Source organism: Aspergillus fijiensis (assembly GCF_003184825.1).
Source record: "Aspergillus fijiensis CBS 313.89 unplaced genomic scaffold BO72scaffold_9, whole genome shotgun sequence".
In the NCBI taxonomy this organism is placed as follows: Eukaryota; Fungi; Ascomycota; class Eurotiomycetes; order Eurotiales; family Aspergillaceae; genus Aspergillus; species Aspergillus fijiensis.
This window is the reverse complement of record NW_024468985.1, coordinates 354-127,920: the sequence shown is the minus strand read 5'-3', so window position 1 is coordinate 127,920 and position 127,567 is coordinate 354. Positions and strand designations below refer to the sequence as shown.

General features: G+C 53.1%; 40 protein-coding genes and 1 non-coding gene across 41 annotated transcripts in view; 17 read left to right on the top strand and 24 right to left on the bottom strand.

Moving 5' to 3' along the window:
- Positions 1–967: 967 nt before the first annotated feature.
- BO72DRAFT_302544 (eukaryotic translation initiation factor 4E) lies at positions 968–2,450 on the bottom strand. Its single transcript, XM_040940447.1, has 3 exons — positions 2,321–2,450; positions 1,479–2,228; positions 968–1,425 (listed from the first exon to the last, which is right to left on the bottom strand). Exons 1-3 carry the CDS (start codon positions 2,353–2,355, stop codon positions 1,146–1,148), a joined length of 1,065 nt encoding a protein of 354 aa, XP_040804355.1. The 5' UTR covers positions 2,356–2,450; the 3' UTR covers positions 968–1,145.
- Positions 2,451–4,211: 1,761 nt separating this feature from the next.
- Positions 4,212–5,947, bottom strand: BO72DRAFT_493289 (putative protein kinase; the record flags this gene model as incomplete). The annotated part of the gene is made up of 2 exons (XM_040948368.1): positions 4,212–4,413; positions 4,470–5,947. The coding sequence occupies 2 exons, from the start codon at positions 5,945–5,947 to the stop codon at positions 4,212–4,214; spliced, it is 1,680 nt and encodes a 559-aa protein (XP_040804354.1).
- An 834-nt stretch (positions 5,948–6,781) lies between these two features.
- On the bottom strand, positions 6,782–7,654 carry BO72DRAFT_493288 (uncharacterized protein; the record flags this gene model as incomplete). The annotated part of the gene is made up of 4 exons (XM_040948367.1): positions 6,782–7,132; positions 7,190–7,248; positions 7,324–7,563; positions 7,627–7,654. The coding sequence occupies 4 exons, from the start codon at positions 7,652–7,654 to the stop codon at positions 6,782–6,784; spliced, it is 678 nt and encodes a 225-aa protein (XP_040804353.1).
- Positions 7,655–11,043: 3,389 nt separating this feature from the next.
- On the top strand, positions 11,044–12,765 carry BO72DRAFT_302464 (tannase and feruloyl esterase). Its single transcript, XM_040940446.1, has one exon. It carries the CDS (start codon positions 11,143–11,145, stop codon positions 12,754–12,756), a length of 1,614 nt encoding a protein of 537 aa, XP_040804352.1. The 5' UTR covers positions 11,044–11,142; the 3' UTR covers positions 12,757–12,765.
- Positions 12,766–13,149: 384 nt separating this feature from the next.
- On the bottom strand, positions 13,150–13,634 carry BO72DRAFT_445355 (uncharacterized protein). Its single transcript, XM_040944022.1, has one exon. It carries the CDS (start codon positions 13,623–13,625, stop codon positions 13,185–13,187), a length of 441 nt encoding a protein of 146 aa, XP_040804351.1. The 5' UTR covers positions 13,626–13,634; the 3' UTR covers positions 13,150–13,184.
- Positions 13,635–17,202: 3,568 nt separating this feature from the next.
- Positions 17,203–18,371, bottom strand: BO72DRAFT_371276 (GTP cyclohydrolase I; the record flags this gene model as incomplete). The annotated part of the gene is made up of 4 exons (XM_040940993.1): positions 17,203–17,505; positions 17,566–17,870; positions 17,926–18,059; positions 18,112–18,371. The coding sequence occupies 4 exons, from the start codon at positions 18,369–18,371 to the stop codon at positions 17,203–17,205; spliced, it is 1,002 nt and encodes a 333-aa protein (XP_040804350.1).
- Positions 18,372–19,228: 857 nt separating this feature from the next.
- On the bottom strand, positions 19,229–21,251 carry BO72DRAFT_398055 (WD repeat RBAP46/RBAP48/MSI1 family protein). The gene is made up of 6 exons (XM_040942075.1): positions 21,060–21,251; positions 20,936–20,998; positions 20,767–20,872; positions 20,255–20,716; positions 19,710–20,195; positions 19,229–19,648 (listed from the first exon to the last, which is right to left on the bottom strand). Exons 1-6 carry the CDS (start codon positions 21,076–21,078, stop codon positions 19,474–19,476), a joined length of 1,311 nt encoding a protein of 436 aa, XP_040804349.1. The 5' UTR covers positions 21,079–21,251; the 3' UTR covers positions 19,229–19,473.
- Positions 21,252–26,622: 5,371 nt separating this feature from the next.
- BO72DRAFT_337392 (cytochrome P450) lies at positions 26,623–28,644 on the bottom strand (the record flags this gene model as incomplete). The annotated part of the gene is made up of 6 exons (XM_040940565.1): positions 26,623–27,067; positions 27,224–27,877; positions 27,964–28,030; positions 28,100–28,184; positions 28,249–28,374; positions 28,438–28,644. Coding segments are annotated over 6 exons (1,584 nt in total), but the record flags the coding sequence as incomplete, so codon positions are not given.
- A 191-nt stretch (positions 28,645–28,835) lies between these two features.
- BO72DRAFT_398049 (snoRNA-binding rRNA-processing protein PWP2) lies at positions 28,836–32,012 on the bottom strand. Its single transcript, XM_040942074.1, has 5 exons — positions 31,950–32,012; positions 31,751–31,863; positions 31,193–31,688; positions 30,896–31,143; positions 28,836–30,846 (listed from the first exon to the last, which is right to left on the bottom strand). The coding sequence occupies exons 1-5, from the start codon at positions 31,965–31,967 to the stop codon at positions 29,013–29,015; spliced, it is 2,709 nt and encodes a 902-aa protein (XP_040804347.1). The 5' UTR covers positions 31,968–32,012; the 3' UTR covers positions 28,836–29,012.
- Positions 32,013–32,336: 324 nt separating this feature from the next.
- aspC (septin CDC12) lies at positions 32,337–34,383 on the top strand. Its single transcript, XM_040944021.1, has 7 exons — positions 32,337–32,612; positions 32,686–32,699; positions 32,753–32,795; positions 32,855–33,017; positions 33,079–33,389; positions 33,448–33,956; positions 34,012–34,383. Exons 1-7 carry the CDS (start codon positions 32,571–32,573, stop codon positions 34,079–34,081), a joined length of 1,152 nt encoding a protein of 383 aa, XP_040804346.1. The 5' UTR covers positions 32,337–32,570; the 3' UTR covers positions 34,082–34,383.
- BO72DRAFT_302344 (WD40 repeat domain-containing protein) lies at positions 34,341–36,032 on the top strand. Its single transcript, XM_040940444.1, has 4 exons — positions 34,341–34,653; positions 34,706–35,044; positions 35,112–35,747; positions 35,879–36,032. Exons 1-4 carry the CDS (start codon positions 34,599–34,601, stop codon positions 35,899–35,901), a joined length of 1,053 nt encoding a protein of 350 aa, XP_040804345.1. The 5' UTR covers positions 34,341–34,598; the 3' UTR covers positions 35,902–36,032.
- A 113-nt stretch (positions 36,033–36,145) lies between these two features.
- On the top strand, positions 36,146–36,695 carry BO72DRAFT_302349 (uncharacterized protein). Its single transcript, XM_040940445.1, has one exon. The coding sequence runs from the start codon at positions 36,216–36,218 to the stop codon at positions 36,495–36,497; it is 282 nt and encodes a 93-aa protein (XP_040804344.1). The 5' UTR covers positions 36,146–36,215; the 3' UTR covers positions 36,498–36,695.
- A 1,931-nt stretch (positions 36,696–38,626) lies between these two features.
- BO72DRAFT_456234 (ACT domain-containing protein) lies at positions 38,627–40,105 on the bottom strand (the record flags this gene model as incomplete). Its single annotated transcript, XM_040946263.1, has 2 exons — positions 38,627–39,605; positions 39,660–40,105. The coding sequence occupies 2 exons, from the start codon at positions 40,103–40,105 to the stop codon at positions 38,627–38,629; spliced, it is 1,425 nt and encodes a 474-aa protein (XP_040804343.1).
- A 1,699-nt stretch (positions 40,106–41,804) lies between these two features.
- Positions 41,805–42,458, top strand: BO72DRAFT_302208 (uncharacterized protein). Its single transcript, XM_040940443.1, has one exon. It carries the CDS (start codon positions 41,911–41,913, stop codon positions 42,250–42,252), a length of 342 nt encoding a protein of 113 aa, XP_040804342.1. The 5' UTR covers positions 41,805–41,910; the 3' UTR covers positions 42,253–42,458.
- Positions 42,459–44,126: 1,668 nt separating this feature from the next.
- Positions 44,127–44,707, top strand: BO72DRAFT_302085 (uncharacterized protein). Its single transcript, XM_040940441.1, has one exon. The coding sequence runs from the start codon at positions 44,269–44,271 to the stop codon at positions 44,611–44,613; it is 345 nt and encodes a 114-aa protein (XP_040804341.1). The 5' UTR covers positions 44,127–44,268; the 3' UTR covers positions 44,614–44,707.
- A 748-nt stretch (positions 44,708–45,455) lies between these two features.
- On the bottom strand, positions 45,456–47,472 carry BO72DRAFT_475332 (SKIP/SNW domain-containing protein; the record flags this gene model as incomplete). The annotated part of the gene is made up of 3 exons (XM_040947322.1): positions 47,250–47,472; positions 45,691–47,157; positions 45,456–45,629 (listed from the first exon to the last, which is right to left on the bottom strand). Exons 1-3 carry the CDS (start codon positions 47,394–47,396, stop codon positions 45,456–45,458), a joined length of 1,788 nt encoding a protein of 595 aa, XP_040804340.1. The 5' UTR covers positions 47,397–47,472.
- Positions 47,473–47,737: 265 nt separating this feature from the next.
- Positions 47,738–50,933, bottom strand: BO72DRAFT_445343 (J domain-containing protein). The gene is made up of 4 exons (XM_040944020.1): positions 50,747–50,933; positions 49,967–50,687; positions 49,518–49,865; positions 47,738–49,449 (listed from the first exon to the last, which is right to left on the bottom strand). Exons 2-4 carry the CDS (start codon positions 50,525–50,527, stop codon positions 47,977–47,979), a joined length of 2,382 nt encoding a protein of 793 aa, XP_040804339.1. The 5' UTR covers positions 50,528–50,687; positions 50,747–50,933; the 3' UTR covers positions 47,738–47,976.
- A 378-nt stretch (positions 50,934–51,311) lies between these two features.
- Positions 51,312–54,945, bottom strand: BO72DRAFT_302120 (uncharacterized protein). The gene is made up of 4 exons (XM_040940442.1): positions 54,851–54,945; positions 53,653–54,789; positions 52,664–53,582; positions 51,312–52,598 (listed from the first exon to the last, which is right to left on the bottom strand). The coding sequence occupies exons 2-4, from the start codon at positions 54,582–54,584 to the stop codon at positions 51,561–51,563; spliced, it is 2,889 nt and encodes a 962-aa protein (XP_040804338.1). The 5' UTR covers positions 54,585–54,789; positions 54,851–54,945; the 3' UTR covers positions 51,312–51,560.
- Positions 54,946–65,311: 10,366 nt separating this feature from the next.
- Positions 65,312–66,040, bottom strand: BO72DRAFT_302018 (uncharacterized protein). Its single transcript, XM_040940440.1, has one exon. It carries the CDS (start codon positions 65,942–65,944, stop codon positions 65,534–65,536), a length of 411 nt encoding a protein of 136 aa, XP_040804337.1. The 5' UTR covers positions 65,945–66,040; the 3' UTR covers positions 65,312–65,533.
- Positions 66,041–66,077: 37 nt separating this feature from the next.
- BO72DRAFT_445341 (60S ribosomal protein uL4) lies at positions 66,078–67,545 on the bottom strand. The gene is made up of 4 exons (XM_040944019.1): positions 67,406–67,545; positions 67,221–67,315; positions 67,002–67,152; positions 66,078–66,942 (listed from the first exon to the last, which is right to left on the bottom strand). The coding sequence occupies exons 1-4, from the start codon at positions 67,513–67,515 to the stop codon at positions 66,180–66,182; spliced, it is 1,119 nt and encodes a 372-aa protein (XP_040804336.1). The 5' UTR covers positions 67,516–67,545; the 3' UTR covers positions 66,078–66,179.
- Positions 67,546–68,342: 797 nt separating this feature from the next.
- On the bottom strand, positions 68,343–69,626 carry BO72DRAFT_359139 (lytic polysaccharide monooxygenase AA11 family protein; the record flags this gene model as incomplete). Its single annotated transcript, XM_040940741.1, has 1 exon — positions 68,343–69,626. A coding segment is annotated over one exon (1,284 nt), but the record flags the coding sequence as incomplete, so codon positions are not given.
- Positions 69,627–72,371: 2,745 nt separating this feature from the next.
- BO72DRAFT_445339 (IMPACT family protein) lies at positions 72,372–74,011 on the bottom strand. Its single transcript, XM_040944018.1, has one exon. The coding sequence runs from the start codon at positions 73,909–73,911 to the stop codon at positions 72,853–72,855; it is 1,059 nt and encodes a 352-aa protein (XP_040804334.1). The 5' UTR covers positions 73,912–74,011; the 3' UTR covers positions 72,372–72,852.
- A 96-nt stretch (positions 74,012–74,107) lies between these two features.
- On the top strand, positions 74,108–74,179 carry BO72DRAFT_t61. Its single transcript has one exon. It is a non-coding gene; the product is annotated as a tRNA-Arg (tRNA).
- A 187-nt stretch (positions 74,180–74,366) lies between these two features.
- On the bottom strand, positions 74,367–76,321 carry BO72DRAFT_371286 (putative aromatic amino acid aminotransferase; the record flags this gene model as incomplete). Its single annotated transcript, XM_040940994.1, has 3 exons — positions 74,367–75,432; positions 75,527–76,097; positions 76,180–76,321. 3 exons carry the CDS (start codon positions 76,319–76,321, stop codon positions 74,367–74,369), a joined length of 1,779 nt encoding a protein of 592 aa, XP_040804333.1.
- Positions 76,322–78,276: 1,955 nt separating this feature from the next.
- On the top strand, positions 78,277–79,484 carry BO72DRAFT_493268 (uncharacterized protein; the record flags this gene model as incomplete). The annotated part of the gene is made up of 3 exons (XM_040948366.1): positions 78,277–78,393; positions 78,529–78,594; positions 79,293–79,484. The coding sequence occupies 3 exons, from the start codon at positions 78,277–78,279 to the stop codon at positions 79,482–79,484; spliced, it is 375 nt and encodes a 124-aa protein (XP_040804332.1).
- Positions 79,485–80,099: 615 nt separating this feature from the next.
- BO72DRAFT_493267 (uncharacterized protein) lies at positions 80,100–80,915 on the bottom strand (the record flags this gene model as incomplete). The annotated part of the gene is made up of 1 exon (XM_040948365.1): positions 80,100–80,915. One exon carries the CDS (start codon positions 80,913–80,915, stop codon positions 80,100–80,102), a length of 816 nt encoding a protein of 271 aa, XP_040804331.1.
- A 187-nt stretch (positions 80,916–81,102) lies between these two features.
- Positions 81,103–83,159, bottom strand: BO72DRAFT_525222 (DUF1996 domain-containing protein; the record flags this gene model as incomplete). Its single annotated transcript, XM_040949942.1, has 4 exons — positions 82,793–83,159; positions 82,577–82,733; positions 81,501–82,521; positions 81,103–81,441 (listed from the first exon to the last, which is right to left on the bottom strand). The coding sequence occupies exons 1-4, from the start codon at positions 82,971–82,973 to the stop codon at positions 81,103–81,105; spliced, it is 1,698 nt and encodes a 565-aa protein (XP_040804330.1). The 5' UTR covers positions 82,974–83,159.
- A 5,942-nt stretch (positions 83,160–89,101) lies between these two features.
- On the top strand, positions 89,102–90,811 carry BO72DRAFT_493265 (putative choline transport protein Ctr; the record flags this gene model as incomplete). The annotated part of the gene is made up of 3 exons (XM_040948364.1): positions 89,102–89,598; positions 89,653–90,590; positions 90,660–90,811. 3 exons carry the CDS (start codon positions 89,102–89,104, stop codon positions 90,809–90,811), a joined length of 1,587 nt encoding a protein of 528 aa, XP_040804329.1.
- A 2,152-nt stretch (positions 90,812–92,963) lies between these two features.
- BO72DRAFT_525220 (BTB/POZ domain-containing protein) lies at positions 92,964–93,863 on the bottom strand (the record flags this gene model as incomplete). The annotated part of the gene is made up of 2 exons (XM_040949941.1): positions 92,964–93,760; positions 93,797–93,863. The coding sequence occupies 2 exons, from the start codon at positions 93,861–93,863 to the stop codon at positions 93,072–93,074; spliced, it is 756 nt and encodes a 251-aa protein (XP_040804328.1). The 3' UTR covers positions 92,964–93,071.
- Positions 93,864–95,225: 1,362 nt separating this feature from the next.
- Positions 95,226–96,147, top strand: BO72DRAFT_371331 (pirin family protein; the record flags this gene model as incomplete). Its single annotated transcript, XM_040941000.1, has 2 exons — positions 95,226–95,574; positions 95,633–96,147. 2 exons carry the CDS (start codon positions 95,226–95,228, stop codon positions 96,145–96,147), a joined length of 864 nt encoding a protein of 287 aa, XP_040804327.1.
- A 4,839-nt stretch (positions 96,148–100,986) lies between these two features.
- BO72DRAFT_301677 (NmrA family NAD(P)-binding protein) lies at positions 100,987–102,739 on the top strand. Its single transcript, XM_040940437.1, has 2 exons — positions 100,987–101,867; positions 101,922–102,739. Exons 1-2 carry the CDS (start codon positions 101,224–101,226, stop codon positions 102,334–102,336), a joined length of 1,059 nt encoding a protein of 352 aa, XP_040804326.1. The 5' UTR covers positions 100,987–101,223; the 3' UTR covers positions 102,337–102,739.
- Positions 102,740–104,413: 1,674 nt separating this feature from the next.
- On the top strand, positions 104,414–106,109 carry BO72DRAFT_445329 (histone chaperone napB). Its single transcript, XM_040944017.1, has 3 exons — positions 104,414–104,748; positions 104,925–105,767; positions 105,831–106,109. Exons 1-3 carry the CDS (start codon positions 104,625–104,627, stop codon positions 105,935–105,937), a joined length of 1,074 nt encoding a protein of 357 aa, XP_040804325.1. The 5' UTR covers positions 104,414–104,624; the 3' UTR covers positions 105,938–106,109.
- On the bottom strand, positions 105,645–107,000 carry BO72DRAFT_445328 (SNARE domain protein). Its single transcript, XM_040944016.1, has 3 exons — positions 106,839–107,000; positions 106,113–106,774; positions 105,645–106,045 (listed from the first exon to the last, which is right to left on the bottom strand). The coding sequence occupies exons 1-3, from the start codon at positions 106,871–106,873 to the stop codon at positions 105,969–105,971; spliced, it is 774 nt and encodes a 257-aa protein (XP_040804324.1). The 5' UTR covers positions 106,874–107,000; the 3' UTR covers positions 105,645–105,968.
- Positions 107,001–107,917: 917 nt separating this feature from the next.
- BO72DRAFT_493259 (uncharacterized protein) lies at positions 107,918–109,195 on the top strand (the record flags this gene model as incomplete). The annotated part of the gene is made up of 2 exons (XM_040948363.1): positions 107,918–108,003; positions 108,052–109,195. 2 exons carry the CDS (start codon positions 107,918–107,920, stop codon positions 109,193–109,195), a joined length of 1,230 nt encoding a protein of 409 aa, XP_040804323.1.
- Positions 109,196–109,361: 166 nt separating this feature from the next.
- On the top strand, positions 109,362–111,471 carry BO72DRAFT_301637 (uncharacterized protein). Its single transcript, XM_040940436.1, has one exon. The coding sequence runs from the start codon at positions 109,780–109,782 to the stop codon at positions 111,169–111,171; it is 1,392 nt and encodes a 463-aa protein (XP_040804322.1). The 5' UTR covers positions 109,362–109,779; the 3' UTR covers positions 111,172–111,471.
- Positions 111,472–111,634: 163 nt separating this feature from the next.
- On the top strand, positions 111,635–114,165 carry BO72DRAFT_525213 (potassium channel family protein). The gene is made up of 2 exons (XM_040949940.1): positions 111,635–112,143; positions 112,196–114,165. The coding sequence occupies exons 1-2, from the start codon at positions 111,872–111,874 to the stop codon at positions 113,952–113,954; spliced, it is 2,031 nt and encodes a 676-aa protein (XP_040804321.1). The 5' UTR covers positions 111,635–111,871; the 3' UTR covers positions 113,955–114,165.
- A 430-nt stretch (positions 114,166–114,595) lies between these two features.
- On the top strand, positions 114,596–115,917 carry BO72DRAFT_483843 (NAD(P)-binding protein; the record flags this gene model as incomplete). Its single annotated transcript, XM_040947829.1, has 5 exons — positions 114,596–114,719; positions 114,779–114,946; positions 115,028–115,275; positions 115,347–115,550; positions 115,651–115,917. Exons 2-5 carry the CDS (start codon positions 114,910–114,912, stop codon positions 115,915–115,917), a joined length of 756 nt encoding a protein of 251 aa, XP_040804320.1. The 5' UTR covers positions 114,596–114,719; positions 114,779–114,909.
- Positions 115,918–116,047: 130 nt separating this feature from the next.
- BO72DRAFT_466158 (putative C6 transcription factor) lies at positions 116,048–118,691 on the bottom strand (the record flags this gene model as incomplete). Its single annotated transcript, XM_040946756.1, has 7 exons — positions 116,048–116,555; positions 116,612–116,850; positions 116,904–117,329; positions 117,397–117,698; positions 117,751–118,229; positions 118,293–118,414; positions 118,629–118,691. The coding sequence occupies 7 exons, from the start codon at positions 118,689–118,691 to the stop codon at positions 116,048–116,050; spliced, it is 2,139 nt and encodes a 712-aa protein (XP_040804319.1).
- A 399-nt stretch (positions 118,692–119,090) lies between these two features.
- BO72DRAFT_445324 (uncharacterized protein) lies at positions 119,091–121,696 on the bottom strand. The gene has a single exon (XM_040944015.1). The coding sequence runs from the start codon at positions 121,494–121,496 to the stop codon at positions 119,535–119,537; it is 1,962 nt and encodes a 653-aa protein (XP_040804318.1). The 5' UTR covers positions 121,497–121,696; the 3' UTR covers positions 119,091–119,534.
- Positions 121,697–122,375: 679 nt separating this feature from the next.
- On the top strand, positions 122,376–123,895 carry BO72DRAFT_301470 (uncharacterized protein). The gene has a single exon (XM_040940435.1). It carries the CDS (start codon positions 122,632–122,634, stop codon positions 123,871–123,873), a length of 1,242 nt encoding a protein of 413 aa, XP_040804317.1. The 5' UTR covers positions 122,376–122,631; the 3' UTR covers positions 123,874–123,895.
- Positions 123,896–126,276: 2,381 nt separating this feature from the next.
- Positions 126,277–127,567, bottom strand: part of BO72DRAFT_525208 (glycoside hydrolase) — a gene marked incomplete at its 5' end in the record, with an annotated part of 1,524 nt that continues 233 nt past the window's right edge. Inside the window, 2 exons of the mRNA XM_040949939.1 lie at positions 126,277–127,189; positions 127,266–127,567. The exon at positions 127,266–127,567 is cut by the window's right edge and continues 129 nt beyond it. Of these exons, the coding sequence (XP_040804316.1) occupies positions 126,312–127,189; positions 127,266–127,567 (1,180 nt within the window). The 3' untranslated portion in view covers positions 126,277–126,311. The remainder of the gene's footprint in view (positions 127,190–127,265) is intronic.

The window sequence follows — 127,567 nt, the reverse complement described above, 5'->3', positions numbered from 1 at the left end:
TAGCCTGCTTCCCTCCCTTTATCTCCCCTAATCAACTCCCGCCGGAAGGATGCATTACTGCACCACGGGGCACGGAGCCACTGGCAGCATGGCACTATTATTCCGGTCATCCTGTGTGCACTAGACCAGACTAACCAGTAACCAACCTTAACTTAGTTGAACGCATAAGTCATTCTCTACGCTAAACCGAGCTCCAAGGTACTATTTTCTGTAACTATACAAAGAATGCATCTCAGCCCTAAGTTTCATGTTTTGGCCTTGAAGGCTAGAATAACAACCCATTCAAACATTCCCCAAGAATAGTATACTGAACCAACAAACCCACCAGACCCTCAATCTATGACAGCTCACATCTACGTACTTGTACTTACTCGGTAAGTCGGTCCCCCGTCTGCCACTAACCCTAAACCGCTTGGATGCATGCATCCGAAGTGTTTGGGGGGGAAGGGGAGATCTATCTTATCGCAGATCTTGACCGGGCTTGAAACCAACCCAGTTGTTGCGGATGCACTACCGAGAAATACGGTAGTTGTAGCATAGAATACATGATAAAGTGCGTATTGAATAGACCGGTCTGTATCTTCTTGATTCGCTATGGCTTCGGCTCAAGAGGAGCACTAAGGGAATTCTCTTGACAAAGACTTTAACCTTCGCTGCAGAGGAGCAAGCAGGATATAGCACAGTGATCCTGGAAATAGTCTGCGTCATAGCATGCAGGGCGCAAGTGTGTAAATACTCGAATCTATTCGTACGGAAGACTCAAATCATCAGTAATTCCAGTAGTTACTAACGCATGTCTTCATCCCATCACATTTGACAACCATATCCCACAGTCCACAAACCCCATCCCAGATCATAACATCAGATGGCATAGCGTAGCATAGCATCTCGCGTGACATTCGAAACTAGTGAGAATAGAAGAGAAACAATGCGACACGAACACCCTCCGGACAATAAAAACGTAAGATAGAAAATCAGATCAGACGCAATGTTCGCCCCAAATGCCCCCGATCCCAATTCGTCCCAATGAGTTTTGCGTGGAAAGAAAAAAAAGATTTCCTTTTTTTACTATACAGGACCCATATGACCCAGGCTGGCTGAAAAGAGAGAAAAGAGAAAAGAGAGAGAAGAATAAAGCATGGCGATCAAGGCAAAGCGGCCTTGCCCTTGTGGTCGGACTCCTCGCTAGCCGTCGTCGGGGCTCGTCGTCGATCTCCCCCCAGTTGCTGCTGCTGCTGCTGCTGATGGTGGTGTTGTTGTTGGTTGTTATTGTGGTGATGGTGGTGATGGTGGTGCCCGGTGCTACCAGCGGCCTTATCCTGGCGAGCCTGATCGATCGCCGAGCGTTGAGCGATGCTGTCGTCGTGGCTCTTCCAGACGATGTTGGTGTCGGTGGGGAAGTTGAGTAGACGCTTGATGGTTTCGCTGCAGTCGATCGGGTTAGTCCAAGAACCTTGGGAATTTCGAAACGAACATACCGAATCTTAATGTTCCGTCCCCCATCGATCCGAGTCCAGACATTCAGCACATCCTCCCCACTGCGCACACTCAAGACAGCTCCGCAAACCTCGTCGCCCGCTTCCGCAAACTGATCCCCAACCATAGCCAGGAGCAGGTCCTCCCAGTACCGGTCCGCCACGCCTTTCTTCAACCGCACCACCCACTTGCCACCCTTCTTGTTGGCATCGTCCTCCCAGACAGGACGGATGCCCTTCTTAAAGATGTGGTAATCGGAGACGGTAGGAAGGAGAGATGGTCTCTTGAGGTGCGAGTAGACCGACCAGAAACTCTCCACCGAGGATATCGCGGCGAGGGGGACGGTGGACTTTTCGTAATCGGAATACTTAGGGGTCGGCGGGCGGTACCAAATCACCCATGTGGACTTGAGCGGATGTTCTTTGATCGCGAACGCGGCCTTGGCTTTGGCGCTTTCCGCCGTAAGTTCCTGGTCGACAGGGTTCTCCCGTTTCTCGAACCCAGGAGTCTTGACGTCGGAAGCTCCGGGAGTCTTGGGGGCTCCGAAAGACGCGAAGGCACCGGAGCCCAGGCCGAATGCGGAGGAGGCGTTTGTCGAAGGAGAAGAGACGCCGCCCGATAGAGGCGACAGGGCGTTGAAAGGGTTGGATCGACCACCGTGGGAGCTATCTGGGCCAAACCGTTTCGAGGCGCGGGGAAGTTCAACTCTAGCGCCGTCCGACCCTGTCATCGACAGAGACAACTTGGAAGCGCTGTATGAGAACATATTGTTAGTTCTATTCAATTTTATCTCGACCTCGCCAAGCGGCCAAGGTAAATCACCAAGCGCGAACTCGTAACATACTTAGATCTGCGGGTCCAGAGGTTTGCGTTATCCATGGATGTACTAGCTACTGAGACAGCTCAGAAAAAAACGAGCGGTCACCGGCGGAGGCAGACAGGATCGGGCGGGGCGACGAAATAGTACAGAAGAATAGGAACCCGAGAACACGAAGAGGAGGATCGAACAATGAGGCCAGTATAGACGGAGAAAGGTGTAGGCAGGGTTTAGAAATTAGGTTCAATTAGGTTCAAACTGGGGCGAACGGAGCGGGCAAGAGGGGAAGAACTTTCGGTCCAAAAGAGAGAGGAGAAGAGAAGTCAAGGAAGAATAATCGTGATCGTGATCGTGAACGTGACGAATGGGAAAATTGGGGGGGGGGGGGGTGTGTGTGTGAGGGATGTGATCTGTAGGATTTAGTTTGTTGTTTGGGGAGTAGGAAGATGGGAGGCGAGGGAGGGGTGGGAGGAATAGTGTGGGAAGATCGGAGAAGTGGAAGTGGAAGTGGAAGTAGTGGTGGTGGTGGTGGTAGTGGTGGTGGAAGTTGCAAGTGGAAGTGGAGTGGAAGAAATGCGGAATTGGGAATTAAACCTGCTGGAGAGGAAGAGAAAGAGAGTGGAAGGGAAGAGAGAGAGAGAGCAAAGGCAGAGATCGGAGTGAGCAGTGAAGAACCAGAACGGCAGAGAACAACGACTGGAACCCAAGTCAGTTTTCTGCCGTCAAGCTTCTTCCTGCCTCTCCTAACCAATCAACTCTCTGCCCCGCTGCTTTTCCGCCTCCGTGGTTTTTCCAGCTCCGTCCCGTTCTCTCCGTCCATATAAAATCCTCGACTTCTTCCCGTTCCTTTCCTCTCCCTTTCTTTTTTTTTCTTTTCCATAACAAACCCAAGACCACCAACTCAAATCATCGCTGGTTGCACTATTGTTTGATTCTGTCGAATTATCTACTGCACTGGCGACTCCGATGAGTGTGTCGAGAACGAGCATCAAGACCCCGCATCTAAAACCATCATCACGAGGGCTCTTCTCAGGGCTCCATGATGCGGTGATGACCTGATTGACGGGACATTCCCTTTTTTTTGCATCCAGACTGGAATTGTGGTGGATTCGGCAGGCAGTACTCGTAGTGAACTCTGCTCTATAATGCAAGGGCATCGTAATCGTCTTTTCACGGATTTGGTGCGTCCGTCACTTTTCCTTCTGCTCTCGGACCTTAGGGGTCTCTACCATGATGAAGCTCTTATATCACATACTCTGGTAATCCGAGGTGCTCAACCGCGTGGATTGGCCTGACTTGGCTATGCGCTGGTAGAGTGTGAGGTGAAAAGGCATTTCTGATTGTCGTAATAATCTTACGTCCTGAGCATTGGTTGATGCTTGCAACGTCATGCGGTCGCTTGGTCACTGACAAGGCCCGATCATAGGGCGGTAGCCGACTGTTTGATGCTTAGCAGTTGTTTGATGCTTAGCACCCTACAACACTCTACATAATTCTACACCTCTTGATCTATGTCTCAGATCGACAAATACTCTGCCTTCGAATCTAAGATTTTTGTTTGAATGTCTTCTTTAAATCAGGTAAACAATGCCATTCGCAAGGAGAATCGAGCACCAACCGGTGATGACTGGACGAAACACAAAACTATAACACCCCCTCGAGTCATCTGAAACATGGATAACAAATGCATGCATGGTGTTCCAATTGTGTCGCACAAAATATGATAAAAGGGATTATAATGCTACCTTGGAATTACTGGACGAGTCAACTGGCCCAACCTCTGAATCGTCAGTAGGCCTGGAAGCTTGAAGGACATTCATAAGTACAAGAATATCGAAATCATGTCATCAGCAAAGGGTCAAAGTACTTCGTAGCTACCCCAACCCAGCAAATCGTTAAAAATAGATGCAGCAACCTATTACTCGGCAGGCTGTGCGGAGTCTGACTGATGTTCGGAGCCAGCCTTGATGCGCTTGGCGTCCCTGTCACTTTGGGGTGCCAGAGGAGCCACCTTGCGCTTCTCTTTATCCCTCTGGTACTCTGCCCGGCGTTCTTTGTCCTTCTCTCTGCGGAGGGCCTTCGACTCAAACTCGTGCCAATCACCCTCAATGTTCTCGAGCCTAAAAACCATCAGTTAGGTTTCAATATTAAATCAAGCCAAGGCACGAAGACTTACTCGATAGCTTGCTGAGGCCGTGGCTCCTCCGTGGTGAAGTATGGGTGCGCCAATATCTGCCCAGTGGTGGGTCGTTTCGCAGGGTCATACTGGAAGACATGAGATATAAGATCGAGAGCTGCTGGCGAGAGGATTTCGCCGTAGACCTCCTCAAAGATCCTCTTCTTCCGCTCCGTCGGGCGCATTAGCTCGAACCAAGGCATCTCAATCAAATCTGGCCATTCGGCGCGGTTCGGGGTGCCAAGGCAATTGTAGAGCTTGTCGAGTTGACTTATCTCCCCTCCCTCACCCGGGAAAACAGCCTTCTTCGTGAACATTTCAACATATACGCAAGCCGCACTCCAGACATCAACAGCGGGGCCGTACCGAGTCTCACCAAGTAGTAGCTCCGGTGGTCGGTACCAGATGGTGATGACACGGTTCGTATAATCTAGCTGGCGACTTTTGGAGAAGAATCGTGCTAAGCCAAAATCGGCATACTTCAGCTGCCCTCGGTTGCTGATCAGGATGTTAGCAGCCTTGATATCACGGTGCATGACGCCTCGGTGGTGGAGATAATCTAAGCCTTCAAACATCTGCTTGGCGAGGTCCTTCTTGTGCGCTTCTGTTAGAGTGAAGGTCGGGTGGTTGATCAAACCAGTCAGGTCGTGCGAGAGGTATTCAAACACCATGAAACACTCATTCCTCTCCACCATGACTTCTAATAAGCTGACAACGTTGTTATTGCGAAGATGTTGAAGCAGCTTGATTTCTCGAACGGCGGTCACAGGGAAGCCATCCTTCTCACCCTCCATTCTGATCTTTTTGAGCGCAACTTTACGCTGGGTGTACACATGAATCGCCTTGAAAACCTTGCCGTAAGTGCCTGCACCAATGACCGATTCATTACCTGGTTTTCGGTAGTATACAGAATCCGAATTTGCGAATTCCTCAGAAAGAACGGGGCGTGGTTTTATGCGGGTCATAATCTTGATTTGCTTTCTCGGCTCCGGAGAGCGCTCGGGACGGCGATCAGGGCGGAAATCCTGTTTCCGATCTCCTCGAGGTCTTTCGGTGCGAGGAGAATCGAATCGGCGGTCGTCCCGTCTACCCTCACGCATACTTCGGGGCTCTCGGGGCCCACGAGGTTCTCGCGTGTCGCGATAATTGCGGGAGTCTCGGAAGTCTCTTCTGTCATTTCGTGCACGGTCACGCTCTCGCTCACGCCGGTCACGTTCGCGTTCGCGGTCACGCTCACGGTCGCGGTCGCGGTCGCGGCGATCAAAGCGAGGCTCGGATTTGAACTTTGGCGGTGGGCCGACCGGCATCCTGTTGCGTGAAGGTGGCTCGGCGGCACGCTGAGGTGGCTCTCGAGCTAGCATCCTCTGAGCTAGGTCGGGAACCGGCTTGGGAGCTGGGGCAGGAGCAGTCTTGGCCTTGAAGGCGAAACTTATTTTGCCTCCCTTGTTTGGAGTAGCAGAAGCAGCAGATGGTTGCATACCCGGGGGCGGATTTCTTTGAGAATCACCATTGTCGGGATCGGCTCTAGACCTGTCGATATTTGCTCGTGAATCCTGTCGTGAACGTCCATATTGATCACTATCGTCTTTGGCACCTGATCTTGCCCGATCACCCGCTGGTGGAGGTGAGGGACTGTGTGACGGCCCATACAGTTCATTAGGGTTTGACGGGTCCGCTTGACCTCGCGAACTCGGTGTATTCCAGTGAGATTTGTTGAAATTACCTCTTTGCCGAGGAGAAGGCCCACCTATGTTGCCATGATGGTTCCCCCGATATCCCGAGTTCTCATCGCGGTAAGTTGGACCTGGGGATGGTGATGAACCACGATTATGTGAAGAATGGTGTGGTTGCTGATACTGATTCGGCGAGTCCCCCGTGGCGTATTTATCTTGCCGTTGTGGTGAAGAGCGGCTGGTTAAACACCGTGGTTAGATTTGCCTTGTAGAGAAGAAAATCTCAAAAGCCGACTTACACGTGGGAATTCTGGTACGATGATTCTTGTCCGGGCCAGTCACTCCGGTCCTTCGAGTAAGGGGATGTGGACTCGGCGTGGGATTTGGGAGATGCCGTATGATGTGATGATCTTGAGACATGGGAACTATCTCCTGATGGCCGAAAATTTCTCGAATGCTGGTCATTAGAAGCATCAGACACACGTCTTCCTCGAGTTATATTACGCGTGGCTTCTCCCTTGGATATTTCCCCGGCGGGATTAATAGCAAAAACTGACGGCTCTCGGCGAGGAGAGGAAGACTTGTGTGAATCGCCTCCCGAAGGTCGAGTCAATCTCGTCGAATCCATCATGGGCTCACCTATTGAGTTCCGATGTGAGTCTCCGGAGTATCTCGAAGCCACAGATTGAGCAGAATGACGGGATAGTGAGCGGTAGCGGCGTTCGCCCTGGGGCTCGTCTTCGAAGGACGGGCTGTGTGGGCGTCGAGAAGGATGAGAGTATGGCTTTCCTCCGCGGACTGGCGACCTCGAGCGTCTCGAGTGTGGGGACACAGGGCGGCCTCCTCCGGCCTTGCGGCGTTCCCTTCCTCGTCGTGACCCGGGAGAAGGCCTCCGGCCACCTCTACTGCGTCCTGAAAAACGGCCTCGCCTGTTCGGTGGATATCCACGGTCCAGCTCGTCGTTGGGGTTGAAAGAAGGTCGACGATGTCCTGGCCGGTTGGAGTGTGAATGAAACCCACCGGGGGACGGGCTCCGTGTTCTCTTACGTTTCGAAGGTGGTGGTGCAGATGGAGAGTCGTTTCGTCGAAGGCCTTTGCCGGCAGGTCTATCCGTGTCTACCGACCGGTGCGCTTGCGAATCAGGACGAGTCGCGGGATTGGGTGATCGGTGACGAGCTGACTTCTGGCCAGGGTAGGTGTCAGGGGGCGGAAGACCGGATGAGCCACGACGAGAGATAGGAGGTGAAAACTCGCGGTGCGGACGTGAATCGTCGTAAGAAAGATGGGAACGCGGAGGCGGCGACCGTAGCGAATAATCAGGTCTGCCCTCCTTAGGGCGGCGGCGAGGCTCCCGATCGCGAAATTTATCCCTGCCCCGATCACGATAGGAACCTCGAGGTCGATGATTCCGTTCCCGATCTCTGTGATCTCCAGTGTCGTTGGAGGCTTTCCACTCGTCTCTCAACACCGGACTCCTGCAGGACCCAGCCATGTAAGCTGCTTCAGCTGCATCTAGTTCCAAGCAGAAGAGAAGGGAGAGAGGCGGCAGGGATCAAGACGACCGACCCGCTAGAGAAAGAGACGGTTCGCATGTAGATGTCAGCGCGAGAGAAAGTCCGGTGGAGCCTAGTTAGTGTACTGTATCTTGTCTAGGCGATTCAGGTTTGGGATTGGGTTGGGGGGGGGGGGGGTGGGTGTGGGTGTGGGTGGGCGTGTGCCGGCCGCGTTTCTCAGAGAGGATTCCTTCAGTGCTGGGGATTGGGTGGTGCGGAAGACTGGTTTTTCCGGGTGAGATCGATAGACTCGATGGCGGTGGTAGATTGTTGAGGATCAGACGAAAAGCAAAGGCGGACTGTCAAGAAAAAGAGAAGAAAAGTTAATAGCCGTGGAGACAATACTTTCCATAGTGAAGAAGGCAATAGAAAGGGTCTCGTTAACTCAAGGACAGGAAAGGGAAGGGAATGGAAGGGATAGACGTACCTTTCCGTTCCTGTTTTGTATGCTATCCGCTTGAATAGAGTGAATTCACAGCGAAAGGATAAGAGGGGGATGTGGTGTGGAATTCCTCTTTAAGGCGGGCTACCAGTACGAAGAACACCACCCGTTGATGGAAGTGTGGTGCTGGATGGAGTTCTACTTATCGGCGGGAAGTGACTGGCAAATGACTGGACTTCTCTTCTTTAATAGTGAAGAGTCAGTCAGTCGACCGAGTCAAAGCGGGCGACTTTCTTGGGCGAGCCAGAATCCCATGTCCCGCCAGTCCCAGTATTGCTGCGTGGCTCTTACTACGATAGTGAGTTGCTCTCACGAGATGATGGGCACTTCACCCACCACATGATGAGCGGGCAAGCAGAGGGTTGCCCCCGAGCAATCGAAACTTGATCTCCAGTTCCTCGCACCGGGGCTGGGACCGACTTGCGATGTCGAAATGCCCCTAAGTCGGATTGCCGCCGAATGGGAAGCGCTTCAAGTCAGCCTGGCAGAGCCCCCGACTTCTTCCATGGCTATTTTGCCTGGGTGCTGTGCTTGATGCGATTATGCAACCAAGACTTTTTTTTTCTTTTGCACTTGTCGTGATGCAGACAGAGCTGGTCTTGGGTCGCTGATTCAGAGCTGCGGCTCATTGTCGGTCGTTCTGCTGCCAATCCTTTATGTCCTTCCCCGCCTCTTCACCAAATAGCTTGTCCACGCGCCACCTGTTGTGCGAAGCACATTCCCTCGGTGTCAAAAAAGAGGAACCTATCTACAAGAACCATATATACCCAAGCGCAAATGATGTGGATCAACAGAGGAATCAATCCGACCGAAGTGAGCCATTGCAGCATTGCACAAGGTCGATTTTCTGCAATACTCAGTCGCTAGATCAACCAGGTCGACTTAGCAAGGCAGCATTCGATAAATATTGAGGGGAGCGAGCCGGTAAAAGCACCACACGGTTCGGGATAACGAAGATTGTTGGCCGTCTCAATCATCCGCTGTTATACTTGCTCGGTTGACTGTCCCGAGGAAGCTGCCGGTGTATACAACCGTTCAGCGGCGAATAGACATAGCGCGATCCCAGCTTGGAAGGGCCCGAGCCATCTTCGAGCAAAAAAGCACGGTTATGATAGATCAAAGGACAAACTCCCCGATATTTACTCGAAGATTCACCAATGTGCCATATGTGAGACTGAGCTTCGCATGAAGCGAGCATCAGCTCGAGGCGGGAAACAAACGACTGAGATCTACCGAAATCACACGTAGAATCCAGGAATCGGACGATAGGCAAATACTCGTCCAGCCTTGGGATGGCTGGGCCTATCTGAAATCAAGGCAATACGTACCCAGACACCCATGCTAGGATGGGGTGACATCGGAACAACCCAGTCCCTCAGCTTGAGGGATCAACACTTGCCAGTCTGTCACACTGTTGGCTGGCAACGCGCAGGAAGTCTATAGCGCACACAAGTTTAAGTGAATGTTCGCTATACTAAGCTGGTCGTAGAGATCATCAGGGAATTTTGAGTCGGCAGGGGGTCGAAATGCTGTCGGCCTTGATGAGCAAGTGGGCGGTCGGGATGCGGAAGAACATTGGGTTTCCAGCTCAGGCAGGGTTCACTGTCAAGGAGCGAATGAACATGGCGGAGATCGACTCGAGAGATCCCAGAGAGCACTAGGAGAACCTCAAAAGACAGAATCAACATCTAAGAACACTATCTCGGCACCTTCGTCGCTGAATAGATGACAAGAGGCTGGTCTGTTGGGGGGGGCAGACTGCGGGCAGACTGCGGGCAGACTGGTGTGTCTTGTTGACTTGATAACAGGTCAAGGGTTGTCGTAAGCCGGAAACCACGGGGGGAGAAGTTCAACCCGCTCACCGATCACGTGCACGGGGCTCGGCAGCCGGATTTAGTGAAGTCCGTGTTTGACGGGTTTGTCTGGATGCCCACTAACTAGTTCACTACCTACTACCTACAGTGCTTCTACGAGATATCATGGATCGACTTCGCTACAATTCTATGTGGTTGTTGAAAGTGCAGACATAGTGTGCTTATTTGCTCAGGTACAAGGTCACTTGATTGGCAATGATGCACCAAATCGATCATAGCCAGATGCTACTCCTAGTTTACCAATGATCTCCTTCGCAGTCGCTCAACCCACACACTGACACTAAAACCTCCTGCAACAAATATAGATTGGCGAGTGCCATCAATAATCTCGCAAGACGAATTCCCTGTATCATGTCAAACCCGTTCTTTGACTGCCTTTCTGTGCTGGTTACGTGGCTCTTTCATTCAAGGCTTTGACGGCACACTATGCAGAAGACAATTCCGGCCGTGATCAAACGGAGATAGCCCGTCTCTCTATTATTGAGACCTCGGAGAGATATAACATCCATCGGACATCGGACCAGAGTTAAGCTATTCCGAAGCTGCTTGGTGACTAAGAAAATATGCTTGACAAGGAAGGCCGTGTTTCATGTTGAAGAAGTAGCAGCGCCCTACGATGGAAAGTCGTCGTCATCTTATCCACTCTCCGTTTCTAGTCGTGCAGGAGCGGAGGTGGAGCATCAGAAACACAAGAAGAAATGGTAAATTAAGCTTACCTCCAGCTCCAATGATATTCCTTGGCGTACGATAAGATCGAACGGTTCCTGGCTCCCGTTTTGCTGCTGCGGAGACTTTCCTCTTCCCAGCGATTTTTCGCAGATCAGCTTCGAGAAGGCCGGCTAGGCCGTCAGACAATGTGGTGGATAAAGCACTAGCATAAGGTTGTTGAAAGTTGATACACCAGGATGGGTCTTCTTCGAGTCCGTGCAACATCGACACAGACTCATGCGTCGTCGTGATGTGGATCTATTCTAGAATCACACTTTATTTGGTTTATTCTTTCTTAGGAAGTCAGGAGGCTTCATCTGAGGTATAAAATGTGCCATCCTCCCGTTGCTACCAGCATGAACACATACACATTCCATTCTTTTATTCCATACATTCCTTCGTCCTTCATTCGACTCCATTGCAATGAAGTCTGCTGCGCCTCTCCTTACCGTGGCCACGCTGGCAGCGGCCAAAAGGAACTGCAGTGTCGAGAGCATTGCCCCGTTCCTGCCCGAAAACTCTACTGTTTTCTATGCGGATCATTATGTCAAAGGAGCCAACTTCACTCCTCCCATCAAGTACAACTATGGGTTGACTTCTCTTCCCACGGGGAACAACCCCTATGAGGTCTCTGTCGATAGCTGTGTTGCCCAGGCCAACATCACCCTGCCCAACAACACTCAGCACAGCGTCGGTATCGTGCTTCCTGATGAGTGGAACGGTCGGTTCATGGCCGTTGGTAACGGCGAATTCTCGGGATCGGTGGGATGGTCTTCCATTATGAACACCGCCTGGTATGGCTTCGCCAGTATCTCCACAGATACCGGCCACGAAGGCAACAACGGCAGCTTCGGGTACCACAATGAAGCTGCTCTGACCAATTGGGGCTACCGTGCCCTCCACGACGCTGTTGTCAACGGAAAGCAAGTGACGGAGGGATACTACGGTCACAACATCTCCTACAGCTACTACCGTGGATGCTCCGCTGGTGGCAAGCAGGGCATGAAGGAGGTCCAGATGTTCCCCGATGACTTCGATGGTGTCATTGCGGGAGCACCAGCCTGGTGGACCGACCACCAACAGCTGTGGAACGTGCTCACTGCCATCTGGAATCTTCCAGAGACGGCCGACTACCACGTCACCGATGCACAGATGACGGCGGTGCAGGCTGAGATGCTGAAGCAGTGTGACCCCCAGGATGGGCTGAAGGACAGCATCCTCCAGAACCCCTTCGGCTGTGTCTTCGATCCTGTCCCAGTGATGTGCAATGCCACTTCCTCCAACGACACCTGTGTGACGCCCGCCCAGCTCACCACCGTCAACAAGCTGTTCAACCCCTGGGTCGAAGCCAATGACACCTTCATCTTCCCTGGATACACGCTGGGTACCGAGGTTGGCGCCCCTACTCTGGACGACGACTTCGTCACCTACATCCAGTACATGCTCCAGATCGGTGGAGACTGGACCTGGGAAGACTGGAACCCCGATCTCGTCGCTCTCTCTGAGAAGCTGAACCCGGGCAATGCCACCGCCGACGACTTCGACATTTCCCCTTTCTACAAGAAGGGCGGCAAGCTCCTTCACTACCACGGCTACTCCGACCCGTCGATCGCGTCCAAGTCCTCCCTGTACCTCTACAACCATTACCAGGAGGCTCTCCGGCCCCAGGGCATCCCCGTCGATGACTTCTACCGTTTCTTCTTCGTCCCCGGCATGGAGCACTGCACCAGCACCCCCAGCGACCAAGACGCCCCATACTACATGAACGGAGACAGCCAGGCTGGCTCCCTGTCCGGCACCATCTTCGGCGTGCCCGGCTTCAACGACAGCAAGCACGATCTCATCCTCGCCATGGTGGACTGGGTGGAGAACGACAACGCCCCCGACTACCTGATCCCCACCAAGTACAAGAACGACGTTGTTGCCGATGGTGTCGACAAGCAGCGCCCGATCTGCCCGTGGCCCAGCCTGGCCAAGTACAAGGGCCAGGGCGATGTCGACAAGGCCGAGAACTGGGAGTGCGGTACTCTGTATTAAGCCTGGAGGTCTGCCTCGTCATGTACAATAACTCTTCCGTTCATGTATACTAGTTTTTCCTGTGGTGTGATGTGTCGAATAGCATACTGCAGGCCTACCTTTTAGGATGTTCCTCAGTGAGCGAAGGATATTAAAGTATCAGATCTTCCATCTCAGATCCTGTTGAAATCTCGTATGAACAGATGTACAGTCCCAGTTTCTTGAAGTATCACCGCATCAGTAGATGTGCCATGCGTTTCATCATGCATTTCCTCATCCAACATCCATTCATAAACCCTTTTCACCATGCATTTCCCCATCCAACTCCACCACCCATCCACACCAGAAACCCCCTATCGAAAAAGAAAAACAAAGAACCCCATTATGGAAAAAAAACCACCATCATCGAAAAAACCTCCCAATCTTCGAAAAATAAAATCCCCGGCTTATCAACGATCCAACCTCACAACCTCCATCCAATCGACCTGGCTCCTGAGCGTCGCCAACCGCATCTGCTCATCCCAAGTGACCCTCTGGCCCGCGACACCGGGGGTCTCGAACTGCTCGCGCCTGCCCTCGGCAAACACCAGCTTGTACATCTTCTGCAGGTCCAAGCCGCGGTGCAGGATCTCGCGCATGATCCACTCGTCGGGGCGCAGCAGCTTGATTTTGGTGGGGGCGTTCTTCCTTCCGTAGTATTCGTACTGCAGGGCGCCGGGTTCTTCTTCGGTTGGGTTTGGGGTGGTGGTGGTGGTGGGTGTAGCGGGTCCAGGGATTCCATCGCCGATAGCTTCATCTTTCTCTTCTTTATCAGCAGCAGCAGCAGCAGCATCAGACGAAGAGCTAATCCCCATCCATCTCCGCAACTCCCGCTCAACCTCCGCCCCCATGTCATCCCCCCATACCTTTCCCACAAGATAATCCGCCAACCCTGCCAACGAGCGCTGCGCAAGACACAATTGCCGCATGACTGTACACCGCTTCACCCCCTTCACCTCAGCCAGAAACGCATCGACCTGAACCATGAGAAACACGCCCAGGAACAGATCTAGATCCGACCACAGATTGCGGTTGCGGACCGTCCACTCCCGCCGGTGGTTGTCGGGGACGTCCATCAGGAACCAGATCTTGCGGAGGACGAGGGCCGTGCCGGCGGGGAGGAAGATGTGGGCTGTCTGGAGGGTGGTGAGGATGCGGTTGATGGTGGTGGTGCGCGAGGTGAGCATTAGGAGGTAGGTTATTTTGGGGTCCGGGGGTTGGGGTTGGGGTTGGGTGTAGAGGCGTGGGTAGCAGATGAGGGGGAAGGTGTCTGATATGTTTGGTGGGTGGGTGGTGGCGTTGAGGTGGTGGAGGTGGTGGGTTGTGATTGTGGGGAGGTTGTGGTGCAGGGTTTGGTGGAGGGGGGGCGAGGTGGTGAGGAGGGTTAGGATGTCCTCTGGGTGCAGGAGGTCGGTGATCATTACGGTGAGTTCGGGGTGGGTAGAGAGGGCGGCTAGGAGGTCGAAGTTGTTGTGCGGGATGGTGAGGGCGATGGTGGAGGGGCGGCGGAACGCTTCCTCTGTGGTTTGTTCTTGGGCCCAGAGTATGTTGGTGTTGGTGTTGTTGTTGTTGCTATCTGGGGCTGAGATGTTGGGCTGGAGACGGGGTGGATGAGCGGCTGGGTTGGTGTCATTCTCGGATTTGACCACCGCTGATGCTGGTGCTTGAGACTCAGGCGTAGAGGTGTCCAGGCTGTTCTGGTCCCGGGTACGCCGTGTGACAGAGCGTGTGAGATAGCGAGAATTTGCTGGACGCTGCGGGGTCTGAGGTTGAGGTTGAGGTTCATTGTTGGCAGCCGCAGACTTGTCGTCTTCAGACTTAGGCTCGGGGTCCTGGTTCACAGGATGACTGTGTAGTGCAGTGTCCCTGGTCGCCGGTCCATTAACAGATCCAGAACCCCCGCGTGGCACGATCCGGAGAGGCTGCAGTGGTCCGCTGAACTGCGCAGCTGGGATCCTAGGCACGGCGACAGCGTCGTTTCTGATCTGCATTACAACAGGAGCTGAAGGGTTGTTCACCATCGCCTGAGGACGGATGGGTGCGATCTCCTCTGGCTGTACGCCCGCGATCATCTGCTGCCGGATCAGATACTTCTGCAGCGACATACCAGGCTGGGAGTCTGCGGTGCTTTGCTCTTGATGAGAAGAGACTGCAGCTGAGCCATTAACATCGGTGGTTGAATTGGCGGTTCGACCCGAGGCATCATGAGGGGCGGTGTTGGTCTGCACGTCATGTTGAATTGATCCATTGTGTCCCGGATTGCGGCTGCCCGACGATACATGGCGCGAGTCAGCGGGTCTGGGGTTTCTCGCAGGCAAGAAGCGTGGAGGCAAGCGATTCGCGCGGTCTCGAGCAGCACCTGGGACTCTACCGAGCCGGGATGTCTGCTCGCGATCCAGGCGGCTGCCACGCGGTGGGAAGCGCTGCATGATGTTCTGCCGCGCAATTTCGGCTCTGCCAGGGGGTCTGTTGTTCATAACATGGCGCAGAATCATCAAGCGTGTGATTTGACGCTGTTCCTGGTCGTGAGCATACTGCGGGGAGCCCTCTTCGTGGAACGGGGGGATGTTTGCTCGCAGCCCAGGAATGCTGTCCTGCGTGGCAGTACGAGATGTGCTTAGATGAGGCTGTTGATGAAACAAGACCACTGGAATAGGAGGGTTGATCACTCGATTATTAGAGGTACCGATTGGCTCGAGTCTATGAGCAGCGCTCACAGGAGGACGAGGTCGACTCTGGGGGGGAGAGGGTGGCGGCATATCCACATCGTGGCTGCGCAAAGTCTGCATATCGTCATGCTGCTGACTGTGCTCGGTATCTTCATGGCTGTTCACCCCGTGATTATTGCTCGCAGCTCCCTGGACGTCGCGTGGGGTGGCTGTGACGCTTCGGCTCGCCCACAGAAGAAGCAAGCCTTCGGCGGCTGCCAGTTCGTCGGGGGTATACGTCCTTGCCATGATGACAGCGAGGTTGCTTTTCTGATGCTGTCAGCAGGAAGGCCGTAGAACGTCTTATGTCTACTTGTAAACAAAGTCAGTGCTGTGTCAACATATGTTGGAGAAAGAATATAATTCTCACTCAACAAGACACTTACCTCGCTCCAAATCGAGTCAGGACAGATGGAGGATTCTTATCAAGCAGCCGCAGGATTAAGACAGATGTGCGTTGAGGCTTTTCACACTTGCTTGGATGATAATCGCAGAAATGATGGATAGAAAGTGGGAGAGGAAGATGAGTTGTTCATGGATGGTGAGAGTTGAAGGAGAAACGAACAACATAGCAACTGATATACCCCACCCAGGCCAGCCTGCTGATGCAAAATTCACTACAGTCAATCATTCACTGCGAGACTCAGAGTGAGACCGAATGTAGGCAAAGCCACACCAATTAGGCATGTTCATTCACTGGTGAGGTTGCTCCTTATAATGCGAAGCATTCATGATAGTTTCCTTCAGTTTCAGTCTTCTCAATTATTCAGTATCCCTATAGTTCGGATCTCGGATCTTGATTAGATACAGGAATTGTGTGTTACTTCTACAGGCTGTCCTAAACAGGGATACACAGATACGGCGGAGGTGTGTGTTGTAACTGTCGAAATGTATACGGACTTGCGCCGATGTCCGAGCACTTAAGAACAAGCTGACCAGGGAACTTGATCATCGGACTTTCACAGAGTCGGACAGCATTTGGTGTTTACAAGGAAAAAGAACGATAGAAGTAACTAGCTAGCCTGCAAAACTATGTCTACAGACAGACCCGAGCATGTCCACAAAAAAGAGACATAGCCTTGAAGTCAAGCTAACGGTATTTTTGAGGCCAATGAGATGTCACCTAAAGCTTGGAAGAAGCTCATGAGATGTCCTTTTCATGAAGTAACCAGAAGGCACTATCCAAATCGACCATTTCAAAATAAATACATTTGATCAGATGCATTCGACTTCCAATGTACATGAAAATTTTCGATCGTTTGTTCGCCGTTCTCCGAATTTGACCACCCCAGCCGTACCATAATGTCCTGATATCAGGTTGAGAAGATATTAGTAAAATATGTTGAATCATCCAAATCACAGCCCCACGAGGTTCTCCGCGCTGCAGAATGTTGAGGGAGCAGCGTGTAATCTTGTTGTTTGTTGATCGAATGTTTTGCACAAAATCCCCAAAAGCGATGGCAAGAGCGTTGGGAGAAATGTGGCTTCTTCCTGGTCAGTCGTCGTGACGATGCCAAGAATCTATGCAAAAGTGAAAGGCAACATGCGACTCTTCCGTGCCACAATCACCAAAAGAAAGAATGCCAGCACGGAAACCCAATGAATGACCTGTTGAAAGGTATAAACCGCCGTAACTCCTTAAATCATGAAACCATCCAGTGTTAAAACGAGAGGGGTAACAAGTGCGTCATAAAGGAAAGCTGAGAGGGCATAAGAGACATTATCTTCGGTTCAAGAGGTTGAGGAACTCCTCGCGAGTCTTGGCGCTGGAACGCATGCAGCCTAGCATGCAGCTAGTGGTCGTGGTGCTGCTAGTCTTCTGCACGCCACGCATGACCATGCATAGATGGGCGGATTCCATGACGACTCCGACACCGCGGGGCTTGAGGACCTCAGAGATGGCCAGAGCAACCTGTTTGGTCAGACGTTCTTGCACTTGTAGACGACGGGAGAACATCTCTGCCAGACGAGCCAGCTTAGAGAGACCAAGCACGCGACGGTCGGGGATGTAGCCAATGTGCATCTGTTCGGGATCCTAGTCAGCATTGCGACCTTTGTGCACTTTAATGGTCGATCATCATACCTTGCCCATGAAGGGAACCATGTGGTGCTCGCACAGCGAGAACACCTCGATATCCTTGACGATAACCAGCTCATCGTGATCTTCATGGAAAACAGCACCGTTGACGAGATCCCGAACATTCTCCTCGTATCCCTTTGTGAAGTAAAGCATAGCCTTGGCGTATCTCTCGGGCGTCTCCCGCAGTCCTTCTCTCTCCGGGTCTTCTCCGACGCATTCCAGAATAGTTCTCACAGCACCGGCCAGCTTCTTGATGCGCTCTTCGTTCTCCTCGGGGGTTGACTCCAGGCGCGCCCGGGTACCGGGGCCTACAGCAGAAGTGGATTAGAAAGACTCCTCCCTGATGGATACATCAATACTCACAAGGCCAGCTCAATCCATCAAAGTCAATGGGAGGGAAAAGGGTGTAAGGGCTGGCTGGTCGGCTTTCATTGGCAGGCGGGGTCAAGGCACCGGCCTCATCCCTGGCATCACGAGCAGGATCCCTCAGGGTAGGCCTGCGAGCTATCAGCAAGAGAATGACCGCAAACAAATGGATAGATGGCCTACCTGGCGACGACAGAGCCGGAAGGAGTATCGTCCTGGTACTGACTGGAATCTCCGACAGGGCGGATGTTTTCAGGCAAGTCGGCGAATTCCACAGGAACGCGGGGAGTGAAGGACGAACGAATGGAGGAATTGAGACTTTCGCGCTCACGAGCATCGCGGGAGCCCAGAGACAGATGAAGGGGAGAACCGCCGTTCAGCATGTGGGAGGGAATGGCGGACTTGGGCTTGGGGCCGTGGGGAGGGGAGGTTCCGGAGGCCATGACTCAAACCAGAGGGAGGGGAGAAGTGGTGGGAGTGGGATGTATGAGGGGGTAATGGAGGTATATGTGTGGAGGAGCTTAGCTATGGGCAACACGTCCCTGATCGATGGTGATGAAGAGCGCAAGCGAAGTTCACCAATTTCGACACACAGCAAGACAGACTTACAATTAATGAACTTCTTGTATTTTTTTTACTCCGATGAAGGATGAGAAAAGGAAAAAATTAAGGCTCGCCGCGCTGAAGGGCGTTACCTTTTCGGAGCGAAATGGCCCCTCTCCGATCTCAGGTGTCCGCCCTCACCGCCCGCACTACTGACCAATCACTCAGCTCAATGCGCGGGCTGACACGAGGGGAACTCGCCGCTAGTGTGGATTAGCTCATTCCAGACTGATTTCACCATTCACCATTCTCCGATGCCCCGAACTCCGGACTGCGACAAGACTAATTTCCTGATATCAAACAGGTGAGATCCGCAGCTTAGAGGAATATCTACCGGAGAAGCCAAGATAATCAATATCGATAGTACTCGAAGCATATCTACTCATCAAAAGTCTCAAGAGGGTGGCCCGCCGACAATTGCTTGGCAGCTGCACGCCCCCTACCCCGCATGATCTGCACCAGCATCTTCGGCGCATTGTTAGCACTCATAACTCTGCTGCGCACGAGCTGCCCTGGCTTATCGGTGCTAACGGTCGGACTGCCGTCGAGATGCTTATCGTGAGGACAACACGGCGAGATTACATGCATTGCCATTAATGGCATAGGTTTTAAAAGATTGTTCATAGAAGCCAGCACTGTCTCCCCTGGTGGACTGTTAGTGCAAATTGGGATGCTTGCTCTCTACACCCTGTTATCGATTTTGATTCTGAACATGCCCAAGATGTTCTTTTCATGCAGTTTTGTCATTGTTACATAAGGCATCAGAATAAAATGGTAAGGCACACCAGCGACAGGGTCATCTACTACAAGGGCGCTCCCTGATTTGAAACTCCGCTTGACTGTATCCGTGAGACGCGTGTAGCAATACAAGAAGCAAGACAACCGCTCAAGGTAGGTATCAATAATGTAGGCTTCCGGTTTTTGTTCTAAGCGAAGTCAAATTCATGGCTCCAGTTCTTCAGTCGGCACGTCCTCCAGATCCTTGCCCACAATCGCATCGGCCACCTTCCACACTTGCAGAAGATTGTCCTCAGCAGCAGAGCAGAGAACCCAAGGATCGTTGAGGTTCCAGCTGAAATCGGAAATGCGGTTGGTGTGGCCACCGTGCATAAAGAGACTGAAGCGTATCTGGTTAGCAGGCGTATTTCATCCCATGGTCTGGGCAACATTAAACTTACAGCTCTGGTGGTCCATCCTGTGCATCTTCAGGGGTCTGCTCCTCTCCAGCCCGGCTGAGATCCCAAAACATGATCTTACGGTCATAGCTTGCACTGGCAAGGACGGATTCTTCGAAGGGGTGCCAAGAGAGGGAGGTCACAGAGTCATTGTGGCATTCCAGGGCGTGCAACTTGGTTTTCAAGTTACGCAGATCCCACAGTCCGATGGACTTATCAGCCGATCCAGTCGCCAGGACGGTCTCGGCAGCAGGATTGAATGCAATAGCGTTAATGGCATCGCGGTGCTGACCCTCTGCGGAAGCGGCCGCGCGGTTCGTCTCGGCTTCACGAATATCGATGATTTGAAGGGTGATATCATCGGAGACCGTTCCGATCAGGGAAGAGTGCAGAGGGTGATATTGCACGTCATTGACAATAGAAGAGTGGTGCGTGTAGGTCCGCACCGGCTTTAGAGCCTTATTGCCCTTAGTGTATGTCGTCAGATCCCTGACACCGTGATTAGTAGCCGAACACTAATTGGGAGTCAATGAGAGTATCGGTCTTACCAAAGACGAACAGTCTTGTCCTCACTGCCCGTGACAAGGTGACCGGCAGTATGGGGGCTCCAGCTAAGTCCGAAACCTTCTCGCGTATGGCCTAGCAGCTCCATCTGAGGGTTAACCGTTCCGGTGGGCAGACTAGGGTGCTTCGAGCGATCCCAGATCATCACCCGTCCGTCCGTACACATTGTTGCAATGATGTTGGGATTCTGCGGTTGGTAGCGAGCTTTGTTGACTTCACCCTTGTGGTCAATCTTCTGCACGATATTGAATTTGATCTCCATGGGCGCTTTCTTGGAGCTGCCGCCGTACCCGCCGATCTCGCCCCGATCCTCATCGTAGTCATCCGGGTTGGGCGCAGTAGGATTAGGAAGCTGTACATGGGCAATTTGCAAGTAGTTTTGCGCATCGCTCGATGTGTGAGTGCCGATGAGTAAACGGTGAGTGGAATAAGGCTTATCAGGAACCCTGACTTGTGTTAGAATGGGTAGAAGCTCAACACGGATGTATGCGCATACTCTTGCTTATCAGGTAGCCATTGCGTTGTAAGTGTAGGCCATTCCAGTGCCGTGCTAAGAATCATGTCGTAGAGAAATGGGGCGTTCTTCTTCCATGTCTTGTACTCTGATGTAACACTTAGTCTTCCAATTGCTTGCCGTTTCAGCCAGAGCTAGAGGTGATTCATACCTTCATTGATGATCTTCTCCTCAGTGCGCTCCTCCTCTTGTTCCTCCTGCTCCTCAACGAAAGCTATTGTGGGTGAGAGTTAGAAAAGTTGCTCGCGCAACACATCTCGCAGAGGGTTTCCTACTTTCGTCGTAAGGTTCCATGGCTTTTGTCTACCGAAGTTTATATGTATGTATAGATGCGGATTGCAGGAGCTATATTGCGAGTAATGTAAGACAAATGGAAGATGAATACCCGGTTGGAAGGTTGGGACTCGGAGAAGGTGGAGTGTTAAGCAGCAGGGCAGAGCAGAGCAGAGCAAAGAGCGAGCTTCCTGTTCGCACTGGGCGAAACGCGACTTTGCCGTTGAGGGCGCGTTAATGACCGCCCGGGGAGCTAAGCCCAAAATGGAACAAGAAGGGGCTTGGCAGGCTCACATGATGCCAAGGCGGGTCTGCCTGAGGCGCATTCATCCGAGCTGTAGTTCGAGTCATTCATCATCGGCCTCTGCTCTTCATTCACTACAACACATCATTCTTCCCCTCTTGCCAATTAGGCGCCTTCGCCGCCTGCTCGCCTCGTTACATTCACCTATTCTCCATTTTCTCCTTTCTGTGTCGAAATTTCTCTGTCAATATAGTTCTTTGAGGATACCCAGTCGTTTCCGTTTCTCTGCGACCGCCCATTACGCTGTGCGCTGGATGATTCGCCTCCGAGCTTGGAGCTTCATTGATTATTGACGACCACCGCCACTTCCACCACTCCTGCGACGATCTACGACTCAACGGCAGCTTTTGTCTCCTTGATAATCTTCGTCTCTAGAACCTACACCTTTTACGCTAGATTCTCTTTACATAATTCACCATGGGTGTTCCCAAGTTCTTCCGTTGGCTGAGCGAGCGGTATCCCGCCATCTCGCTGCTGATCGCAGAGAACCGGATTCCCGAGTTCGACAATCTGTACCTGGACATGAACGGTATCATTCACAACTGTACCCACAAGGACAGCGACTCGCCTACATTCCGCATGACCGAAGATAAAATGTTCATCGCAATTTTTAACTATATCGAGCATTTGTACGGCAAGATTAAGCCGAAGAAGCTATTTTTCATGGCCGTCGATGGCGTGGCTCCCCGCGCCAAGATGAACCAGCAGCGTGCGCGACGTTTCCGCACGGCCCTGGATGCTGAGGTAGCCAAGGACAAGGCGATTGCTCAGGGCATCGAGATGCCCAAGGAAGATCCTTTTGACAGCAATTGCATCACCCCGGGAACCGAGTTCATGGCGAAACTGACTGAACAATTGAAATACTTTATCAGCAAGAAGATTTCGGAGGACAAGGACTGGCAGGGAGTTGACATTGTGCTTTCCGGCCACGAGACTCCTGGTGAGGGTGAGCACAAAATCATGGAATACATCCGGCATGCGAAAGCACAGCCTGATTATGATCCCAATGTTCGCCACTGTCTCTACGGCCTTGACGCCGATCTGATCATGTTGGGTCTGCTGAGTCACGACCCTCATTTCTGCCTTCTCCGTGAGGAGGTCACGTTTGGCCGCCAGGTTTCGAAGAAGCCTAAGGAACTTGAGCACCAAAATTTCTATCTATTGCATCTGTGTATGGTCAGAGAATATTTGGAACTGGAATTTCAGGAGTTGGAGCAGGAGGGCATCCTAGACTTCCCCTTTGATATGGAGAGGGTGATCGACGACTTTATCTTGATGGCATTCTTCGTTGGAAACGATTTCTTGCCCAATTTACCCAATTTGCATATCAACGAGGGTGCCTTAGCGTTGATGTTCAAGACCTACAAGGAGATTTTACCTAAGATGGGTGGCTACATCAATGAACAAGGCGTCATCCACATGGAGCGGCTAGGCATGCTCTTGGATGCTCTGAGCAGTGTTGAGTATCGCTTTTTTGAAGCCGAGTTCTCCGATGCACGTTGGCTACAAGCGAAGAAGACTGGCGCCACCGAGGCACATGAGAAGCCGAAGGGACTCACGATCACTCCTGCCCAGAAGGAGCTCCTCAAAGAAGTGAAGAAGTACGTGTTGAACCGACCTGGGAAAGCGTCGGAGACGAAGCCTCTTGACTTTAATTCTACGCTGCCCGCTCGCGACCGCAAGTTTTTAGAGCAGCTGGCGAGCGATCTTCGCCTGCCTTGGACCACCGTCGCTGATGAGCAGGGCGACCGCTTCATTCGAGTTCAGCTCCCTGCCAACGAGAATGATGATAGTGAAGAGGAGGACGATGAAGAGGCCACTTTGGCTGTACAGAGGATTATTCGGAAGTACGAGAATGCGAAGGTCCAGGAGTTGTCGGCCGAAGAAGCTCAAGAAGCAGCTGAGAAGAAGTACGAAGAGAAGTTCCAAGAATGGAAGAACCAGTACTACGTTGGCAAATTTGGTTGGGGGCTGGACAGTCACGAGGAGATGAAGGAGTTGACTGAGAACTACGTCCAAGGTCTCCAATGGGTTCTGTACTATTATTACAGAGGCATTGCGTCTTGGCCTTGGTTCTTCAGATATCACTATGCCCCGATGATTTCTGGTAAGTATGACATGTGCCCACTTGATTACCGACCACTAATTTGGCGCAGACGTGAAGAAGGGTTTGAAGGCCGACACGAACTTCCGACTTGGCAAGCCATTCAGGCCTTATGAGCAGTTGATGGGGGTCTTGCCTGATCGAAGCAAGAAGACTGTGCCTACTGCTTACCATGAGTTGATGACCTCACCCGACTCGCCGATTATCGATTTTTATCCCCGTGACTTTGAGTTGGACATGAATGGAAAGAAGATGGAGTGGGAGGCAGTTGTGAAGATCCCATTCATTGACGAAAAGCGCCTGTTGGCTGCTTTGGCCACGAAGGAACATCTACTGACCCCAGAAGAAAAAGCAAGAAACGGCTTTGGTGCCAGTTTGAAGTTCACATACTCCCCAGACGTGCAGTTCACCTACCCCTCTTCTCTTCCTGGCATTTTCCCTGATATTCCTAACTGCCACTGTATCGAAAACGTTTTTGATTTGCCTACCATGGACGGACTTGAGCCCTACATCGGCCTGATGGAGGGAGCACATCTTGGAGCGTCAGCTTTGGCTGGTTTCCCTAGTCTCAAGACTCTGCCCCATGTGGGTCAGTTGGGATTCCATGGGGTTTGTGTGTTCCAGCAGGAAAGCCGCAATGAGAGCATGGTCATCACTGTGCTTGATCCTGGAAGCAGGTCGAGCGCTGAGCTAGCCAAACAGAAGCTCGGAAAGCGGGTTCACGTTGGTTATCCGTTCTTGCAAGAAGCGCTTGTCATTCGTGTGTCGGATGAGCTTTTTGATTATCTTCTCCCAGATGGCGAGCAGCACGTGGTCGCTATTCCTCATACCCCGGCTCAGATCGAGCAATGGAAGAAGAAGGCCGACAAAATCGAAGGAACTTATAGCAAGAGACTTGGTACTATCATCGGCCCGGTTGAGTCCATGGTACACGTACAGCTACTGAAGGGCTTGATCAAGACTGATCAAGGTGCTACGGTCAAAGAGTTCGGCGAAATCAGTGGACAGGAAACCGACTACGCCTTGCAATTGATTGTGGACGATGTAATCAACCCCGACGAACGGTTCATCGAGAGAGACGCTCTGCCTATTGAGAAGGAATTCCCTGAGGGTTCTCGGGCATTCTTCCTGGGAGAATTCAACTATGGACGTCCGGTGCACGTTACTGGACACGAAGACGGCAAAGTCAGTGGCATGATCGCGGCGGTAAAAGGTCGGGAGCCCGAGTTCGGACGCGAGCGTGCCAAGAATGCCGAGCGACTCTGCCCTTACATGCCATCTTATGCCATCGCTCGCAGCCTGCGTTTGAACCCCCTCGTCTTGGCCAAGATCACATCTTCGTTTTCCGTGGACATTGAGGGTCAGCGGGTCAATTTGGGTCTGAACCTCAAATTTGAAGCGCGCAAGCAGAAGGTGCTTGGCTATTCGCGCCGTGGCGACTCTGGATGGGAGTTCAGCCAGAAAACCGTCGACTTGCTGGTACAGTACATGACCAACTTTCCCGAGTTCATTGCAGGAATTCAACGGAATCCTCAAAATGATCGGTACACGCCCACCGATTTCTACCCCGAAGAGGTCGCTTTGCTGAAGATGCAAGAGATCCGGGACTGGCTCAAATCGATCGAAGCCAAGAATTTCGAGCGCGTTCCCCTGGAGGCTGAACAGCTGGATTCCGATGTTGTCAAGTTGATCGAGCAGGATGCTGATCAGCTTGTCCGGAGCCAACCGCAGATGCAGGCCAAGAAGATCCGCGGTGTCCCTCGAAGCGCCCTTCTGCGGCCATCCGACGTCGAGCAGCGACTCCAAAATCAAACATTCAAGCTTGGCGATCGGGTAGTCTATGCACAAGATTCGGGCAAGGTGCCTATCGCTACTCGAGGAACAGTTGTGGGACTCACCCGGACCTCGCGGGCCGTCTTGCTGGATGTCGTCTTCGACGTCTCGTTCATGAGCGGCACGACGCTGGGAGACCGCTGCTCCCCTTTCCGCGGCCAGACCGTGCTCGCCTCATCTGTGCTCAATGTCTCCTACCGACAGCTCCTCGCCACGACTCGTGCAGGCGACGCACAACAACAACAAACCCAATCGACTCCGTTGACTGCTGGTGCCTACGGTGCCCCTACTGGGCCCGCCGGACAGGGCCAGCTGAGAGAAGCTGCCGCCCCCGCGCCGCTGGGCAACTCGTACCGTGGCGCACTGGCTGGGTTCGCTAGTCGTGGCCGAGGCGGCCGGGGCGCATCCAACGGCGTGGGCGCTCAGACGACCCTACCTTTCCGCCCTCAGCCCAACGGCAGCCAGGTCGCCGACGGCGCCTCTCGCGGTGGTCGGGGCCGGGGTGGAGGCCGTGGCGGTGCCGGTCGTGGAGGAGCGGGCCGCACCCGTGGCGGATATCATGCGGTCGACAACGGTGACCCCGAGGCAGGTGTCATGAAGATCAACCCAAATTTCCGGCCCAAGAATTACAGCCAGGTTCCGCCGCCGCAGACGCTGAACCAGCGTGGCCGTGGCCGTGGGGGTGCACGTGGTGGTGGTGGAGATCGAGGCGGTAATGGATTCCGGGGTCGTGGTCGTGGGCGAGGAGCCGCGACTGTTGTTGAGGGGAATTAGAGCCGGTGGGTGGCTTGTAAATTTTCGAGGGGAAGGCAAAGGAGTCTTGTGAAAGATAGGGATATCCCACTCTTGTATATTTGGGAGATGTATTCTTAGTCGAGATACTATGTTTCGCAGTCAGAAGTTGGGTCTCCCAATAATACATAGCTTCGTATTCCCCGATGTGGTGTGTTTGAATTTGTAGTACTTCCTGTAAGGTGTATACCTTTCTGAAAGAGTAATGTGCGTTTTGGCTGCGCCGCCTTCTTACAGAGATCCTCATCCCGAGTAGAGTACTGTACAGCAAGCATGCTTCGAAGCGGAGACAACGGAGACACTGACTTGCCCAAGCCCAGCAGACCCTCAACTCCCTCACAACTACGATGATAAACCTCCCCTCTTCTCAATACACATATCCCACAAAACCACGACGACGACAAAGTGCGTCCAGCGTCTCACACTCCCACCTACCCCTCCTCCCATCCTCGCAAACCCTCCACAATTTTCATATTTAACTCCCAAACACCACCTCAAACCCCAACCCACCTCCAAATCAACCCCCCCTTCCCCTCTCCCTCACCAAAACCCTCACCCCAGGATTGGGAAAGACCAACTCCCCCGCCCCCAAATTCGCAGGCCTGCGCCTCCTCTCCCCCGGAAACAGCCGCAGATCGTACCGCACAAGCAGACCACCCAGCGCCAAAGCCGCCAAGCGCGCCGCGAGATGTCGGCCGGGACACGTCCTCGCCGCAGCGGCGCGGTCCTTGTCCTTCCCCCACCCGAAGTGCAGATTGACCGGGCTGGAGTCCGCCAGTCCGGTGTCGAAGGCGACGGCCCTGCGGAGCCGCGGGTCGATCGTGTCCGGGCGGAGCAGGGGGAGGACCTCGAGGGGGTCCCGGGTCCACCGGAAGGGGTCGAAGCGCTCGGCGTGCGGGATCATGGCGGCGTCGCGGGAGAGAGGGCCCGCTGGGAAGGCGATTTGGGTGAGTGCGGGGAGGGTTAGGGGTTCGGTGCTGTTGGTGTTGGTGTTGGTGTTGGTGGAGGGGGAGGTGAAGGTGAAGGTGTGGGGTTTTAGGAGGGTGTAGCGGGGGTTTACTGTTCCCCAGGGGGTTTAGCTGGGTTGGTCTGGTTCGGCGGTGCAGGTGTGGGATGTGATTGTGGGGGGTAACTCACGTTCGCTCAGCGGGTTCCAGCGCAGGACTTCTCGGAGGAAACTGTCCATGAGGCATTGGTATGGACGGAGGATGAGACCGGATTCGTCGTCGTGCTCGAGGAGGGATAGGATTCTCTCAGTTTCAGTCCGGAGCGGGTCGATGGTCTGCTGGCCCTGGCCCTGGCCCTGGCCCTGGGTGAGAGCGTCGTAGACGGCGTGCGTGACGAGGTTGGTGAGCGGGTGGACGATCGAGATCGTGATGGTCGACATCAGCGCTTGGGCGATGTTGGCTGGGTCGCGGTCGAAGTTCGTCGTGGCCGTGTCCATTATCCGCTGCATGAGGTCCTGCGGCTTTTGGTAGGCACTGTCGTGGACTTCCTTGTGTTGGCGCGATCGGATCGTGGGGATGAGCAGCTCGGTCTGGGCCCAGCGCGCTCTTGCGCGGGCCCGGCGGAGGCTGGGAAGAAGTCGGGCGACGAGCGCTCGTAGGAACTGGGGCACGGGACGCAGGAGGATGATGGTTGTGAGGCTGTCGCTTGTGTAGCTGGGGACTGTTTCGAGCCAGAGCTCGTTCAGGTAGAGCTCTTCGCCCACGGTGAAGCGGGCGGTGGCGCGGCTGATGAGCTTGAGGACTAGTTTGTAGAGGTTGACGGGCGTCCATTTGTCTGGGCTGGTGTGTTAGTCTCAGGCTGGGGTGGAGGTGAGCGAGGTGGAGGTGAGTAGGGTGAAGGTGGAGTGGAGGCGAGTTACGCACACTGACATCTTGGGACTTCGACGTAGAGCGCCTTGTGAACTTCATCGTTGAACTGCATAGCAATGTGCTCTGTTATGCAGGCGAGTAAGAATGCCAGTCAACCTCCGGGGATCGATATAGAGAATAGAGAAGACGTACGATGATCCTGCTGGCTCATCTCGGCCACTGCACGAGATACATTTGTACTCCCTCTGACTACGTCAGTGCACTCGCTCAGGAGAATCTGAAAACAGAGGGACATAATCAGCAGCCGAATCTTCTCAGCCCCTCGCATGTATTCAGCTCACCTTATGTCGTGCTCTAGTAGCGCTCAGCGTGGTCATGGGCAAGTGCTCGATCTCCCATAGATACTTGAGCGGCAAAACAACCAAGTCACCGTCCGTGGTAAGGAGCCGGAATGCACGATCCTTGTACTGGAGATATCAAAATGCATCAGTACGGATCGTAGGGTAAGTGATGGCTGCAACATGGAATACCTTTTTGTAACCCTGAGCGATTTGATCGCGTCCGTAAAAGTAGAACGCGATTCGGTTGAGGGCGTCGGGGAGGAACCATCGGTATCGGACTGTGGGCAGTCTTGCGAGTTCATCAGTCAAAGGGGCGATGGCATAGCGATGGAAGAAAAAGCAGACGACGAGTGTGATGGGCAAGACAAGGGAGGTCTTCCACGCAGCCAGGTTGAGATAGACGTTAAGGTCATTCAGAAAAGACATGGTGGATGATAAACAGCCTATGGTGGATGGAAGAGTACTAGGAGGTAAGAAGGTGGAGAGAGAGAAAGAAAATGCGAAGAGCGACTGGATGCTCACTTCAAGCACACCGAATACATTCACTGCAAACGCCCCAAGGTAATTCTGAAAGTTTATTATTCGGTGTATATGTACTACATATCCTATAAACACAGCATCGGACTCCTAAAACTTTTGCTGTCCCCTTTCTCTTTCCAAGTATACCACAGATTCAACGCCAGGAGCACATGCGAAGCCAAACAGATGACCGGAGGGGAACAAGAACGACAGGAGTATCAGGGTACAAAAACAGTGACATACAATCATTCAAGGCCCATCCATTCCCCACCAGCCTCCTCCGCTGCCTCTTCCATGGTCTCGTCCTCGCCATTGGTAGCCTCAGCATCACCATTGAGGGCAGCGAGAATAAGACTGGGTTGCTTCTTGCCTGCAAGCACAGGTTTTGCCAGGAGGAAGTTGAGATCATAGATATTCTTGTCTGTCAGTCTCTTCAGGCTGTTATGTATCTCATCGATGACACGTTGCACAGCACGAAGCTCTGGTGCGAAAGTGCCCGCATTCTCCTTGAAGTAGCGACCATGGGCGCTGAAAAGAGACTCAATCCACAACAAGTTGAACTCCAAGTGCGGAGTTTCTTCGGCAGCGTTGGCGACGAAGCGAAGGAGGCGAGGGAGGTAAACTGTCGGCACAGCACGCACAACATGGGGAATATCGCCCGGAGGGATGGCTTCATGGACTGCCCGGATGAGCTTCTTTTCGTTCAGACGGAATGCCATGATGAACGCCTTAAGGAATGTGTTGTCATCGTCCGTTTGGCCGGTTGCTGCGGCCTGCTTGGCGGCCTCGAGGGTCTCCAAAATGCTAGACGGGGTGATCGAGATATCGAGATCATAAGGATCAAACACCACATCGGTATCCAAACTATAGATAAGGAGACCTTCTGTGGAGGCCGCACAGAACGAACGGCCAGCCGGTGAAAAGTCGACTCCTGTGACTCGGACCTCCGGTCTGACTTTCCGAGATCCGGGGTCACCACGCTTCGCGCCAGGGAGGCTGCGATCAATGCGGTCCTCAACTTCTGAAGCCTCACCTGCCTCATCGATAAGCTCGCGAGGGCCAGCCTCCGTCATATTGCGGCTATTGAGGATTTCCTGAGTACCCTCGAGCGAGGTATTGACCGACACAGTATACTTCTTCACCATCGATCCTGTTGCGACATCATACAAACAGATGTACTTGCTGTTTCCGGCGGCCAGAATACAACTGCCGTCCGCGCTGTACTTGATGCAGCGGAAGGACTTGGTTCCTGCGGCGTTTGCGGCGGTCTGTCGGTCACTGGTCTTCCGACCTCCTGAGACATCACGACGGCCGTCAACACCGCCAATCTGGACGGCATCGTTGACAGACCAGAACGTTAGCTGTCCGTCCAAGCTCGACGCAGCAACCTGCTTGCCATCGGGTCTGAAAGCCACATCCAACACATCAGCCTGTAGTTGCAAGGGTTCACTCGTCTGCGTCCGTCCGAAGATGCTCCAGATGCGGACAGTGTGATCCCAACTACCGCTCACCAGGTGGTTACCGTCGGCTGCAAATGAAAGGGCCGAAACAGGACCTTCGTGGCCGGCAAGTTGATCGAGCAGTTGTCCCGTTTGTACGGACCAAACATGAATATCGAATGAGTCCGGAGAGCCAGCGCAAACCACCTCCCCACTTGGGTCGACTGCGAGTGAGGAGAAAGACAACCGAGTCGGAGCAGTAAATGTCCGGAAGTTTCGGTAGCGGATAAGATCCCAAGCTCTGATGGAGCCGTCCAATGACGCTGTAAACAGAACATTTCCCTTCTTGGAGAACTCGCATGCCGTGACGGCGCTTGTGTGTTCTGTGAAGGTCACAATGCAGAAACCAGATTTGACATCCCAGACCTTGATCTTTCCGTCATCGGCTGCAGTCACAACTCTTTGACCGTCGGGAGAATATGTCAGAGTGTTCATAGAGTCAAGGTGACCTTGTTGCTTCAGAATGTACGATTCGGATTGCCATTCCCACACCAACAGTTGTCCATGCTTGGAAGAGCCAAAGGCCAGCCACTCGCCCGTTTTGTTGATCGTCACGCAGTCGATGTTACTTTGAGAAACACTGCACTGACGTTAGTCTTGTCTAATAGAGTCTAGGCGCATATGCATACCTCAATTGGTGGATCTGATTGAATTCCGGCATGTCATATAGCCCGAACAACCCGTTGGAGAACCCAACAACCAGAAGATTCGTGGGCGCGTGGAAAGCAGCGCAGTTGACCTTTGCGTCATTCTGCATGAAGAAATCCTTCTTGACAATCCTCCATCGGGCATCCGCAATATCCTCCATAGTCTCCGGATCCTTCTTTGTAACATATTCCCATCGGAAGACAGCGCCGTCGGAACTGATAGTGTAAATCTACCCATGCTTAGTGCGCATTCAAGGGCGAAATAATACCCGAACTTACCGATTCTTGGTCGGCGGAGAAATAAGCGGCTTTCACTCCCTGACGATGGCCAGCCAGCGTTGTGGGCTCAAAACCCTCTTCCGGATCCAAGCTCCATATCCGCGCGGTCAAATCCTTGGAGGCTGTGATCAGGAAGCGGGAGTCGCTCGACCATTCGAGATGTTGAACCACATCGAAATGACCGGTGAGGTCGCGGTGTAGAACAAAAGGCGCAAACTCAATCTCTCCGTTGTTGTCGGTACCAGGCGTAGTCGGGGTGTTCCAGAACTGCAGCCGTCTTCCTACACCCACAGCGAAAAATCGACCGGATGGGGCGAACTTGAGAGCGGAGACACGGCCTTTGAAAGAGAAGTGGTGAATGACAATTCGGCGCAAAAAGTTGGTCAGGATGGCGCGGCCATTCTCGTCAATGGTCAAGAGAAGTTTTCCATTCGGGGAGAGCGCCAGATGGTCGATGTTGGTGCGATGCGCGAAGGGAAGGGTATAAGAAGTGTTGCTTCACAAGGAAAATGATATCAGTATATAATGCCGATATTCCCAAGGCGCGAAAGCACATACTGTACTAGATCGAAAACCGAGACCTGGTTTCCCACCGGCGAGAGCAAAGAGTTGCCATCGGGTGTGAAGAGCAGATTACCTTTGCGATAAACCGTCCCCAGTAGGTTGGAAAACTAGATATAGCTGTCAGTTCCAATGCTCCTCTCTTTACTGCTTTTTATATTCGCAGAGATAACAATCGTAAGAGCAATCAACGCACCTTGAAATCCGTCTTCATTGTCGCCGACCGGATCCGTTCGCGCCGCAGCAAGCCTTCCTCTAGTCTTTAATTCATCGGTCGATCTTCAAAAAAATCGGCCTGCCCAAAACGGACGATAAGGAACGGATCGACGGTTCCTCCGACCCCGACCACATTAGTCTTCAATAGTGCTAGCGCCATCCGGGGCCTTAGTCTGACAGGCTAGTCCTGATGGGGGTAATTGACAGCCTGAGGCTTGCACCGTTCCCTTTCTTCCCCCTCAATCATCGCAGTCACGCTCGCTTGTTTGCATCCTGTTTGCTTGGGGGGCGGATTCAGGGGCAGCAACCAGTCGAAGAAGGCACGACTTCCCGATCTATCATCCCATTCCATCCCCAAAGTCTCCCTCGCTCTCTCTCTTTCTTCCTCTAACTCTTCCCCCCTCCCCCCCGACGGTCGTTGTCTCATCCTATTTCTACTCCGCTTCTCGTCGTCCGTCCTCTCGTTTAATTCTTCTCTCTCTTCTACCCCGTTGGCCCCATCGCCCCATTCGTCCTAGGCCAGCGTTGTCCTTCTCCCGCTATCCTCTATTTACTTCGTCTGGTACCGCTCCATTAAGTTCCAGCTCAACCCCTTACCATCATGTCTTCTACCGAAACCGCCTCTCCCATTGGCATTGCCAACGTATGTATTAAGATAAGCAACTATTGTCTCTTGATCTGGAAAGAACATGAAACTGACAATCCGATATGAATAGCTTCCCAACCAGCGGTATGCCATGCGAAACAATGCCAGCCATGACCGGTACTAACGAAGATGTCCAGACACAAGATCGTCGCTAAGCGTGGTGCTGCTTTCACGATTATGGTTGGTTAACCATGAAACCACAATTTCATAGCGGGACCAAGCTCATTAGATAACCATAGGTTGCTGGAGAATCTGGCTTGGGAAAGACCACCTTCATCAACACTCTGTTCTCCACGACCATCAAGAACTACGCCGATCACAAGCGCCGTCATCAGAAGCAGGTCGACCGGACTGTTGAGATTGAGATCACCAAGGCGGAGCTTGAGGAGAAGTTCTTCAAAGGTTATTAGCGGATTTTCCTGGCTCTCCCAAACAATAGCTAATGCTCCGGAACCCGCTGTAGTTCGCCTGACTGTTATTGATACCCCCGGCTTTGGAGACTATGTCAACAACCGCGACTCCTGGCAACCAATCATTGAATTCCTCGACGACCAGCATGAATCCTACATGCTGCAGGAGCAGCAGCCCCGCCGCTCCGACAAGATCGATATGCGTGTGCACGCCTGCTTGTACTTTATCCGCCCTACTGGACACACCCTGAAGCCTCTGGACATTGAGGTCATGAAGCGCCTCAGCTCCCGTGTCAACCTTATTCCCGTCATCGCCAAGGCCGACACCCTCAGCCCTACCGACTTGGCCCGTTATAAGCAGAGAGTGAGCAACCTGCATGAATTCCAGCAAGTACACACATTGACTTTCGTGACTTTCCTAGATCCGTGCCGTCATCGAGGCCCAGGGCATCAAGATTTACACTCCCCCGATTGAGGAAGACGACGAGCACGCCGCTACCCATGCGCGCAGCCTTATGGCCGCCATGCCCTTCGCAGTTATCGGATCGGAGAAGGACGTCAAGACCAGCGACAACCGGGTTGTGAAGGGTCGCCAATACGCTTGGGGTGTTGCCGAGGTTGAGAACGAGGATCACTGCGACTTCAAGAAGCTGCGCTCGATCCTAATCCGCACTCACATGCTGGACCTTATTCACACCACCGAAGAACAACACTACGAAGCGTACCGTGCGCAACAGATGGAAACTCGCAAGTTCGGCGAGGCTCGCCCCAGAAAGCTCGACAACCCCAAGTTCAAGGAAGAGGAAGAGAACCTGCGCAAGCGTTTCACCGAGCAGGTCAAGGTTGAGGAACAGCGATTCCGCCAGTGGGAGCAGAAGCTTATTTCGGAGAGAGACCGTCTCAACAAGGACTTGGAGGCTACACACGCTGCGTATGTCTTCCACACCCCACATTCGTTGGAGTCTTATTATGCTGACCGATCGCAGTATCAAATCTCTCGAACAGGAGATCGAGTCACTGCAGGGCTCTTCCACTCGGAGCCACGGACGTCGTTGAGATACTTCAGGACTGGCTTCGACTGTGTATCGGGCGGAAGGAAACGCAAACGAACTGTGCTTTCTACTACGCGACTAATATCTTTACATCTGACTACCCCTTCAACTCTCTTCTTTTCATGTTGATTTTCGGATTTTTTTGTGCTCAGGGGGGACTATACGTCTCGAGCCGTGACGCCCAACACGGACCGGTTTGTTCGCTCTTCTGATTTTTCCTTCTGGTAACTAGCGATGGTTTGACTACATCTTCGATAATAACCCACTTGTACTTCGTAGCATGTCAATACAGATTTAATTAGTGCGTGGGAGTTTCTGGTGGACTGAATAGAATGTTGCAGCGGCCGGAAATGCGGAGTAAGGCCGTGGTCCGCCGGCGGTGAGCCGCACCTCCATCTTTCCCCAATCTTTATGCCGCCCGGTTTCTTTTCCCTGCATCCCCGGACATAGCGATTTCAAATCTTTTGAACAGCCGGACTAGGTTGACGGTAGTCTGGTAATTAATTAATCTCGTCTCTCAAATGTCGAGCAAACGGTTTCCTACGCAGTTAGTTCACACGCTCAAGACGCACAATGGTGAGGCTTGTCCTACATCGCGACAGCTTCGAACCGCCTCTGACGTATGCAGGACCTGTCAACGCGGTGACATTTTCTAGCTATCCCGGAACTTACGTGCTCACCGGGTCGAGCGATCGTGCTGTGCACCTCTCGCGGGCCGTCCCTACGAGCAACAATGGCACAGTGATCGAAACGACCTCTCCGATCCAGCGATACGAAGCACACGGATACTCGGTGCTCGACGTTGCCGTCGCGGCCGATAATGCGCGGTTCGCAAGCGTGGGCGGAGACAGACAAGTGTTCCTGTGGGATGTCGAGCAAGGAGGGACCACTCGACGCTGGAGTGGACACAATGCGCGAGTGGAAGCGGTTCAGTTCGCTGGCGACGGCGATTCGGTCGTGGTGTCTGGTATGTTTTTTTTTCTTCTTTTCTTTGCGGGGGGCTGCTCGCAATCAACTAAGACGGCCCCATATAGGTAGCGCGGATACGACCATCAACCTCTGGGATTGCAAGTCCAACTCGCACAAGCCAATCCAGACGCTGACGGAAGCGCGGGATACCGTTTCCTCGCTGCACGTGCACATGCCCACCTATTCCATTGCCAGCGGCAGCTACGACGGCCGGCTACGCGTCTACGATATCCGCATGGGTCGCACCACGGTCGATGTCCTGGCGCATCCGGTCACGAGCGTGCGCTGCTCGACGGACGGGCACGCCGTGCTGGCGTCGACGCTGGACGGGCGGATCCGCATGCTCGATCGCAGTGACGGGAGACTCCTGCAGGCGTTTGGGAAAGAGAAAGAGATTGTTGGAGGGGAGAGGGAGGAGAAGAGTAGTTTCATGCTTGGGCAGCCCGGTTCCCTCGTTTACCGGAACAGCGAGCTGCGGATTCGATCCGTCTTTGCCAAGACGGATGCGGTTGTTCTGAGCGGTGGTGAAGCTGAGAAGGTGAGCGGTAATAGCGCCGCGGGTGGTCAGGCAGCCGTGTTCGCTTGGGATGTGCTCAGCGGAGAAATTATCGCTGCGGTTCCTGCTGGTCCGGGGGTGAAGGCTGTGAGTGCCGTGGCGTGGAATGAGAAGGGAGGTTGTTGGGCCGGTGGGTGCTCGGATGGTATGTTTCCTTTCTCGGTTGTTCAATTATTCTTCTGTCGGCTATTCTATTTCATTAACCTATCTCGTGCCTTTCGAGAAACCACCCGTCAATCCTGTGGAATCTCTTTTACTCACCAATCGTTATCACAGGCACCGTTAAAGTCTATCGCTAGCCCCCGGGAAAAAAAATTGAGAATGGTGGTGGGTGAGATTTGAGCTGCGAGGTCATGGCCATAAAACCCAGCCATCGGGACCAATCAATCTACTGCTCCACTTCACCCTCTCCAACTGCTTCTGCGCTTTGACAACTTGGCTGCTTACCCTTGCTCGTATTTCCCTCTAACCACGAGAACCGACTGGCTACCGTGCCTTGGGATTTGGCTCGACGCCACCAGACGCCCACGTGTGCGTTTTCTGTTTTCCCTTATCGAGATTGAGACCGACACTAACGTTGTCAGCCTCATATACCCTCGCCTAGCCTGATGCAATGCCGCGGACAGCCGACAGTGACGTGACGAGAGGACAAACGCACCCAGTCACTGTGCAAGAATTGTTGTGCTACTTCAGCTGTAAACTCTGGGGCCATACTCGAAAGGATCACACCTCAGTCACGCAACATACTTGCCTAGTACACCATCTTCTCGAATCACCGCAACCCGAATTTCGCCGCCGGGTGGCCTTACTTATCCGCTCGAGGCCGGGGGGGGGCTGGGGCTATTGCCTACTCGGGTACTTGGTCATACCGGCAGTTACCTCTCTCACCACCTAGAGTCTTAGGTACAACTGCCCACAAATTCCAGAACCAAGAAGACGCAAGCTCCCTCACGATTCCTCAAGCCTGAGAGCAGTTCAAACTCCACCGAAAATATCCGACCCAACCCACCTCTACAATTCGCCTCCTGCGCCGCCGTTGATCAGACATTCCCCTAACTAAGCCCGTTATCCCGCCTCTACTGATCCGCTCGCCCACCAGAAAGACGGCCTTTAACTGCTACTATTATATAGAAAGCAATAGAAGCAGCGCACCCATGCTCACAGGATGGAACCACGAACCTACCGATCCCGCGGGCTCAGACGGACCCACCGCAGTATTGGGTTTGTTTAGCACGGACGGATATAGCTTCCTCCTATAGCTTACACTACCCTACACTACACCACGTATAATACTACATACAGTACACACAGTACAATTCATACCATACTATCCTATAATCCACTACCCATCTACAAAGTCTCCCGAATCTTCGTTCCAATAACCGCCCCCACCCTTGCCACCGCATCTGGAATCGATATTTAATCCACTGCACGGGAGTATAGTATACAGTACACGGTATCGTATCCACAGTACCTTACTCAGTAACTTATATAGTTAGTACAGTAAATGGATGAAATCCCGTAAAGGGTAGTCAATTGTGACCTCACATCCTTGATCTACTCTACTCCTATGCCTACGGAGTACTCCGTACAGTACTCACCATTGGCAATTCCCCTCGGATCCGATCCGGTCGAAGCGGCTGGATATCATATCATATCATATCATACCATATCAACTCATATCCGTATATGATCGGTCCGACGCCTTTGCCCCACCCCCAAAACTCATCTGGGGAAAGGAAAGGGGGCTACGGGGCCCCAGCCCCCTGGGGCCGGGGAAAGGGGACTACCTAGTTATCGTCTCGAGATGATCATGCCGGGACGTTGCGGTGCGGTGTAATTTGACTTATGTGATTGTGCTTGAGGTACCGGGAGGTAGGTAGGGAGATATGTAAGTTAAATTAACCTGCACTCTATCTGTACAGTTACGCGGAGAGGAGTCTACGGTGAAGGATGGATGGAGTGGGGTACACTGTAGACTGTAGCCTGGGTTGATTGTGGGGGGCCGGGGGGTGGACTTAGAGCTTATGGACATTTCCGGTGAAGTACGGGGTACAGAACGGTGATTGTAGATTTGCTCCATACTGGGCTCTGAGCTTGTTGCGATGGGAGTTAGGGAGGTAGGTAGGTAGGGATGAGGCGTCTGGTCTACCGTACGATCCTGACAAATGTAGGCAGACGGACAAGTAGACAAGTAGGCAAGTAGGCATGTAGGCAAGTAGGCATGTAGGCAAGTAGGCAAGTAGGCAACGCCACAGGCGGCAGGCGGGCTTGTTGCCTCCGTTGCCCCTGAGACTTGATCTCACTCACGGGGTATACGATACACTGGATGTGGCAACCGACATTGTCCCGCGGGCATGGCAGTGTGTTGTCTACATGCCAATCACCTCGGAGAAGGAAGTTACAGACAGTTATGTCAATTCAATATGAATCAAATGACTAGGTAGCCATGATTACCGGCAACTCCGGAGTCTCACGGCCAGTGCATGCACGGATCACGGTATCGAAAAGTAAATAACCTCAGCGATAACACCAGCTAGCCACATGCTAGCTTAGTCTGCTATATCACCGTCCAGTACTGTCACAATAATTGAAAAGAAAACAAAATATGGACAATCCGGATCCACTACCAGTCCAACAAGATCCCATGAAAATGTCTCACAATCACAGTAAACTAAATTCAGATGGCCGACGTAAATGCAACAATCTTGGAAGATTTTTGTTTTCAAGCACAAGAAACAACCAAACAACTTTTCTGGAGAGGTCATGCAGCGTAAACGACGTTTCCCAAACACCCAACTTCGCTTTGCCTGGCTTGGAGTAATTTTGTCAAAGAAACACAAACGATGATATGGGAGTATGCAACTGGCGCCAGGAACACACAATGCAAGAAATGGCGAGGTCAATGCAACAATTTGGTATCTGGACGTAAAGCAATGAAAACTTTGTATAAAAACACATCAAACGAAATTTTAAGAAGGGGATAATGTGCGAGTTATTCGTGTAAGGCAGCGAACGGCAAAGCTAAATCTCGAGAGCCTCAATTGCGGCTTCGGGCTCGTGACTTTCCGCTTCCAAGGCTTCCACGGCTCGGTGCAACTCATGCTCACCAACCAGAATGGTGCCCGCGCGGGCCGTGCTGAGGAAACTTATTTCCACGGCATCCATCGACAGGTCCATGTCCGGTTGCAAGCGATGGGTTGCAACGTTGGCGTCGAGGCCAAGAGGTCGCACTGGTCCGCCGGATCCCCAGCTGGAGGAGAGGAAGGGTTTGAAGGCACTGTCCAGAGAGGTGCCCGAACCATTGTAGGAACGAGACAGGAAGGTGGAGACATCGGTGTCCTCATCGTCTCGGGCATGAGTAGCATCGGCCAGTCGACTAGCAACGCCACAAACGATGCCTGTCGCCTCAAGGGGCAGTTTGCGGAGATCCAGCATGATGGGAACTAATATCTCCTCCTTCGACCCGAGTAAAAGACTGGACTCATCATCTTCGTCCGCAGTTGTGGAGTTCCCATGCGAGAACCGCGGAAGAAGCCGTTTCTCCAGAAGTAGAGATGCCGCGGGGTCAGCAGCGGTCAAGGTAAGTGACAAGAACCGTGGCTTGTCAACAATCAATGTAGTGGTGAGGGCCTCGCGCAGAATCTCAATCGAGCTGGTGTTGCTGCTGAATTGATGGTGGGCTGCACAATGCACCAGACGAAGCGAGCGATCGACAGATGGGATGATGTGGTTCTTGCGTAGTGACGAGAATGTGCGCACTTGTAGTTCATCTAAAGACGAAGGGGGAGGAGTGGCCGGAGGGGAACTCAAACTACTTGCCGAACGAGAGGAAACAGGACTGAAGCAGCTACCGTATTGAGCCTGATTGTTGTTGATGAACGCCTCCGTTGACAGTTCGAACTGGAAGCCACGCTTCTCCAGCGTCTCGATCACTTGAGTCTTGCTGCGCAGGGGGACAATGATGTAATCCGAGAAGTAGGTCGAGATGAAGAAGATGGAGCTACATCATTCCAGTCAGTGCGTTGCTCGAAATCTCAAATCAGTTGGTACGTACATTCCAGCCATGGCCAGTGGCCGGGTGAGTTCCAGGACCCGCTGGCCAGCTTCCAGACCCTCGCCGTACACCTGCATGGCAATGAAATCATCGTGGCTGATCGACAGGCGACTCTGGCTGGACGAATTGTTGCGAAGAAACTTATCGACCAATGGCGCGAAGTACTGATTGGCAAGCTGTCTTGGACACATGATGGAGCATTCCACCGGGGTGATAGAGAGGTTTAAGAATGCGGGCTGCGTATGTTTGAGCATTTCGGCACGGCCGAAGTCCTGGCCTTCCGTTCGAGCCTCAGCGATCGGAGATACCTCATGAAAGAGCACCTGCAGAATCGGGTTGAGGAAGAACGGGTAGAGATCCAGTGGAATATGCACCAGGGCCAGTCGATCTTCCTGTAATTCCACGACGGTGGTTAGTGAGATGAGCTTGAGCGGAGTAGACGCCATGCTGTGTTGTCTGTATGAAAAAGGACATGGCAATGAGGTGTACAGGGTAAGTCAAGGCTCACCATGAACTGGACCTGGGCAGAGATGAGAGACAGTGATTGCTCCATCTTGCTAGACTTTGTGGGCAGAGAAGGGCCGCAGCAGGCGTTAATTCACTGTAGTGACAGCCGACGACCAGGCAAAGTAGACAATTCAATCAGGTCAAGGTAGTGTCGGCACGGTCTAATAGCAGTCAGAGGTGAGAAGCGCAGACCGATAGTGTGGAAACTCACAGTATAGATCAAGATCGATCAGTGGTGGACAGGAGTAGAGATAGGAGTAGAAAGGAGTAAAAGGATTGATGAGATTTCAGTAATAAAAAAAGTAGACAGTCCAGTAATAAAGTATGTACCAGGCTGCGGCTGTACAGTGCAGTGCAGTGTGGTGCAGGCAAGGCAAGGCCGATCAATCGCCCGGGCGATCACTTTAATCTGGGGGATTATGACGCCAGACGGTAGGTTGAGTCAGGATACTTTGTTCGCTTTTTCTTTCTGTGCTTGAAAGACCTGAATAGTTCGTAGCCTCGATTGATCATTGTTCTCCCACCCCTGGTTACGCCATTGTTTGGACAGATGATATCAATGCAGGTGTAGCACGGAAGACGGGATTTAGTAGATCATCATCGATGCAGAAGGCAATTGAGGAGATTACGGCATGAAGGAGGAATTTGCGTCACCGTTGATTCAGTAGGAGGAGGGGAGGGGGGGGGATGGTGGTCTTGTGAGAGGATAGAGGAGATTGAAGGTTAATTGAGGGTGAAGCAAAAGAGGCAGAAGTGTAAGAAGAGGCAGATGAGGGGAAAGACCAAAAGAGGATTCGAGTTAATAGTCCACAGTAGTAGTTGTTGCAGAAGGCAGAAGAGGAGAAGAGCTTAGTTTATTTTAGAGGTGGAAAGCAGGTGACTCGACAACCACCACTTCCCTCGTGGCTGGTGATGCGATGCAATTCGTCTGTTCCCTCCAACCACACACTCACACACACACTTTTCTCTTCCGGTTTTCTCTTCTCTATTACTACACTGACTCAACTGACTCAATGTAGGTTAATGGATGGGTGGAGTCTGGACCAGTTCCTGTCCGGCTTCGAAAATGTGACACTGCGGCCTGACCGTTTCAGCAACAGTTCCACAGCGGATGTTCGGCTGGTTGTGACCAGAGTATGAAGTAGTAGTAATCCAGATTCTTTCCCCCCACGAGATTTGAGTGTCAGTCAGTCAGTCAGTAACTGTTGGAGACAGGAAAAAAGAAAAGAAAATGCAAAAGAAAGAAAAGAAAAAGAAAAAATTTAAGTTCACTGCTGATGATGACTGGCTGCAGGACAAGAGAACACACAGACACACTCGCGTTTCTTCTACAAGTCCAGTACCAGTGTACCTCGTGCGATTCCTTCCCAAGCCAAGGACGAATCGAAAAAAAGAGATCTGAGAACGAGTGCAGACTGACCCAACGAACTCTGGTTCTTATCCTTTACCTCCCCAAATTTTTTTTTCGCCTTTACGCTCACACAACCTCGACCACCACAAACCTTTTTACCTAATCCTTCGAATCGAGTCATTCCAACGCCCTTTTCCGGCCTTTATCTCTTGTCTCCAGCTGCCAGGCTCCACCGGGACCCAGACTGCTTATCAGTCGAACCAGCAAATCCCTTTGGATGGCGCCCCCGCGCTAGGCGCTGGTCCCGACCGAAGTGTTGCCCTGTGCTCAACTGCTCGGATGGATGATCGCTGGTTCTAGCGGGTTAAGTTTGCTCTCTTTTTCCTTTGGGTGATGCTCATCAATCAGCGCGCGCGCGCGCCCGCGCACGGATCGATAAGCGGACGCCTCTGGTTTGGCTCGCCAACCGTCTTCTCACTCCCTCCCTCCCACTCCCATCCTGCGCAAACCTTAGAAAGCAAGCCTCCCTCCCCCCCCCTCCACCTTCTTCTCACCTTCTCGGCTCCCCCGCACTTTCCAGGGGCAAGGATGTTCTTGTGTGATGAACGTGTGGGAGGAAAGACAAGAGCTGCTGGCTTACTAGTCAGGCACCACGGTCGCGCAAATCAGCCATCGATCCAGTCACACAGGGCCATCCTGCAGTGGGAATGTGGAAGAGTGGCGATTGACAAGTAGATTAGGGGCGCAGAGATTTTGCATCGTCGCCTTCACGTCTCAGGTAATTTGTCGGCTTCTGGATTGCAGCTAGAAGTGAGGGGGTGGCACTCTACAGACCTTACTGTATAGCAAATTGAAGGAATTGTGGCACACGCCGGCGTGTTAGTCTCGAGGAAAGAGGAGCCAAGTGGGCAATTAGTATCTGGACTGTTGAGCGGATTGTGGAGCAGTCGCTGTCCAGGTACTTCTGTGGAATTTGGACTTTTGACATCGACTGCCTGTGAGCACTGCAGTGAGCAATATATGCCAACCAGTTAGAGATGAAGCCCGACAGCAGTTTAATGGGGAGCTTGGCCTGGCCACTCATCGTGAATTTGAAGACAGAAACATCATCGCGTTTGCCTTCCGCTTCCGCTGACAACACTTGCACATGGCATGCAAGAAACTACTCAGTACATACATCCTCAAAGTAATTCCACAATCTCGGACCCGAGCGACAGGCTATCGGTTCTATATCCCAAATATCCGTCCGAGTTTCATCGCCACGCAGCGTCTGTTGGAGTACAGTCGAGCGGACGTGCTGCAGCACCAAATTCCCCGTGACAATTCCCCTAAACCCAACTGCTACGCCCTTAATAGTCCTTGTATGCCTCCGTCCACATTACCTCCGATGCCCCATCTCCAATAATGCGCTTGAAGCGCAGAGTCTAAATCCCATAGCACATTAAGACCATCGCAACCCAAACAGAATCAAGGCAATCCCACCCTCATGACCAGAGCAGGAGACAACGAAAGCGATCTCCGCCGGCGTAGTAGTGTTGTATCTGGTTGGTCGATTGAAACTTCCATCGCCCACCCACCACTCATTCCATCTTCTACTTGGTATGGAATCGTACTAGCCTGAGGTAGGTAAGCAGATAAGTAACGAACCCTATCTCCCCCCCCCCTTTTCCATTCTACCTAAGATATACCAGCCCATCCGGTAAGTCAAGTCAAGTCACCGAGTAAGTAGGTGATACCCAATAACCACCGGCTGATCGACCCGAGCAGATATCAAAAACAATGGCCTGATATCTGCCTTCGTGCATGGGCGCATCGGTGCATGCATGTATGTCTGTCTACTATCGCATTAGCTGGACTACCCAAGTCAAAAGATACAGTAACTACAGTACAGTACTTGCGATTTCCTAATGCATCTCCCAACCAAGCAGCAAGTACCCCAGCCGCAAGCCACAAGCCACAAGCCACACTTCTATTCAGCTACGCTACCCCGTACGCATCCTCACATCACATCCACCACACAGCCGAATACGAGACCACCCACGCAAAGAAACACAAAGCTGGGGGAAAAGAAAAAAGGCAGCCTGCAGCGCAGCACAGCACAGCACAGCCCTGAGCAGAGCAGTTCATGCGATCCTTCCACGCTATTTGCTTCATTTCCACCAACCAGATATCAAGCCACGATGAGGGAGGGGGAAGGGTGGTGTGGTGTGGTGTGGTGTGGCTCAGCTCAAGGTGTAGGTGTGGTGTAGCTGTAATACAGTATATAGCTTGTACCTTAGCAGAGCACAGTTATATCCCGGGTCGGAAGTTAGTACGCCATCCCGGGGTATAACGGTACTTTTTGACGAGATGGTACAGTGGATGTGTAGTCTATTCCCGTTCGCCCATTTGAACAAGGGAAGGGAAGGGAAGAAGTACCGTGCAGATGCCTCCGCACTAGGCACTGCACCGACAGTGCATCCACCTGCGGCATTATACTGGGTTATCGCCACTGATTACCTTCCAAGTAGTAACTACTGATCACCTTGACACCGGCTGGGATCACTTGTGAATGACAGATAAGGATAGCAAGATCATCCACAGATACAGTAGGTAGTCCGGGACGTTACTCGTACCTGTAGTTGACAGGAGAATGGCAAGATCATCTCCACCACCACCACCACCACCACCACCACACAAAACCAGTAACCAGCCTCCAGCTGAAACATCAAAGTCTAAGCATAAGAACCCCATGATACCAACCCAGAGATCATGCACACCAAATCCCGTTGCTCCCTACTACCCACCCAACCCACCCTACAGTACAGTACAAACTACCCAGCCAGCCAATATCCAACTCCCCCAAACAAGTCACAAGTACAAGTACAAGTACAAGTCCACCCACCCCCCACCCACCCGCACATCATCTCAACCTTCAACCCTTATCCCATCCACAGTACAGTAATACAGTACAGTACATCCATCCCACCAAGAACCCAACCCAACCAAATAACAAGGCACAAGAAACCACTCGACCAAACCTCCAACCATACACTTTCCCATAAAAAAAAAGCTTCAAACCATCAACAACATGCAAACACAAAGAAACTCCCCTAATCTCAGCTACAGCTACCAGCATCCTACTAAAGCAGTCCAAGTATCATATCGTACGACCAGCCCAGCCCAACCCAACCCAAGCTTCTAAGCTCCCCGAGCCCTGAACACATATACACTACGCAAAACCCAGGGATCCTGTTTGTGGTAGATCGGGTGACGGTGACTTTTGCTTCCTTTTTTGGAATATGCTAAGGCCGGATGGGCATGCGTTCACTGTATTCATACCAAGGTAGGGAGGGGTGTTGATGAGGTGGGTGGGTTTGAGGATGTCTACTGGAGAGAGAGAGAGAGAGAGAGAGAGGTAGTATGCGGAGGATATCTTCGTTAAGGTGCAGGAGAGGGAAGGCAACTTGAAACATTATCACGGAAGTAGAAGGGGAGTCGGGATTGGTTGTATGGATGTGGGCATTGGCATGGGCATATCGGAAATGAGATGCTATGCTCTGCTCCGCTATACTATACTAACACCCTTGTCCATGGCTGCGGCACGGGTGCTTGGATGAAGAGGGGCAGGTTTCCGATTGAATGCGGGCGGCATGCGTAGCCTACTCCAGGCTTCCAGCGAGTAGGTACATACATGCATGGGATGACCGACCACTAGCACTTATAAATGGGAGTATCTAGGAATCACCAGGGTAGTGTACAATTGTATGTAGGATTCTTTTGATCTCGAATTTAAAAATAGCATCTGGCATACCTACCTGGCAACCTTGAAACAAACCCTTCCTACCGAGAATAGTAACAGCTCAACGCCCGCAATGCATAGCACAAGATTCCGAATCCGAATTCACAAGGTACAGTCACAAGACTAAAGTTTGAAGGTATCTGATTCCACCCCACCATCAATCGTCTTCCACCCGGGGCCGTTTCGATCCACGCTCGGAACGATCGACCTCCTCGAGTCCGTAGCGCTTCTGGCCCGATGATCCCGCGCCTCCCGTGACGTCGGCGATCATGCTGTCGATACCGAACGGGTCCGTCGTGTCCTTCTCGAACTGCACGGGACCATCGCGAGCCTAGGAGAGACAGATTAGCACTCTGGCCCTGACCACAAGCAAATGGGGGAAAAAAACTCACCTCCGCCAATTCAGCTCCCTTGAAACCCTCCTTAGCTCGGCCCAGAACCTCGAACCGGCTCGACTTCTGGATCTTGCTCATCTCCTCGCCCGCTCCCTCCCCCTCGTCGTCGTCATCGAGCTGCGCACGCGGCCGGTAGATGCTGTTGATGGCGTCCTGCGCGGCGAACAGCGGCTTGTCGTAGGGGTTGTCCTCGTTGAACCCGGAGCTCATGCCACTCGTCTGGTTGAACAGCCGCGAGTCGTACATGGCCTCGGACGACTGCGTCGGCTTGGCCAGGCCCAGCGCCACCTTCTCCGAGATATCGCGGTTCTGCTCGCGCGCCATCATCTGGATCCGCCGCTCCGTGCCCATGCGCGACTGCCGCAGCTGCCGCTCCGCCTCCTGCCGCCGCTCGCGCCGCATCTGCTCCCGCTGCCGGGCCGCCCGCTCGTCCTCGTCCTCCCCGCCACTCGGCGTGCCGGACCGATCCGAATACCTCGACGGGCTGCGGCTGACACTGCGGGCGGACGGCGACCGCGAGTAATCCCGCTGACGACGACCGCCACTGCCACTGCCGCCAGCCCTCTCGTCGCGCGCCTTCTGCGCCAACGCCCGCAGATGCTCCTCCTTCTGAGCCTTCTCCTTCTCCGCCAACTTCTGCTGCATCTGGGCGCGCAGCCGCACCTCCTCCCGCGCGTGGCGGTCGGCCGTGAACAGCGCCTCGGCAAACTGCGCGAACTTGTCATTGATCGTGACATCCTGCAACCCGCGACCATCGGCCGCCAACCGCTTATCCAACGGCACGGTATAACCCTTGGGGTTCTTCCAATTCGACACGGGCGGCGGGATCTTCCAGGCCTCCTGATCCTCCGCGGTCAGCTTGCGGGGCGGGGAGTGCATGATGGGCGGCGGGGGCGAGGGCGGACCCCGAGGAATCTTCTTGTGCTTGAACTTGGGCGGCTCCATGGGATCCTGCTGGCGCTCGACGATCTTCATGATGCGATCATTCTTGCGCGAGGTGTCGCCCATCTGGTTGTTGGCGGGGGTGTAGCGCACGAACGTGGGCTCGGCGCGGCGGCCCCCGCGCACGTTCTTGGGCTTCTGGGCCGACACCGCCCCTTCCACCAGACTGGCCAGCGCGGTCTTGGTCTTCTCCATCTGCGCCGCCACCTCCTCCTCCGAGGGCCGGTCCAGCGAAATCTCGCCCATGTCGACCCGCTGCCGCAGCGGGATCAGGTCCTTGAACGAGGCGTGCACGATCCGGTTGTCGCCGTGGCCCCGCCGCGCGATCGCGTCGTACTTCACCTTCCCCTCCGCGTCCACCTGCACCGCCAGCGCGTTCGACGTCGACGCCGTCCCCTTCCGCCCCATGTCCAGCGGGTACTGCGCCACCAGGATCTCCGGGAACGCGCCGCCGTCGCCGAAGTCCTCGGGGGCCCGCGGCCGCCATCCGGCTCGGTTCTGATAGGGGGGAGGTCCGGTTCTCTAGACACAAATAAGTCAAAGTTAGTATCATATCCGCGTAGTTGGGTGTAGACTGGGGGATTCGATTAAGAAGGGTTGCGGTGGAAACCTACCCGGAGCACAATCTGAGATTCATCGAGTTGGCCGGGGCCCACGACCCGGGGCCCACGGGGCTGCGCGTGTTGTGGGAGCTCCTCCTCCTCGCCGGTGTATTTCGGCTTCGGAAGAGCCTTGAAGAGCCCCTCCGCTATGGACGCCATCGTGGTAGGGGTTCGAGATGATGATGACTTGAGGGATGGATGGGGGTGGGGGGGGAAAGGGATTCAGAGGTTGATTGCGTTTCGAGCTCGTCGGGAATGGGAAGTTTGGCGGGCGGCGGAATTGCGTCGACGGTCACGTGGTCCCGGGGCGGTGGCCATTGGGGATTTTTACTCAATACTTCTATCTGTAAGTACCTCACTCTCCTCTGAAGTTGCTGGGCGATGAGTACGCCATTCATTATCTTTGGCTACATCTTCTCGGCCAGCAGTTCAGTGTCAAGAGCTTGTCTCTAATTGAGTGGCGATTGGCAGGAAAAATGTTCAAGACAGAGCATTATACGGATGTCCATTTATATGCTTTATAGTACAGTACAGTACATCAAATCTTAGATCATCGCCAGTAAAAGAGTAGTCGATGAGAGGGGAATCACTTCGCAGGTCTATCATACACAGACAACCATCATGGAGCAAGCCCATATGCATCGTGGAGGATCCGATGTCAGTGGGTCACGTTTACATTAAGAAAGTATGAAATGAACACAACAATCAAACAACGAAGAAAAAGGCCTCATGACCTCGCTCATACCATATGCGAGCGCATAGGGCAGGTAACCCCTTCCTTGTCACCCGCTTCCACGTAATGTTCCTTGCCGTGGTACGTGTACCAGATCTTCAGGGTCTTGGGCAGCAGAGGCGCAGGGTCATAGAACCCGAGGATGTGAAACTTGGCCGAGTTCTTAGAGATCACCAACTGACCGTTGTCGACCAGCGCCATGACCGGAACAGTGACATCGGCCACATCAGGGTCCCTCTCGCTGCCATCGCTTCGCTTCTTCTTGGGGTAGTGGCCGTATTCGGCCCGGGTGATCACCAAGCCATCGTGCGCGGCCTCCCGGTCACGGCGCCGTTGCACCTGATCCATCATCAGCTGGATCGCCTGCTGACTTTCTTCCCTCTTCTTGGGTACCAGCTTCTTGAGCTGCTTCTGTCGTCGGGCGATCACCCGACGGTGCTTCCTCCGCTCCCTCGGACGGATAAACCCGAATTCCAGCGCGCAGTACGCGACCCAGGGCAGCAGGACCGCCACCGCAGCGGCATCAGCGTTAGCCGCTTCGAAGGAACACACCGTGATAGGCAATCGGATGTTCTGGCCCAGCCTGCTCCAGGAAAGGGTCATAACCAAGCCATTCGCCGATTGGACACCTACACCCAGCCCCATGCGGGCCAGGTCACCAACCCGACGGGTTCCCTCGATGTGCCAGCCAAGCGACAGGTCGAACCCGACCGTGCTCTGGACGCCAATCCTCACGGACCGGGGTTCATTCTCTTGAGGAAGGCGATAATGCCCCTCCGAGCTCCATTGGGAAAGTGATGCATCAGTGGACGGCTTGCCAGAGAAGATATTGCGAGAGTAGTTGAAGGACAGGCCACCCATCGCCGGGCTGACTGCGACTCCTACCTGCCACGCTTCCGCAGCACGGTTGTTCTTGCGGTGTTTGGAGCGGACGTCCTCAAAATCGACGTCCTCGTCCAACTCGCCGTCATCCTCATCATCGTCAATACTAGCCATATACCTGGTCGTCGGCTGGGACAAGAGACCGAATTGGAATTGGCTCAATTGTCCAGGAATAGAGAGCAGATACTTGAAGTCATCTTGAATCTCGTAACTGGGGCTTAGGAGCTGGCGGAACCAAACCGGCCAGACAAGCGTCCCACTGTCCAGATTGGCAAACACATGTTTCTCGTCGCCAATCTGCTTCGACAGCCGAGCGCCCAGCATCGGCGGAGCAGCCCAAACCGGCCGCTGGAACACCGTGTTCAGTTCTAGCCGGAAAGGCCTCGTCCCGCGGACGAGGGTGAAAGGCTTGGCCCAGTTGACATCGAGCTGTGGAAATGGCAGCACCGAAGCATTCAACGCCAGGCCCGAGTACTGAAGGAACGACAAGGCAGGCTTGCCCAGGATGCCCTTGGAGCCGGCCAGATCTCCGAAGGCGTGGTGCACGCCCACACCCAGTTGCAATTCTTTAGTCGAGATGACCAAGGGGACAGGAACCTAGACAATCAATCAGTGAGCCCTTCTCGCCTATCCCTCTATGCTCGAACGGGACCCGTAGGAATTACCTCGACAACCTCCGGCTCCTGATCTTCGATCTGAACCTGCAGTTTCTGCGTCAAATGGCGAATCTTGCCCGAGATCCCAGCATTGATGACCATCTCCGGTCCATCCCCCAGCGAACTGAGGTCAGGGACCGCACCGTCCTCGTCCGCCCCATTTTCGTTCTCGTTGTCATCGTCGTCTTCCATCTCGTCCTCCCCCGCAATATTCCTCCACGTCGGCAACGGCGCCTTGAACGCAAACGCCACGCCAAACTTCGACAATTTCGGATCCGGGACATTCAGATAGACCTCGCCGGCATCCTCATCGATAGTGATCGTATTCGAAGCATCAACGCCGAGTGTAAACGAACCCTAGCCATCGCCCCAACACAACACAAGTTAGTCAACCAGCCAACCCAAAGCATCCCCCGTCATCCCCTCCCAAATCCCCATTCAAAACGAGACGAACATACCTTGCCCTCCACCAAAGAATTCACCGCCTTCCGCTCCCTAGCCTTCATCCTCTCCAAGAACCACCGCCGAAACTCCTGCGGACTCTTCGCCTTCAAGCCTACCCTCCACTCCGCCGCCGCCCCATGGCTACCAACCCTCTCCGCCTCGCCAAACTCCTCCCGCACCCCCTCCGCCCCCAACAGATCATAGACCACGCGCTTCCGGCCGTCGATCAACGTCTCGTAGGCCTCGCGGATCCGCTCGAAGTGCTGCTTGGCCGCCTCGGCCAGGTGCGCCGGCTGCTTGTCCGGGTGGAACGAGAGGGTGAGCGCGCGGTAGGCGGAGCGGATCTGGGCGTCCGTCGGCGGCGGGTGCCGGCGCAGGTTGAGGAGGGTGTAGTAATCGGGTTCTTGAGCGTTGTCGTCCCCAGCGGTGAGGAGGTCGTAGTCTTCATCGTCGTCGTCGGCATCGTTGCTGCTGCTGCTGCTGCTGCTGTTGTTGGTGTTCACAGTCGGTTGGTGCTGCGGTAACAAGAAGGAGGAGTCCTCCGAGTCCTCCTCCCTGTCCCTTGTTGTGGACATCTTCTCAGTTATTGTCGCCCTCCCTTTTCTCCTTGCGGTACGATAGGTAGGCTAGGCAGATGTTTTGGGATTTTAGTTTAATTCGGTCGCGGCGTTGAGTGTCCTTTCAGGCGGTGCTTTTTTTCCTCCCGCGTTAAAGCAAGCTACCTTTCGGTAAATTCTGGGTGAGTGGTCAGTCAATCCCTTGCTTGGGGAATCGAATATGTCGGAGTAGAATACCCCCGTATTCCAATACTCAATAGTATGATTTATGGTATACACTCTGGCCGTTGACGATTCTGCAAAGGGCGAAAAGGAAGAAGGCCGCCTGTCTTGTCACAACGGCAAAACGCGCGCCGGAATGGGCAAGTAAGCTGGCTGGCAGCAGCAACAGTCCGCAGCCGCGGGCGGACTGGCTGGACCGTACCGAAGAACGGAGGGGCGGAAAGAGCGGGGAACTTTTTCAGGTCAGGTAGGAATGAAGTCCGGCGGGATTGAGGTTGAAGGACGGGCTTCCAAGTGGCTTAATTACCATCCCTCCTTTTGGGAAGACAGTCTCATCTCATTCTATCACTTCACTGAGCAGCATCAACTAACTGGACTAGGTATGATATTGGTCTCTCTGGGAAAGGGAAACTACTGACCCATCTGCAGTTACAGCGGATGTGCTGGCTTGCTGCAGGTCACATGTGGTACCGTTTCAATGACGTCGGAAGAAACAGCCTCGGCGGTGAGGACGTACAATGACACTAACGAGTCCACTACAATAACTACTATGTATGTAATTCGAACTGAATTAATCACAGGTCAATAACTCATAGGTATATCTATTGACTCAGTTAATGCAGTCATATGCTTCATAAAGACTCAAATGCTCGTCTCCCCACAGTATGTATGTACAATCATTCACTGTCGTGGTCACAAACCCACTCCAGAACCAAGTCAAAACAAGCCTCCCGGGTATATGATGTGTCAAATCAAAAACAACAAAATGGCCGTGCTTTGTTATTACATGCCTCCAAATGCAAAGTCAATGATCCTCCCGAAAACAGTATCAGCTTTTGGTGTCGCCAACCCAAAGGATGGTTTCGGCCGGAAAAGGGCCATTGCCAGCGCCTAGAGCACTGAGCAATCCCTCATATGGCAATGCTCCATACATAAGATCCTCGTCCGTCGATGGCTCGGCATGCTTTTGCAGCACATTGCGGGCCTTGCTATCCAGAGACGCGCTATTGCTCAGGAACGCCACTTTACCCTCGGTTTGCGTTGGGCTCGCCAGACATGCGCTCAAGGTATCAAGCCGCTCTTGGATCAAGGTAGCTAGCGCCAGGGCACTGCCCCAGAACCGAGCCAGCTCTTTGACTGCCTCAAGACCACCCTGGATGAGCGCAAGACATTTGCGCAGCTCGACCAACCGGCCTGCTGCACTGATAATATCGATCGCGGACAGAATCACATAGCCCAGAAAAGGATTCAAGATCGCTCCCTTGGCCGAACTTGGCTCCATGAGAATCCGGGTCGGTTCGTACTCCGTTGCGTACTGAACCAGTGCTTTGGTCATACGAAGGATATCAGCCGCATGGGTTCTCGCGGCGTGGATATGCTGGCTAACCACCTCCGCGCGAATGCTCTGGTGACGGCCATGTCGGTTCAGCTTCATCAACGTAGCATGATAGACCAGATGGATTGACAAGAATGCGTCTGCTTTCTTGGCACGGATGCTCCGTTCCAAATTCACGGCTGTGAACGTAAGATGGTCCGGAAGCCTTGCAATCCATTCCTCAGCGCGCCGAGCCACTGTCGAGTAGAATTGCTCAAAGTGTTCGCCATATATTTCCGTCGGGATCAACGACAACCGGAGGACATGGTCCGATACTTCTCCCCACAACGACATGATCTCAATCAAAAGTGCCATGGCGCTCGCACTGGAAATGTCGTTGTTGGAAGAAGGATTCTGGTTCAAGAAACTCTGAAAGTAAGGTACGGTGGTATATTCTTGTGCTTCAAAAACTTCTTCGCGGCAAGGAAGTCGGAGGTAAGCGGACTGGGAGGAGATGGTGACGGGTGACGGGGCATAAACGCAGGTTGTACGCTAGATCACACCAATACAATTAGCCGCGAAATAGACAGACTCAACAGGCTGGCTTGGATACTCACGTCCTTGATGAAGGCAACCCAGAATGTTCGCCTGCGACACTCAATCAAAGCCTGTGGATGCAGTCCATACTCACAGGCCTGGTTTTGATCCACAATGACTCCCCCTGCTTCGACATTATAACGAAGTCCACATACTGTACGGACGGCCGCACCAGCAGCGTCCCACGATTGCACCAGGGCTCCTATGGCGTAGTACCAAAGGCTGAGGATGATGTGGCTTTGGGCAAGCTGCAAAGACAAATTGTGTCTGCCATGCTCCACTGCGTATCGAGCTATGCGTGCGTACTTCCTCATCGCCAGCATCCTGTCGGGACGATCGGAGAATACCGATCCTAATGCCATCATCGCGTAGAGAAGCATGTTGTCTTCCAAGGATTTGGTATGGCTCGCCCTTAGCCACAGCAGAAATCGTTTTCGTGGAAAGATGTAGTACAGCCGGTCGTTCACGTAGGTGAAATAGCTTTCGATGTAGTGCACAGTAAGTTCCGGATCGGCCTCGTAAGGGTCTGTATTCCAGTCGCTCGCAAGTGGATCTTGAGGGTCCATGTCCTTCATCTCTGTCAACACTTCCGCATAATCTGGAGACACAAATGAAGACACGCTGACTGTGGTATTGGCTATGACTTCCGCTCCCGAGGATGCTCGGCCAAAACTGTACGCTTTCGGTCGAAACTGTGGCTCGTAGTCCATCACGTCTTGAGTTGTGTCAACGGCTGACGGGGTGATTATGGATGCTTCGGACTTGGGGGATAGCGAGTTCGTGCCTGGGAGGGATACTGAGCTCTCGGATGCCCGCATCGTCGAGTATGAGGGCTGAGGTGAGGCGCCATGAGTGTAACCGCCTGCAGAGTAGCTCTCCTGTGAATCGTATTTGCCCATGAGGTGCGCCGTTTTGAGTGCTGCTCGATGGCCACGAGGTCTGTGATGATATTCAGTCAGAAGCTGCAGATTTGGCCGGTACTCAGAAGCAATGTCATCAACCGACTTACGCGCTCTCGAACCTGCAGTTTCTCCCAGACTTCTGGCATTGGTCGCATTTGGGGAGGTTTGGCTGGCATTTGATTTTCTTCTCCCTACAAGTCAGACAAGCCTGTGCCAGTCTCTTCCTCGGCTTGCCGGCTTTTGTGATTCCCCAGTTTGCATTCACTGGAACGCCGTCAATAAGCTTCGGGCAGTGCGACCCATCCGCATAGATATAACACAATCCTTCTCCGTCGATGTATCTCTCATCCACCACGTGAGGCCGTACATTGCTATCTGAGGATCGATTAGCCGAGGCCATGTCGGATGTGGTTTCTGATGGGGAATAATCCCCGCCATATTCCTTATCCTGGGGTTTGAAGCCAGGATATGAGAAAGGAGTTGCGTGAATTGGGTGTCCGGACGAACTAGTAGACGCTGTGTGTATAGAGCCTTCGCGTCCGAATCCAGTGTTGGTAGAAATGTGAGACAACGGCGGCAGGCTTCGACTCTGCGATGCGACCGCCTCAGGATAAGCCCGAGAGCTTTCGTGAATGCTAGATCGCGGTATGTGTTCGTTATGATGGCGAGGGATTGGTGATCCTGTGCTACCAGTGGGAGGGGTATAAACCCCGAATCTGTGGGAGTGATATGGAGACGATGGCCGGCTCGAATGCACACTGGGCGTCAGTAACTGACTCACAGGAGGCAGTTGCTCCTTCGGCCCCAGCTGTGGCCCAGAAAGACTCGACCGCCCCGAGGCTATCTCGCCGGGTTCGCGGTTCTCTGTTGGATTGCGCTGACGCAGGAAGGGGTCCGTCCCGATCTGTAAGGGTGCGGACGTACGTGGAGGTGGGAGCTGGTATGGATGGGCTCCGGAGCCTGGCACATTAGCTGATTGTACGAACTCAATATTCAAAGGTGACCTACTCCCAAAGGGACCTGTCGAGTGATCCGACATGATGTCGGCGCTCTGGACCTAAATGCAGGGAGACTTGGCTATGAGAACGCCAATGCCACGAGGCAGAAGAAGTTTCCAATGCGATGGCTCTCAGAGCTTATAGACACTAATTGCCAGGCAGGATTTGAGCTGTCCAGCAAAGGAAAACTGTTGATCGGTGTTGTCTGAACTGCCCAGAAGTGTGATTAAGGCAATTTGACAAGCGCTGGAGACCATTTAGCCATCTCCATCTTCAAGATTGCTGAAATGAAGCTTCGTTGACTCACACTGGAACCGTAACTGTTGACGTCCCCAACTGACAGCCACAAGTGGGGTAACCGAATGGTAGTCGGATGCTTACGGGGCGTAGGGTGAAAATTGGGAGCACGTTGAATGCGACTCAGGTATGGAGCACGTTCGTCTTTCCGGTAGCAGGAATGTCACGCTATCGGATGGAACAGCAGGAGTTTCGCAACAAGAGAACCGGGTCCGCACCACGTGCGCTCACTTGGATACTTCCATTCACTGCGGGATGATGGAATCGGAGAACTTTGCAGCTAAAGACCAGTAGTCATGTTGCAGATGACCATGAAGCACTGTCAGTTTGTGAGAACTCTCCATACCAGGAACGCAGCGGGGAGATCTAGATCGTTGTCGTTGAAAGATTGATGATGATGAATTGATGATGATGAAGATGATGATGATGAAGATGATGAAAGTATCACTTGTTATAGCAGGCCTTTATGCGTCGGGATTAGAGGTGAAGGTGAGCAGGAGACCGAGATGGAGATTTTTGAGTGAGGTTGTTTTTTTTTTCAGCCCAAGAATAGCCAAATCAAGTAGATCGTTGAGAGATGATGACAGAGGGAGAGAAGAGGTTGGGGGCGAAACAGTGTTGTGCGGATGCAGATGGACGGCGAAACACACAGACAGACACACACACACATCAACTCAACACCCACGGCGGACCGAAGAAGGAAGGCAGGGCCGTCTGGAGCCAGTCAAGGCCAGTTGGTCTCTGTGCCTCGGTGGGACAATCCCTTTTATTGATCAGATCAACCACCACCTACTAGGGAAGTAGGTAGTAGGCACCTGGCAGGGTACTAGGTAGAAGGCAGAGAGTACCACTCCAACGACATCCAGCAGTCGTGAGAGGGGAAAGAAGGCCTGGTTGTGCTCTTTTCGAATTACCAGGCTTCTCCAACGCGGACCGTCGAGCCGTGCAAGACGTCAAAAGGCAGGCCAGTGTCAACTTGGCTCCAAGTTGGCCGGGAGGTTACTGCCACTAACGAATCAGATCGGGCCCGAAGTAGAGGGGCTGAGGTGCTGCTACTCTATATTGCGGCAGTGCCTCTTGAAATAGACCCAGTGATGAAACAAGATCCCCTTTGCTAGATCGGCCCTTAAAAAAAAGAGCAGAGATCGTAGGGAGGTAGTGATACACAATTGTGCACTGTGATAATCGATGCGATGGAAGGAATAATGAAAGGGAATGAGGAGAAATGAACAAGCACCAGCACCAGTAGCACCAGCACCCGCAGTGGCAGCAGTGACAGCAGCCTTCAATTTCGATGTTCACAGGGCATATGATAATGAAGATGCCATGCACACACACACACACACACAAACCACCACCACCAAGGGACCCAGATGAGCTGTGAGCAAAGGTGAAAAGGGAGAGAGGGAAGAGAAGAGGGCCCGGTAGGAATAATAACGGTTGTGACCGAAGCTCCTTCCTGGTAGTAAATAGTTTTGGGAGTCTTGGATCCTTGTCTCCTCACCTTCCTAAACCCATCTGGCAATTGCGCTGAAAAGAACTACCATGTACATACAGTAAAGACTGTACTCCGTACACTGGAGGCAATTTGTGACTGATCCAGATTGAATTTCACACCGGCAATTACAGTTTCGACAGGGGGGAAGGGGGAGAAAGTAGGGCATATACTATTATTATGACAGACAGATTGATCAGTACCGAAAGGCACGGGGTCACCCGTACCGGTCAACTCAGTTTGGTATCCATCCATCCATCCATGAGTAGTGCTTCGGGTTCCTTCCCACATACCGTGACCACACACCCTCTCTCTCACTCTCTCTGGCTATTTACAATTGTCTCACCTCAATTATGATTTGTTTTGCTTTTCGGCACTTAGTGAATCTCCGTCTTCGGGTGAACTTCGCTCCCGCTCCACCATGACGCCTAAATCATTGGCGTTCCGCGGATACACGGACACTGATGGGACAATCGATATAGCCAACGGGGAGGGGAGGGGGTGCAAGGGGAAAAGCCTGGACCGGAGATGGAGGAGAGGGAGAGAGCCTGGGAGGGACCAGGAGAACAGGCACGAAGCATCGACCCTTCATCATCGCCCCCCCCCCCCTCCTCCCTCCGATCGAATCATGCCACGGAAATCATCATGGATGGGGAGAATTAGGATTTAGACTTTTATCCAACTGGGTATCAGATATCGTCAGCGCGCCCCTCCTAGGCTCTTACAGAGTTACGGTCCCTCTCTCCCCGGGGTCCCTTCTTGTTCTGTGCATTGGCTTAGGGCTTGTTGCCAGCGCGCTCTCTTGTTTTTACCCTGTCGGGCTGGCTCTGGTGATAATTAGGTTTCCCTACCGGCGCCCCGCAAGAGGATCCTCTCGGAAGAGATCCAGCTCTCTGCAACCTTGAGATTCCCGTTAGTCATGATTGCGGCGCTCGAGAATCCGAGACCCAAGCAAGAAATAATCTTTTTCTTTTTTTTTTTTTTTTTTTTTTGCGCTTCTTGGTCTTCTCTTATTTTTTTTCGGGACGGCAGTTGGCGATAACCTTAGTTTGGCTTGGTCTGGACAATGCGTCCCTTTCCATGACCTACCGTAGTACGTAGTAGTTTAGTGGTAGGATTCTGCAAATGCCTTGACTACTGGGAGATCGGCCGGTGGATGCCGTCCGAGCGAGGACTAAGAGTTCAGTTGTTGTGAGCCGCCTCTCGAAAAGCACACTGGCCCAAACCGAGGTATACTCTCAGTGGTTGTCGCTTCATGGTTGAAGGACTTCCCTCCGGACTTGCGATTCTTCCTCTCGCGACGAATTAGCTCGAAATAGAAGCAAATGCGAGCCGGAGCAACACGGACCCAACACGAGGGGAAACCTTCGCGAGCGGCTAATCAAAGTAGCATTGATGTGCATAGAGTATCACTCGTTGTCTTGACCTTTGGTCAGGACACAGCAGAAGACGGAAATGAGCAGCAAAAATAGAGTGAATGGGGAAGAGGGAAAAAAAAAAAGGAAAGCAAACTCACTGAACTAACCAGTCATCCAGCCAGCAAGGATCAAAATGGGCAAATCCCCGGACGAAAAGACCGTTCTCTCCCACTCTTACCATGCCGACACAGTTTCGGCCGGGCTGTTCAAACTCGGACGAATTCGCCAAGGGCTAACGTTTAGGGAGGGAACCACCGCGGTTCCACCAGCTTATCGTCTTGTTTAGCAGCAGGGCCGGGATGCGGTCGGATTTTCCGTGAAGTGGAGCAGGGCCTGTTTCCCAGCATTGAGCGGACCCATGCAGATGGCATGGCCCTTGTCCGTTATGGCCGGTTAAAACGGAGACCAAGAGCCCAGAAGCAACAAGGATTTGCATCCGAGTCCCCTCTCCCCCCCGAGTCATAATCTAGAAGAAGACGAGAAGGAATCCGGCGAAGCAGAGCCAAGGATTCCCCAGGCAGAGGCACAGAGCACTTGTCTCTGATCATTCCTTGTAGCTATCGAGGATCGTTGAGCTGTTATTCGTGGGGGTCTCGACACTAAGTGGACTCTGGCGCGCACCCGGAAAACCGACGCAAAAAGAGGGTCTCCCAGAAGACTGCCCGGGCGGTTGGTGGAATTGGGGCGGCTCTAATTGATTTTAATTTCGGTTTTTTTTTTGTCAATTGCAGATTATTGTCATTCATATCAACAAGAACTCAGTTCAGCTGTTCAGTGGTTTGTTCATGTCCAGAATTGAAAGTGGTCGGAGTGACTAACGATTCTCAGCATAGGTGCGATTCAAGCTTGCGGTTAAGAGTACGCCTCACCTCACGATGGGCAGCTCCTTTAACGGTTTGGGGGAGGGGAGGAGCCCCTCCCCGGAGGCGGGTTTGTCTCAAGTATGGCGATCAGATAGATCTGCACCGTCACTTCTGGGCTTCGGACTGCGGCTTTAGAACTTAGGACAAGAATGACGGAGGGAGGGGAAAGTGCGAGGGAGAACTGATAGTAACGGAGATTTTGCCAGATTGAACCTTGTGCCAAAAAAGAAGTCAGACCAGGCACAAAGTTTGGTCAGAGAAAACTTGGAAGATCGGGAATGATTCCCAGTGGAAGAGTTTTCCCCTGGCGAGAATCCTCCCATTTCATGGTTAAACCTGTCGATGGCCTGAGAACCCCAGGCTGAAATGTTCAATGCATTACCGTGTAGAGCAAACCATGAATCATCGTAACTGCCGCCGGAGACTAGCTGGCAACTACCATCGACTATCGAAACTGTTGTCCGAGCCTCCGAGGTCGATTGTCCCTTTGCATCTCTCACCCCCACCTTTCTATAGCTACTCCAACTGTCCAGCACAAGCTCGGAAATGACACATCTAAATGGCTTCCTTTCTAGATGGGCTCAATCGAGTGCTCGTGTCTCAGCAATGGAATCACCACTTCAATGACAACTACTTCATTTTTTTCACGAATAAAAAACCTGCACGGAAGGAGGAGGAGGAGGTAAACGTTGATCAGCATTGATTGTCGTGACCTCCGACTCCAAGCGACAGGGAGCTGCCTCTCGGGAACTTAACAAACGGTTTTCGGTTCGATCCCTCGGGATTTGGGCGAGCGCAAACCCACTTTCTGGAGTTGTCTCTGCCCTGATGGTGGATTTGGACGGGGGGGAGAAGTGGCCCCTAGGTTTCTGCACTCACTCCTGACTCGTGCGGGTAAAGGTCGGGGGAATTGCCGCTACGACGACTTTGTACAGTCTGGTGTCGACCATGTCAAGCTTCATGCACATGCATAACTCTGTCTCCGTCCTTGTGTTGCAAACTCAAACTTCAACAGTTGGTTCAAGGGAGCAGGTCGTCGCGACGTAGCGCAGGCACACTAGAACTGATCACCACTTCACTTATGCAAGACTCGCCGCCAATCAGACGCATTGGTCACGTGAGGACATGATGCTTGACTTGACGGTACTTCTACTGCGTACACTATATACAGTACAAGAATCATGGAATAAAATCTCAGGATTACTACCTTATTAGGCAGTTTTGATCGAGTTGAAGAGTTTAGCTAATTTGTTGTGATTCTCCTTCTAACGGGGCTGTAGCTGTTCTGGTCAAATTGATATTTTACCCAGAGGTCCAGGATTTCTCCGGACAGCCCAAACCGGTAATTGGGGTTATTGTCCCGTGCACGAGGTTTCGTAAGTGGTCAATGGCTGATTTGCTAAGGGGAAGAAAAGGGGAAAAAAAAAGGGAAGGTTTGAGGACCGGCCCGGTTCGAGGCGAAGTACACACACACTCGCAGTAGTTCATAAGTTGTGCATATTGGGGTCATAGAACCCATACTAAGTAATTTCCCTCATCGAGTATATTCAAGGCTTCTAGCCAAGTCTTTTCTCTTCGCTATGAAGACTTCCACTGCACTGGTTTTCTTTCATCCCTCAGCCCTTATTCCCGTCCAATCCGGCGCTAGGAAGATCCTATCGTAGTCGCACCAGTCCCGGAGATGGACTCCGTTAACCGTAGTAACCGTTCGGGTTACTCTCCCGGGAGGTTCAAACTAGTCGGCCAAGACGTTACTGCTCTTATACTCATCTCTCTATATTGGATCATCAACTGGTGGTGGTGCTCGCACGTACTCATAGGTCGAACTACTATAGACCATGTCACTATAGCACGACCCCAAAAGCCGCAGTGGTCAACAGGGATGATCTAGTTTCAGCAAGTAAGACGGAGGGAGGGTGGCGAAAATCACTGGCGTCTGTGACTAGATCGACGTCCGGTCGACTCGGTCGGAGCATACCGGTGCGGTGCTAGGCTGTTCTGAGTGTTAGGGCTTCATGGCGCCTATACCAAGCGGTCCAAGATTAATTTGGTGCGCAGCCGCGGAAATGAGGTTAATCCTCAGGTTCTCTCAAGGCCAGTATCATATATTGCTCACTTAATCAATCTCTCCCCCCTCCCCCTCCCTCTATCCCTGTCATTCCCAATCCTGTCTTAGAGGAAACCGTGATATCGGCGTTTAATCTCCCTCCCGTTTGTCGCGTTGGGCTGGGCTGGGGAAGCGCGGATACTGCCTCCCGCGCCTAGACCAGGGCGGGATCGCACGGCAAAAGCGTAACAGAATCAGGCAGTGTACTCCGAAGTGTACACGCGTTCGAGATGGATTTGTGTGTGTGTGTGTGTGTGTGTGTGAGAGAGAGAGAGTTCAAAATCAAAACAAGCGACGGTCAAGATACTTTTTTGTACGGCGAAGCGAGATCCTAGCGATGATCAATCAGTCACTCATAGTTCCAAGTTTGACGTCCCGACTCCCGAGAGCCTCGCGAATCTCACTAGGGAAGGTTGACGCGTAGACTAACTAGACTATTATCCGAGCACCTGGGCCTTTGCTTCGTTGCATTCCCTCCCTCCCAACGGTCCAAATCTCTCCAACCCCATCTCGAATCGAGCAAAGTTAAAAAAACAAAAAAAAAACAATTTCGGTATATGCTCGGGAAAATTCGAGATCTGATCGATAATCGCGCCAATAACCAGGGTTGCTTGCGGCATTTTTTCCAATTTTGGAGTTCGGCATATGAAAAGAAATTGGATGGCACCAACTTTACTCTAAAATCTATATGGAGATTACTGTACATACAGACTAACGTTAGTCTACAGTGCACCCTAGGTTATACGTCCGTTCGTTCCTTGCGGCTTGAAGAAAAAATTAGATTGTGCAATCTCTTCGCCGGCGAGATCGTATGATGGTTTCTGGATGTATACAGCGCACAGTAGGTTTCTTTTGTTCTTGCTCGCTGGAATGGCAGGACCGCTCAAACGATTGGGGGAATCATTGTGGGCTTATTCTCTTCGTTCCAGTTGTCTCGGAATGCGATTTCCGTTAGTTTTATTAAGCGGGAAGCGGCGAACCGCGGGCTCCGTGGAGTTTTGGTTCTCCAACTTGATGTCTGTATAGAGTCCAGATTGTCCAAACTCGCAAAAATCCATATCTTCTATGTCGAGATTCACATTTATGCTCACATGGTATATTACAGCCCTCATTGACAACTCAATGGCGAACTCTCAAACATATAAAGCTCTTTGGGTATGACTTGTATATTCTATCTAGTACTACCACTACAACCAGAGCCCCCATCCCAACCACAGTATATGCTTCATCGACCAGAGACAAAATAATAGCATGTCAAAATCTCTACACAGGGATACTCATAATCATCACCTGTGAACATACAAACGAGACATACTCCCTGTCCTGACACCCGAAGCACAAGACAACAAACCCAACGTCGGCCCTAAACTCCGACCAATTTACACCAACCCGACATCCCCGTACTACCACTCCGTCCTTTAAAGAGATTCATAGCATGAAGCCAACCTCTTCGGAATGACATCCCGCCACCAGAGTCCAAGACGATCGGAGGCCCCAAATGCCGAACCCGAATTAGCCAAGGGGAAAACATAAAACAAAAATATCCACCGAGTAACGCAGTCTTGGAAACATGAATGAAACTCCGCGGTGGCCCTCGGAATCGCGGCTGATATTCCCTTTTCCTTGCCCTTTCGAACTCTGCTCACCTGTCACCCTCACATTGCCAACAGATTATACTTTTCACGCCTCCCTGTCCCGTCTGCATTGCAAGCTTTGCGTGTCGGACATATCCGAGCAAGCGGCAGATAGTTCACCGGGTTGAATACGAACGAACACCTTCCTACTCATCCGTGCTGATCAACCCGGAAGAATCCTACGGAACGACAGGGGGAAGCCGGAAAAAGTTTATTGCGGCACAGCACACTGCACCTCACTTGTTTGTAAGAACGCTGTTGGAGTTTAGTGGGGGGGGTTCCTTTCTGCTTTGGGGTTGGATTTGGCTTGGCGGGTGGATTTGGGGGACGGGAGATATCTATCTTACTTCGTTTTCCCTTGCCCTTACACTTACCCGTGGACCGTGGGCTTTGCCGATGAGGTACTACTATTAGGTATCTTGATTTTGAATGGGAGATATAGGGGGTACTATAGTGTAATGACCGTGCATTGGGTAGTTGGTGTCCGGTACCTCTGGAGGGTCCGGTTCGCTGAAGGTCGTATGGCATGTGTGCCCGGATGGATATATACCGACATTGTGGAAAACTCGAGCTGGGGGATCGATATACTACTTCAGTCTACTAACACAAGCCGGGAGTGAGAAAACCTGCAGCAAGTCAAGGACAACTAGCATCAATGCTTCGAGCTGTTCACGGGATCGTCAGATATAGTTCAAGGGAGCCCACGCAGCGGTTCTCAGGCACACCCAATGCCATGGACAGAAGATCGTACCTTGATCCGAGATGTGAAGTTTCCTTGATCTTCCTACACACTCATACCTGAGTACAGTATCACGGGAGTTTCGTGTTCTGAGTAGTATGCATGGTCCAGCCAAGTATAGCTCGTCATACCTACCCTGCCAGAACCGACCTCCAAGCCCATCGCCACCACTACATCTGTCATCTCAAACGGAGTTACATAGTAGTAGTTAACTGACTCCACGCACAAATGACCTGAGCCCAACCCAACCCCAACCCCGACCCCGACCCCCTCTGAAATCAAACCAGAATTGCCACTACCCACACTAGATCGACACTATATCTCCGCAAGCCCGTCGCCCGTCCGCCGTCCACCCCAGAGCCACCACCCAGAAGCTGCATGGTACTTTTGACACATGCCGCAGCAGCAGCAGCAGCAGCAGCAGCAACAAATCGGGCACCACACACAGTCCGGTCCCTCGTTCACGGAGTACAATACATACGAGTAGTACTATACCAGTGGATCATCCGCAGCGACGGTGGTGGCGAAAACAGAAAGAGAGGGGGAGGCAATCAACGCAAACCGGGATTGAAATTGATACGTCTGAATGATCGTGGCCAGCCCCCGGAGCAAATCAGGCTTGTCATGGATTCTCAGCTTCTCAACCTCGGACCGAACCTATCCCATGTCCGGAGGAGCATGAGCATGAGGAAGAGTCGGATCAATAGCCTAATTGACTCTGTCAGTCGGCCAGTCTCTCTGCCAAGGGATCAGCAGGATGAGGTTGATTGATGCTGTCCTCGTTCGAATTAAGCAACTGGAAACCAACCCAAGGAAGAATGATACTTGTCCTTTTGCTGTCTCACACTTACTGAGTAGGTGGCAGTAGAGACCGCAATTGTTTAAATCCCACCAATGGTGGTCCAGGTATAGGATGATGATTACCTGGATGGGTACCGGGGGTGCATATTACCTTACTCTCTACTAGTAGGCACTCGCCCATATGAGTACCTATTAGCAATATACACATGCACATACTTCAACCCTCCACTTCCCAGGCATCAATTCCCTCATCCCCACAAACGATCCACCTATTCATCTAAGCAGAATGAATCAGACCATTACCTACTTGAGCACAAGGCTACAGCCCCCTTCACCAGGACCGGAAAGGCCAGCCCACCTCTTAGAAATAGCTACTGAGTCCTCAACTCCACAAGCAATCTTACTGCACCCATCCTAAGAAACAGGGATCACCTCTGACAGCCCAGATGGCGGAACCCCCCATCCATCCCGCAACGGTGCAAACCAAGGCCTCGGCTGTATCCGGTGAATCACCGTGGTTTAGTCTCCATGGCCCTGTACATCGCTGGGAACTTACATACACATAGTAAAGTTACTACTCACGCAAATCAGTCCAAGGCATGTTCATTTAAACAGCCCATTCAGTTGCATATGGGAAACCCACTTCCAACCCGGCAGCCTAGCAAGAGGACAGCAACCCCTCGAGCAACGATATCAGAATATGGTAAGCCATTCCCCTTGCCCCTGAGGGAACACCACCAACCCCCGGAGCCCACTACCTTACAACCTCAAGAGAACAAAACCAATATCCCCTATCCATATCCCCTAGACATAACCTCAAGACAAACAAACAACCACCCCCTCGTCATCCCCCTCCCCCTCCCCAAATCTCAACCCCATCAACCATAGGATACGAAACGACGACTACCTATAAGTTACGACGCATAGTACAACCTACTCATAACTTACGAACCCCGCAACCCCAAAGAAACCAAGCCCCAACATGAATCATGCTACCGTAGTCCCCCCCCCCCCCCAAGGAATCCGAATAACCTACCGACCGGAGTACACGACTAGGCCATAGCACATTACTTGATGAACATATAAGGGATCCCAGTCAATAATGGCCCGAGCTTTTGATTCGATTACGCGTAGGGGTATTTCAATTCTCTTAGGGAATAACAACAACAACAACGACAAAAACCACCCATAAGTTACCCAGCCGAACCCATACCGACCACCTCACGCACAAACACCAAAGTAAACCGACGGAGCCTAAACAAACCCGGCTCGCGATGCGCAAGAACAGACCCTGCACACAAACCAAAAGTAAACATCTACATTAAACAACCTAATAGATTCAACTGGCCTCGGAGCCGGAACTTACTGTACCCACAGCAGGGCGTCGGATTTAGGCTCAGCTTCACGAGAAAGCTAAATTGATTAGTTGGACAGTTGGTGAGTTGGTGAGTTGGTTAGTTGGCTGGAAGGTAGGGAGTAGTTCGTCAATCATCACATGAAACCGACAACCGACGACCGGCAAACAAGAACAAGAACAACAACAACAACCACCGGCAGAAAACTCAATCACACAGGTAAATCTATTAGCCCCGGGTAGATTGATTGTCAGGGGTTTTGGGTTGGGGTGGCTTGGCTTCTACCGTTTCGGTGAAAGGGGATGTTTTGGGCGGTCGAATGTTATTTTCGTTTTTTTTTTTAGCAGGGGTACTGTACTAGAGTTGAAAGAGGCTGGCTGGCTGGGCTGAGGTTGAGCTGGACTGGACGTTCGGGATGTCGGGCCGAGATAAGTTTCATGATGAGGTGATGTAACATCATGCAGCTTCGGGTTATATGGGTCGATGGGGAGGGAAGGTTGGTTGATGGTTGGGAACGAACGGGATGAGGGATTATTGGGATGCAGGACGGGAACATGCAAACGAAAAAAAAAAGGATGCAGGATTCGTGATTGCGATCCTTTTGGGTTGAGGTGTTCAGGTTGGTTGTGTTGCGTGCTGCTATTTTGAGGTGGTGGCACTAGCCGTGGCCGACAGAAATCTCTGTCCATCATCCGCGAGAATAATGCCAGACGACTACCGGTGAAGCGATCAGCATACGCCAAATACTACAATCGCCATAACTACGTTCAACTACTACACATGAAACCCGCAAGTAACTACAAATCCATCTCATTAAAAACGTCATGGGGTATTGCAAATCCTGTTCATTTGCTCTTGCTACCAGTTTTAGAAAAAAGACCACATTAGAAAACGCAAACACTCATCGCACCGTCATCCAAGAACCATCTAAGCCTCGTAGAGGGTGTTGAGGAACTGCTTGGAGGCACGCTCGGGCTTGCCGCTCTCAAGGGGCTTCTGGCCGAGCTTCTCCTTGGAGAAAGCAGCGGCGTAGGGGTTGAGGCGGAGCATGACCTGCTTGTTGCGGAGAGGGTTCTTCTTCTGGACAGCAGCGCGCTTGGTGCGGGCCTCACCCTTGGGAGCGCGGAGCACGGACTGGATCTCAGAGGAGTTGATGAGACGGGCCAGGTCGGCGTTGGCGACAAGGTTGGAGGGAAGGAGGTAGTCCTTCTTGAGGGCGGCGGGGGTGGTGGTGCTGCCGTAGACCTGGTCAAGGGCCTCGAAGGCGGCGGAGGACCAGACGACGAAGCGACCGAGGTGGCCACCGGGGGCGAGCTGGAGGAGGTTGAGGGAGAAGACGGAGGAGGTCTCGACACCGGGGATGTTGCGGAAGGCACGGACGAGCTCCTTGCCATCAACCTCGGGGTTGTAGACAACGAGGGGACCGCGGCGCTGGCGGAAGCGGCGGTTCCTCAGCTTACCCTTACCAGCACGGAGCTTGCGGGACTTCTGGACCTTGACGAGGTCGGCGCCAGCACCGATGGCCTGGAGGAGGGCAACGGCGGCCTTGGTCTTGCTGATGGCAGCGTTCTCGAAGGTCTTGGACTCAACGACGAGGGGAACCTCGGGGACGTTGGCGACGCGGTGACCGCGGGCGAAGAGGAGGGAGGGAACGGAGGAGGCAGCGAGGGCAGAGGCGGTAGCGAAACGTCTGCAGGCAATCCTGGTCAATCTCTTCCTCCCATGCGCGAAGAACGGTGTATCTCATACCTCTGGCCAACGTTGACCTTCTGGTGCCACTTACGCCAGACCTTGGTAGGGGCGAACATGCGACCGGAACGGCACTGGTTACCGAAGGCAGCCTGACCAGCACGGTGAGTACCACCACCGGAGACACGGGGGATACGAGCGACAGCGCGACCTGCAAATCCGATCCCGATCAGTCCCTGAAAATTCTGCCTCCCCTCTTCGATTAAAGATCCAACGTACCGGTACCCCAGGACTCAGCGGAAGTCTGTTCACCAGCCTTCTCGCTCACGGCATAGGGCTGTCTCTTGTTCTTGGCAATGCCGGTGTGCACCTGCCTGTAATTCGCAATCCGTCAGCCTTTTCCATCCCGGTCGTAAACTTCTTCTTCTTCGTGTCTCGGATTCCCTCAAGATCGAATAACATACTGAACAATGTCAGGACGGATGGGCGCAGAGAAAACGGCGGGAAGGGGAGCAGTGGCCCCGCTGGGCTTGCCCTCGGCCGTGGCGATGGTGACGGTAGGACGAGACGCCATTGTTGTCGACGGGGGTGTGGTGGTCGTTATCGTCGTTCGAGGTTGAAGATCGAGTATCTCAAAGATGAGCCTGCGCAAATTTTCGCTTAGCCCGAACCGCCCGTCGTGGGTGCGGCAATGCCCTAGCCCTGATTTCTGTTTTGGGAGCCCGCCAGCTGGCCGCCAGAGCGGGCTGATGCCTGAGGCGGGAACAAAGTGTGGAGTATTTGAGGTTGCGGCTCCACCAACGAGATCTTAGACAGAGCATGTACTCCGATCATGGTTTCGCACTCCTCTTTGTCCTGCGCAGTACGATACTACTAGACAAAATATATGGTCAAGATGCTATCATTGCTTCACGTGAACAGAGATGTTATCAGCCAATCCAACATTTCTGACTGAGCGTAAGACGCGGTTCATGCATGATGTACCCTGAGCAGGGCAAGGATACATACACAATGGAGCCGCCGGTTGAGTAGTCCTCGGCAGTTGGTCAATGCAGACAGGCTTGGATGTTGTCTATGCTAACACTGTCCATTCAGCTATGACCAACTTATCGTGGGATAAGCATGATGAAGGAATGTCTGCAATCCTACGAAGCTGTGTACTCACTCCAAGAGGAATTATCCAATACAAAGATTACAAGGAACAAAGTCACTGATACTGACCAGCAGTATATTCTCCTATCTCGATATGCTGTATCTTATCCAGGTCTTGAATGTACAAAAAGAGCGAACCCCCGAAGGGTTTTTCACATGCGCATGCATAGTGGGTGAAAATGAATGTTGAAATGAAATCATGAAATTCGTTATGAAATAAGGTGGTGGCTGGAGCGACTAAACGTGTTGGTGACCTCCGTGGGCACGGCGTCTGGCGCGCATCTCAGTCACATCGCGCTTAGACTTGGCAGTAGCGATGGAGAGGTCGGCGCTCTGGCCTGGCGTGCACTGGGTGCCGCTCGCCATAGCCTGGGAAGCGGTCCACTTGCCGTTGGCGCAACGCTGGAAGGAAGAGCCATTGATGCAGTTCCACTGGCCCTCCGTGCTGCAAGAGCCGGACAGGGCACCAGAGGTCGATGTGCTAGTGCTGCCGGATCCAGAAGAACCCGATCCAGCGGAAGCTTGAGGGGAAGCTCCGGAGGAAGCTCCGGAAGAAGTTCCAGACGAAGATCCCGCCGAAGAGCCGGAAGCAGATCCAGACGAAGCAGAACTTGCTGCTGGAGGCGCCGCGTAAGCGGTGTTTGCAGCGGCCGTGGTAGTTGAGGCACTGTAAGATCCGGTGTTTGCATTGGCGTTGGCGACGACCGCACTAGAGACGGCAGCAGCTGCGCTCGATGCAGCACCCGAGCCGGAGCCAGAGCTGGAGCTCGTACCAGAGCTGGTCCCAGAGCTCGTGTCACCGGCACCGCCAAAGGTAGCAGTACCAGTGCAGGCAGCGCTGCCCTCGGGTGCCAAGTTGCTGGCCTCACCAAGGTACTGCACATCGGCACCAGGCTGGGGGAAGCGGATATCGACACCCTCCTTGGTAGTGCAGCCGTTGACGTTGGCGACGAACATGGGAGGGAAGCTGGATGAGCGCTCCTCCAATTTCGGCATCACGCGGGAACGCTTGGAGCTGGAGCCGCCAGTGACCTCAAGAGGGGCGCAGTTCATATACATCTCGCGGTTGCCGATGCGGTTGAACCAGGTCCAGGCCAGAGTGTATTTGCCAGGAGTGATTCCCTCAGGAATAGTGTAGTTGAAGGAATATGGATCCACGCCATTGGGATTTGCGGGGAGGTTTCCGTCAACATTGGCAGGACAGCCGCCCTCAAAGGACTTGATGACCATCCACGATGAGTCTTTGGTAGGCTCTAGATCCGTGGTCAGACTAATCTGACAGGATCCTCCACCGTGGACGGCACTGCCCTGGAAGGTCAGGGGCATGCTCTCGCCAACAGCTGCCTTGTTCCATTCGGTGACTTGATAGGTGTTGGAACGAAGCTTGCAAGGGAAGTCGCTGCCGTCAGCCGCCAGGGGCGAGTTGTTGAGAGTATCTTTGCCGTAAGGAACAGGCTTGGACATGATCATGTGTCCTTCAACGGCGGACAGGCCGAGCAGGGTAACTGCCACGAAAGTCGACTTGGAGAACATGGTGGTAGGTTCGTAAAGCGTTAGACTGTTCGACAGTTGGATAAGTGATGGTAAAATGGTGTTCAAATCGTGCCAGACGAATGGGAACAAATGTTTGAAGGGCTGAAGAATGGAAGAACTGATGTAGCTGGGTTAGCAAGGTGCTTTTTATATCTCGTACATATGAGTGTTGAGGATCAATGAACCGATGCAATCCACAGGAGATTTCCGTATAGAAGACCGTGCATAACACAGGAGCATAACACATCGATGTGCATAGAGAAAATTACCTTTATGCAGACCGGACAACAAAGAAGCCACAGGTCAAAGAATGGTTTTGTGGCGGAAGATGTCACCAAACAATGGTTGTTCTTTATTGATTCGAAGGTAGGAATGTCGGAGACTGCCGCAGGCAGGTTCACCGCAAAGATGCAAGTAAAAGAGAGAGGGAAGGAAAAGAAAGACAGGACTAGCCTGCGAAACTGTCGAACAAGTGTAAAGGGTGAAAGGACTGAACGCTCCAGCGCGGGATGAGAGAAGGAAAGGAAAGAGAATGCCCAGCCCTGGTGTTACAGGGGGGATTATATAGCATTGTCATGGTTCAGAATTGCAAGCGCCATGAATCAGGCGACAGGTAACAATCAGGGATGCAATTCAAAGACATGCATTGATGTGTACTGTGTAGGTGCAGTTGAATGGGTACAGTTCAATGTACAGTAGAAAGTGTGGAGAAGAGGAGAGTGGAAAAGTATACCTTAGTAAGGTAGTGTAGGTGAAACGGTGACTGCTCAGGGCGGATCTTGTCGCACCATCAGCCCGGCGCTTCGGATCATTGGCCGTGGAAGGATCGATTGGCGCCGGCCCACTGCCAATCATCACTGCAGTTTGTAAGTTTTGTCGCTCTCGATTTCAGGTACAAGTAATTCCCAGCCTGGAGTGGAACATGGCTTTCTTCAAGGCCCTATTGAATGCTCATTTGATTGGCATGAACCCTGATGAACTCGGAACCCTCCTCAATGGAATAGAACTACCCGATCTGTCGCAAAGTCCACTCTGTCCACCCAATCACCACCACACATTGACATTTTCTCCTCATCTCAACTCCTCGTCGCCTCGCAACTTACAAGTCACATCTCCCCCGACCGGGTCAACTGAACACAAACCCTGCGTCTCGGACCCTTACTTCCATCTCAAAATCTCCGCTCGACGTGGGTCATGTAGCCACTGATGGTCAACTATCCGTTCTGAGTTGCAACGATGTGTGTGTATGCGCGCGCACAGTTCGGACTTCTCCCTGTTCGGGATCAGATCTACAAACGCACTTCCGTCTGATACCACATCGCATGTGAATCCATAAACTGGGATAGCACATTTGCCTCTCACAAGTTTGGTCACCCTCTCAGTCATTCCCCACCTGGATCGCTAATCATAAGGTCCATTACCATCAGGTTGCCAACAATATTGCACTGCTGCTTTAATCTATGTGTACCAGTCACAGAATCAGGACAAAACGACCGACTCACCCAACCAATCCACGCAAGCCCAAAGACAGACATCCGAGCCGATACGACCAGGAGAAAAAAAGTCTATCGTCTTCCACTCAGGCCTTGGGAACGCATCTGCAGACTGCAGCTGAGTTTTGGACAATCCTGCCTATCCATTCCCTGACTGGTCCGACTTGGCGCTTGGTGGCGAACAAAGTCAAACCAGATGTCTTACTGGTAAACTGTATTGATCGGTTAGACGGAGTGCGGCTTGAATCATGCCCAAAGTACTGTACCTGCGTCTTCCCTCACTCCTACCTTGAGGATGTGTATAAAAATAAATCTGTGGTTGGGGATCAAGGGGACCGACCGAGGTAAGAATCGAACCATCAAAGTGCTGTACAGGTGCAGTCCGTACCTGCGCAACCTTTCCCAACCACCGCCGCTCCATGGTTCCAAGCCGATCCCCGCGGACCCTGTCGGCGCAAAACCCTGGCTCTGGGATTTGTGGAGTCTGCCTTTTTGGTTCTTTGCTGCCTGTCGGAGACCTCCGCTATACATCGGTTGAAATCCCCGCATTAGAACTTCGATGCCTTTTGTGTCGACGTTATTTGCAAAGAACCGATACTTGCCGGTGGTACACTGTGCCTCGTACACTATATGCATAATGCATTACAGTACATACGCCCATTTGCTTGACTTGGATGAGGTGGACTACACATGAGTGCACATCCGCCGTGAACACCAGTCAATGACTTAGACCACGATCGCTCCACTGGATTGAGCAAGACCTGCAACCACCGAGCCAAGCATCATAATCTCGCTACCCAGCTTCAAGAGCTCATCTCCCTGGCCACAGCCACACCCAACCCAAATCCCAATGCAACCTCAATAATTGAGCCAGATCGCTACTCCATGCCAAGAAACCACAGATCACGGCTACCTTCGGTTGTCAAGTAGCCTGAAACTGTCTTCGTGGGGAACATGATCAAAACCTACTTGAAACGAGCCACCGCGGCAGATTCGCAGTTGTTACTTGGGTGAAGGGAGCCGATCACCTTCATCTCCTGACCCGCCCTATGGTATAGACATTTAGAGCCTGTCTGCGGGAACGTTGAATCTTAAAGTGAGTTTGTGGCTGTTTTCCTTGAGTGGAGGGAAATTGGCTGTACCTGGAATGGATCAGGAGATTGAACGCAGAATGTGCTGCATGTGACAGGTGCCAGCCACTATGGCTTATTGTCGGGGGTCACATCACGGAACTATATGTTCTCGGGAGGTGTATTACAGTTCTATCTACCTGTATTTAGTGTACATGTCACAAGTTATCTCATACATGTAGCCCATCGCTTTCGCCATGAGTTACCAGCTGGACCAGCAGCCACCGCCTCCGGGGTGCATTGACAACCCTCGCTCGGAAGGTTGCAAGCTCCTCCGTCACAACATCCGTATGTGGTAAGATTCAGGATGTGGCGCAGTGAGAGCGGTGTTTCCAGCGACCGAAGTCCCTGAATCAAAGAAGGTGTCCCGATGGCCTGGGGTAGATTGTGCTGACTGTCGCTAACCCACCAGCCAGGACGCATGGATGCTATCATGTCCATGTCAAGCAGCAGCAGCAGCAGCAGCAGCAGCAGATAACGCTGCACCAGTCCAAGCCTCGCCAGGAAGCAGACTGGATAATGCAAGACCGGTAATCGGCGCAGCAAACCCATTCCCCACGACCCAACATCAGCCCCCAGCCCACAGCTAAGGTCCTTCAAGGTTCACTTCTTCCCCTTCTTCTTCTTGCCCCCTTCCCCATTCCCAGCCGACGACTCCCGCACAAAACCCCCCTTAACCAACGCATCCCGCCCCGCCGCATTGATGATCCTAAACCGATCCGGCCCCAACAACACCCCCCCATACCACCTCGTCACGACCACGACCACATCCCAAACATCCATCAACTGCATGAGATGCAACAACCGGCCCCCAGCCGCCGTCTCCCCATCATCATCACAGTCCTGCACAATCGACACATCCCCTGCTACCGTAGCATCCCCCCTCCCACCAGCCCCACCGGGGTTCTTCCTCTCCCTGATCCTCCATGCACTAATATTATGCGTCGCGGCCGCGACCTTCTTCTCGCTCGCGAGCAGATAATCCAGCACCGCTCGCGCCTGGCCCAGACTCGTCACGCGGGCCGCCCGCCCCACGAACACGGATTTCTTTTCCGTGATCACCTCCGAGAGCATCCATTCCGGCGGGGCGGGAAGGCCGAACGTCTCGTGCAGTTGCGGCGTCGCGGGCGTGGTGGTCGATTCCGTGGCGGGAGGCTTCTCGTGCGCTTGCGCTGCGCTCGTCCCGGTTTCGTTGCTGTTGCTGGTGCCGGTGCCGGTGCTTGGGTTATCGATGCTGGTGATGCTGGTGCTGGTGGTGGTACTCTCCCCGCCGACGCCGATCTCCGTGAACGCCGTCTCCGCCTCGGAGATCAGATCGAATAGACATACCGAGCCGGCGGTGTACACTCGGGAGAGAATGGAGGCGAGGATGTCGACGGCGAGTTTGCCTTCGCCGCGGGCGGCGGTCGATGCCGTGCCTTGGATGAGCGGGGGGGTGTCTGGGTAGGTTGCGGGGAAGCCGAGGAGGAAGGAGAGGTGTGGGTGGTTCGGGATTTGGAGTTTGAGGGTTGTTTGGGTGGGTTCGCTGCTGCTGCCGCTGGTGCTGCCCAGGTCGAGGGTGGAGGGTGCGGTGGCCGTGCTGGAGATTGTGATGGTGTCTGGGTCGTAGATCGCGTTGATGGCTTCGATTTCTTCGGCGAGGTCGGTGTTCATGAGTGGCATCTTCGGTGGGTTGTGGAGAGGATAGGTAGGGGTTAGGGGGTGGATGCGTAAGGTGGGTGTGGTCAGTCTTGCGACGGACTGCGGATTTGATTTCGGAGGTGGTGAGGGGGAGAGAGATTTGATGAGGGGAAGCGTTTCTGTTGGGCTTTGCTTCTTGTGGGGCATGAGACGGGAATGGGACTTTCTTTCCCAATCAGGCCTTATAGCTCAATGGTAGGGCGTCAGTTTTCGGTACTGAAGGTTCTGGGTTCGAGTCCCAGTGGGGTCGCTTTCTTTTTCACTTTTGTTTTGTTGTTGTTTAGTAGTCTCTTTTTGCTAGTTCGAATCTAAGCTTGTTTCACGCGATGGAGGGGATGTCTTTGACGTGGTAGCTTTTCTATGAACCGTAATTACGGAGTACTTTGTCTCGTCATCGCGGGTAACTACGTAGTATCAACAAACAACGCATCAACCACTCAACACCCCAACCCCATCATATTCGCCGGTCCCTCCAACTGCAACCTCTGCAGCATCACCTCCTCATCCTCCAACCCATCCAGGTCCTTCCTCTTCCAGAACGCCCGGAACCCGTCCACCAACCGCCGAGTAATGCCGGCGACCTCGTCCGCGGGCATCGCCGCGAAGCACAGCCGGAAGTACTGCTGCGAGCGGAGGACCGCCGCCGGCGTGGGTGCGAACAACGCCCCGGGACTCATCAGACACAGGTACGGTTTTTCCATGAGCTGCAGCCAGAGCGCCTTGCTCAAGCGCTCGGCCCCGTACCTCTGCAGCAAGGGATGCGTCTCGATGCTGACCTTCAGCCACACGAACATGCCGCCGGTGGGCCACCGAAAGTCATACATCTGCACCTTATCCAGCACCTCCCAGGCACCTGCTTCCGCGGCTGCTTCTGCGCCGTCCGTATCGACCAGGTACTTCCCCTCTTCCAGGACCGTGCACATGTCGCGCATGCGCCGCTCGTAGCTCGCGCGCAGCCCTTCCAGCCACCGCACCCAGCCATCCATCTGCCAGGCGCGCGGCTCGCCCCTGCCCTTGCCCTTGCGATTTGAGGAACCGCCCTTACCGTCAGTATCAGCCTGCTGACCCAGGATCAACTCCGCCACCATGGCCTGCACGAACCCGGACGGCTGCTGGGTACTCGTCTCGGTGATGCGGGTCAGCCGCTCGATGAAGGCCGGCTGCGCGGTGATCCAGCCCAGCCGACACCCCGGGGCGATCGTCTTGGAGAAGGTGTCCAGCCGCACGACGCGGCCGTCCGTGTCCACCGACAGATACGAGGGGACCAGCGAGTCCAGGAACGCGTAACCCGAGGACCGGCCGTGGGCGTTGTAGTTGGGCGGGGTTGGGTGGACCGCCGCGGGCGAGCCGCGGTGCTGGGCCTCCGTGGCCGCCGCGGAGGGGTACTGGAGGTTCCAGTACGGGTCGTCTTCGATGATCAGGATGTCGTACCGCTGACACAGCGCATAGATCTCCTTCCGGCGGGCCACGGACAGAGTCCCGCCCGTGGGATTTTGGCCGATTCTGCAGGCAGGCAGGTGGGCAGCGAGTCAGCTCGTGGTGTTTGATGCTGATGAGGAGAGAACCGAGAATGCATGGGCGGGGGTCGAGGACTTACGTGATGGTGTACATCAGATGCGGGCGTCGACCTTTCTTGAAATCCCAGTTCTCCAGCACATCCGCCAACCCGCCCTTGCCGTGCGCGAGCATCCCCTCCGCGTCGATGGCGACGGTGGCGACGTTGACGCCCCGGGGCTGGAAGGTCTGGATGGCGTTCATGAAGACGAACTCCTCGCAGAGCACGCCCTCCCGCTGGTTGATCCAGTCGCGCCGCGGGTCCCACGCGGTGGTGAACGCCTCCACGGCCTTGGACAGGCCATCGGTCGCCCCCGTCGTGAGCAGGGTCGCCGGCCCGCCCGCGTAGGGGACATTGGGGTGGAGGTGCTCGCGGGCGAACTCCCGCACGAACGTGGCCAGCGCCGGCAGACCCTCGGCGGTGCCATACTGCAGGGCCGTGGCGACATCGATCTTGTGGAGCGTGCTGGCCTGGGGGGTTTCTTTGGGGACGACCATGCGGTCCGTGGCCCGCGCGTCTCCGTTTTCTGTGGTTGTGGTCACCGCGAATCGCTGGGGGTGGGCGACCGTGGCCTCGAGGGTTTCGTAGGGGAAGTATGACGCATTTGGCAAGCCTGATGTCGTGCGCGGTAAGTGAGGGGGAAGACGTGGTGATGCTGGGATCACGCAAGAGGATCAAGAACAATGCTCACTCACCACCCGCCATATTATCGACATTGGGCCGAATCATGTACTTGTACAGGCTCTTCACCAGACTGTTTTCGCGTCTCTTGGTCACGGCCGAGAGATGATGCGACAAGTCGAGCGGAGGCGACTTTTGGAGGTTGGAGTATGCCATGATGGTCCCGACCGAGATGTCTCGCAATCAGTCGCCAATGTCGGAAGTACGAGTCAAGAACTGAGCTAAAATCAAAATGGGATAATGATTCAACTGCTCAGACTCCAAAGCACGGGCGCGAGGACGAAGACCGTTGGGTCTATATAGAGGAGACGTTATCGCCGTGCTTGATAAGCAGGCCACGATAAACCTAGACCTTGGTTCGAGGACCCAGACCCACATGGAGGGATATCCCGACAGCAGCCCTTCATGAAGACCGTTGAATGGACCAGATAAGTCAGATATGTCCGTGCAGTGCTTGCTGTGGTAGGTCCGGTAGGATGTGACTCGTGGGGAGAGTGTAGATAGGGTTGGGATCGCAATCCTGATTTCTGCTGGTCTTATCCGGCGAATCCGGGGGGCAGAATTGGCTTGGCTGCTACACGTCAATCCCCTCCGTATTTTCTTGTGTTCCATAGAGGTTGTACAGTACCCCGGGTTGTTTGCCCCGTGGGTCAGCATGTTGTCATGTTACTATCATTGAACCAAGTGGAAACAAAGCCTGGGGGCGATGGCTTTCTTTGGCTGGTGTTGGTCGGGGTTGAGATTCGCGGCTGGGTTCTTTCTTTCTGGCTTGCCGGGCGTTCCGGTGTGGGGGATATGGGGAAGTCTGGTTGGTTCTAAGTTCTAACTGTCACTCATGCTCAGTCGACCGTTCTAGGGCGAGATAAGCTAAACTAGCAGTAGACACTAGATAGATGTCAGATATGTCGAATTGCAGAATAGCATGTGCTATAGTAATTCGCTGCAGTTTAACATGCCTGAATAAAACCTGAAATCCCGACAGCTGGACCAATCCACATTAGGATATAAGAGTATCACTCTTGATTATGCGGGGCAAGCAGGTAAATAACTCCAACATGCTGTGGATCTAATCATATATCGACAGTTAGATCCCACTATGAACCGTGGAGATCGTATGTATAGTAGAGTGACCCCCCTGTGCTCAAAGCCTCAATGCATAGACCAGTGGTATTGCCCGCGATAAGCTCATCAAGCCATGCAACGCATACTAACAATCTGGACCCCATTCCAGCACTTCGGTTTGACCCCATGTGAGGAAGTAAGTGTCTTGAGAGAATCTTTGTCCATAGAACGTATGTCGAATATCGACGGAGATTAGGTGAGGAATAAGTTTGTTAGAGCGTCTAATGGTAAGTACACCATCACATCCCCAACCCCAGCCCTAAACCACCCAGTCTGAATCTCAAGATCGGTCTCAGATCGTGCACTGCACTGCACTTCACTGCACTGCGTTGACAGCCACAAGAACCACCACAAACAACTAGGAAAATCATGATCCCACCCAATTTCAAACTTGATTACTCCGTACAACTCGCAATTCTGATCCCACCTAAGTCTCCCTACCCAACTTCATTATGACCCATTGATACCCCCTTAATCTCTGCAAATTCCAAACCAGCCCGCCCAGCAGGTCCCATCCAGCAGGTACCCGTCCCACCCAGTCTATAGACAATAGCCCATGACTCGGAAAAAGCAAAATCCAGCATGAGCGCTGTAGGTCACGCAGTAAGCCCCAGACCAACCGTCGATCCAGATCCCACAAGCAGCATCCCATCCCAGAGCAGAGACGAGCTCACCAGCCTATCTTACTCTTCCCCCAGAAGAAATCAAAAAAGAAAACTAACCTACATGATATACGTATGTAAACACAACCCTGGGTCTGAAACCACCCCATGTCCATGACCATGTCCATGTCCAGGAAGAAGTACACAAGAAGAAAGCAAACACCCTCCCCTCCCCAACCATCTACCAGTGGTATCCCCAAGCAGCAGCAGCAGCAGCAGCAGCTATAAAAACCCCCATCACCCTACCCTACCCATCACTCCACCCCCAAACCTCAGCCCAAACCCATCACTCCCATTAAACAGGATCCACCCAACCAGCCCGAGAAAATGTACATCCCAACCCTCCTCCCCCTCACCCTCCTCACCCTCCTCGGGGCAACCTTAGCCTCCCCCACCATCGCAGCAATGGAGAAGGAGAAGCCGTTAGCCGCGCGAGTGAATATCGTACGTTTCCACATTGTCCAGTCCCTATCCTTTCCTTCAGAGTCTGGAACCACACCCCCCGGGCTTGTTCATCCCATTGCCCACCGGGATACCAAGCCCCCCCCCCCCCAATCCTAGAAGCTAATATCAATCCAGCTACCCAACGGCGCAACCTGCAACAAGGACGGGAGTATGGGTGTCTGCCAGAGTAATTTCTGCATGGTGAGTCTTTCTTCTCCTTCCGTCTGCGATGAGTTCGCGTCTGCGGAGATGTACAGCACAGCGTGCTTGGTGAAAGACTGGCTGACTTGCTTGGCATGTTGTCTAGCAAAATGAGGGGGCTGCTACGGGGGTCTGTCGGTGAAGGGTTGGTTGGGCTGGGGGAGAGGATCGAAGGGGGAGGGGGGTGGTGGATAGCATCTATTCCTATCCCAATTGGCGTCCTGGATAGATGAGCTGAGTGTCAGGGTATTGCAGTCTGAATAAAACCAGTAAGGACGATCGCAGGTCTGTGGTTTGGTGCGGTTTCCCGATCTATCAAGAGCGTAGTACTGTTCTCTTCGCCCTACTCTCTCGCCTCTAATGTGGCTTGCTGAGGAACTGTCGAATCTTCCACTTCCCATGTTTCTCGAACTTCATAGCCCTTTCCTATGGTTACCTTCTCCGTCCATCTTTCTCTATCTCTGTCGAATTTCTTTCGACCTCAGAAGTGGTAGTAGTAGCTCTTCTTCTTATTCCTTCATTCACTCAGGTATTCGGGCTCTCTGAGCATCACGCCCTGCTGTGACCATGAACACGTCCGCGATTGCTGGGAAGCGTATCTGGGCCATGCAATGGGCTCTTGATGAGCGAGGGATCCGAGGATGGACTGACGGGCGATGCATTTCGTGAGCTGTTGGAGTGCTGCCATCGAGCAACAGCACGACGTCGACGACGCGATGCCTCGGTACGCGCACCTGCATCGGGACAAACGCCAAGCTCTGGAAGTCACCCGGGGGGAGGGCGGCCAACGGGCCAACGACCACCTGACTGAGTCCACCGTCAAGGCGATCTGGACATATCTGCGTCGCATGGGGGGTGGTGACAGGTTTGTTTTCTGGCAACAACTTTGATTATGCCGGTTTCTCACCCAATACTCCTCATCTGGCTGGCCTGTTAGGACCAACAACTCTAGCCTGCACGGGGCTAATCACTAGGAAAGGCTCTCGTCAGAATACCTGCCTCTCTATGGGGCTTGCTTCGAGGGCATAATCTTATACTTGCCGTTGAAGAAGGGTTCGAGCGACAGGGGGCTGCTTAGGAGGGATTAGAAGCGGCGCAGGTTCGAGTGGTCAGACGAGTCGGTAGTTTTACGTTAGTTAAGAGATTATCTCACCTCGAGGCTTATCCTGTAGGTTGAGACTTGGCTGTTACGATTTGAGGCAAAAAAGAATACATTGACAATTGGCAAAGTCTTCGCAGCAGATAACATAGCTGCGACGGGAATCTCGTCCACTAAGCGTTATTCTTTCAATATATTCCACAGAATTCAACTGCGCGTTTCTCCCAGAGACAGCGACAGTTCTAGTCCAACCGATCCTTCGAGGATAGGAAGCTAAGGTGTCTAACATGTACATCGTAAATCCGACGGTGCCTGGACCATCGCAGAGACATTTGAAGAAAGAAGCAAATAAGTATATCCGAAAAGAAAACAAAGTCACAAGAACTGCCCCGCCCCACAACTCCAATCAATGGGAGTGTCCGTGGCGGTAATGCCTGTGGGGATGGTTATGATACCAACCGCGCTTCGAAGGGGGTCGGCTGGACGTAGCGCCGCCACTGGGAGTGGTCGTGGTCTTCGAGACGGTTTCCAAAGAGCCAGTCTGCGTCTCGATCGGGACGCCTTGATCATCCACAAGGACAATAATTGCTTGTTCGACGTAGACGATTGTTGTGGACGAAGCCGGTTCGGCAGATGAGGTGCTAGACGGCGGCGACCACGTCGTGATTACCTCCCAGTCGGCGATTGCAAAGGAATCTTCCAACGAGCTGGAGGGTTCTGTTTGCGGAGAGACGGCAGGTCTGGGGATCATGGCAAGCGTGCTCGAGGCTAAAACGGTGGTTTTGATCAATGCCGTACTGGTGGTATGAGTAGCCACGTTCGGCTTGGCTATTGGAGTTGTGCTGGAGAGGATGGACTTGATTAGTGGGACGCTGGTCGCTGACGAAGTCGTCGTCGCCGCGGGCTTGGCGACTACCGCAAAGGTACTGGATCCTGTTGCGGGGGCCTTGGCGAGTGAGCTGTTGGTAGGAGCGATCACGCTTGGCTTGGGGGCGATTTCAGATGCGCTCGGCAGTTGAGTAGTCGTCTTGATTAATGGGGCGCTCGTGGACGAAGGAGTGGTCAACACCGGAGGTTTGGCTGCTACAGCGAGGGTGCTTGGCACCGGCAAGGCAGTCTTGATCAGTGGGGTGCTTGTTGCTGAAGATTTGGCCGATGTCGAAGGTGTTACGATGCTGTCCGTCGACGGCGAGGTCGGAGAAGCGATAAGTGCTGCAGACATAATGGTCTGAGGGGTTGGCACGGTTGTATTCGCGGTGTTAAAAAGAGGTACCGATGATGAGGCTCCACCAGAGGCAGCGAATGAGAAAGGAAGGCCCATTACTGAGGATCTCGGAGTGGCAATGAAAGACGCTGGCGTGGGAGAAACCAAAGACGTAGACGAAATGGTGAACGCGAAAGGGGCTTGATTAGATGCCGGAGGAATCAAGACCGAAGACTGGACGGCGGCGGATGGAGAGGCCAGAGCCGGAGATGACACCGCGAACAAGTGTGATGGAGCCGAGGGAATCGAGGAAGATGTTGCGTCGATAGATGACGAGGTCAACATTGAAGACACAGCAAGTGAAGGTTGAGGAGTTGTTGGCGTTAGACCAGTCGAGGCTGCGGGAGGCGCAACTACCGGTTTGGCCAACACCGTCGACGACGAAGCCGGAACGGATGCAAGCAGGACCGGAGACTTCGTCGCCATAGTCGAAAGCACAGACAATGCCGACGACGAAGCCGAGAGTGACGGCCTGATAGTTACACTGGAGAATTCCGATACGACCGACGCACTTGGGATTGACGGTTGCGCAACAGAAGTCACTGAAGTAGCCGCGGTGAACGGTGCAGCAAAAGTCGTGTGTGCGCTGGTTTTCGAGGAGGTGATCGGACGGGCAGGAGGACCCTCTGCAACCGGGGGAGCAGTCGGCTCCCAGGCCTTCGCCGTCGTGGTCGTGGACGAAGTAGTTAGTGTAGGCAGTGCCACATGCAGACCGGCCGACAAAAACCCAAGATCAATACCAATTCCGACGGTGGGCAGATCATCCAAGTAGACGGGCGTTGGTCTCCCGTGGCCACCAGCGCCGGTGGTAGTGGTGGTGGTGTATCTGACTGGGCTAGCATAGGCAGGTCCGCTTTGGATGGCGACGTTGTTCGGGAGACCACCTTTGTGGTAGTTCACGTCTTCACTCTTCAGAGCATCCGGAACGGAGAAGCGGCACTCATCCTGTTTCTGGTCACTCTGAAGCGTAAAAACGGGGCAGTCCGTCACTTCTCCAGACATGTTTGTGCATGTATTCACTGCCTGCTGGAGCACCTGTGAGTCCCAGCCATACATGAAATCACCGTGGTAGCCGTATCCCGTGGGGTCTCCATTTGCGAGCACAAAATTGCCTTTTTTGCTTTTGAACGCGTATGTATCCCAGATACTTTCATAGAAGAGTGAAACAAGACGATGCTCGAAACCCTTTGGGCATTCCCCGTCCATCACCAGAGACGGATAGGCCAGGTGAGACTTGTGATCCGGTGTGTCGATATCCTTCCCATTCCAGCAGGATGGAAACATCAATTCAAACCGAACGCCCTCAGTGCAGTGCTCATCCAAATATGTCTTGTTTGGCAAGAAATGACGACCCAGAGAGGGTTCGGGGTCCTTTTGGTAATTCAGACAGTTGAATCCGACAGCTTTCTGGCGAAGAGCCTCCTGTTTTAGATCATTTCCAGACCACTCTGACTGCGGGGGATCCGGTATCGGCCAGGGGAAGTCGCGCAGGTATGTATCTCCTGCCATCATGCGGAAGTTTTCAGGGAACGCCATCACATTTTCGCCGTTGAGAAGGTAATAGCTGTTTTCGTCAGCACCAACACAAATCGGCAACAATCGCAAGCTGGGCAACTAACGCAAGCATTCCGCCGACTTCGTTGACAAGCTCAGCATCGCCATTTTGATGCACGAAATACAACGCGGGCGTCCAGTACGCTGACTTGTCTTCGGTCACTGCGCAAGACGTACAGCCCGACTGCTTCAGACTTGCCTCGTTGGCGGACATCGAGAATCCTATCGGGAAAAACTCAGCGACCATGCTGATGAGCTACAGATGATGCAAGAGAACTGACCGCCCGATCCATGAACCGCGTGTACATGATCCGATGGGATCCCTGGTGCCATTATGGGATCAATCCGAGCCACACCGCTTCGTCCGCGACAAGGCAGACGCCAGAAAGCGTTCGCAACATCGGTGAATATTGCCAAATAAGTCACTATAGCAACATCGAGTTTCATCTTTTGGTGCATCATCCGCTGGTTATTCAGTGTAAGTGGTGGGTCGAAAGCACGAAAGCGTGGGTTGAGGTAAGAGGAGAATGGTGTTGACTGAGTGCGTCACCGGGAGCTAAGGATCGGACGTCGCGCCCATCAATGGCAGAGGCTAATTGATCGTTGTTAGTATGGGTGTCGTTGAGGTTGTTCCGTGGTCGTGCAGTCAGTGATTCCGACGGTGGACAGCCAAAGCTTAGTATAAAAGAGGCAGCGACAACAACAAAACAATGACAAAGCACGTCGCCGCCACACCACCGGCAGATCCAGAGGGACCAACGGCCTGGAAAGTCATTGACATCATGTTTCACTTTAGAGGTTCTGTCCTGAGGAGAGGAAATATCCCTTGCATACCGTTACAGTGGGTGGCTTTGAGGCTTCTCGCGCCACCCAGGTGGCTGCAGGAAGTGACTTGATACGACTCGGTATCGAGGCAACAGTGAAGAGAGACTCAAAACTGGGTACAGCATTCCGTTTCCCGAGCAGTAACGTGTTGTTGTCCCTGTCGATCGATCCCTATGCGGTAGGGTGGTTGGAATGTTGGAATACCACGCCGATCCGTTGCTAGGAATCCAGGGCCTCTCTCATCCTGGCTAAATAGCAGTCTCTTGCCAGTCTGGCTGCCTGGGGGCAAATTAGACGGACGAAAGAACGATGAAAATCCCGATCTTGTAAGGATGGCGGAGATTAAGGTCGGGCCATGAATTGCCAACCAGAACCAGAAGTGACCGAGCTGGATGAACCGTGAACTGCCAAGGTGTTTCCGTTATGGAGAGCTGAGATTCACCGCAAATAGACGTTACAAGTTCCAACTCAATGCAGTAGAGCAAAGGCAGCCAGATCTTGCCATTGGCGATATCGACACACATCACGAATAAGAAGCCAAGAGGTAAGACATGATCTGAGGCGCGGACTACTCCACAGCAGACAGACAAACGGCAATGCTCGGTCGGCATTGAGGGCGAGTTTACCCTTTCTCAGATTCCCCGACCCTTGTTACAGCTGAAGGATCGGTTTCCCGGGCACTCGATGGTCGCAAGTCCCTAGCTTTTGTCGCAGTGGCAAGAAGACACATCATCTGCACGGTCGGAGATATTCGACGTTTCAGAGGCTACTAGATCCCCAATCAGCAGGCATCATAATGCCGATGAGCATTGTCAACTGCACACTTTGCAGGTTGCATTGTAACAAGAAACCGGCTATGTGCATGGTTGTGTGTGCCCAAGCTTAATTCCAGCCAAGGGAGAACAGAACGACCATCCCACTCAAGGGCGTTCCATGACGGGGGCGAGACCTGTCTCGAGCATTCTAAATGCGGGATGTACAGTCAAGCCGCAACGCGTTTGAGCATGCGACCCTATGGTTGCTGGAGCAGTCAACAAAGATGTGGCGTTGCTACATCGGGCTAATCGCGTTCGGTGTCATTCTAGAAGCCGATGAGGCTGGTGTCAGGATCATCAGGGATGTTTGGCACCCCTGATATGTGTGTGTCGGAACATCAGATACAGACGAGGGACTGATACAGGGATAGATTCATGTTGACCGTGAGACCGGGCATGAAACAGCTGCTGGACGAATGAGCGAGGGAGTTTCGAGTCGCGTCGCGTCGCGTCAGAAATATGGAACAATGGAGGATGGGAAGATCGGACCGCGTCGGGAGTGCCTGACTAGTTGCCGGCTACCCGCGCTTGGGGATCGATCCCTGACATTGTGATGCAGTGTCGATCAAGGTGCGTCATGACCTCAGAGTCAGAGGCAGCAAAGAGACCCTGCATATTTTGCAGTTGATGGCTGTGTTTCCTCATTCTGATTCACAGTTGCTTGATGATCTCAGCCATTCTGTTTCGAGGTTTAGATGATGTTGTTAGCAAGTAACTTGCCGCATCGGGCAACCCACAAGCCACCCGCTGTCTGCTGCGGTGTACATCTTGCTTATCTTAAGTGCTGAGTGATGAGTGAATCACGCTATCGATTTGATGAAGGTCAAGGTAAGTCCAAATCATTCGTGTAAGCAGGTGCTCGTCCATTGCATTGTTAGAGATTGTATTCAACAACGACGGGAGGAGCAAGGTGGGGGTGTGTCTGTCGAGGACTCGGAGTTATATATTTCTGCCGGAAGCGGACTCAAGACTCGCAACTTACACACATGAGTCTCACAGTATCTGCTCCGAGCAATGAATAGTCGAAGACAACACCGTAAACCATCCAACAGCCAAGCTCAAGATCCATCTCACAGGCATCATACATCATCACAGAAAAAGTGGCAAGCCCACATGATCCATGACCCAATGTGTAAACTGCTAATAGAACAAGCACTACACCAGGAGCAGTCACCAAGCCACCATCCCGCCCACCAGGACAACCCATCCATATCCAGTCACAAAACCCAGCCTCTGCAGCCCAAAGAAGGCAAAAAGACGCCAACAAGCCAATAAACTCACGATGCATGTGCAGGAACAATCTTATCACTCGCACCTTGCTCTCCTCCCGCAAAAGATAACGATCTACTCCGCACGCGGTTCCCCTCCCCCTCCCCTGTCAATGTCGCCATCGCAAGATAAGCTTCGTCGATAAGCACCATCATGCAACCAATAATCCACCAGAATCCTACGATCCAAAGGAGACAAAGCATCCTGGTCGAAACCCGACAACGAATGAGAAGTGCGTGATCGCCCGTTGTAACCCCCCCCCCCCCGGCGCGGACAAGCGATCAGGGATCTAGCCAACCCCGTCTCGACTGTTAATCAGATAGACTATCAGACTATCAGATGTCAATGCCAATGTCATACATCGATACTCCGTAGGTGCTGGGTCCGGGAGGGCCAGAAAGTGCTACTGCTGGAATTGACAGACCCCAGACTTTGGCTCAATTAGATGTTAACGTTATCACTAGTCCTGCGGACTACAGCAACTCTGGCACAGGATTGACATTCAACCCCCATGCGAAGGAAAGCCTACGCAAGCCGATTCGTTTTGAATAACCACCTAAGCTCCGAGGTTCCGCACAGCGGATCCCCCAATCCTCTCTGCAAACGACGTACGTACGTACGAGTATGAGTACATGAGTTTTGCCGGAAAGAGGGCTGTCATACACCGCTTACTACGACTCCATCCCATGGTAGCTGTGGATGCCTTCAAAAAAAAGTCGACCGGGAAAAAGACGGTGACTTCCGAGAGGCCTCTCCCGAAGCGAAGCCACGAATGCATTCCCCTACAAAACCGGCAAACCTTCCCCCAAACGAGTAAAAATCTCCCCCGTCTGCTAAACTAAGGACTCTTACGGAGTGTGCCCTCACAGACAACCTAAGGCTCCATTCATAATAACGCCCATTAACCAACCTAACTTACTACGCAGTCGTCCTTACTCCATCCGGCAGAAGACGACAAGCCCTCCGAGTCTAATTGGCTTATCTCTGCGCTATACCCCAGGAGGGGAATGGATATCCTACGGCCCCGGCTTTTTTGTCTTCGTTATGGCGGGATGCTAAAACGCGCCAGGGTGATGCTAGATCAAGCCATGGGTTTCGTTTGTTGTTTGAGGGGGCGCGCGGGCCGGGGGGAGGCGGAAATTCCATTGAGAAGATTTCTCGCCCACAGCGCGGGAAGAGAGCAACTTCAGTTTTTTTTTGACTCTGTTTGTTATGTGGTAAATTGTCTTCGACCGTCCTGAAGAAAAGGACATACGTCAGTAGCAACCGCGGTGAGGTTAGAGAGAAAAAGTTGAAACAGGACTAAATGGCACCTGGATGTGCACCGATGCTTCGAAAACCATGATCGGCTAGCGGTTTTTCCACGCAGGGACAGCGGAACCCCCAAGAGAACTAGTTTAGTCGATTTTACTGTTTCTGCGAGAGACGGACGAGACGGGCAAAGATGATTGCTGTCTCAAGCATGTTGGTTAGAGACTAAGAAACGACGACACGGGACTGAGGTTGCCCTTGGGGCGCGCGGGGAGGTTCCGGATGTTGATATCGATTCGAGATTTCGCCTTCTGCTGTCCATATCCATACATGGCAAAGAAGTCCTCCGGCAGGAAGTGAGCTTCTTTTTTGGATGTCACTCCAAATCAGCCTGCCCTGACCGCGAAGGACAATCGTTATTGTAGGCAGAACCAAACCAGACCGACGGATAACAATGCCTCGATTCCGAAAGGCGCACCGGTGAAAAAGCGTTAGTCAAAAAGTGGTTTTCGTAGCATCTCACCCTTTCCGAGTTTTCGTGTGCGAATGAAAAGCGGATGGTGAAATGAGATCCACCGTGCGGGTTTCCAACTAGGCTAAGTTCCATCGGGCTGACCAACGAGGATCACTGAAGCAGAAAAAAAGCTGGAGATGGTTCGGATCAGAAAGACCGGTAAATTCCTGTCTCAGTCGCTCAAAACGTCGTAGCGCGGCTGCTCTGCCTACTCTGAGTCTGAGGGCTGCCTGTTCCCGCTGGTAGATGCGGAGGATGACGTTGTTGGTAGAAGGGGTTGTGGTGTACGGAGTAGCATGTCTATAAGAAGGTCATGTGATACGATAGAAGGCTCAAGGCAAGAGCATCTGTTATCAGCGATCGGCATATCTGCTGGAGGTTAAGAGATTTTTTTTCACTCTCTCTCACTCGGGCCGGTTTTGGCACCAATGCACCAACAGGATTAGACAGTGATAGTGCGATAATCAGCATCTGATATTGTTGGGGCCGAACGTGCATTGCATCCTGACTGCTGCATCTGCGGTATGACGACAGTCCAAGAAAGCATAAGAAAATAGGGCAAAGCGGAAACTTCACACGCACCTGCACCGTCTGCACGGTATAAGCGGGCTAAACCCGGTGTGGGCAAGTTAAAATTCTGTCGTCGGCACCAAAACTGACCAAGTGGGGAGGACCGCCACTCTTTGTATCTGCACGCGGCCAACGACAACGCTCAGCCGTCCCTGGGGACTTCCCAGGCAATCAACAATAATCCAAGAAGCCCTTGTCCACCGGAATCGAAGAATCACCGCCACAGAAGTTCTTCCGAGCACCCTCGGGCTACGTAGTTGGCTGTACCTTTCAGGCCCGGTGTTACTTGAGGGACTTTTCTGTGGTCAACCAAACCTACGTGCAACCCATCCAGACCCTCCCTATGACGAAGGGGAGGGAAAGAGAACGTCCAGAAGCGAATTAAAGTGGATAGAGTCGAGATGAACCCGCAGAATCCCAACCGGATAATTGAATCCATGATAGGTTCTCCCCCGTAGAAATTGGCAGACAAGGAGGGCACGAGAGCATGGGGTACCTTCTTTTGCCCATCGATTGAGACTGGTGGAGCCTCCGTCAGACTCGCAACAACCCATGCAAAGAGCCAACCTAAGATGGGGTCGTAGAGAGGGAAAAATAGAGTAAAAAAACAAGAAAAAAAAATAAATTCGCCCAAGGATCTTAAATACTCAACTGTATCCCATATTCTGACGGCTTTCGTCGGCCTTCATACCTTGACCCTTCTTTTTACTCACTTTTACCCCTCCTCTTATCCTTATCCTCTTCTCCTTTGATCCCGTCCTCCGTTATCCCTACTTTTAAACCTCGTCTGGATCCCTCTTCCTGCAACTACCCTTTCCTATGCAGCAACGGTCTGGGCATTGATACTCCACGCTGGCTTGGCTCTCTACTTCTCCTCCACCACCACCATTCCGCTTTTGTTGTTGATAGCTTGAGAGAACCACGCAACCCAAAACGCAGATTGAATTCTGTAAAACTTCCCTTGTTGTATCGCCGTATCGTCAATCAGAGCCCTATCAAGCAATCAATCCGTCTGCGACAGATTCAACTCATCAGCCCTTGCCACGGTCTCGCCTTTCCGGTATCGACACCCCATTTGCGACTGTTTTGAAGGAACGGAATCTTTGCCACCCGCAGCAATTTCCTCGGCCGAGATCCTATCGGAAATTCACAAGCCCCATGCAACAGTGGTTTTGGAAGAATTGACTCTTCATCAAAGCCTCCTTCTAGGACAATTATCATTCCCACGCGATCATCTTGCGGCTACGGCAACCGTTGACCGACCCCTCGAGCGATTGCCCTTTGCGACAACATCACGTGCCTGATATATTCTCCGCTGACCCCAATTGCTTCAATTGTCTGGTACAATGAGCGACCTCGATTTAGAGAAGAAGCCCAGCACCGGGCAGGTAATGCCTAGGAGCGAGTCTGCATCCGGATCTGAAGATGCGGACGCTCTTAAGCTGGCCGAGATGGGCTACACTCAGGACTTGCAGCGCAATTTCTCGGTGCTTTCCCTGGTCGGAATTGCCTTCTGCATGTCCAACTCGTGGTTCGGTATCTCTGCATCTTTGATCACGGGTATCAGTTCCGGAGGCACGGTCATCATCATTTACGGCCTGTTGTGGATCACCTTCATCTCGTGCTGTGTGGGATCCTCCCTCTCGGAATTGGCCAGTGCCATGCCCAACGCGGGTGGGCAGTACTTCTGGGCCGATCAACTGGCTCCTAAGAAGTACGCTCGTTTCGCATCCTACGTGACCGGCTGGTTCGGCTACGCGGGTGCCATCTTTGCGAGTGCCAGTGTGGCCCTCAGTCTGGGATCTGGTGTGGTGGGCATGTGGGAGCTGGGCCATCCCTCATTGTATGCTTGTCTCCCCCTACCGGTTGCCCTCTGTAGTGCTGACCTCGATGATAGTGTTCCCAAACCTTGGCACACCGTTGTAGCGTACGAGCTCATCAACCTCTTTTGTTACCTGTTCAACTGCTGGGGTAAATTTCTCCCTGCGGTCGCCAAGGCCACGCTGTACATCTCGCTGCTCTCGTTCTTCGTGATTTTGGTGACCGTACCCGCGTGCGCCAAACCCCACGCCAGCGCCTCGTTCGTTTTTGGTCACTTCGTCAACTCGACCGGGTGGAAGTCGGACGGGATCGCGTTCATTGTCGGCTTGATCAACCCCAACTGGATCTTCGCGTGTCTGGACTCGGCGACGCACCTGGCGGAGGAAGTGCCGCAGCCGGAACGCAACATCCCGATCGCCATCATGGCCACGGTGGGCATCGGTTTTGTGACCTCGTGGTTCTACTGCGTGGCCATGTTCTTCAGCATCCAGGACCTCGACGCGCTGCTCAACTCGTCCACGGGCGTCCCCATTTTGGAGTTATATTACCAGGCGTTGAGCAACAAGGCGGGCGCCATTGTGCTGGAGACCCTCCTGATCGTCACGGGTATGGGATGCCTCATTGCCTGCCACACCTGGCAGTCGCGGCTCGCGTGGGCGTTCGCGCGCGATCGTGGCGTGCCCTGCCATCAGTGGCTGTCGACCGTCAACGTGAAGCTGGACGTGCCCATGTGGTCGCACTTTGCGAGCTCGCTGATTGTCGCCCTGCTGGGTCTGCTCTACCTCGGCTCCTCCACTGCGTTCAATAGTATGGTCACCGCCTGTATCGCGCTGCTGTACATCTCGTACTCGGTGCCTGTGATCTGCATGCTGTACCGCGGTCGCGACAACATCAAGCACGGTCCCTTCTGGTTGGGCAAGTGGGGGTTGGCCGCCAACTACATCACCTTGGCCTGGACCCTGTTCTGTCTGGTCATGTACTCGTTCCCTGCCACCATGCCGGTGAACACTGGAAGTAAGTTACCTCTCATCCCCATCCATCCATCAAGTCACCAATCAGCCCACTAACCAACCCTCCCCACAGATATGAACTATGTGTCCGCCGTCTACGGCGTCATCATCTTCATCATCCTCGTTGACTGGTTCGCCCGTGGTCGCAAATCCTTCCGTGGTAGCCAGAGTTGTGTCGAGGACGCCACCACCACCACCAACACCACCACCGGCCACGCACACTAAGCCTGAGCCGCCATCACTTTTACCTCTTGCTTCCTGCTTCCGAGTTTACATCATCCATCATTCATATCACCACCCATCATGCCAGCACCACATTTTCCGATTCATGATTAGCGTTGATCAGAGCGTTTTTCCCGCTGGCCCCATCCCGCCACCTGGTTATTCGGCCATTTTGCATATGACCTTGGATCCGTCTGGAAATAATCCCAAAAGGACTAGAATTCAGTTGGACTGACCACCACACCACCATAAACCCCCTTCTTGATCAAGCGAAGGGGAAAACAAAAACAAAGTTATGACCCCCAAACAAAAACAAAAAAAAAAGCTGTACATAAGATGATACCGATCGATACGATACCCTTGGTGACGATAGTCGGATATAGACAATCAAATCGAAAAAAAAAAATCTTCAAAGTGTTTCGTGCTCCCTGTTCAAGAGTCAACAAGTGTGTCACTGTAGTTAGTGAGATCCATGATCAATAGTCCTGTAGCCTGTTGAATACCTAGGTAGATAGATGCCTCAACCTAAGTAAGCACTGGCCAAGGACCGAAATCGATCAACCCAATGGCCATCCGTACCCGGATGAGACCCTGCAAGCAACTGGCAATCTGAATTGAACCCGAAACCCACACAGCCTGGAGACGGTGCCACCGGTGACAGACCCCCCGGCTTTTATAACTCCCAGGTAGGGGTTATAAAACTACTAATCCATAACAATAAAACTAACTCGAAAAATCCCTCACATATTGATTATCGACCTGTCATGGGGGCAGGCACCAAAGCTAACCAAGCGATTTTTTTTTCTGCTGTACATGTGACCTTTCCGCACGGTAAGTTGGGTGGGACGTCGCAGGCTCCGGGCCCTTCTAGCCCTACGCCACAAAAGTCTGGATTACTCGGATTTTCACGTATCAGGTGGTTGGGATGGGATTGTTGATGGGTTTGGGATTGGGGGTGTTTTGGGTGATGGAGGGGGGTTTGGGGCTTCACCGTCTCTTTGAACGGGGGTTTGCGTGGGGTTGTTTTTGAGGGAGATATACGTGGTGTTGGAGGGGTGTGGCGTCGTTAGTATGTCTTTGTCGGTGAGGAGTGAGGGTGTCATGGGTGGAGAGTTGGGGTGGTTACTACCTTGGTGAGAGGGAGTTTTGGCGGGTGTTTACTTTGTGGTGCAGTGGGCTTTTGCGAGGGTCGGGGACTGGGCTTGATGATCCAGGATTGTGTTGTGGTTGTTTGTTTTTGCCTGTGGTGATGGTGTAGTCGTTGGTGGTTTGTTGCTTTGGGTTGCAGAGTGACTGATGGTGATGGGTGTTTGGAGTGGCGGGTGCGGACTGCTGTGGATGCCAGTTCGATGGGGCAATGGGATTGTGGTGTGGATTGTGGGCTTGGAGGAAGCTGTCAACAGCTGTAAGCTTCTTGGGGACTGGCGTTGGGTGCGGAGAGTTGGAGCTGGAGTTGGAGCGTTGTGGATTGCTTCTTACGTACTTGACGCTGCGCGAGGAGCGTTGTAGTCCTCAGATATCTATTGCAGATGCTTTTGTAGCGTGCGACGTGAGATGGGCGCGTATGCTATGTCTAGGGGAACCTGCGTCCCGGATCTACTATGATGGCTGCACTCGTCTTCCTGTTTAGAGCCAGTATCCAATTAAACTCACTTGACGGTGGACTAAGTTGGATTCTAAGTTTTGAAACATAGGTGAACGAACCACACGAGAGCAGAAGCAGTGAGAAAAATAGGCAACATTTGACGCCATCACGTCGTTTGAGTGAGCTATGACTGCTATAATCACGCAGTGTGTGATCGCCATTCAGATGTAATAGATGACTAGAATAAGTCAGCAGTTGCAAGCATACCTTGCTAAAAGAAGTACTGCAAACATTAGAGGATGTTGACAACTTGCGCCTATGCTCTGACTTCAGATCGAGAAACACGGCAAAAGTCCGATGCATTTTTCCAGTGTTCAGTGCACCTTGGTCGAGTTCAGCTTTTATGGCGTTGTAGGTTGCATCTACAGTCATGTTGGACGTGATTGACCTTAGGTTATCCACTCTGCCTTGCTATCACTACCTCCTGAGCTCCTGAAAGTAGTCGCATTCCATCTTGCCACCTGCAGACAGAGTCACTTATGCTTTCCAATCGGGGGCCTTCCTCTTTCATCTTTCTGTGCAAACACATAACCAATTCTCCAGCCGGACTCCTGCTTGTAGAGGCAGATTCCATCTCTAGTGTTGCAAGCAGCACATCTGTGTCATCACCATGTCGAATCATTTCAAAGGTACCTCTATCTGTGTCAGTGGGTCCGTAATCCAGATCCTTCCGGAGCGCGGCACAGCCGCAAGCATAGTCTCTTTGACCTCCGCCAGAAGATCTACTGCAAGTTCCGAAAACAGCACAAGCTCTTCGGAGAATATGAATGGTTGGGCCCTCAAATATGGTTCCACCAATGCCATTATCAGAACCCGACGTACAGCATTCCATCTAGGCAATTCTTCCACGACCGCCAGATGCCCTACATCAATATGCTTTACATTGATGCCGCGATACTTTGCTGGGAACGGGTTGTTGCGCTTCTTTCTGATTTCTGGAGCCTCCGTGATGACCTGAATTATGCTCGCAGTCACGAGATCTGTCAACTCACCCTCGCCACTCATTTCGGCGAACCGAGCCAACTTCAGGAGACAGGTGATCTGGTTGCTGCGGTCCTCACCGGGCAGAGTCAACTTGCCTAGATACAGCCATTCGATATAGAGCTCAAAGCTCGGCTTGAAGGTGATGGTATCTTCTTGGAGGGTGGCAAACGAGGTCCTCGCTTCGGCGTAATTGCCCTCGAACATCTTCGAGAAGTAGGTAGACTTCTTGCACAGAAGAGCTTTGGACAACATGTAGGTCGGACCATCCGACCCGAGCCGGATGGTGACTTGAGGTCCGTGGTATAGTGGAAGTAACCTAGAGGCTAGGCCAGTATGTGTCAGTATGAAAGATGGCTCACTAACGTCTCTGCAAAGGTATTCTTCGTTGCAGTCTGCGCTTTCGGGTTCATCTGGTGAGGTCGACATTTGTGCTTTATAGCTAGCCGACTGAATATCTCTGTCTCCTGCTTGTGAACACACGCCCTACATACGTTGAGAGATTAAGCAGTTGGTGGATTGCGAACAACGAGACTGAAAAGTGGAGGGGTGGTGAGAGAAGGTATGATATGAGGCGAGAGAAGTAATGAAAGTAGTGTGTTATGTAGTGACACGTTTCTGGAGTCAAAGCCTCTCCTTGTGAACGATGCGGGTAGGCAGCTATCTTCACCCGGGTATGTATTCACTGGCAAGCTTTTAAGTAGTAAGTAGTCTCTCGCAAAAGAGCCGAACGCAAGCCTATCCAGTTTGCATGTAAGGCCTCCATGAGCCCGTCTAGATTCATAGTGTACCGCCCTATAATGATCATCTCTGATACCCTAGTGCGATTTATCTCTCATCTCTTCAGTCAATATCCATGGCTGGGACAAATTGAGTGAGCATCTTTGGAGTATTACAATGCAGGTTGCAGAAAAACTGAGACCTCATATTAGGTTGGAGCTAGAAGCAAAGAACTAGATATTACATGAGCCATTCAAGGTAAAGTAGCGATACTTCAAAGTGTAAAATGAGAACAACATTTCCAGGCAATAACCACTCAAGATCCGATCAGATGCGACTTCATGTCTTCAAGCTTAGCATCGGGAACATCGATAGGGTCATTATACATAGGTTCGTTGGTGATTAAGAACAACCTGGATAGACCTCAAGTACATAACATAGAGCTACTTAGTAAAAAAATGTTCTTTAGCAAGACCACACCAGATGATGACAAGTTAAGGAGCAAGATTCTGAAGTTATAAGTTGTCAACATTCTAGATGGAAACGGTTACTGATTATGTCATCCATGATGACAGTGGCTAACATCACCCGACCAATCAGACAACTTGCCGTTCCATCAAAGATCTTACGGATGATTGACAAATCGTGGATCAGAAAAGATGCCCGTCAGCATAATTACCCAGAACTTATCAACCACTCTATAATACGAGGAAGGATTTGACAGCTCAGAGGCTAGAATCTTCTTACTCAGTAAAGCACAATTTCTCCAGCCACTCACAGTGCGCAAATGGCCGTGATTCTTCCATCAGCATTGCTGTGGGAAGGAGAAAGATGCCCAGGGGCCCTTAGTCAGTCTTACCCCATGCTTACAGACGGATCTCCGCCCCGCCTGGACCTGCAGCCCACTAAAACTATAAAGCCGATCATCGATCGCAGCGACAGAGGGAATAGTTTCTGAAAATGCACATCACATTCAATCTCATCTCACCACCCCTCTATTCACTGATCATCCTCGCTCCTCTCATCTTCTTCATCACCAAAGCAATTATCTCGAACAATACTTCCATCGAAATGTCCAAGCCTCTCGCTCACGCCTCCATCGTGGCCCGCCGCTCCAGCGAGCGCGGCTACGCCGAACACGGCGGCTGGCTGAAGACCTTCCACACCTTCAGCTTCGCCAACTACTACGACCACAAGTTCAACCAGTTCGGCAGTCTGCGCGTACTCAACGAGGACCGCGTCGCGGCCCGCAATGGGTTCCCGACCCACCCTCACCGCGATGCCGAGATCTTCAGCTACATCCTCAGCGGCGAGCTGACCCACCGCGACAGCATGATCAAGAAGGGCGCCGAAGGTGCGCAGGGCAAGCAATTCTACCGGATGAAGCGGGGTGATGTACAGTTCACGACCGGCGGTACAGGTATGTATCTCCCGAACACAGACTATCCTACAATAAGCTAACCAGAACGATAAAACAGGTATCGCGCATTCCGAACAGAACGAGTCCAACAAGCCAGTGCACTTCCTTCAAATCTGGGCTCTCCCATGGAAGTATGGACTCAAGCCGAACTACCACACGAGAACGTTCGATGAGGCGGCCAAGCGTCAGGGGTTCGTGCATATTCTGTCGCCGCTCGCGGCGGGTCCCGATGCTACCGCGGCGGAAGAGGAGGCGGCAGTCCCAAAGATCCCCGAGACCATCCCCATCCATGCGGACTTCGTGATGGGGGCCGGGATCATCGAGCCCGAGAAGACATTCCAGTGGACGGTCGGCGCTGGCGATGCGGTCACCCAGAAGAAGAAGCGTAATGTCTACATCCACCTCCCCATGACCAAGGGCGGCAAGGCGAAGATCAGACTCGACTTCCGCGACAATGCGGTTTTGGAAGAGGGCGACGGCGCTTTCATCACCGGAGTGAATGCCGGAGATGTGCTTAGCGTGGAGAGCGTCGGAGAGGCGGAAGCTGAAGTCGTTGTCCTGGACAGCAATTAGACGTGCTTTGGGGACTGGCGTTTCTAGACGGCGTCTGGTTTGTTCAGGCTTGGACCAGCACGGTTGTTTTCGTTTTATAGGGTTTCATGTGTTTTTGACTATAGATTATGGCATATGTACCAGCGCTGTATTTATGATTGACTTTTAATGAATCTTTTGGTTTACCACGACTACCAAGTCCCCATAGAAGCCTTTATGACCATTAATGCGGAGAGAGGTTTAGTGAGCCGTGTGGTACGTATTGTTCATTCCCAGATGACCCGTTAATGGAAGTGGCTAGTCCAGCAATCTATCCTTCATGAGTCGTAGCTGCCAATCTTTCTCGGAAGACGATCTCTTCCTAACCATCCTCAATGATTGCTCTAGGGCTCTCCGATCCACTCGCATCCATTTGATACTTCCACCGAACCATTATCTCAATATTCTGGGCCCTTTAGTTGTTATGGGGTCGTCATAGTCCATACGAGCTCACTCCGTTATCCCTGCCCACTCATCCACCATTTTCGAGCGTCGCGTCCATCGCAGCATGGCTCTTCTCTTGGACCCCAGCATCTCAACCCATGCGCATCTCATAGAATGGATTTGCTACGGCCGTCACGAAATCAGAGACCCACGGACTGGCTGAAACACATCTATTGACAAGCCAGGCCCTCCAGATGAACTCGGCGACAGCGACAGCATAACTGAGACTCAAGGCTATGAAAGAAGGAGGAGAGTAAGGAAAAAGGAGAGAGGAGAAAGCTTGTCCAGCCCCTGAATCCACCGCAAGAACGCAGCAGAAGGGGATGCAAGATCTCGAATGACCATCTCGTTGTCCCCTGCGAATCACAGGGACACCAAGCAATCAACAACGGCTGGTCCTTACCGAGCCCCGCCAAAAAATCACCTCATCCTCAGAGCATCTGATAACTAACATATCGATTAGATCTCAAAATGTGTCACGACCGGTGGCGAGATCCTGACCCAACTCGCAACGGGCTGGACCGACCGCCCGAACACACTCAAGACAATCAGACAGTCAGTTAGACAGACAGACCGTCAGTCAGTAACAAACACAAAACGTGCTATCCTCGGAGCGGTCCGCGGTTCCGAGCGGACAGTCCGACATTAAGGTAGACTGATTAGGCAGGTCACGGGAGTGATAATGCCTCAAAAGAAGCCGCCTCGAAATTGCCCGCGGAGACATCAACCCAAAAAAAATTAGCACGGGCTTTGAAAGAACCGGGGTCATGCACGCACCCTCTCACCGGAGAATGGGGACTGGATGGAGCAAACGCACCATGACAGCATTTAGTCTCCCAGTCCAGCCCCAGCCCAGCCCTGTATTCACTACACTAGAACGTCGCAAAGGTGCCCTTGCAAGATAGGCCAGCGGCTAGTCCACGATACCCCGCTTCCTATTGCGCGATTACTACCACTTACGGGGTAAGTATTTTGCTGTTTTAGCTTTATTGGGGTTCAACGGATTGTGCAAGAGACTCTCCATTGGTATGAGTCATCAGATAAGCAATCGTGGTTTCTTTCTCTCCCTCCCCCAGAAAAGGTGAAATAACCGCTACAGCTGACCCCGCCACCTCGGTCTAACGGGGCGGATTGTCCGGAGGGGTTGATTCTGGGGAATTCCCCCCGGTTTTCAGATCGTTGAATCATGGGTACACGTAGGGATGCTGATACGGAGGACACCGACACTGACACGGACAACCGGCGCCTTTGCTCACTTCCCCCCAACGGAGTCCGTTAGCTCTGAAAACTCCGACTATAGTACCCATCCAGTTAGCAGCTAGAAAAAATCTTCAACTCCTGGTGATTGTGATCAAGGATGAGTGACGATCCGCTTCATCCGAGCACCGTACCCAGTCTTGGCAAGTTGGCAGGGACGCGTGAGAATGTGCGGCGCACGGATTGGCCGGCGTGAGGGGGGAATCCATCGCCGAAGGATATGGGTCTGGAGACTGGAGCAGAGCGTGGGTAGGTTGATGGCCGACGGGGCATTCGCTATGTCTCTCAGCTTCTCGGCTGCGATTCGGTTTTGACCGAGATGCGCCGTAGGTAGTGCTCTGATTACCTGCGGCCCTGTCAATCTTTTCTTCAGAGACCTCCCACAGTCCCTAGACGTGATAAGGATGAACGAGTAGTTACTGTCTGCCTGACAGTTTCGATATAGTTCTCAGGCTAATCGCCAGTTAGCGTAGGCGGTGATGGAATTGGGATGGCTTGCTGGTGGCCCGAGGGCGATCCGCGTGGTTAAGTTGTGCTGCTTTTCTTCCCCGCTCTGCCAAAGACTCGCTCTCTCATTGGCCTGCCACTGCCGGGATCGGATCGTCTTTGAGGGGGACATTTTAATTGTTCTTACTCTTTTGTCAATTCAATTCATTTTATTCTTGATTTTTTTTTATTTCTCCCCCTCATGGCTTTCCATCAGCCTTGATCGTCGCATTGATACCTTTGTTGGAATAACTCCTCTTCATGCTCGACAGGTACACCTCCTGACCCTTATGTCATACGCGACAGGGGGGCAGCTCACCTACTCTCTAGAATTGAGTTCGGAAATGCTTGCCTCTTCAGCGTACAGTCCGGGGGGAGGGGGGTAGAACAACAGCATCAACAACAATAACATCACCTCTTCAAAGGATGCCGTAATCCCTGGCTTCTTCCTTCCACTGCTCTCATGATGCCATCATTCGGCCATCATGGGGGACGAGTCTTTTGAAGTTCGCCTTCCGACTACGCTTGAACTGCATCCCGAGTTACGTAAAAGTAAACCCAGTCAATGGCCACGCCAGAACGAGTTGGTGGATGGATGTTTCTGGCGAATTCGCCTTTCCAGGCCCTGAACTACGACCACTACTGTCAGGGCTAAGTTGATAATGGCGGTCTCTTAGACTTGCCTGATCTGCCGACATTGACGGCCATCCCCGGGGGTTAAAATGGGCGTAGACGCTAGAACGAGGCCAGGGAAGGTGGGATATAGATGGAGATGGCCGACAGACAGGAAGCCTCGAAGAAACTAGAATCATCAATCAAAGCTCTTATTCCCTGACCAGCCATACAGGAAAGAAGCGAGCACGAATTACTAAATCTCCCCTACCCTGGAAAAGGATATTTCATCCAGAGTTTTCAAGCCGCCTGACATGGCCCATTTTATGACTGATTGTCATTACTCGATATAAACCACCTCGGAAACCACATCGGATCAGACTCCCATCACGGGACGAGGCGTGAAAGCTCTGCCTTCGTCATTTCTGCAACAGTCGTCTTCTTTTTTTTTTTTCTGTAAAGCACGATTTGAGGCATTTGAAGAGCCGTGTACTAGTCTAGTCTGCGACTCCATTCTTGTGTGTAGTGCGCGGTAAACCCCAGACGATCCCAATCCAGACCAGTCGGCTGTGTCTCCTAGGGTACATGGTGGATGCTGCAATTCTTGCTTGTTGGCTCCTCAGGTCCCCATCGTGTCGCAAAGACACACAGACCGCAGTTACTTATACAGCCGACAGCGCGTGCCTTCCCACCACCTCTTTCCTCTTGTTGAACTGTAGTACATCGCGTCAACGACTTACCTGGGAGCCTCCCTAGCATACATAAAGTATCGTTCCGCATCAAACCTTCATACCTACCTACTACCTATTGCCTGTTCTCTGCCCTTGCCTCCGGTGTGGTACCCGGAAATAACATCCCCCTCTTGTTCCTGGATTTAGCAAGATCCTGCTGCGTCTCGCGAGGCGATCCTCGTGCATATATCGACTGTTTCTGGCCAGCAGGGCTGATTAGGGTCTCCTTTGGTTGTGGGTGCGAATCTCGGAACCAAGCACTGGGCCTGATCCACGGGGCTACACTGGGAGATTTTTTTTTTCTTTGCAGTTTGCAGTGCTATTGTGGATATCAGTTTCGGCTTCAATTGTTTGGTAGCACGGGAAATTCTTGTAAGTCTGGTGTTCAATTTTTTCCTTGCCGGGCCATTATCATTTGTTCTCAGGATTTTTCTCTCCCCTTATTTTTCACCTGGTTATTATTACTTGACTTTTTGAGGGGAGGGGAGGCTTTGCGTTATCGGTGCCCACTGCCCACTGCCCACCAACGTGAGATCAATTCCCTCACCTGGCGTCAGACCAGGCCTCCCGGGGGTGGTCCACAAATCCACATTGCTGGCCCATCTTGGAGTATCCGGTGATTCTTATTATTCACATTTCCTTGCCCTGGTCAAGGGGCATTCGTATTGTGTGCATTGAACGGCCCAGAAAACAGCGCATTTTTGTTATCCATTAACTAACCAAAACTCCCTGCTCTCGACGAGTCAGTGTGGTGTATAGTAACTTTAGTCTCAGCTGCGCCGATTTGGAGGGTTTGAGAAGTTGGAGCATTATCGATTATCGACAATCCCGCCGCGCCATCTCCAACACTTTATTTTTATTTTTTTTATTTTCTTTTTTAACACTTCTTTTTTTTGGCTCTACTTCTCCTGGCAGCGGAGTCTTTTTAGTACGCGGCGATTTCCTCATATTTTCTGCCCGACGGATATCATCCCAGGAAAGCAACTTCCTTTCATCTGCAGCAGCAGCAGCTATCTTTAAGGCTTGCATCATCGATTTGTTCAATTGCGGCATAACTGGACAAATCCGTCGCGACAACAGGGACGACTAGTCCACTGAGCTACATAACAAATAATTTCCCCTTCTCGAACATCGCCTTGGAGAAGTTGTTCAATAGTGAACAGTGATCTCCACGTACAATTTCTCCTCTACCCCACCGTGCCGCCGTTCGTTTCTCCCTGCTTTGAACCACCGCTACTTTGCTGCACTAGTCACAACGTGCGCTGTGTTGGTGGCATACCACCTGACCTTGTCTCGGATTGAAGGGAACTACATTTACTTGCATTGGCCTGCTCACCGATCAAGTACTGCTACTACTTCACTTACCTTGAGCTCCTACTTCTACTATTGATTTTCCTCCCTCGTGTTCCTCTTTACCCCGCATCCTCTTTTCTTTCCTCCCGCAGCCCGTCGGAGGCTTTTTTAATCTTTCCGCCCTCCACATATTCTTCTTCCCCTCCTCCTTCTCCTCCCCCTCCCCCTCTTCCTCATGACACAACAAAAGAAGACCATCGCCGTGGTAAACGCGACGGGTCGCCAGGCTGCGTCTTTAATACGCGTGGCCTCGGCCGTCGGACACAATGTGCGCGCTCAGATCCATTCTCTCAAGGGCTTCGTCGCAGAGGAGCTGCAGGAGCTTCCGAATGTCACTCTATTCCAAGGCCCGCTGCTGGGCAACACTCCCCTGATGGACGCATTATTCGAGGGCGCCAACCTTGCATTCATCAACACCACCTCACAATCAGGCGACGAAGTCGCAATCGGCCGCGACCTCGCCGACGCCGCCAAACGAGCCGGAACCATCCAACACTACATCTACAGCAGTATGCCCGATCACTCGGTACATGGGCCCTGGCCTCCGGTACCGCTCTGGGCCCCCAAATTCACCGTCGAGAACTACATCCGTCAACTGGGACTTCCTTCGACCTTTGTCTACGCCGGAATCTACAATAACAATTTCACGAGTCTACCCTACCCCCTCTTCCAGATGGAGCTCATGCCGGATGGAAGTTTCGAGTGGCATGCGCCCTTTGACCCGGACATTCCGCTGCCCTGGCTGGACGCGGAACATGATGTGGGCCCCGCGTTGCTGCAGATTTTCAAGGATGGGCCGAAGAAGTGGAATGGACATCGGTAGGTTTGACTTGTTGTTTGTTTGTGATGGGGAGACGGTACTAACGACCACAGTATCGCGCTCACATTCGAAACTCTCTCTCCCAATCAAGTTTGCGCTGCCTTCGAGCGCGCTCTCGGCCGCCCCTGTCGCTACCTGCGCGTCCCCAAGGTCGAAGTGAAAGTCAACATTCCGCCGGGCTATCGAGAACAGCTGGAGGCGATTGAGGTGGTGTTCGGACAGTGCGACGCGCCTTACTTCCCACAGCCCGAGTTCTCCCGTCCGGCCGCTGGATCCCCCAAGGGACTGGGCCCCGCCAATGGCAAAGGCGCAGGCGCGGGAATGATGCAGGGTCCCGGAGGGGTGATTTCGCTTCGTGTGACCGACGAGGCCCGGCATTTATGGCAGGGGTGGCGCGATATGGAGGAATATGCGCGCGAGGTCTTCCCGGTGGAGGAAGAGGCCAACGGATTGGACTGGATGCTGTAGTGGTGGGAAGATCATGCCTAGTCCCGTCCAGTTTGAGCCGACGGGCACGTGCGCCGGTGTCGGTGAGTCTGGCTTGGCCCGTCACCTGACCGATGGCGCGATTGGTTTGCGATAAGGGGAGGTTACATTACATCCCATCGATTGATGGCCTGCCTGAACCCAACCTCTGGGGCTTTGACCGGTCGGACTTTCTGTCGAAGTCCTAAATCCCTCGCTCACGACCGACACTTACAACACTCTACTCACCGCTTTGCAATCCCGCCTGTTGGCGTGCATTTTCTTGTTGTCTTTTCCTGCATGCATGCATCACCGGCGAACTGGCCTGGGTTTTCCTTAACAATGTCTCTTGGGGCAAGAGACATTCAAAAAAGAGAGAGACAGAAGATCTATACCTTAATGGGAAAGCCACAAACAAGAGGAATGAAGATTTGAGGGCGTCGCCGCTCTCAACTCACCTCCGGAAAAAAGTTTATTTTATTTTTGATTTGATTCTTATCATAATATTCTGGCTGAAACGCACGTCACGACTATGCAGGCATGATACTGGACACGTCGGATTGATTTTGAGGGTCATAGTCAATCCGCACGTGCCAAAAGTTTCTTTTTCTTTCTTCCGTTGTCGCATTTTCATATCATTTGTGTTTTTGATATGGAATTGGTGTTGCTGTTTTGTGTGTGTGTGTGTGTGTGTGTGTGTGTGTGTTTGCTTTTAGTTAATTTATTCCCCTCGGATGCTGTGAGCATCGGCGGCTACTGATTTATGAATTTGATATTCTCAGAATTGATCTGGGTTGAGGTCTGGAGATATGTATGTGCTTGTGCCTCTATTTATCATTATCCATGCTTCTATTGGAGTAGGCCCGACTATTTTAGGGAAATGGCCGTGCAAGACACGCAACAAGCCAGTCCCGCTGTCCACGGAGTATAGATATGTGATATTCATTGGTATCTTCTCCTATCACCACGACAAATACAGCCCCAGACAGGAATTGGGCAAGTGAAGGAGACCTCTGTACGCTGTCACCTCTATAGCACAGAAAGGCTAGCTAGTCATCTTGCCTGATATTTGGCCTGAAGATATGCTATGCATGCACAAGTGTCGTAGCAAATGACGTCACTCCCCAACCCTCCACCAACATCCAGACAATCCGAGTGACAATCAATAATATTCTATCTTTGAACAATAGATGTCGACTACAAGAGTAGCGTAGAGCCGTCCAGCCCGTAAGGAAAACTATACTGTACCTCTATCAAGCACATTTACCAAGTAGTAACAGAAAGTAATCACAGCATAAAAAAATTCTATAATTTTCTACTAAGTTACCTTAACCCGCACAAATAATTCGAAAAAGTTCCCCACTCACCGCGCGCCCATGAAACTAAATGTAAATGAAGGAAAAAAAAAAATCCCAGCTAGGTAAATTAGTCTAGCCCCCGACAAAAAGCACCTGAAACGGTGGGAATGGCGGTTAAGGATTCCCACTTTTCTGTGTGTGCGCGCCAATCATGATGGGGTTGATTAGGGGGTTAGGGGATTAGCTTATTCCGATACTCACTTCTTGGATAATTTCACTAACTAGGGAGTTGCATTAATTCAAGACTTCTAGCAGAAGGTGAGTGGAAGGCAGAAGGCGGTTTGTTGGAACTTTTTTTTTTCATGTGTAACCCCAACCCCGTGCCTGTGCCCGTGCCGGTGCCGGTCCCCGTTTGTTAACGTTCCGAGTAGGTAGAGTTTTTACTGTCGAGGATGGATGGGAATTGTAATGCTACTCTGCTGTACCTGTACCTGTATCTTACCTTTAATACCCCTTATGATTACTGTAGTAGCTGAGTCTGGACCTTGAAAAAAATTCTCCTATCTCTCATTTTATTCTTCCCGGAAAAGCCATGCTGTAAGTTACCTGGGTAGTATATAGGAAGCAGAAGCAGCCTCCCGTACAGTATCAACAGCAATCTAGTGTAGTAGTTAGTTACTAAATTAGGGTAGTTAGTCAAGTTAACCAGTTAAGCTTAGTTAGTTAACTTAGCTAGCACCCTTAGTCAGGTAGGTCAGCTTCCCGCCCGTCCACCTCACTTTGAAAAACCCGGGGGTGGGAATCCGCTTTGCTCTGCTTGACTTTCAACTTTTTTTTTTCTCTCTCTCTTTCCTCAAACCGAACCACAACTGCCTAACTCACCTTTAATTTTTCCTTGTGAGGATTGGATTTACTGGCTTCAAACAGTATTAATCCTGATTACGAACGCACAAACCCTTACGCACATTTTTAAATATCTTATAGCGAACCAAAATGTCCGCCGAAGAGCAGAACCAGTCCTTGCTGGAGCGCATCCAGCGGCCCGAGGTGAGCAAGGAGACGCAGAAGAAGATTGCGCTGGTGGAGCAGGAGTTTATTCAGGCTGAGGTGGAGCAGCGTGAGTTTTTTATTTTCCTTTTTTTTTTTTGTAGACTGGGTGTCGCAGAGCTACGGAGCTACGGCGTTGCTGGGTCTTGAAGCGATTCGCATTCGGCCATTGGACTGGAATGGCAGCTGCTGCGTTCTTTCTTCTATTGGGGGCTGTGATACTAATGCTATCTGGCAATGCTGCAGTCCGCCACTCGACCCTCCTCCTCCGCCCGCTCTTCGCCAAGCGCAATGAGGTCATCTCCTCCCCCGACCTGCGCGACACCTTCTGGACGCGCGTGATGCTCAACGCCCCCGCCGAGGTCGAGGAGCACATCACCATGACCGACGCGACGATCCTGGCCTCCACGCTGAAGAACCTGACCGTCGAGCGCTTCGAGGTCGACGACAAGGGCATCGGCGAGCCCCGCAGCTTCCGTCTGACCTTCGAGTTCCGCACCGGCGACGAGAACCCCTACTTTACCAACGACAAGCTGGTCAAGGACTTCTACTGGCGCAAGCAGGTCATCACCACCGCCAACGGCCACAAGCGCCACTGGGACGGGCTCGTCTCGGACCCCGTCCGCATCAACTGGAAGGAGGGCCAGGACCCCACCAAGGGCCTGCTGGACGCCGCCTGCGACCTGGCCGAGGCGGAGAAGAAGAAGGACGCCGACACGGACCGCAAGGAGCTGAAGGAGTTCGAGGCGCTGATGCGCAAGCGCGATGAGGTCGAGGCCGACGAGGAGCCCCAGGGTGAGGATGAGGAGGACGACGTGCCCCCGGATGCGGACCTGAGCTTCTTCGCTTTCTTCGGTTACCGCGGCAGTGATGTCACCGAGGAGCAGTCCAAGGCCGCGACCAAGGAGGAGGAGGAGAAGTTCGAGAAGCTGCGCAAGGGTGAGGAGGTGGGGGAGAATGAGGAGGACGAAGACGACGAGGACGATGATCTGGAGGACGACTTCGAGTTCATCGAGATCTTCCCCGGTGGCGAGGAGCTGGCCATTGCCGTTGCTGAGGATCTCTGGCCCAATGCGATGAAGTACTATGGTAAGTGTGGTGGCCTCGACTGCATTTTTTCTCATTCACACTGGCTGACTGACGGTGGTCTAGTCACGGATCAATCCATCGAGGAGGTCGACTACAGCGATATTGACGCGTCCGAGGATGAGGACGACGAGGAGGAACAGTCCCGTCCCCGCAAGAAGACCAAGGTCTAAAATCCGCGGACCGGACGAAACTACCTCCCCTTCAAAGCACAAGGAGCAGGATCAAGAGGAGGATTAGAACGAATATCAAGACCGCGATGGCGAAGGAGGACATTGTATCTAATGGCGGGACGATCAGTATCTTCAGATAGGTTGGATAGAACACCCAAAAGTTGAACTTCCTTACCTTCATTCTTCCGGATGATGTGTTTCAATCGCGACATCCCGTTCTGTAGTTTGCCCCCGACCCGATCGGCCAGGGTATCCACTTCGTCAATCATCACCGCTTGCTCCTCCAGCTCCCGCCCCATATCATCCGCCTGCTGCCGGAGATTGCCCACCGTCCGAAACACCCCATCCAGCTGCTCATCCTGCTCATGCATCAACTCCATTTGCCGCTGCTGCTCCATGGCCGCATAGTAATCATCGCCCCGCTCCCCGGACGGCGACAGCAGACCCCCGTCTTCCTCATCGAAATCCGCCGGATTCGGCAGATGCGAGGACCCCGCACCACCGCCACCACCGCTCGCCGCCGCCGCGGCGTCTGCCGTCGTGACCGCCCGCTGCAGCTCCTGGCGCATATTCTCGATCTCGGCGCCCACCTCGGTGACGAGACTCCGGCGACGCTGGACCTCTTCCAGCTCCAGACCGAACCGATAGGGATCTTGCTCGATGGCGCGCACGCTCTCGACGAGGTCGTCCAGGTCGGCGGTGAGGTCGGTTAGCGTGGTTTCGAGCTCCGAGCGCGCTTGTTGCAGCTCCGGGTTGCTGGGGGATTTGGCGAGCGAGCGGATGCGCAGGTAGGAGGAGAAGAGCGGTCGCGTGGTTTGTAGGGTGGAGAGGACGTCCCTGATTTTGTTCAGCTTCGGGGTGGATTCACTTATCGGTGTTTAAGGGGATTGGGAATACTTACGCTTGGACTTGGAGGAAGGGGTCTGTGTAATCCATGATGAGACAATTTGGATATTGTGGTGTATGTTATATAGAGGGATAAATAGGGCGGAGGTGTGACAGGAGGGTAGGGTGTAGGTGGGTAGTAGTTAGAATGGGATGGTTGTTGGATTGTCTTCGAGATGTTGTTGATATGGGCGATGGTGGCAGGATCCCCGGCATGACGCTGGATACGGTCGGGCGGTGGGGAAGGCGGTGGTAGCATTAGTAGCAGTAGTGGTAGCGGGAGGAGGGTCTGTGCTTGTTCCCGCTTCGCTGTAGTTATGCAAATATCATGGACTACATACAGTACATTGTTATGTAGTATTCTCTTCTCAAGCAGGGCACGGAATGTGTGTGTTATCAGTCTGCTAACCTGCTGGGATGAAGGAATACTGATAGTAAGTTTCAGAGGAAGAGGAAAATTCTTCTGCACTATACCACATATCACTGATATGTAACGAGCCACAACAGTATGCGTGATTCCAGAGGACCCAGAGCACCCGGCTCTTTCAAAGCTACTCTTTCAGGGTGGCACCTAATTTCGGGATCATGCCAATCTATTTCACTGTTGACGGCGAGCCTTGATTATAATATAGCGGTATCGTCAGACGCTAATCGCAGCCAAACATGTGCAAGAACCATTTAGCAGATGGCTCTACAATTCCTAGGCACCCAGATGGAACTTCGACAGAAGCACCAGAAGGCTTTAGTAAATAACTCAAGATGTGCCCTACTCCACACAACCCAGCGTGAAGATGTATCACCGCTGATCCGACCAGAGGCACCAGATACCCATCTTTCTTTCAAGTTCACAGTTGTGAAAGCCCAACAAAGAAAGTCCACATTACGCGCGGAAGTTATCTCTTCAGTTCTTGAAAAAGTGAGACATTATCCCCTTTCCGCGACGATTATCTATGAGTATGAGTCGGTGCTCAGTCAATATAAAAGAACCAACATAATACCCTTTTTCAAATGAGAGTCAACCTCATGACACCACGATAACAACCGTCAAGCCACAACTTAAAGATACAGGGGATCAGCAACTCGAAACCGGGGACCATGTCTAACGACCGCGATTATACCTCCGGCGATGCTCCAGAACGTGCTAGGGTCTTCAAACTGGAAGACCTGCCCATGGACATCTTGTATGTGATTGTTGAACAGATGAACTACTGGGAGCTAATGAATTTCAGGTTAGCTGTTCCAGCCTTGAGCGACACTCTGAGAGGCCTGCTGAAGAAGCGCTGCCTCAAGTGGGCTCTTCCCTCTAAGAAGTATTACGAGCAATTCACTATGGTTGACGAGAATGGGTTACCACATGAAAATCACTCGAATTGGTCCATCAATCACAGACCCGAAATTATCCCACAGCCCTTTGTACAGGCGATCATCCGCGGCCATTATCAAGTCGTGCAGAATGTGCTGGATGCTGGCGTCCACCCCCACAGAAACTACGATCTCTTTGGAAACTCATTCTGGCATATTGCTGTGCGAACCCGAAACCTCCAAATGGTCCAGATCTTTCTCTCCCACCCGGAGATTGACGTCAATCAGAAAACGTGGACCGGGTACCAGGCATTAGACATGCTGAGCCCGGAGCAACGGCGGTATCTCTCAGACGATTACCCAACCCTTGGGAGGATCATACATTCACGAGTCACCGACAAGCCCTGGACGGCCACTGTGGGGGGACATCAGAGGATCATTCGGCTTCTGCTCGAGAAGGGTGCAGTGTTTTCCTCAGCCGATTGCTTCATCCATCTGGTCCGACGCCCGGACGGGCTGGAACTTCTCAGATTGGCAATCCAAAATGGCCTGTACAAGGATGGCCGCACTACGGACTGGTACACGCTGTATAAACATATCTCACGCTGTATTCAAAAGCTTTCGGTGAACATTTTGGATGTCATAGTGCAAGAAATCCCGGAGGTGCTGTCGATGCCCGGGCTCGGATTGATGCAGGATGCACTTGGACAAACCTCGTCCCCGTACTGTAAACACGCATCCCACAAGTTCGCCGCGTACATGATACGAAAGGGATTCTGCCTCAAGCTGGGTTATCATTGGGACAGAAACGAATACCCTGAGTTGGCGTTTGTTCTTGGTAAACTGGAACCGAATCCTAAATTCTATGGCTCGAAAGTCCTGCCCCGGAACGTCTGGAGGAAATGGGCCTCGCTTGCTGAGCTGCTGCTAGAGCGGCCTGAGTTGCAGAAAGATGGCTTTGAGGCATGGAGGGACCCGGACTTGATTCTAAGAAGCCCACTCCGGGAGGCTCTGGTTGCCAGAAACTGGGACGAGATCCGAGCTTTACTCAAGGCAGGCCCTAATCCTTGAAGCTGCAGGGGTTTCTTTGATGGCTAGCGTTTTCTACCTGCCAAGACTATTGTAGAAAGACAGTTCTTACTATCTGTATCACTTTTTCAGAGATTCTAATCTATCATTGTAATATTCTTCCCCTGTCTATGTTTTGCACTCATCTACTATATGAATATGAAGTCATCTGCCATGGCGTACTAGTGCTTCTGTAAAATCTTTTCTAGTTCCCAATACTGTCGTCACCAGGTGTCATGATAAAGAGGTCTGTTGCATGAGACAATCGCTGGAGTTCCGAAGTCACCTGATGACCGCGCCTGGATCACCTCATAGTCTAAGCGACATGTCATCCTCCATCTCCAATAGCACCTTGTCAGTCCTGTCATTTCATTTTCTTCAATTTGAGACATATACTCTGTTGCCTCTTTCTAAGCCTACCTGTGACAAATGCGCTGGCCAACGGCGAGAACTTGTGCCACGATCTTTTCACCTTGCCTTGCGGCAATATCACAAAACGGAGACAAAACGAAGCAGCAACCTACATGAAGAAATGGCGTATTGCTCTCTAGCCTCTGATACCGGCAAATTTCTTGAAAAGTGCCTCTATGTCGGCGACCCTTTCAACAAGAAACGGAGACGCGCATTTATATAAAAGACCCCAAGGGTCTACGTCTCGCCGTCATGAAAACCCAACACCACCCCACCGGACCAGCGCTGAACCACAAGCCACGATGGCCGGAAAACGTCAGAAGATTCTCGAGTTTTTCGAACGACACCACGGCCGACGCCTCAGGAATCAGCTGCTGCGGGTGTTCAAGACGCTCAACATCGGGCTGGCAGCGCTCCCGCCCGAGATCGCCGTGCAGGTCATCTTGTACGCGGACACAGACACGCTCCTCACGCTCCGACGCACCTGCAAAGCCTTCCGCGACCTGGTCCAGGAGGAGGTCGTTGCGCGCTGTCGGAAGACGGTCGTCCCTCCGCAGGTGACCTACGACGCGATGATCATCGCCAACCAACATGACAACCGGCGGAGCAGTCGGTATCTGTGGCATGAGAACCCGGTAAGCCAGCCCCTCGCTCGCCTGGTGGCCCAGGGCCGGTACGACGCGGTCCGGTTCTGTCTGGAAGACGCAGGGCTCGATGCTAATCTCTACGACCTCAGTGCCAGGCCGTTGCTGCACATCGCCGCCTTCTACGCCCAGGTCCCCGTGGCCCGGCTGCTGCTGCAGCGCGGGGCCGACATCTTCGCCACGGCGCGGGTCAACCGCAACACGGCGCTGGACTTCGCGGTGTGCCCTGAGCTCAGCCACGATGAATTCGGGCCGCCTCTGGGCTATGGGATCCGGAGCTTTGCGCTGGACGCGATGGTGCGACTGCTTCTATCCGAAGGGGCCCGCTACGCCACGAACGCCGGGCCCGGGGCCCTGCCCTACCTGTGTAGGATGCCGGATTACATCAACCTGCTTCGCCAAGCGTACGACAACGGCACGTATCTTAGCGATGAGGCGATCGCGCGTCAGCTGCTCCTATGCGATCTGATGCCTGGGCTGGTCCCGCCCGTTGTCGCCGCCTTGCCGGAGGCGCTGGGCCCGGTAATCGTGACGGCATCGGGCAGGTCGGCGATCGAAGCGGCCTTGAGCTTGGGGCATATGGAGCTCGCCCTGGCGCTGATCAACTGCGGGTTCCCCTTGAATCTGGGGCTCAACGAAGACCAGTACCAGTACCCAGAGCTCTCGTACCCGTTGGACAACCTGCAACGCAACAATTTCCTCACGCATGTCTGGGACCGACAGGTTGTCATGGCTCTGCTGGCGCGGCCACAGCTCCAAGCGGCCGGGTTCGGACAGTGGATCATCCAGACCGGCCGCTTGGAGCATCTGATCCTTGATGAGCCTCTGAACTACCAGATCCGCACACGCAACTGGCCCATGGTCAACCAGATGTTGCGGATGGGCTGGGGTAATCCCGCGGGCTATGCCGAGGAGCTGTCATGAGTGTGGGACTGGACTTATTCAGACTGCGCGACATTGTGATTACCTGTAGCTCTTGCTTGTAATGATTGGTTAATTTTAAATCTAGATTTCAACTTAGCTTCTCGAAGAATATTGCCTGAATCTCTCTTCAGCTTCATCTGTAGAGATAAAACCCGATCTTGTCTCTCACAGTATTGTCTTCAACGATGACTAGTTATCATGTGAAGTACTGTACTTCTCCGACTAGGCGTCTTCCCTGACGCAAGGCCAGGAACCAGAGCACCAACTATTTTCAGCATTTCATTTGTGAATAGAGACAAGATCAATCAAGTCGTCGACGGTAGGGATCAACCGGAATGACATCATGTCCCAAAGAAGGGGAGGTCTAGGGCAAGCTGTCAGGGTTGGTGGGTCACGGGAGCTCCATCTGGGCGGGCGTCATCTCATCTTGTCCCGTCTTGCCAAGTCAAAACAAGGAATTCACTTCCACTCCTCCACCACCAATGAGAATCCTAACGTGTCTTTTTCCTGGCCCCATCCATTGCCTTCGAGATCGGCATCTCTATATATGACCATGAGAAGGAGGTCTCATTCATTATCCCTGGAATTTATCATTGATTATATCGCCATGAAACCTCTTTTTTGATTCCATAGGACTCTCCTGGAGTCACTCCTAGCCAGAACGCGGCCGTGGCCTGCTTACTCTCAAGACAAAGTAACCATGCCGGATAGCTCGTCAAGCCCTCACACGCAGCAGAAGAGGTCGCTTGGAGAGCGGCTTCGAAGCCCATTCCATCTGAGACCGGCCGACGACGATGAACCGCAAAACTGGTGGATAGCATCGACAGCAATCCCGCTCATAGCTGCCACAACCGCTCCCTTGGCGAATGTCATGTCCATCGTGGCGCTAGTGTCATCATGGAAGGTGACAGTTCTGAGCCAGACCGATTCGTTCGGGCAACCCATCCAGAAGTCCTTGGCAGACCCACGATGGTAAGTCATCTGTAACCTTCCGACTCACAGCGTCTAGCCCTAACCTGACTAGGTGCATAGCTCTCAATGCGACGTCGCTGGCATGCGGCTTGGTGGGTAACTTGTTCCTCCTGTTCAACTTCACCCGGACAGTGCGGTACATCATTGCGTTGCCTGTATCGATCATCCTCTGGTTTCTCTCAACCTCCATCTTGATCGGTATCACAGCCGCGATGCATGTCTATTCTCCTCCCGTACCTCCCAATGAGACGTACTCGCAGGCCTACTGGAGTGCAGTGATCGCCGCAGTCCTGTACTTCATCCTCGGTGTGATACTACTGATCAACATGCTCGGATATGTTCTCGGACACTATCCGCAGTATTTCGCATTGACCGACGGCCAGCGCACGCTCATTCTGCAGACGACGGCGTTTGTGGTGTGGCTCATAATCGGGGCCGCGATTTTCAGCAATGTGATCGGCATCTCCTTCGCAGATGCGCTATACTTCTCGGACGTCACCATCCTCACGCTGGGTTACGGCGACATCACCCCCACGACTCCGGTGGCAAGGGGTCTCGTCTTTCCGTACGCGGTCATCGGCATGATCATCCTGGGTCTCGTGGTCAACAGTGTCCTGCAGTTCGCACACGACATTCAGTACAAACAGGTGATACGCAAACACGTGGAACGCAAACGCCGAGCAACCGTCAGCCGCTCCGTGTCCATCGAGCCCGGGGCGACCTCCCAGCTCGAATACAAACCCCGGCGCTCCGGCCGGCCGGTCCGCACCACGATCGACGCCTTCGCCTTGATGGGTCGCCCGAAGCAGGTCGTCATGAAGGAGGAGAAAGACCGGTTCGACGCGATGCGGGCCATCCAGCGGGAAACGCTCTTCTTCCGCCGATGGTACAACCTCGTGCTGAGCTTGATCATGTTTGGGATTGTCTGGACGATTGGCGCGGTGGCCTTCTGGCAGATGGAGAACATCACGTACTTCCAAGCGCTCTACTTCGGCTTCTGCTCGCTCCTGACGATCGGGTACGGCGACATCACCCCGTCGACCAACGCCGCCAAACCCTTCTTCATCGTCTGGTCCCTCGTCGCCGTGCCCACCATGACCACGCTCATCTCGGAGATGAGCGACACCATCGTCGCGGGCTTCAAGCACGCCACGGACGTCGCGGCCGACTGGACCGTCCTTCCGCAATCCGGCCGCTACGCCAAGTTCGTCCGCAAGATCCCGCCGCTGTACACGGCCCTCAAGCACCGCGAAGAGCACAAGCGCGTCGCCGAGGGCTTCCCCATCGGGCCCGCCACCGACGACGGGGGGGACCCGGAAATCGGCGCCAAGCGGGCCAGCGACTTGTCCCCGAGCACCAGCCCTCAGGACGGCGGCACCAAGCCCAAGGCAGAAACCATCGATCAGCTCGCGACCGAACCGGGCCCCGCCGATGCCGACGAAGGCCCCGTCTCCAACATCCGACTGGCACAAAAGCTGGCGCTCGCGATCCAGCGCACGACGCGGGACGCCCTGAACGCGGAGCCGAAGCAGTACACATACGAGGAATGGGTCGAGTTCACGCGGCTGATCCGGGCGACGGACCCGACGTCGAGCGTCGAGCTGCGCGAGGACGAGTACGGCGTGCTGAACTGGGACTGGATCGGCGAGACGAGCCCCATGCTGGCCAGCCAGACGGAGCCCGAGTGGGTGCTGCACCGGCTCTGCGAGAGCATGATCCGGTGTCTGGACGCGACGGCCAAGACCCGCGACCGGGAGGAAGACGAGCCGACGCTGCGGAAGGAGCGCGCGATCAAGTTCGCGGAGGGTTGATTTGGGGGTGGCTTTTATCTCTTAGTTTGCGGTGATATCATTCCTGGTGCCCAGTATTCTCCTGCATTGGATCTGACCCCTGGACTCCCTGCATATATTCGATTCTACTGTATTCATATATTCGACTGATTTATCAATTGGACATAAGTCATTAATCATCGACTTCGACGGTGTATTGAACTTCCCCCCTTCCATTTTCTAGCCATAGCATACAAATCAATCGTATCTCAAGTCCTGTACAGTACTGTACCCTCGAACTTCAAACTCTTCATCTCATCCCAACCCCAGATCCACAATCAACAACCAACACTCAACACTCAACAACCAAAGACCGAGAACACCGAGCATGCCGAGCACTGCTCTCCAGTCCTCCTACGTACAAAGCCACCCACCCAACCCAAGAACTGAACTAGCAACCCCCTCTCTTACCCCGCCTCCACCTCCACCTCCACCTCCAGAACTCACCCTCCCCGTCACCCCGGACCCCGGACCGAACCCCGCATCCCGTATCCTGGTGGCACAGTGCTGTGCTGTGCTGTGCTGTGCTGTGACGCTGTGCCACCTGCAAGGCGAGGCGGGGTAAGTAACCCACCTAAGGGCTAAAACCGACAAGCTGTCCGACAGATCATCAACCGCACGGGACAAGACAAGATTCTCCGCTCCAGCTACAATAACCCAGCCATCTACCCACCTCCCCTCCCTGTCTCCCTCTCACCCTGATTCTTTTCAAAAACGCTCGTCGCTGGACTTCACCCACATCCCCAGGTTCGTTTTTGACTCTCCAGGGAAGCGATACATGGGATATACGATTGAGCTTGATACAGTTTACAGCCTGTAATCTACCCTATACTTATCAACCATTAACCACCTCCAAAGATAAAGACAAGGACCACCAATCCTCCGCTCCAATATAAGCCCCACCAACCGTACCTTACCCTACCGCAAACACAAAAAAATGCCCCGTCTAGACGGCAAAGTCGCCATCGTAACCGGTACGTTCTCGTCCCCCCCATCCCCTACCCAACACCCAACACCCACCCAACCTCAAACCAACTAACCCACCCCACGCAAAGGAGGAAGTTCCGGCTTCGGCGCGGCGATCGTGCGCCGCTTCCACCAAGAAGGCGCCCGGGTGATCATCGCGGACATCAACGCCGCGGCCGGGGCGGAGCTGGCAGCCACGGCGCCGACGGCGCTGCATTTCGAGCGGGTCGACGTGACGGTCGCGGCGGACTGGGCGCGGGTGGTGGCGATGGCAGTCGAAAAGTTCGGGCGCGTGGATGTCTTGGTCAATAATGCGGGGACGACGTATCGGAATAAGGTATCCCCTTTGCTGTAGTGAATGGTTTCGGGGAAGAAGCCTGGGCTATGCTGATAAGACTGTCGATACAGCCAACGGTCGAGGTCACCGAGGCGGAGTGGGAGCGAGTGTTCACTGTCAATGTGAAGAGTATCTTTCTCGGGAGCCAGGTGTTTGTGAAGCGGCTGCTGGAGCAAGGGGGCGGGGGGTCGATGATCAATATCTCGTCGACCGGGGCGACGAGGCCGCGGCCCGGGTTGGTGTGGTATAATGCATCCAAGGGGGCGGTTTCGAACGTGAGTGTCCACAGCCCCGTGGTTTTTGAGGAGAGTGGCGTCGATTGGTGGTGGCGGATGCTTGAAGGCACTGCTGATACTCCGGATCAAATGACGACAGGCAACCAAAGGTCTCGCGGCCGAGTATGGTCCGCACAATATCCGGGTCAACACCGTCTCGCCGTTGCTGTCGGGGACCGGGTTGTTCTCCTTGTTCACCGGCATGGACGATACGCCCGAGAACCGGGAGAAGTTCATCGGGAATGTGCCCTTGGGACGGCTGACGGAGGTGGATGACGTCGCCAACATGTGCGTGTATCTCGCGAGTGACGAGGGGAGCTTCGTCAATGGGGCGGAGATGATAATCGACGGAGGCAAGTGTATCTGAGGTTTTCCGGCGACGCGCGGACTGGGGAGTGACTCGATCGAGCGCTCAAATCGTTAGTGAATTTGATGGAGTATCAGCGCTCAATGCCGAGCCACCAGACATACATTGCCATGCAAACCATTAAGATTGTTCATCCTGTCCACGAAGGATCAAAAACAGAGAGATCCTCTTCCAGTAGCCCCATCATATGCTGATTGCCCGAGAACCAATTCCCCAGTTGATCAGTCGGTGGCATAGGGGCTTCAGTGAAGGCCCCTTCATTCCCAGACCTCATGACCCCGGTGACAGCCCCAGCTCCCGCCGTGGAAGGCGCCGACGTCCACACGGCCCCGCCCTCTTGATTCGATGCAGGTGCAAGACCCAGCGCAGTTAGATAGGTATCGAACTCCTGCCCAACAGACACAAGGTTTTGATCCTCTCGTGCCTGCGCCTGTGCTTTGGCCTCGATGTACAGCCTTGCGACATTACTGAGCACCTGGCACAGGCGGTATAGCTTGGCGATGGCCTCCGAAAGAAAACAGTTCGGCTGCACGCAGAGCACAAACTCCTCCAGACGGTTCAGGTCCTCCCACGAGGACGTCGCTATTGTGTGGCAGAATAACACCACAAACGGCACGAAGGGAGCGTAGAGAACCGTCCTGCAAGAACCTCTATGAGTGTCTACACAAAAACACCTTGCTGGAAGCCAACGTACCAGTGGAGATAAGACGCTTTGAAATTCTCAGTCATTCCCTTGACCTCGATCATGGTCTCTTTCAGTAGTTCGAGTGCTTCCCGAGCCGTCGTGATGCATTCTTTGACGAATGTGCTTTGCGAGTCTCGCGATGGAGGAATCGCTCGATATATTAGGGTCATCACCGACTTTCGGGCAATCTTGTCCGATATCATGTAGATCTCGTCCATGTGGGATAGCTTCTGAGTGTTCATGATGTGCTGTGATGGATCAGCCGTCTGCTTTGGCCCGCCGAAGGTGGCACAACACATACATCAAATGGTACATCAATAGTCTCCATCACTTGAGCAGCCAGCTGACGGGCATGCTCGGCTCTCTCGTTCTCCGGCTGCGACAATGCCGCGGGGCTGTATAATCGCTCGTACACTTGGCCTTGGATGGTGGCGAATTTAATCCATATCTGGAAAATGCTATTCCAGGGCTCCTCTGCTCCAATGACGTCGTTCGGCCCCGGCATGGTAATATCATAGTCTTGGATTGTTGACGCCCGCCCAAGGCGTAAAGATATCGCTTTGTCGAGGGCATAAACCGTCCAAAACAATTGGCGTCCTCTGAAAATGTCACTTTCGGGATCAGTTGATGAAGCTCGATGGTACCCCAAAGTCTGACATAGTCGGGCTGCCGTAGAGGTCAATGTCAGAGCGAACGACGGCTTCGACATCTCGATCGCATAGAGAGCCTACATAGACAGCCGTTAGTGTCCGCAACAGTTTGTCAAAAGAGCCCCCATCTAGAAGAGTCCTTACCCCCAACGCAAGAGCTTCGATATATTCCGCTCTGGCCGGCATACAGATACTCAAGTTGGCCAGCGCCGTTTCTATATTGGTTTGACAGAGCCGGAGATACCGCTGGTACTCGTCTCGCGTCTTCGGGTCCTCGACGGAGGAGATGCAGTCACTGATCACATAGTAGAGACCTCCGTGGACGACGATGAACGCCGCGTCCGAGAACTCCTCGGTGGCAAAGTAGACCTCCCGACATTTCTCAATGAGTCGCTCGCACGTGAGGAACGGACAGACCCCCTGCAGAATGTTGGGTTTCTCTAGCGCTGGAGATGAGTGATGAGGGTGTATGCTATCGTTGCAGGGATGGACCGGTACCTTTGAACTTCCGGAGAAGCGACAGGACCACCTGCACGGGCGGCATGGCCAGGTCTCGGATCCCGGACCCCAGGATGCTCTTCTGGTTGGGGAAGCGGATCTCGCGGGCCGGCGAGTGCGCCTGGTGGTCCTGCATGCTGACCATCTGCTTCAAGGTCGAAAGCGCCGCCTGGATGGTCGGCGACGACACCTGCAGCGCGCTGCGCGAGACAGCCGTCTCCAGGAACTCGCTGGCGTAGGCGGAGTGCGCGGCGAGAGACGAGTTGCCCTCGAAGGCGGGGGTCGCCTCAGGGTCCTCCACGGGAGCCGGACCACTCGACGCATGGCCGGGGACGGAGGGACTCATACGGCTGGAGATGGGCGTGGAGTGGTAGTACGGCTCCGGGACACTGCTGGTCGTCGCTGTGTTCGACCGAAGTTGGCGGAGCAGGTCCTCAATGCTCCCCAGGCGCTCCTCGATCAGATCGATCTTCCTTTCACTGGATGTGGGGCACAGATCAGATCGGAACGAAAGACATACTCCGGGATGGTCGCACACATACTACTGACTAGAGATCAAGACCCGCTTCCGCGGCTCTTGAGGCTTCTGGCCTGCCCCGGTCGATCGGCAGATAATCTGTGAACTGCGACAGTTGGAGCACGGGGATCGCTTGTCGCAGCGTATCTGATAAGAAGACAGACACAGACAAGCAAGTCAGTGAACCGACGCAAGGATATCAGGCAAGCGAGAAGCTGCATAGAGTTATGGCTAGACAGTTGGCCTCGTACCTTTCGCAAACGACATTGGTCACACTGCAGGTAGGCAAGTAAAGTAGTAAGCATGTGACCTGGTAGCACGCAGCCGCCGCAGCAGCAGCAGCATCAACTGATTGACTTACTGCACGTCTGCCAAGTGACTCCTTCCCATCGCTCTCGGGACCCTCGGCCTCCAGATGGTCCATAGCGTTGGAGAATGAATGGAGGAGGAATGTCGATAGCGTGCCTGATTGGGATGGAGGGCAGATTGCAGGTTGCTGTAATGGGGGAATTGGCAACCGGAAAGAAATGACATACAACCGTTTCGGAACCCGCGGGTGCCGCCCACTAAAAAAAATAGTTAACTAACCTAGTCCCTGAAACCTTTGAGTTGGGGAAAATAACTAGTTATGGGTCTCGACTTTTGTCTTGGATTTAAATTCCCTCGCCTTTGCCCTTTCCTAAGGTTTCCTTCGACCCTGATCGGTGGATTACCTACTCTTTTACCATGAGCCCCACACAATTGTCCCGTGTATACTCAATAGGAATTGTGACTGCCTAGGAAACTAGGCATCATAATTAATATTACTCAAGCGAGGAGAAAGCACCATTGGAAGCGGTTAAATCGATGAAAAAATTCTAGACCGATCAGCAGCGCTCTCGACACAGTACACTAGCTGTCGGTGAATTTGTCGCACCATCTATCTGCACATAAACCTCTATGCTAATATTTTTCTTTTCGGTCCATCGTCTATCGTCTATTGGTCGTGGTCACATCATATCTACGTGGAGAGGACCCCAGCATGGTCTCACTTCATAGGAGTCGCGTGTGCACATCGCGGCCTAGATCAGGCCAGTCGCAGGTCGCCAGAACACTGATTCAGGCGGGAGATAAAGCGCCCGATCTGCCGGATGGCAAATGTCTCGGAACCAGAGAGGCTGTTGCTGCTGCTACTGCTGCCCAACTCCCTGCTTTCTGACACCTGCAGCTCGGTTCGGAGGCCTCAGGCATCCGGTGGAAAAACCTGTCACATGAGGTAGGTCGCCCTTCACTTCTTGATTCCAATGACGGCCAGGTTGCGGGGACTCTCGTGGTAGTCGAAAACAGGTTCAACCCAGCAGTCCTTGACGGAGTCGTGCTCTCGCAGAAACTGCCAGCGGTCCACCACGATGATGGCCTCTACCAAGGCAGCACTGAAAGCCATCAAGCTCCATACCACGCTGAGATTCTTTTTCGCGTACCAGTACTCTTCCACATAGCGGTTCAAATCCTCTTCAGTGAGGTCACCCATCCCAGCTTTCACCTTTTCCCCAAAGTGCGCATCACGGGAAAGCTTAGCCACGGCAGCGGTAGCATAGGCGGGGAAGGAAATAAAAGCGGATTTGCGTAGAGAGCCCACAATCAAGGGGTTCCCTGCGTCCTCGGGTGCATCTGATTCGCCGTAGAGATCGTCAGGGATCTTGGGTTTTGCGACAACTCCGCGATCCACCAGAACACGCTGGAGAAGGCTTCGATAGAAGTGTCGAGTGAAGAAGTCCTCGCTGTCTTTCCGGCCCCAATTGTAAGGAGCCTGCAAGGACATGGACCGTGCTGTAATGTTCAGCTTGACACCTGTTCCGCTCTCATGCTCGTAATCTTCGAAGCGCTTTGACATAGGAAATCCATGAGGATCGTACGCGACGGCATCCTGCGTCAGGCGGGGATGCATGGATCGGAGGATAGGAAGCTTGTAGGTGGCAGGGCCTAGCCTCTCTGTAACTAAATTGTAGCAGCAGCCGATCATAGCAATGGCTTTGACCGACGGGTTCAGGGTCAGAGAGCGGACACCGTGGTGCAGTAGGTTGCCACAAGAGTGGAGGGAGATGACCATGACCTTGGCGTCCACCGGCTTCTGGTCTGCCTTGGTACCATTGGTCGCAACTGCACTGTCATCCGTGGTTGTTTCGACAGCAGGCAGAGGAGCCTCGATCACATCTTTGATGATCGGCTCCAGATACCCGTCCTTGATCTCATGTTCGATATAGTCCATCGTGCCTCTCGGCTTGTTGGGATCATCCTCTTCTTCCACGGCCGCCTTGGGCGCGTTCCGATGGGGCTTGAAGCCAATCTCGCCGGGCGCAAGGCTGACGTCACGGAAGACATTAATCATGGCCAGGCCCTCTCCTTCCCCATTGGCAGTCGCTGTCGTTGGGTCCTCCTCCTGAGGCCTCTGCTCTGCAATGTTGGACTCCCCTGCATTGGGGCGCGACTCCACCGCTGCAGGCGACTCAGGTTCATCGCACACCTTGCATTTGGCAGCCTTCTTGTTGTACATGTTGACCTTTTTCTTCTCCTTCAGACGAGCATGCACATCCATGCCCTGCGCACCACTGATGAACTGATGCTTCCGCTCGATAGCCACGATGTGCCGGTGGTACGGCGCAGAGGCAAGGGTGCGACCCAGGTAGCTCTGACCCGACCCAAAATCCACGATGTGTGTGATCGCATCGCCCCGTTGTTCGTCTACCGTAGTGCACAGCTTATCCACGTATTTAGAGAAGTGCGCGACCTCATGGTACTTCTTGACGTTCATCCCTACTGCAATATGTCTCGGGATCACAGGGGTCCCGGGCTGAGACGGAGTAAAATCCCGTCCCAGGCTCAGGCGCCGGATCTGGTGAATGTACTCCAGGAAATCCAGCGGGGGCAGACTACCGCCTCGCCACCCTCTTGCGTCCGCATCCAGTCCGCTGCCCGTTCCGGCATGTTGGTCGAAGAGAGGCTGTAGATCGTCGCGAAGAAGCAAGTCTAGAATGTCCTGGACATCATGCTGATCGAAGAAGGCCCGCCAATTTTCCGGTAGCAGGGAGGTATAAAGGTCCGGCTCTCGTGTTAGGAAGTCAAGGATATGCACTCCGCCGCAGAGGTGCCTAAAGATGTCAGAGTTCGTAGCGAAGGAAATCAAGGCCTCAACGTAGGCATCCGGATCTGTCCACTCGTCGGCGAGTGGGAGGGGCTTGGAGAAAATCATGCGTTAAGCGCGACTAGGATCGATATGCGGAATGGCATCAGACGGAGGTCGGCAGACCCTGACGAAGTTTGCTGGTCGGAGAAAATTCAATCGAGTATGACTGTGACTTGACTCGAGAACTAACGTTGGGCGTCGAGGGAGAGAGGAAGGTAATGAGGTGGGGAGGTTGTTGTTGATGCGAAGCTGACAATCTGTTATCGTCTCCAGAAATTTTTCGTGGCCGACCGATAGAGAGCCAAAGAGAGGCGGGGGAGAAGGGGGCTGAGCGGATTGGGTTTAGCCGCGGCCGGCTCCACCGATAAACAATTGTCGATAACTCCGTAGTGTGGAGAATGGAGAATGGAGATGCTCCCACGGCAATTCATCCAATCCACCCACCCACCCACCCACCTGTTCATTCATCATTCATTCGTTTATTCATTCTTCCAAACTATCGCTGACGTTACAAGCTTGTCTTGCAACTTGAAGAGTCGAAATGGTCTCGTTCTCGATACGTGACGGACTTCCTCGCGTGACGATGTCGGATCTTCCCCCCTCGGTTCCCCTGGCGCTATTGAAGCCACTATCAGCGACACCGCCGATCCCATGATCAGACGGGCTTGATTATTTTCCAGGCGTGTCATGCTATTACATCAGAGCAGACACTAGTTGGGGACGGATTATTGTGCTACGTGTGTCTCAACATGAGAACCGATAGACCGTGCTGGCAGCCCCTTCTCCTTGTTCGCATTTCGCGTGAAACGTGGTCGATCTTTACTTCTGGCCCTCACTATCGCTCCTGCGATGACCGCACCGGACATGGGACCACGTATTATATAAGTTTCCAAGCTGACCAGTCAGCTTACGGTCGTTCGGCGATTGCATCCTGCACCCTGTCTACTCAGCCTTTTCCGGATGCATCGCTGCAGCCAAGCACACGACTGATAATCTGCCAACGCGTCACACCGTCGACGCTTTGTTATCCGCCAAACGGCAATTAACCCCCCTTACAGCCTGGGCAAACAGCCTCTTTTCCCCCCCACGACGGCCCTGAGTAGTCCTTTTATAAAGAACCCAATGTCACTCCCTCTCGCCTAGATTCGGAAAGGCTTGGATGGTCCAGGTTAGCAGCAAGCAGTTGCTACGGTAAGTCGGGATGATCTTCCGCCGAAAGACCATACGCAGCCAAGCACCCACTCCGCAGGTGCGAGGGAGATCCCCCACGCTGATTCGCCTCGTCAAACAGATGCTATCCCCATCTCTGCGGCGGGGAGCACCTCTTCCCTTCGGCTTTGTAGCCGATGTCCTCTTTCACATCATCATCAGCGGCGAGGTGACCACGATACTCAGTCTCTGCCGGCTGAACAAGGCCACTTATGAGACCATCAAGATCCTCGAGCCGCATATCTGCACCTGGTTCATGCGATGCCACGGCATTGACACCTTCGATCCCATCCTCACCATGAGCCCGTGGACCGGGGAGCAGACCCCGTTGACGATTCACACTCTGGTCCGGTTTCTCCATCGGCATAACATCACCCGAGACTTATCACGACATCTTGTGCCCGCCGTATGGGGCCCTTTCTGCGAGGAGGACAACACAGAGATGAATTTCGAGGCAGAACTACGGCTGGCGCAACGGCTGGAACGGGGCTTACACGTTCTGTTTCAGATGGCCGATATCGCTCGGGATACGGAGAGGCTCATGCCGCCGAAGAAGCCCCTGGCGCCAGTGGTCAGCGGGCGGCTGTTCGTTCTCGGAAAGATGCTGGACGAGTACGACGAGCTTCCGCCGCAGAGACGAAAGATGGTGACGTTCGAAGAATACACCAACCATGTGTATACCGTGTTGAAGTGGGGCTATGTGGAAGCGGACGTGGGCAGACGCCGGCTGGAATTCCGCGGCTGGCTCGACGAACAGACCGAGATTGACTTCCACGCGGCGCTGCGGATGTTGCGGGAGCTGATGGAACGCATGCTCCTGCGCCACGGCCCGAAGGACTGGCACCGGGACGCACGGAACGAATACAGCGTCATCTCGTGGTTCATTCTGAAGCAGCCCCCGCGGTCCCTGGCGAAATTGTTTCTGGACCCTCAGAACGAATGCTGCGAGCTAGACGTTAAAGGCGCGGACTGCGGCGCAGCCAGGAAGTGCCATTACTCCGACCCGCTGGACAACTACTGGAAGGCCTGGAAGAACGTCCCCGACCTCGGCTGTCAGGACTGTGACTGCAAGCGACGCGTGCGCAGCTGGAGCGTGAAACCGGCCCTGATCGATGCCCGAGGACGGGAGTTCAACCGCTGCGCGGAGCGATACCTGAGGGAGATGTGGGGCCAGCGACACGTCGGCCTCCATCGTGCTTTTACATTGGGGGTGTTCAGTGCGGTAATAGGGTAGCAGGAGTTGACATGTTTGGTATGATTTGTGCGATAGACCTGGTGTCAGGTAGCAAGAATGCCACTGTTATGGGCACTATAGCGTGCCAGAGATACGCATAGCATTTTATCTACACATCCATCCCTTCGTCTTGCTTCACTCATACAATCCCTCCAGCTACCTACCCTTGACCCTGCAGCATAGAATATCCAATCAAGACCCAGCCGTGCTCGCACAGAGTACCCCACAACTTCTGCGCGTGGAAACCTAAAGCCACCTCAGGCTTCTTTCCTGCACGGCGATCTCCCACCCACCCATCCCTAGAACCTCGTGCCATGCATGGCATAGCACTTACCCCGCCGCCACTAGCAAATAGAACCCTAATCCCATATTCATAACCCCGGAGAAGTCAATTCCAGCCATGAACCAGCTACCCCACAAGGGTGCAGATGCCACTACCCCTAAGATTAGGTCGCTCCAACGATCTGGTTTCGTTCTAGTGGCCAGTGAAAGCAACGGTTCACCTCGAGAAGATTGAGGGAGGGAATAGACTGCTCCCGGATTAGAGGGGGGGGGATCGAATCTCGAACTGATCACTGGGACTCAGATCTTTCCCCGTTGATGGATTCATCTGCCGTCGTCGGAGTTGAGGGATTACGGCCTCAACCTTGGGAGTGGGTTTGGCTCGCTCGGCTCCAAGGCCAAGGTGAACCCTCGCGGTTGGTGTGAGGCATGATGCTCAACCCTCAAGCCTGTGATTGTGCTTGGACCAAGCACGGCACCGGGAGTCGTAAGTCCAGTCTGATAAATTGAGCTATTCTTTTCTCGAGTTGACTCCGCCAAAACTCGCAAATACTTTAGATGGGTGATACCACTCAACTTAACACGCATCCGTCACTCCCGCAAAACAAACCCGGCGTAGCAAAGCTCCAACACCCCACAAGAAACCAGGCAGAAAGAGACAAAAAGGGTCTAAGCATCACCATCTAACCCTTCTCCAGTTCTCAGTCCAGCATACGAAACGAACCCAGGAGAATAATTCGGCGGGAGAGATATCCGCCGCCCACCGCCGCCCATTTAAACTTCCTCTTCCTCCGCTCGAACGCCTCCAAACCCATAGTTCGATAACCCGTGATTATTATCTAGAGCGGGCAAACAAACAAACCCACCTGCAGTATGCAGTGTGGCCAGGTCCAAGGTGCACCCTTCGTAATTGAGTCCGTGGTTCAGATCTTGAATGACGGCGACCAGCCCGATCTCTCGGGTGGAGGAACCGATGGATCGACGGAGGGGGGCTCGTATTTAGGTTCCCTCTACCACGATTCTGGCACCGATTCCACCCACGATGGGATTCGTGTGGATCTGCAGCTTGGGGTGGTTCCTGTGATCGATGGGGGCTAGTAAGGGAAGAAAGAGGATTTGGGCCATGGGTGCCGGGTTGCGCAGATGACTTGCTGGATTTTTTTTCGCTGTCCTGGGGTTTGGGTCCCATGGGCTTGGGCTGGAGGTCGGTTGGTATTGATTTTGAGAGGAGATGGAGGAGGATGGGTAGAGGGTGAGGGGTTTTGCTCTTGGGTTGGTGGGTTGTGTATAAGAAGGGTCTGAATCTCTCAGATATTTCCTCGCTCATCACAGCTAGAAGAATTAGTCCAAGATAACTCACTACATCACATACTCTATATCCACACAGTGGCAAAGGAAGTCAGTCTGTGCTAACGCTTGGTGGAAACAACAGAAGAACAAACAGGTAAACCCCCCCCCGCCGCCCGGGCATCTCAGTACCTAGCCTCTTGCCGAGAGACAGATATCCCACCGCTCAATAGCTCGCATCATTACGGAGGAACTAACTTGGAATGGAGCAGATCGTCTGCAACTATTTCGGTTGAGTGTTTTCGGCGGAGAAGTGCAGCTGTGCAGTGGTGCTGTTGTGGGCTGGTCCGCAATCGTAATGGTTTATTCTTCAATGCTGCGACGACTGATAACAGGATTTACGATGTATGATGCAATGCTCTTGAGAGTTTTGGGGGGGTGGGAAAAGTCTGTGACTTACCAGTTTCTACTTTATCTTGTATAAAACCTATATTTAGCAATTTTCAGCCATCAGCTGGTTCTGTCTCTTCTTCTCTTGTCAGAGACTTATGGTTTCTCAATTGTAGTCGTTATGTTGTAAGGTTGATGTTGATTTGTAGTATGATGAAGGGGTTTCCGGTGTCGAGATTAGTTCTCTACACTTGACCAGCCAAGCTATAATGAGCCCTTTAGTGTCTGATCGTAGTTATCGAGCTGTATAAATTCAGTCGCAGTATGATTCAGTTTCGTCTGGTGTGGATAAGTTTCTCTCTACACTCTACTCTCTGTACACATTTCTAGCCAAGTCATAATCCTATTGGTCATTAATCTAGTATATTAATATATCCTTCCCCTGAACAACTATCACCGGTCCTCCCCAATCCAACCATCTAGCAATAAGTGGCATTGCTCTTGATAGGCCCGATGACCCCCTCATCCAACAACAGCTCGTAACTCCAGTAGTCCTGCTGGGTACCCTGCCCATCGACCTTGGCGGTGGACTTGTGCTTGATGTTCCAGAAGCTGCCGCCCTGGACATAGTAGGACCAGGCGTAGCGCTGGGTCTCGAAGAGGGTGCGGCGGTTGGCGTAGGTGTTGCTGTAGAGGGTCTGGAGGGCCCACTCGCCCACGAAGACGGGGAACTTGCCGTCGCCGCCCAGCACGCTGGCCTGGCCGCAGATGGCGCCCTGTGCCCACTGCGAGTACACACCGGAGGCGGCGAAGTAGTAGACGTGGGTGTCGAAGACCAGGTTGGCGGCCGCGTCGAAGTGGCCGGACCAGTGCTCCTCGCCCAGGAAGCAGTCCTGAAGCATGACGGGGACGTCCGGCACAGCGCTGGCCGCGATCCGCTCCAGCACCCCCTTCGTGTACTGCACGATCCACGCGGTGCCGTTGTCCGTGAGCGTTTCCGGGCTGGCGAAGCCCGCCGGGTTGTCCGAGGCCTCGTTGAGCGGGGCCAGGGTGAACGCCCACGCGTTCGTGCCCGTGCTGGCGATGAAGTCCACCACCGCGCTGACCGCGCTGTAGCTGTACTGCAGGTTCGTCGTGTTGAAGAACCACCCGTCGTGCCCCGCGGCTTCGCCGATGTCCAGGCTGTTCACGCCCCCAGGGAGCGAGTGCAGCCCGATGATCACCCGCATGTTGTATTTCTCGATCGCGTAGGTCGCGATGTTGCGGAGATAGGTCTGCTGGTTGCCGTGGTAGAGCTGCGAGCCGGGGACCTGGATCCAGGCCGCGTAGGTGGTCGGGATGCGGAGGGTGTTGACGCCTTTTGTCAGTGGGTTAGTATTGGTTGAGATGTAGGAGCGGGAGTCGGAGATGAAAGCAAAGGGGAAAAATCGTACCGACTGCGGCGACGCGGTCAATGTCGTCGGTGGTGATGTAGGTGGCATAGCGCTCCTCGAGGACAGGCCCGCACTGCGAGCCCAGGGTCTTGCAGAAGGTCCATTCGTCGGTCGCGTTGGGCGCGTACGAGTCCCACCACACCTGGTCGAAGACCTGTTCCTGCTCCAGCCAGCCGCCCAGGTTCACGCCGTTGGCCTTGAACTTCCTCCAGTCGGTGAACTCGCCCGCAGCTTGGGTGGCGGTGATTGAGGCCAGCGTCGTGGTGTAGGTCCGGGTCGCGGTGGTGGAGGCGCCGCGGATG

Excerpts from the sequence above, each read along its gene's own strand:
- BO72DRAFT_302544 (XM_040940447.1), bottom strand. The coding sequence starts at position 2,355 with ATGGATAACGCAAACCTCTGGACCCGCAGATCTAA. Across the intron at positions 2,229-2,320 it reads CTCTGGACCCGCAGATCTAA|CGCTTCCAAGTTGTCTCTGT; the intron begins GTATGTTACGAG and ends GTTCTCATACAG. Across the intron at positions 1,426-1,478 it reads GGACGGAACATTAAGATTCG|CGAAACCATCAAGCGTCTAC; the intron begins GTATGTTCGTTT and ends GATCGACTGCAG.
- BO72DRAFT_302464 (XM_040940446.1), top strand. The coding sequence starts at position 11,143 with ATGAAGTCTGCTGCGCCTCTCCTTACCGTGGCCACGCTGGCAGCGGCC.
- BO72DRAFT_445355 (XM_040944022.1), bottom strand. The coding sequence starts at position 13,625 with ATGGGGGCGGAGGTTGAGCGGGAGTTGCGGAGATGGATGGGGATTAGC.
- BO72DRAFT_398055 (XM_040942075.1), bottom strand. Across the intron at positions 20,717-20,766 it reads TGGCTACCTGATAAGCAAGA|GGTTCCTGATAAGCCTTATT; the intron begins GTATGCGCATAC and ends AACACAAGTCAG. Across the intron at positions 20,196-20,254 it reads GACAAGACTGTTCGTCTTTG|GGATCTGACGACATACACTA; the intron begins GTAAGACCGATA and ends TCACGGTGTCAG.
- BO72DRAFT_398049 (XM_040942074.1), bottom strand. Across the intron at positions 31,689-31,750 it reads TCGGTTTTCGATCTAGTACA|CAACACTTCTTATACCCTTC; the intron begins GTATGTGCTTTC and ends TTCCTTGTGAAG. Across the intron at positions 31,144-31,192 it reads TCTCCGCCGACCAAGAATCG|ATTTACACTATCAGTTCCGA; the intron begins GTAAGTTCGGGT and ends AAGCATGGGTAG.
- aspC (XM_040944021.1), top strand. The coding sequence starts at position 32,571 with ATGTCTTCTACCGAAACCGCCTCTCCCATTGGCATTGCCAAC. Across the intron at positions 33,390-33,447 it reads TGGCCCGTTATAAGCAGAGA|ATCCGTGCCGTCATCGAGGC; the intron begins GTGAGCAACCTG and ends TGACTTTCCTAG. Across the intron at positions 33,957-34,011 it reads TTGGAGGCTACACACGCTGC|TATCAAATCTCTCGAACAGG; the intron begins GTATGTCTTCCA and ends GACCGATCGCAG.
- BO72DRAFT_302344 (XM_040940444.1), top strand. The coding sequence starts at position 34,599 with ATGTCGAGCAAACGGTTTCCTACGCAGTTAGTTCACACGCTCAAGACG. Across the intron at positions 34,654-34,705 it reads CACGCTCAAGACGCACAATG|GACCTGTCAACGCGGTGACA; the intron begins GTGAGGCTTGTC and ends TGACGTATGCAG. Across the intron at positions 35,748-35,878 it reads GGCCGGTGGGTGCTCGGATG|GCACCGTTAAAGTCTATCGC; the intron begins GTATGTTTCCTT and ends TCGTTATCACAG.
- BO72DRAFT_302349 (XM_040940445.1), top strand. The coding sequence starts at position 36,216 with ATGCCGCGGACAGCCGACAGTGACGTGACGAGAGGACAAACGCACCCA.
- BO72DRAFT_302208 (XM_040940443.1), top strand. The coding sequence starts at position 41,911 with ATGCTCATCAATCAGCGCGCGCGCGCGCCCGCGCACGGATCGATAAGC.
- BO72DRAFT_302085 (XM_040940441.1), top strand. The coding sequence starts at position 44,269 with ATGCACACCAAATCCCGTTGCTCCCTACTACCCACCCAACCCACCCTA.
- BO72DRAFT_445343 (XM_040944020.1), bottom strand. The coding sequence starts at position 50,527 with ATGTCCACAACAAGGGACAGGGAGGAGGACTCGGAGGACTCCTCCTTC. Across the intron at positions 49,866-49,966 it reads ATTCTTTGGTGGAGGGCAAG|GGTTCGTTTACACTCGGCGT; the intron begins GTATGTTCGTCT and ends GGCGATGGCTAG. Across the intron at positions 49,450-49,517 it reads AGGAGCCGGAGGTTGTCGAG|GTTCCTGTCCCCTTGGTCAT; the intron begins GTAATTCCTACG and ends TTGATTGTCTAG.
- BO72DRAFT_302120 (XM_040940442.1), bottom strand. The coding sequence starts at position 54,584 with ATGTCGGATCACTCGACAGGTCCCTTTGGGAGTAGGTCACCTTTGAAT. Across the intron at positions 53,583-53,652 it reads AACTGCAGGTTCGAGAGCGC|ACCTCGTGGCCATCGAGCAG; the intron begins GTAAGTCGGTTG and ends ATATCATCACAG. Across the intron at positions 52,599-52,663 it reads GGGTTGCCTTCATCAAGGAC|CGTACAACCTGCGTTTATGC; the intron begins GTGAGTATCCAA and ends GGTGTGATCTAG.
- BO72DRAFT_302018 (XM_040940440.1), bottom strand. The coding sequence starts at position 65,944 with ATGATGGACAGAGATTTCTGTCGGCCACGGCTAGTGCCACCACCTCAA.
- BO72DRAFT_445341 (XM_040944019.1), bottom strand. The coding sequence starts at position 67,515 with ATGGCGTCTCGTCCTACCGTCACCATCGCCACGGCCGAGGGCAAGCCC. Across the intron at positions 67,316-67,405 it reads ATCCGTCCTGACATTGTTCA|GCAGGTGCACACCGGCATTG; the intron begins GTATGTTATTCG and ends TGCGAATTACAG. Across the intron at positions 66,943-67,001 it reads AAGGTCAACGTTGGCCAGAG|ACGTTTCGCTACCGCCTCTG; the intron begins GTATGAGATACA and ends GATTGCCTGCAG.
- BO72DRAFT_445339 (XM_040944018.1), bottom strand. The coding sequence starts at position 73,911 with ATGCCACTCATGAACACCGACCTCGCCGAAGAAATCGAAGCCATCAAC.
- BO72DRAFT_301677 (XM_040940437.1), top strand. The coding sequence starts at position 101,224 with ATGACACAACAAAAGAAGACCATCGCCGTGGTAAACGCGACGGGTCGC. Across the intron at positions 101,868-101,921 it reads AAGAAGTGGAATGGACATCG|TATCGCGCTCACATTCGAAA; the intron begins GTAGGTTTGACT and ends TAACGACCACAG.
- BO72DRAFT_445329 (XM_040944017.1), top strand. The coding sequence starts at position 104,625 with ATGTCCGCCGAAGAGCAGAACCAGTCCTTGCTGGAGCGCATCCAGCGG. Across the intron at positions 104,749-104,924 it reads TCAGGCTGAGGTGGAGCAGC|TCCGCCACTCGACCCTCCTC; the intron begins GTGAGTTTTTTA and ends GCAATGCTGCAG. Across the intron at positions 105,768-105,830 it reads CAATGCGATGAAGTACTATG|TCACGGATCAATCCATCGAG; the intron begins GTAAGTGTGGTG and ends ACGGTGGTCTAG.
- BO72DRAFT_445328 (XM_040944016.1), bottom strand. The coding sequence starts at position 106,873 with ATGGATTACACAGACCCCTTCCTCCAAGTCCAAGC. Across the intron at positions 106,775-106,838 it reads CCCTTCCTCCAAGTCCAAGC|GGACGTCCTCTCCACCCTAC; the intron begins GTAAGTATTCCC and ends GAACAAAATCAG. Across the intron at positions 106,046-106,112 it reads CATCATCCGGAAGAATGAAG|ATACAATGTCCTCCTTCGCC; the intron begins GTAAGGAAGTTC and ends TCCCGCCATTAG.
- BO72DRAFT_301637 (XM_040940436.1), top strand. The coding sequence starts at position 109,780 with ATGTCGGCGACCCTTTCAACAAGAAACGGAGACGCGCATTTATATAAA.
- BO72DRAFT_525213 (XM_040949940.1), top strand. The coding sequence starts at position 111,872 with ATGCCGGATAGCTCGTCAAGCCCTCACACGCAGCAGAAGAGGTCGCTT. Across the intron at positions 112,144-112,195 it reads TCCTTGGCAGACCCACGATG|GTGCATAGCTCTCAATGCGA; the intron begins GTAAGTCATCTG and ends TAACCTGACTAG.
- BO72DRAFT_445324 (XM_040944015.1), bottom strand. The coding sequence starts at position 121,496 with ATGATTTTCTCCAAGCCCCTCCCACTCGCCGACGAGTGGACAGATCCG.
- BO72DRAFT_301470 (XM_040940435.1), top strand. The coding sequence starts at position 122,632 with ATGATCTTCCGCCGAAAGACCATACGCAGCCAAGCACCCACTCCGCAG.